Source organism: Schistocerca piceifrons, chromosome 4 (assembly GCF_021461385.2).
Source record: "Schistocerca piceifrons isolate TAMUIC-IGC-003096 chromosome 4, iqSchPice1.1, whole genome shotgun sequence".
NCBI lineage: Eukaryota > Metazoa > Arthropoda > Insecta > Orthoptera > Acrididae > Schistocerca > Schistocerca piceifrons.
This window is the reverse complement of record NC_060141.1, coordinates 115,172,000-115,316,178: the sequence shown is the minus strand read 5'-3', so window position 1 is coordinate 115,316,178 and position 144,179 is coordinate 115,172,000. Positions and strand designations below refer to the sequence as shown.

The 144,179-nt window shown below is 39.0% G+C and overlaps 1 protein-coding gene across 3 annotated transcripts; it reads right to left on the bottom strand.

Moving 5' to 3' along the window:
* Positions 1-56,970: 56,970 nt before the first annotated feature.
* On the bottom strand, positions 56,971-136,180 carry LOC124794878. Of its 3 annotated transcripts, none has more exons than XM_047258562.1 (7): positions 136,093-136,180; positions 135,615-135,685; positions 116,434-116,583; positions 114,819-116,378; positions 101,142-101,310; positions 100,705-100,903; positions 56,971-58,652 (listed from the first exon to the last, which is right to left on the bottom strand). In XM_047258562.1, exons 3-7 carry the CDS (start codon positions 116,563-116,565, stop codon positions 58,466-58,468), a joined length of 2,247 nt encoding a protein of 748 aa, XP_047114518.1. In that variant the 5' UTR covers positions 116,566-116,583; positions 135,615-135,685; positions 136,093-136,180; the 3' UTR covers positions 56,971-58,465. The 3 variants fall into 3 exon arrangements, with proteins under 3 accessions (XP_047114518.1, XP_047114520.1, XP_047114519.1); XM_047258564.1 differs by having other exon boundaries at positions 114,819-116,354; XM_047258563.1 differs by having other exon boundaries at positions 135,981-136,097.
* Between the last annotated feature and the right edge of the window lie 7,999 nt (positions 136,181-144,179).

Below are 144,179 nucleotides of genomic sequence, written 5' to 3'. Positions count from 1 at the left end.
ACTAGGAGGAAATAAAGAAATAAAAATTATGCTGAATGGAGAAATACTAGAACAGGTGCAAATTTTTTTTATCTTGGAAGCAGGCTAGACACAGACTGGAAGTTGACCACAGAAATTAAAACGAGGATAGCAATGGCAAAAGAGGCATTCTATAAGAAAAGGAGAAGTTTATGCCGTGGTCTGGACAGAGAATGTCTTGTATGGAGTGTTGTTCTATATGGCACTGAAACATGGACTTTGAGGAAGAAAGGCTGGAGGCTTTTGAGATGTGGACACAGCGGAGGATGGAAAGAATAAGTTGGATGGACAGAATAAAAAATGAAGAGGTACTGAGAAGAGACAGTTACTAGAAGTAATGAAAAGAAGAAAAGGAAATTGGATTGGGCATATATTAAGAAAGAATGATGGACTGATAAAAACAGTTTTAGAAGGTTATGTAGAAGGGAAAAGGAAGTGAGGAAGGAAGAGATTTCAGACACTGGATGACGTGATGGATGGTACAACATACAGCAGCCTTAAGAAGGAAGCAATGGATCGCAGAAAATGGAGAGGCAAAGGACCTGCTAATATAGCAGAAAATTGATGATAATGATGATGATGAACAATATATTTATACTTTTTGTATAATGCTATAACTAAAGGCTATGTATCATTTAGTGAGAATTTTCTTGTGGTTCTTTTTGGCGAAAACAGAATTACAATAACTTAAACAATTCTGTAAAGATTTTGTGTTGACCCTGTGTAATGAGAGCAGAACCAGTAACATCCTAGTCCATTCTGATCTTGAAAGTTACTTTCCCATGTGGCCATTTTGCCCTTTGCAGAATGTTCAGTTCCACATGCTAGAAAGCCCTGAATCCAATTACGCAGCTGGTATAATATTCTGTAAAACTGTATATTGTTCCATAAGTGACAGTGCAAAACTCTATGTAATGTCACGCAGAAGTCAAAGATCACATTATCAACATGGTGCTGGATCTTGTGTGGGAACAAAGTGAGCTGAACTTCAGAAAGGTGCTTTTTGCAAAATCCATGTTGTTCCACAGAGAGAAAATTTTTACTCTCCAACAAAGTCATAATGTGTGAAGACTAAAGCATCTCCCACAATTCATAACCACCACCATCTAAGTGTAATTTGGCATTAGTGATATAGGCTTATACAGGATGTAACTAAGTTCCCTTTACAGGCCTTTTCAGAATACTAGTTGGGATCAAGACAGTTAAGTTTAGCACAGCACCTCATGTCTGGAAACATACGGTTTTCATGCGACATGCAAGATAGCAAAAAAGTGTTCAAATCTCACACATTTTTGGTGCCACTGACTGGAGTATTACATATGAGGCTATCAGCGCTATAGTGGACTAACCCACAGCACACTGGTTTGTGGGAATGGCCACTGGAAGATATTGACATTTGCAGAATTGATGTTTGAGGTAGTGATTGCGGTGTATAGCAATGATTGTGGTATACATAATGTGGTATGGTGTCCGGTAATTGGCTATACATGGAGTTAACCGTAAGTGTTTTAGACTGTTTTTTGTGTGGGTTAGGCCACAATCGTTTCGGCACACTTGGCCGTAATACACGAAACATGGGATAGGTCATTATCGCTTTACGCACTGTAGTCAAACATTGACAAGATACACATGAGGCGTTAATGTTCATCATCCGTATCATCATTTACAGGGATGGTGTTGCCACATGGCTGTGCAGATGTCTTCCTGTTACAATAATAACCTTGGTACACTGGGGGTACGAATTGCAGCAAGGTCATTAAATCGGTCTTTTTCAACATGCTAATAGCTTGTCCATTGGGATATAGTACATCCAGAGTCTCAATTACTTTCAACCCACATTTAGCAAAACTGACATTGGCAAATGGGACATCTGGCTCACTGGAGTACTTATAAAACATGATGTTGTGAGAGAATGCTTCATACTGAAGCCACTTAATATGGAACCAGTGCATCCCGGTATTTTGTGCCGACACTTTACAGTTACGTATTTTTCTCTCTAAACATACTGTGGCCATGAAATCATTCCCTGTCATCAATATAGTGATGAAGGATTGTTGTTTTTGTGCAGTGATAATGACATTCATCCAGTCAGAGAGTGTGTATATGTTTGGGTGAAATTTCCTGTTCTTCGTGATGATACCAAAGTCCTGGTCACGTGATAGGTATGAATACCCACTGACTAGGAGTGTATGATGGATTGCTTCCAGAGTAAAGTCTGCATGCAGAACCATGAATTGACACAATAAGGCCATTCTTATATTCCAATTTTGCCCGCCACATTGATCCGAATACATAATCAGTCGCATTGTTTGGACTTTATGTTTAATGTAATGGTGCGTGAGACATGATCCATTTTCTTGTGGTCCTCAGGATGCTTCGCCCTCACTCCATACATACTTCATAGCTTTCTTTATACATAGGTCATGTATTCCAAGGCAGTATGTCCACAGTTGTCGCTTATAGTAACATATACCTGTCGTAAGTACCAGTGTCGGTAAAGTCCTCATCAAATCAAAGGCAATCACGGTCATATCGTTGTCCTGATGCTTCCCTTCTGCTGCATCGTGATGCATTCCCATCCACGTGCTCTCCACCTTTCGTTGATATAACTCTCTTTCATGTTCCCATTTACCCCTCTCTTCCGCGGTGTCAGCTGCAGCATGTTTGATGTTATAGAGGTCACATTTATGGCAGGAATCATTTACAGGGGGTGAAAGGACAGATTAAATCTTGTATTAAATATCTGACCAAACATGTAGTATGAGACTGGATCGTCATGCTCGGCTTTATATAATTGGTATAACTTCCCCATGGCCAGATCTGGTGACAAATACTTCCAATCTACTGTTTCGTTCATTCATGCACAATGGCAAACGTCTTTGCTGTTGGTGTTTTATTTTTAGCAGGACATGCACCTCGCTTATCGATGGGTGGGGTCTGGTGCTGCACTTTGTGCAGAAGAACCCTTTTAATCCTACCATCTGATATCTGCAAAATTTTCTTAAAGAATGTTTTACACACCTTCACGTCCACTCCCTCTTCTATGACTCTGTAGTACCAGAGGAATATGCGAATGTCATAGGGACTACCTTCACCATAGCAAAGATGTATGCCGACTGCAAGTTGAAACTATCTAATTCGTAGAACGAGTCTAATAGATGTTACTGGTGTTCAGGTGAAAAATGTCAACCACATTCCTTCTTACATGCACACGCTTTGAGGGCGGGACATTTCTTTGGCACTGCATTTCTCTTCACGTTAATGTATTCTTCCCCTTACTATCGCTTTTCTTTTCGAATGTTCCGTGCCCACAGGTGTGCATCCAGACCCGTTTTCTTCCTCGTTGTGGTGCAATTACGGTACCAGTGCTACGATCCCCCTCCAATATGTCCATGGTTGATGTAGTGAGTGTGGTATCCTTCGATGTACCGGGTACATTGGGCTCTGCTAACGTGACACATAACTCATCCTCTGTACCACTTACACGCTGGCTAAATTGGCCAGGTGCACATTCCACGTCTGAGGCATCAGTAGTAGTGTCCGATCCAAATAGGTCTGAAATGGAAATGTTCCTTATCTGCACCAGTGTCCATATCAAATCACATGAGTCCAACAAGGGAACATAACACCATCCTTACCTCGCAATGTGGCTTCGACATCGTCGCCAGGGCTACTGCGCATGTTGTTCAGTAATACACACGTACTAATGACCATTCAGCGGTGTGTCAACCACAATAGTGTGTGTCTATACTGCAGCTGTGTCCTCCACTGGCCATCATGTGCTGTGTGACGTATGATATGTTGTCCCACTGGTCTATTCGCTATGCGTACATGGTGCAATAGTGGTCTATGTAGCATAGGCCACTATTGCGGCCAGTTTCGTATGGCACTGCACAGTGCATAAACAACATCTGATGCTGCCACATTGTCCATGGTGTCCGAATACATGTCTGGCGATTGTAGGACATAATGGTAGGGCGTAAAGTGATGTTCTGTGTGAATATCTCATTTTTTCCAAAAATGTGGGTTAGGCCACTATCGCGCTGATAGCCTCAAAAATCATTCACTGATCATCTGATGTCCCACGCCTGCTAGAGGTTCGTTTACATGCCATTCAGCTGAGTTTGTGATATGTCCAGAGACGTTTGCTGTTGTTGTGCTTGTGCTCTTAGTTCATACTGCACTGCTGTACAGTAGTTGTCAGTCACTACAGAGCAGGATGCAAGCTATATGTACATTTCATTTTTAGTGTATTGTTGTTGAACACATGTTTGCTGAATGTGCTGACTTGATGTTATTGAATGGTGAAGCTTGTTGGAATGGGTGGGCTCCTTGGCAGTTGTATGGGGGTAGTTTTCCACACTACCAGATATTTTTGTGCAGCTTCTTTGCTATGGTTTACCAGTATGCCTTCGAGACAGGTACATTCATCATCAGCAGGGCCATCTGTCGTGCCTCATGGCAGCGGTGCACACCTAAGTTTGGAGAGGCTGTACTCCGTGCTGCAGAGGAAGACATGACAACAAGTCCAGAAAAATACCAGATAGACTGAACGTGAATCATCATACTGTCTGGCATGTTGTATGTAAACAGCAGCCACACCTGTACCACCCCAAGAAGGTACTGATAGTGCAGCCACCAGATTTTGTGTCACACGCCCACTTTTGTGGGTGTTTCTTCCACCATTGTGTGGACAAGCCTGACTTCCCATTGCACATCCCTTTCATATATGAAGCCAAGTTTGGCAGGGAGGGTGTTCTCAATTTCCACAACAGTCTTGTGTGGGTTGATGGAAACCAACATGCTACATGCCTCCATGGGTTTCAGGGACAATATGGTCTGAACGTTTGGCCAGGGTTCATAGGTGGAAGCGTGAATGGGCCATACCTTTTTACACCACAGCTCGCGTACTTGCATGGCATACAGCAAGGGCTCTTGAAAGATGCACCAGTGTGTCAAAACATGATTCCAGAACAGTGGCACACTGACGTATTTTTCATGTGCAGTCCAAAGTCATCTAGGCCTATGACTTGGGTGACAGTGGGTAGGTCATGATGGCTCAATTGCTTGGCCTGCACATTCTCCCATCTTGAACCCACTAGAGTACTACCTTCAGGGTCACATGAAGTCCTTCATTTACAAGACCCTTGTTGCATCCAAGGAAGACCCAACTGGTGTGGATTATGGGTGTGGCAGATGCTGGAGGGCTAGGGACTGGTGATCATATGTACCAGAATGTGGTACACAGGTATCGTTCCTATGTTGATGTCGGTGATTGTCACATTGAGCCCTGCTTGTAACAACAAGCAGCAGGATTCAGAGAGCAACATGTGGTTTGGTGTTATGGGTGTTACAGGAAAATTATAAATTTCTGGACATGAATTCCTATGCTAAACTTAACTGTCAAAGTCTGTAAATGGAATGTCATTAAACCTTTTTGTGTAGTTGGCATGTCCTGTATGGCAGACGACTCTTATTGAAAGTGAGGAATTTGTTCGGGTTGGTTACACCAAACAACACCCATTTTGCAGTAGCTCATTTATTCAAACACATGCAAGGCTCACAAAGAACTGAACATGGCGGAACAGAACAAAGACAATGCTCAACTCAACAGCGTCATCGGGGAGCTATGTGGGTAGATGTCGTGAAGGAAGCTTCAGCCACCGAACCTGGAAGCCATTGACGTGAGCCGGGCATCGTGCTGGTCGTGCAGCAACAGGTAGGCCGTCGGTTTGCGGGTGGAACGGAGCGATGACGACGATGTCTCCGGTGGGTGTGGCGAACACAAGTAGCATTTCCAGGTTGACGTCGGGCGGCAGGGGAACACATTTCACCAGGTGGCAGGGACCAGCGGAGGTTGTGTCATGAGCACTGGAGATGAAGACAAACACACAACGAACAGTGTATAATCGCACAGTATTATTGAGATGTCGTGGATTATGTCCAGGGGGGACAGGCACAAACACCTCAAGCGAGGGCACGTTCAAGATGGGGGGCCATGAGAAACCTAGACAGGGCGAGGTAGGCGATGGTGGAGAGGTCGAATGGACTGGTGAAGGGCCCGGCGGCGAGGGCGTGATCGTAGGTAAGCTCGACGTGGGGAGCATGTGGTCACTCGACAGAGTGTGTGAGACCGGAGTAGAGGGCGAGGTCCGGAGGAGAGCTCGACGATTGGAGCTGGAAGTCACTCGATCGAGTGTGTAAGTCCAACGTGGAGGGAGTGGCCGGAGCGTCGTGAGCCACGACATTGAGTGGGGGGTAGAAGAAGGCTCGACATGAGCAGGCTTAAGTCTGCTGAGAGAGACTGTAACATCTGAATCTTTCATCTGGATGTCATAGGTGTTGGCTGATCGCCGGAGAACTCGGTACGGTCCGGTATATGGAGGTTGGAGGGGAGCACGGACAGTGTCATTTCGGAGCATGATGTACTTGCAATTGTCCAGAGATTTTGGGACGTGAATCTTAGGGCGGGAATGGCTGGCGGGCGGAGGAATATGGAGGTTGATGAAGTGGCGCCTGACGTGATCAACGAAGGAAGGTAAGTCAGACTGAGGGAGAGAAGTGGAAGGCCTCACAAGTTCGCCAGGGAGAACAATGTTCTGGCTGTATACGAACTCACCTATTGTGCCTTTGAGGTCTTCCTTATGGATCGTACGAATGCCGAGTAGCACTAGGGGAAGGGCGTCTGTCCATAGAGAGTCGTGGCATTGAAGAGCCACCTTGAGAGTGCGGTGCCAGCGCTCAACTAGCCCATTACTTTGCGGATGATATGCTGTGGTATGGATGCGCCAGATGTCACAGATACCATTGAACAGGGCCGACTCAAATTGTCTGCCCTGGTCAGTCGTGATGATAGCTGGACATCTGAAACGCGATACCTATGACTCGAAGAAAGCTCGAGCAACTGTTTCTGCCAGAATATTTGGGGAGGTGGACAGCCTCGACCCAGCGAGTTGTTCGGTCAATAGATGAGAGAACATAATGAAAGCCATTAGAGGGGGAGAGAGGCCAACAATGTCAATATGAATATGCAGGAAACGCCCAGGAGGGACTGAAAAGGAGCCGAGGGGGAGGGGGGGGGGTGGGGGTGAAGTGTGGTTGTGTATTTTGCAGTGTTGGCACGCGATGCAGGAGCGTGCCCATTGCTGGCAGTTCTTGTTGACATTTCTCCACACAAAGCACTCTGCTACAAGGCGGACGGACACACGAACACCAGGGTAGGCTAAATTATGCAATGCGTTGAAGACAGCTCGACTGAGCATGGTTGGGATGAGGGGATGTAATGTGCCCGTACTGTCATCGCACCAGATCTCACCAGAAATGCCAGGGAAGTTTGGTCCGGACAAAGTGTAGTGAAGAAGTAGAGTCTGAAATCAGGTTTTGTGTTTCCTCGTCGGCGGGTTGGAGGTTAGGCAGTTCAGAGAGGTCTAACAGTGAATGGACGGCATCAACTCGTGAAACGAAATCAGCAACTATATTGTCAGCACCCTTTATGCATCTGACATCAGTGGTGAACTGAGATATGAAGTCCATGTATCTGAAGCGGCGAGGAGGCACGTCAGCTGGCGGGTTTGTAATGGCCGCAGCCAGGGATTTGTGGTCCGTTAAAACATAGAAAGGACGTCCCTCATTGTCAGTCTTAAAATGCTTGATCACTTCATAGACTGCGAGCAACTCCCTGTCACACGCAGAATATTTCCGTTGTGCATTGGTGAGCTTGCGCAAGAAGAACTGCAGAGGTGAAGTTTGGCTGTCGATTGTCTGGCTAATGACAGTATCGCTCACGTCTGTGGTGATGAAAAGCTGCGCATTGGGATGAGGATGCACGATGGTGCAGGCCTCAGCAAGAAGATTTTTGAGTGCAGTGAAAGAGTCAGTCATAGCAGGGGTCCATGGAACAGGCCGAGATCCAGAAGTGTTGGTGCCTGCCAAGGCATCTGTCAGTGGAGCCTGAATCTCCGCAGCCCGAGGTAGATGTCGACGATAATAATCAACCCTGCCCAGAAAGCGCAGAGCTCTTTGAATGATGAAGATCTGGTAGGTTTAGTATTGATTTAATTTCTCAGGGGGTGGTGAAATGCCATCGGCAGAGACCCAAAAACCAAGAAAAGTGACAGCGGGTTGATGAAGCTACAATTTGTCCTGGTTGGTCTTGATGCCTGCTGCCGCGAGAGTGTTCACAACAGTTTGCACGTGTCGAATGTTGTCCTCGACGGAGGAGCTGAACACAAGAATGTCATCAAGATATGCAAAGCAGAATTTGAGGTCGAATAGCACTTCGTTGATGAAGCGTTGCCAAGTCTGGGTTGCATTTTTCAGATCGAAGGGCATGAATTGAAACTGAAATAACCCGATCGTGGTGGTGATTGCTGTCTTCTCGATGTCTTCAGGTGCCATGTGGATCTGGTGGTAGGCCCGTTTGCAATCAATGACAGAGAACGTGGTCACACCTGCGAGGGAACTGGTAAAGTCGGCAATGCTGGGTATGGGGTTGGTGTCCATAATTGTTCGTGCGTTTAGTCGACGGTAGTCTCCGCACATGCACCAGGACCTGTCTTTCTTGGGTGTCATATGTATGAGCGTAGACCAGCTACTGGCAGAGGGTTCAATGACGCCGGAGCTTAGTAGTTCAGAAATCTGATTTTTAAGGTCGGAGAGGCGCTCGGGACAAAGTTGATGTGGTTTACTGGAGATCGGGGGACCTATCATGAGGTGAAGTTTGTGAACCGTGCCGTTGGTGATGATGGAAATGTTGCCGGCGATGTGGGAGACGGTTTGTTTACAATGTGTGGTGGGCAGGGCAGGCGAGGCGTGGTCGTGGTGTTCGGAGCCACTCGGCGGATCCAACGGGAGCCGAGGCAGCAAAGTGTCCCAGGAGTCAATGCGACAAGATAGCCGCCAGCCCAAAGCAATGGCACCGTGGTCGGGTGAGCCCGGTAGTACTCGTGAGCTGATAGTGAGCGGCCTGCGGCAGCACTTCATGGGCAAAGCACTTGGCGTGAGTGCACTGTTTGTGCTGTCAGTGGCGGTCGCATGGCGGCGCGCACGAGCCGAAGTTGCATAGTTTGAGGTGCTGTCCGCGAGGGGCGGGGTATGAACCGTCAGTTCGGGATGGGAACACATGACACTCATCGTGCATGAGCGCTTGTGTCCAGCCGAGTGTCAAACACTGCCGTGTTAGGAGGGTATGGCCCTGCGGAACTGTCAGTACATGTTATGACAGTCTTCATAGCACAGTTGCGAGGGGTAGCGGGAGGTAAACACACGAAGGCTTGATTTCTGGGACTGCAAGCAGATTCAGTGCACTTACTGACTTTGCTTTGTCCTTGCTGTAGTGTCTGTAATTCCTTTGCTTCATCGGAGAGCTGGAGCTGTGTTTCGTGGAGCCGGAGGGAGAGCTCATAGTTTTCGTTGCATAGGCTAGCGCCGTGTTCAAGCTCGACAAGGCACTTGTGCGTGGTTTCTTGTAACGTCGTCTACAGAGATAAGCATGTACGGATGAGATGAGCCCGGACCAATGTGTCACGGGGGGGTTTGCTCGACGGAGCACAGGGGAAATGAGTTTTGGATGGAAGATGAAACACGGTGTTTTGCACTAGGTCCGGTGAAAGTTTGTGGTGTTGCAAGAAGTCAATGCCTAGTATAGGTTCGTCAATTTCGCACACTAAAATAGTCCACTCAAGCTTGTAGTTTGCGGAGAATGAGACGACGTGGGAAGCTGAAACCGAGCATTGTAGTTTAGTTGAATTCACGGCTTGCAGAGAAGATGATGAGGGCGGATGTTCGACGACATTAAGGACGTAGGCAGCAGCGAAACATCGGCGCCTGTGTCCACTAGGAAAAGGTATCCCGACAAAATGTCTTTAATTTAAAGTCGTCCGCAATTATCCGGTCATTCCCGGACAGAATGGAGCACTGGAGGGTGCCTGTCATGTTGTGCGCAGGAGGCGGCACCCGGACCTAGCAGAAAGTAGCGAGTGGGCTGCAGTTCCGTGCCGTCTCACCAAACCGTGTGTGGAAGTAACAGTACGGGTAGTGCAGTTGCATTTCCTGCGGAAAGTTCGTTGCCAGTGGCAGTGGACGAGGTTCGGTGGCCGCAGCAGGTTCAGTTGCAGGAGGGGGCGTGACTGTGGGCAGAGCCGGTGACATCCCAATTGCTTGTTTACTGCTTCCCCGAGCGAGTGGAACGGTCGGCACAGCACAGCCCCAGCCGCAGGGTGATGAGCCTGAACCTGAGACTTGTCAGGTAGGCAGTGGCTGGCGAAATAGAGCAGTGATGCATCGTGTAGCTTGTCAGCAATTGTCATTCTTTGCTCAAGAGGTTCAGGAGACCTTTGAGCCAGAGCAAAACGGATATGAGGAGATAGTTTATCTGACCAGATGGCGAGGAGAGCTGTGTCAGAGAGTACATCGGCGCTGACCAGGGCACATAGCCATCTCCAGAACTGGGAAGGTTTGCCATTGCCTAGTTGCTTGACGTGGAGCACTTGCCGTATTGCTGCCTCAGTTGAGTGTGCAATCCGATGTAGAACTGCCTTTTTGGCTAGAGTGACTGGGTAGATGAGTCCGGGGCGTCGATCAGGTCAGGAATCAAGTCGTCCTGGTCGTGCAGGTGGGCGATGAGGCACATAAACCTGATTGACTCGTCGAGTTTGTAATGGTCGAACACTTTGTCCACAATTTTGAACCAGGTTGTTGCTCTGTCACGATTTAACGGCGGCAGCATCGATAAACGTTGTAAAATCTTCGGAAGAACAGGTTGAGTTCAGTTTGTTGGGGCACTGCCTGAATTGAGCTGTTGTTGCTGTAATATTCCAGGAGAGTGTTCCTCCAGGGGATGTGGCAGCGACGGCTGTTCGGGTGTCAGCGTGAAGGTGACACGTTGTGGATGAGCACGATCCGTCATGACGCGGAAGGCCGATGCAGGTGAGACTCCGTAATGTGTTGATTGCAGTTGCGGAAGCTCAATACGTTGTGGGTGTGTTTGGATTGATGCGTCGCAGAAGACCGACGCGGATGAGGCACCGAGATGTGCCGAGAACGGTAGCGGAAACTCGACTGGAGCCGGTGTGGGGGCGACAGGTGAGAAAAAGTTCAAAGTTTGAGAACACGTGTTAGTCCATGGAAAGCTCGACGTATGATCGGAGTCGGGGCCACCTGTGTTGCAGGGAGGCTGCGGACATGCGAGCTGTCCAGAAGCACAGTGTGGGAAATGATGTCGAACATGGGACGGAATGTGTGAATGTTCACTGTTCATAGTCACTCCACTCAAAACAGTGTGTAGATAAGGTGAATGTCGTGGCACAAAATACTGAGGTGTAGCAGTGGGACAGAGGTGGAGGTCAGGCACAGATAGCAAGTTATTGTTCCTGCTTCAGGCCGAGGTATCGAAGTAGGAAGGCATGTGCTGGTGCTGAACCGAGGCAGGCGCGGGCATGGTCGGATGCTGAGGAGGTTGACCTGTGGATGAAGCAGTTCCGGCCACGTGGCAGGTATCCACGTGGTACTGCACAGATTTTGGCGTGGCAAATCATTGTCCTGGCGGTAGTAGGTTGTCCGACGAAGCATTTGCAGAAATCGGCATTGGTCCCGCACTGCACGGAGATCCATAAGAGGTAACTGCACAGTCGATGAGGGAGGGCACATATGGCGGGAACAAAGGCGTTTGATAGCCGGAGCCATGCGCACTCCTAACCTCATTTATTTTTGCAGGCTCGAAAACATCCGGTGAAATCGGCAGAATCATTGAATGAGAGGCATCGTGTTGCAGTCCTGGCGGGTGTACGTCACCCGCAACACGATGCATGTCGATCACAAAATCCGGTGTTAGGCGCTGGGCCGAAGTCATTGTTCGAATGCTGTGTCAATGTAATACACGCGAAAATAACCAATGCGGAGGTTGCAGACACAGTAAAACAGCGAAAACGGAAGACCTTACAACTCGGAGTCACCAGTGAGGAGTTTGTTCGGATTGGTTACACCAAACACCACCCATTTTGCAGTAGTTCATTTATTCACCTAAACACATGCAAGGCTCACAAGAAACTGAACATGGCGGAACAGAACAAAGACAGTGCTCAGAGTCCAAACACGATGCTCAGAATTCGAAGACAAACGCATATTGATGCTGGTGTCGACCTCATTGGCACCACAAAAGTATTGTCTGTGACTATTTCCAATTGTTTTCAATGCTTCATTGTTGTAGCAAATGATGATAAAATGTTCTTAGACAGGGTGCCTGCTCTTTCTCATAATCCATGGATTTGCCGTCAGACCCAGTTGCCTTTCCTCTGTTGAGTGATTGATTTTTTATCAAAATTGCATGCCTCAATATATGTCATTTTGGCATTCATATGATAAGTGAAAGGAATATCCACATTAAACATTTTGCAGTGAAACCTTTTCAGACGGTGATAGTATATATTTTGTTTTCCCTTAGTTTTGGTACCAGTGTTATCACTGAGCAACATTATAGATAATTTTACTGACTCTTCACAGGATCAAAACTTGTTAAGATATTTCATCTGATTAGATGACAAAATCTTACATTCAAAATAACTGAGTGCTTCTCTTTTTTTAAGTTCATGTTGGCTTTGTTCAGCTTTTATTTGTCAACCAGTCTTGCATATGCGGATGACTTAGTTGTGATGGCCTGGGAGTCGGGACAGGTTCCATCAGACTGGACAAAAGCAGTAATCACACCAATCTTTAAACATGGAAACAGAAAAGATTGTAACAACTACAGAGGTATCTCTTTAATCAGCGTTGTGGGTAAAATCTTCTCAGGTATTGTTGAAAGGAAAGTGCGAGTATTAGTTGAGGAGCGATTGGATGAAAATCAGTGTGGGTTTAGGCCTCTTAGAGGTTGTCAGGACCAGATCTTTAGCTTACGACAAATAATGGAGAAGTGTTATGAGTGGAACAGGGAATTGTATCTATGCTTTATAGATCTAGAAAAGGCATATGACCGGGTTCCTAGGAGGAAGTTATTGTCTGTTCTACGAGATTATGGAATAGGAGGCAAACTTTTGCAAGCAATTAAAGGTCTTTACATGGACAGTCAGGCAGCAGTTAGAGTTGACGGTAAACTGAGTTCATGGTTCAGAGTAGTTTCAGGGGTAAGACAAGGCTGCAACCTGTCTCCACTGCTGTTCATATTATTTATGGATCATATGTTGAAAACAATAGACTGGCTGGGTGAGATTAAGATATGTGAACACGAAATAAGCAGTCTTGCATATGTGGATGACTTAGTTGTGATGGCAGATTCGACTGAAAGTTTGCAGAGTAATATTTCAGAGCTAGATCAGAAATGTAAGGACTATGGTATGAAGATTAGCATCTCCAAAACGAAAGTAATGTCAGTGGGAAAGAAATATAAACGGATTGAGTGCCAAATAGGAGGAACAAAGTTAGAACAGGTGGACGGTTTCAAGTACTTAGGATGCATATTCTCACAGGATGGCAACATAGTGAAAGAACTGGAAGCGAGGTGTAGCAAGGCTAATGCAGTGAGCGCTCAGCTACGATCTACTCTCTTCTGCAAGAAGGAAGTCAGTACCAAGACTAAGTTATCTGTGCACCGTTCAATCTTTCGACCAACTTTGTTGTATAGGAGCGAAAGCTGGGTGGATTCAGGTTACCTTATCAATAAGGTTGAGGTTACGGATATGAAAGTAGCTAGGATGATTGCAGGTACTAGTAGATGGGAACAATGGCAGGAGGGTGTCCACAATGAGGAAATCAAAGAAAAACTGGGAATGAACTCTATAGATATAGCAGTCAGGGCGAACAGGCTTAGATGGTGGGGTCATGTTACACGCATGGGAGAAGCAAGGTTACCCAAGAGACTCATGGGTTCAGCAGTAGAGGGTAAGAGGAGTCAGGGCAGACCAAGGAGAAGGTACCTGGATTCAGTTAAGAATGATTTTGAAGTAATAGGTTTAACATCAGAAGAGGCACCAATGTTAGCACTGAATAGGGGATCATGGAGGAATTTTATAAGGGGGGGCTATGCTCCAGACTGAACGCTGAAAGGCATAATCAGTCTTAAATGATGATGATGATGATGATGATGAGTTATCTTGGATGAAGAGTCAATGATAGAAGGAAAAGCAACTTCAAGCATTACCAGGGAAGTGTGTTGGAACCCTTTGTGTCCATGTTGTGTACTAATGACATGGAAGACAATAGTAGCCTCAGACTTTTTTAGACCATACAGTTCTTTAGAATGCTACACTACCTAAAAAATGCTGCACAAAATTCAGTGAGATCTTGATATGAATTAAATGTGATGCAAAGGCTGACAACTTGCTTAACTGTTCAGGAATGTAAAACTGTGCTTTTCACGAAATGCAGGAACATATTATCTTATCACTAGAGTACAATGAATCACAGTTAAGAATCAGTCAAGTCATACAAGTACCTGAGTGTAAACATCTGTAAGAAAATGAAATTTTATGATCACATAGACTGAATCATAGGTAAAGCAGGTTGGTAACTCCAGTTTATTGACAAGATACTGGGAAAATATATTTTGTCTACAAAGGAGGTAGCTTACAAGTCACACTGCTCATATACACTGGGTCCATGCCAAATAGGACTAACATAGGATACTAAATAGATACTATGTATATATACAAAGAATAGCAGTGGCACCGTGGTCGGGTGAGCTCGATAGAGCTCGTGAGCCGATAGTGAGTCCATTGTCCAAGGGCGCGGCCTGTGGCAGCACGGTCACGGGCGAAACGCTTGGCGCGAGTGCACTGTTTGTGTTGTCAGTGATGAATTTCTGTATTGGGTTCTCTGTGGCTACAGATGGTGGGGTGTGAAGGTGTAGCAACCGTGGTTCAGGTTGTGGAGGGCCGTAACATGTGGTAGCAGGGTATATGTAGGGGGTTCTTGTCTGTTTTCATGTTTGGGAGTGCTTTCTTGAAGGCTCAAATTTGTATATGTATGGGTACTAAAGGACATTTTTCTTGCTGTTTGATAGAGGGAAAATAATAAAAACTACTAGTAATGCTGTGTGTTTGGCAAGGAAACTAGTGATGCTGTGTGTTTGGCAAGGCTTGTCGGGATGGAAGAGGACAGGGTTGGCTTTGCTCAGAGCAGATCACATCCAGAAACAGTTTTATTTGTATGCAAACGTGGATCTCTAGAGGAGCTCTGTTACTTTAAATGAAATTACTTGTGGAAACAATTTAGGATGTAACTGCCTTAGAACTACTTGTTTTTAGTCACCCTTGAGTCTAATGAGCAGAGCAACACTTGTAGCATACAGTGGGAAACAGGCATGTATAAATGAAAAATATCTGATTTCACATGAACTAATTTTAATATTGTTGTTGCAGGATTATTTATTTGAGATACCATATGATTTTAGTGGGTCTGAAAGATCACATGTTAGTTGCCCATCAATGGAAAAGTCTGACGTGACTCTAATATGTATTTCAGAAAAGGTGAAAAGCAATATTGTAAATGATTAAATAATGGAGTTCTGGTATAAGCAGGTAAGATGGAAGTGGTGCTACACCTATTGGAAGACAACACATACACATTCACACAAGCAAGCACATCTCACACGCACAGGACCGCTGTCTCTGACCAGATATCAACTTAAATGCTTCAAATTGGAGCAGCAATCCAGAGCACAGTGGGAAAGGAAGAAGGACATCAGGGTATGGGTGGGGTAAGAGGAATCAGCACTTCCTGGTGGAGATTGCAAGACCTGGAGGTGGCAGGACAAGGCTGCCAGTTGCAGTATCAAGAGGTTGTGGGGGGAAGGGGCAGAAGAAGAGCAGAAAAGGGGAAGAGACCAGTGAGTGCATTGGCAGAGAGCCATCTGCAATGAGAGTGAGGGGATGCGAACTGGAAGGAGGTGATAGGACAAAGGGGGCAGAAACAGTCGGTTGGAGGCTTTAGGAACATTAGGTTGAGCTCAGGATGATTTCAGGAGAGGATAATGTGTTGTTAAGGATAAATCCCATCTGCACAGTTCAGAAAAGCTGGTGGAGGAAGGGAGGATCCAGATGGCCCAGGTTGTGAAGAAACTATTGAAATCAAGCATGTTATGTTCAGCTGCATGCTGTGCCACACAGGTTGGTCCATTTTGCTCTTGACCACAGTTTGGCAGGGGCCATAAATCCTGGTGGACAGGTGGTTTGTAGTCATACCATTATAAAATGCTGGGTAATTATTGCAGCAGAGCAGTACCTTACATGGATGCTTTCATAGATGGCCCAGCCTCTGATGGAGTCTGATAACCCTGTGGCAGGACTGAAATAGGAAGAGCTGGGTGTGTGGATTGGGCAGGTCTTGCACTTGGGTCTTCAACAGGCATATGCTTTAGGATGGGTGGGGAGGACCTCTGGTAGGATGTACCTGATTTTATGATAGATAATCAAATTTGTCATTCCTGCTTACAACTCAAGTTGTCATCTTTAAGATTGAGTGTGTGTGGAGAGAGAGAGAGAGAGAGAGAGAGAGAGAGAGAGAGAGAGAGAGAGAGATCATATGCACATTCATCTAGAGACAGTGTTTAAATACACATTTTGGCCTACACAGACATAGAAACATATTTACTTTCAAAGTTTCAAGAAGCTGCTTTAAATGATGATTACAGGAATATACTACAATCCTCTACTTATCACTCCCATTGGGCTTGTAAGGACAAGAGTAATTATAGAATGCGCAGGAGTGTTTAAGCAGTCGTTCTTCCCATGTTCCATTCATGAATGGAACAAGAAAATGCCTTAATAACTGTACAATGAGGTGTGCCCTTTGCTAAGAACGTTTCAGTGGCTTGCAGAGTATAGATGCAAATAATGAAGGGTGTAACAGAAGTTCCACAAAACCTGGAGTTGGTGAACATTTGAAGATAGACCCGGGAAAGACTACTTACATAGTTTCAGCATCAGTATTAACTGATCCTTCTGTAAGCAGTGTGATGACAAGTTTTGACTAATTACAGTGAGCACTTACCCATTTAAGTTGTCATTCTTCACACACTCCAAACGCAAATGGTACAGGAAAGAACTCTAATATGTGGCCAATGGAAAAACCACTGCCATGTACTTCACAGTCATACACAGAGTAGGGAAGTAAATGAAGATGTCTGTTAGTTACTAGGAGTCTAAGACGTTCCCTTCACAAGTTGGTTCTCCAACTGCTTGAAGTATTTTTTAGAACAAAAACATTCAGAATAATCTTACTCTCAGGTAGATCCTTGCCTGTGGCCCCAGTCTCAATAGCATTACTCTCCCTTTACATAAGCAAATTGAAATCTGTCCCTCATACAGTAGTATGATGAGGACACTTACATTATTCTTCATGTTTTTCCTAGAACACTCTGACACTGCAGCCGCTAAGGTAGGTGGCCTTGAAAAGTATCTGGTTACTATTTTTGACCCACCTTTGATGTTAACCCTCACTTAGCTTAATCTTTATTTTGATTCTGTACCGAGCGAGGTGGCGCAGTGGTTAGCACACTGGACTCGCATTCGGGAGGATGACGGTTCAATCCCATCTCCGGCCATCCTGATTTAGGTTTTCCGTGATTTCCCTAAATCGTTTCAGGCAAATGCCAGGATGGTTCCTTTGAAAGGGCATGGCCGATTTCCTTCCCAATCCTTCCCTAACCCGAGCTTGCGCTCCGTCTCTAATGACCTCGTTGTCGACGGGACGTTAAACACTAACCACCACCACCACCTTGATTCTGTAATAACATTTCTGCTATCACAGAGTTGTTCTTTACTGCAAGAAATACACCATCATCATTAGTGTCTTGCCTATTTTTGCAATGTTCAGGATGTCCATAATTAAAGTTCCAGTTTCTAAATGCTGCAGGAAGAGAGCCACAGCCAGTGAAGTGGCTCCTGCAGAGGCATTTCCTAAACACTAGAATTATCAGCTGCCATTTCCCTACCCCCTGGCCATCTGGATACCTGATGTTAATCAGTGTGACTTCTAGTTGTGCGGTTATCTGAAAGATATTGTGTTCAGTGCTCCAATTATGAACATAACCAGAGTGAAAGTATGCATTGTGTAATGTACTCTGAACATGACTCATGAGACATTCCGATATGTTGTGGAATATGCTTGTTTTTCATTTATATTTGGGGCAGAAAACAGTGGACGGCATATTGAATGTGGCTTGTGCCAGTCTCATGACAATTAGAAATTGTCATTTTGCTTTTTTGTAGTTTTTGGGTCCAGTACAATTGAAAACTGATGTCATTCCACTTTTTAAGTGATTTTTGGCCTCAGGACAGTGAAAAACTGGTTTTTCCCATCTGATGTGGTACAGCCTCACCATGGTGGATGGTCTTACCTAACTAACAGTGCCGCAACTGTGGACTGCCAAAATTGTGCATTCATGCACAATGAACAATATGGATGGTGTAATGTGCATCTCAAACCATAGACATTGTGTTGCAATTCATCAGTCATTTGTAGTTGATCCCATTTATGTTAAGACACTTACAGTGCCACTTATTGGTCAAATTGTAATTAGTTTTTTTGTTCCATAACGTTTCCCCCATGTCAATAATGCGCTGTTCAAATTTCATGTCATTCTGATGGGTGGTCCTCTTTCTACAGTGTCTTGAAACTGGAGCTGTAATTATGGACACCCTGCATATTCCAGTCTGAATTCAGGATTTCACAGTTATTCACTTACGGTTTCATCCAGCTTTCTATTCCTAATACTATGTGGGCATTATGCCTGACACTTAAGGCAAACATGACCATGTACATCTGTGACATGTTTTCTTCAAGTGCAACTGAAGGTGTATATTATTCCACACTGTAGTATGCATTTGTTGGCTTGAGAGAACAATTTAATAGTGGCTCCAACACACCAACTATGGCACAGGTTTCTCCTGGCAGCTCTCCTCTCAGACACCATAAACATAGTAAGTCTTCACTTATTTAGCCCCTTCCAGCTACATAAACACCACTGCGGATGGAGACAGAGACCAAGAAACAAATTTAAGTGTCTACAGGATGTGCAGTTTAGTGCAGAGTTTGCCACTCTATAATCAACAATGGGTCTAATTGACAATATTAAGAAAAGGGAAGTTTGATGCTCACCATATAGGGAAGATGTTGTTGTGTCTGTTTGGAACTCAATATCTCTTCTATAAGGTGAGTAGGCCAGTATTACACTATCATATTTCTTTGACAAAGAAATATGATAAAATATTCGTCAGACTTCTTTCACAAAAATCTTTGAGGTGACGCTTAAAAGGGGTATTACACTATCATCATATTTTTTTTCAAATTTCAAGATGGCGGACAACAACTTGTTATTATGTGCTGCAGTTGCTAGTATCACAATTGCATTGTATGTGTATCTGGAAGAAAAGTGGCAGGAAAAAAGGAAACCTATGTGAATGAAGCCATAGGTATTACATCGAGATAATGAAAGCATTTAGCAAAATGTGTTACGAGAGCTCCAAGTGGAGGACACCAAGTCTTGTATATAAATTATATATGAGTGGATGAGAAAGTATTTCAGTATTTGCTCAGTTAAGTGCCTCCTCATATTACAGAACAGAATATTCTCTTGAGAAATGCTATATGTGCAGAAGACAAGCAAACTGTGACACTGCGATTTCTTGACACGGGAGAGATCTACTTTAGTTTACAACACAGAACTCGAATATCACATTGCACATTAACCAAAATAATTCCAGAAATGTGTGAAGTGATTTATAAACCACTGAAGAGGGAATATGTGAAGGTAAATAAATGTTTCATACACTATATGGGCTATAAGGACTATTTTTATTTTTGAATGATTTAATTAATGGGGTTAGCGTTCCAACAACCACAAAATTAATAAAAAGCATGAAACAGATGAAGCGCTTTTTAATTTGTGGCATCCAGAGTTCAAAAATCACATCTTCTATTCCGGCTTGCTGAAAAGCTGCCTGGATGTTTCCAGATGTAGAGGTGGATGGCTTTAGTGTTGACTGTGGACAAGAAGTTGCCTGCAGTCTATACCACCTGCCCACCAACACACAGTTAATAGCATACAATGTGCCCCTTGCTCACCCACCACTCTAGCTGAAGCAAGTTTTTATATTTAAAAAAAAAATAAATAAAAAAATAAATAAATAAATTCGGTGGAAACGCACTACAGAGACTGTATCAATGCCAGAAGTTCAGCATTTCACATCGCAGTGAACAGAAGATGAATGACTTTTATGATCAAATCTATGGCGAAGCACTAGATTTGATCATATTTATTTGACAACAGGCGAGATCTGACAAAGTTCCATATTACACCATCAAATTTCAACAGTCAAATGCTTCTTTTATTAAGATTGGTCAAGACAGTACTGTCAGCATGTGGTCTTGTATTACATTCTTCATGGATAATGTCAGAGAGACCTTGATGGTAAGTCATAGCCACAAGCCTAAACACATCATAAATGGAGCTCCTATTGTCAAAATTAGTAGCGATGAAGCAGAGATGATTGTGTTGTGTACCCATTGGCATCCCATCAACCCCATAACATCTGTAAGGTATCTTTATTTTTTTGGAGACTTCGGTTTATGTGGAGGTGGTGTCCAGTGTGCTTAATGAAGTTGCACGTGGAGTGGATGTAATAATGTATTATTAGGAAACATATAGGTTGCGTAAATGTCAAGTAGATAAGAATATGAGCAAAGAAGTAGAAAAACGTAATTGTGTATAAATCATTTTTTATTCAGTCAGTGTGAGATTGTTAAGGCTAGCATGTTGATCACAATGGTGTTGTTGTAGGAAGTTAAAACAGTACCAGGAATGCTAATCAAAGGAGAAGAAAAAAATATATATTTGTTTTCAAAAGTAAGTTTCTGTGGAAGAAATAGTATCCCTTCCCCTTCCATGCCCCCTCCAGATTGCTGCTTGCATCTCACATGATAGTTGCACTCCAGCTCAAGATCCTGGAGTTGATGGTCATGTGTGCATGAGGTGTGCTTGCTTGTGTGTATGATTGGTGTGTGTGTCTCTCTTTTGCTGATGAAATCTGTGGCCAAAAGCTTTATGTAAGTGTCTTTTAACTGTGCCTATCTGCAACTTAACATGCCTTCTTTACAATAAGTAGCAATCTGTCTTTTCCCACATTGTTCAAAATGGGGGTAGTATTACATACAGAAGCATACCTTGTTCTGGACTTTGTGAAGATTGAGAAGAGGAGGAAACAAGAATTAATGAGCCAGCAATACAAATGGTGTGTGATGCATTAATGTAAAAACAAGATAAACTGGTGTTAGAGGCATTAGTGAAAGAACAAGAGGAAAAAGAGCCACAACAGGAAAGAAAATAAGAAGAAAAAGAAACACAACAGCTGGAAGAAATTAAAAGAATTGTCTGGCCAATGCTACACAAGAAGGAAGACCATATGGCTCAGTGTGAGGAATTAGGAACTAACAATCAAGAAGGAACTTGCAAACTGAATGCAGAACTACAAAAACAAAACATAAGTGAAACAGTTGCAGTTATGGGTGAAGAACTCAAAGTGAGTGAACATTTAAATAAGGAAGAAAAAAATACTGCACACAAGTAGTGCATAGTAATGTAACCAACATACATAGTAATGTAATGGAAAGAAACAAAAAGTGTGATGGATTATATAACCAAACAGTGAAGGAACAAAATCACTGAGAACAATATCAAAATGGAAGAGGACAAAGAGGAATACAATGAAGAGGAATTGGAGACAGTATCAGGTAGTGAACACAGTGAAATTACAGTAGTAGAATGTCAGTCTCAATTAAGCAAATTTGGCAACTTTGATCCACAACGTGCAATCAGTCCTGTCACATCTTTTACAAAATTCAAAGAAGGCTGACCTACCAGTTGTACAAAACAGGAAAACATCAAAATTTTATCAACAAAACTAATGGAAGAACGCTGCTCAGAACAACAGCAGCATGAAATGAAGTGGACGCTAGTTAATGGGCCAAAATACTATAGAAAGAACATAGAGAAAATGCATGGCAATGGAAAATGAATGAAGCAAGGATAAGATGGGACAACAGAACAAGACAGAAGATTCTCAAAAACATCAAACGGATACCAAAGAAGAAGAGACAGAAAATATTCTATGACATGGGACAGAATGGAAGAAAGAAAGAAAAAGGAATGACTGCCAGGACATAGAGATGTTATATAAAATCTTTATGAGTGTAAATAACTACAAATTTTCAATTTTTTTTATTTATGGAATGGAATAGAATTAATCAGGCAGCAGTGCTAGGGCAGAAGGATTTGTGTGTGAGGAAAATAAGGTGAATAGAGACTCCCAACAGTGGGAGGAAAGATGAGTACAGTCTGTTCAGGCACAGTGTAGGGCTGCACACCCACCAGGCAGAGAGCTGAACCGGGTCCAGATGTCAGCGCTACACAGGCACAGGACGAGTCCGCCTACACCACACAGTGGACACATGTGGGACCACTGGGTGCAATTCTGTGCATGAACAAGGACCTGCTGCCAGCCACGCAGCTGGCACCAGAAAGGGGTGCTGACCTCCGACCGATCGTGAGAAACCAGTTGCTGATGTTTGTCAACAAAACCACAAACGCTGTAGCACGGGCACGGACAGCTCAACCTGTGACAGAGCAGGTGGATTCTTCCCATCTCTTATGTCTCTCTTCCCCCATAAATAACCAAATTTTTTTGCCAATTTTCATTTTTTTAAATACATTCATTCATTGACACGTTGTACTTGCCTACAAATCTCAAAAACTCTGATTAGACTTTATGTCACTTAAATTTATTATTCATATTATTTCAATTGTTCTGATTTCATAGGTGTAATAAGTTTTCATTAGGGCAGGGCACTTTTAACTAAAAGTTTCAGCTAATTAAAGTCAGCACAACAGTTAGTTACATGTAAAAACCTATGAGCTTAACAACATAATTCAGTAAAGCGACCTGCACCAGCTGGCCGTGGTGATCAAGCGGTTCTAGGTGCTTCAGTCCAGAACCGAGCGACTGCTACGGTCGCAGGTTCGAATCCTGCCTTGGGCATGGATATGTGTGATGTCCTTAGGTTAGATAGGTTTAAGTAGTTCTAAGTTCTAGGGGACTGATGACCTCAGATATTAAGTCCCATAGTGCTCAGAGCCATTTTTTGACCTGCACCATTTGAAAGTGAAGCATTCTGACTTTACTGTAAATTGCCAGAAACTAATTACCTCTTACAATAATTAAACTTGAATATCTGTAATAGTATCATTTTCCATCACAGATTTTCTAAGGACCACTATTAGATCCCAAACTTTGACTACATACTTTTGTTACTTTATTCTTTCCTGTACCATCTTAGACACAGTATTGATAATGAACTAATTAATAATTTAATGTAATTTACCATTATTTGCAGTATGGTGTCTATTGATGTAAATGAGGGGATTCACATTGGAGAAGGGAAACACTGTCCATGTATTTTCTAAATAGTAACTTTTCTGCAATCCAAAACACGTGCACATATTACAAAGGCTAAGAACAAACTGACTCCAATGATCATCCTGCCACGCAGCTGAGCTGCTGAGCCACAGAGTTTTCTATACCAGCCAACGTAACTGCCACAGAGCAGCCCACTGCCCCCTGGTAGGGCAGAGCACAGGGGGAGAAGTGGATGACATTGCTGTTGATCCCTTCATGAAGGCACATGTGACCAGTTGTGCTGTGGGTGGCTACCTAAGTACGGCATGGCTGGGCCATTTCTCGTCACATCAAGTGTATAGAATAAAGCGTGGTTGCTGCTGACATTGCAAGAGGTGAGGGGAAGTTGGTGTGGTCTTCTGTAATGGGAGTGTTGATCAGCATTGAGAGGGGTGGAGCCTTAACTACTAGAGGCAGAAAAACTGTGGCTGCATGTGTATCGTGTTCCATTTACAAGTGCTGTGGCTATGGTTGTTTCTTAGTGGCTGTGACTATGAGACTGTTTTGTCTCAAAGAAAAGAAAAAAGGTGGGGAATTTTCATCATACTCAAATATTTTTCTTATTGCTTTACAAAAACTGCAAATCTTATTTGTCAGTATTCTTGAGGGTAAGAAATGAAGTGAATGTTTAACCACATCTTGAGAGGAGGTGACAAAAAGGGATAATCTCATGAAATATTTTTTTACTGTTTTTGTAAGAACTCCCTGATTCATTTGTCAGTAATCAGGAAGTTAAATGATATTAAGATGTTCATATACCTCTTGGTAAGGAGTGAGAAGGAAGGGTTGTGTTCATGCTATTATTATTCTATATACTCCTTAAATCATTTGTCAGTACTCAGGAAGAAAATAATTGCTATGCAACCAAAAGTGGGTTAGTGCCAACACTGTTTAGAAATCAGTTTTCTCTTAGCGATTGTTTTAAGTATTAAATAATTATCATATGGAATGAATATTTTAAGTATAAGAAAATGTGATTCTTGTAAAATTGAGGGGGAGGGGCATTTTTCCAGTCTACTTTGGTGTTTGTAATAAAACAAGGGGAAATGTTCTCTGTGGTGAAGTTTTGGATGTGTATCATTGCTTAACACAAGAAAAACAATGTTCAGTATACCACGTCTTATTACCAATATCTTCCACCAAAAAAATAATATGTACCTTATGCAATCTGGGTTGCTGTTTCTTGATACTCCTGTAGGTTCATCTCGATGTTACTGCATCGCCAAACGAGAATCATGTAACAGTATAAATAAATTTCAGTACTCCTTGTTAACAGAGAATTTTATTTCACATGCTATATGTTCAGTGGTAAATGTACAAAGTCTGACTACCTGCTGTTGGTAAAGCACTTGCCCGCAAAAGGCAAAGGTCCTGAGTTCGAGTCTCGGTTTGGCACACAGTTTTAAACTGCCAGGAAGTTTCATATCAGCACACACTCTGCTGCAGAGTGAAAATCTCATTCTGGAAACATCCCTGAGGCTGTGGATAAGAAATGTCTCCGCAATATCTTTTCTTTCAGGAGTGCTAGTTCTGCAAGGTTCGCAGCAAAGCTTCTGTGAAGTTTGGAAGGTAGGAGACGAGGTTTTGGCAGAAGTAAAGCTGTGAGGACGGGGCGTGAGTCGTGCTTGGGTAGCTCAGATAGTAGAGCACTTGCCTGCGAAAGGCAAAGGTCTCGAGTTCGAATCTTGATCCGGCACGCAGTTTTAATCTTCCAGGAAGTTTTATATCAGCGCACACTCTGCTGCAGAGTGAAAATCTCATTCTAAAATCATCCCTTCATTTTCAGGTGAACAGAATGATTAGTTTTATTGAATGAAAGGTCTAGGTTCAATTAACTGAATTTTGTATGAGTAAAATTTTACATTTCTATATAGTCATAATAACAGTTGTATTAACTAACACGAATTAAAACATGAGTATATTTGATTCTGAATGAAAAATCATCATGTCATATTTCTGTTAGGAGAATGAACAATTTCTGACTTAAAATTCATAAAAATAGCTGTCTCTAAATGACTTGAAATATCAGAACTTCAATCATTAATTACTTCATAATTACAATAGCAATTTTATTCCTGCCATGCACCTGTAGTTTGCATTGTGTGTAAATTATGTTGGTACATTATTTTTTAATCCAATACATTTCTTCATTCTATATGCTGGTGAGGCCCAACATAAACAATGTCAAAACAACAATTTAAATTAGTGTTAATTACTAATATTACGTATATGCCCTCTTCGGGAGCGTGGAGATGAGATGGGAGTACGATACAGGATCCCAAAAAGGGGTTGTGGTATTACATGTTAAATATTTTCGGTGTTTGTATTTGAGATTACTGGAAGAAAGAGACTATTGGGAAAGGAGCTAATGAAGACACTTTGAGCTACTGTGTGAGTGACAAATGTGGAAAGGACCAAATGCCAAGAGAAAGGGCATGATTAGAGTGATTGGATTGGGACCAATATGGATGAGCGAAAAAGGAACTTGATCTCTTTATAAATAATTGTGGATTGCTAAAAAAAAAAAAAAATATGAACTAATGTTTGCATTTATACAGGCAGTAAAAAATTGGAGGGGAAAAGTATATTAAAATTATGTAATTACATATTCATCTTGTATTTTCATGTATAAAGGAAAATGTGTATAAACCATATGAATGGAGAAACAAAAATGAAACATAATAATTCAAGAACTTTTGTAAATGTTTCCTAAACATCTGTAATCTTCCATTTGAGCAAAAGAAGGCCTTTCCAACAGTTAATTAGGTTTCATATGGATGTTTCCTTTCCATCATATAATTAATTGTAGATGTACCAAAATTTTTACACATTTTTGTAAATAATCCACATACATTACAGACATGTTTGCCAAAATTTTCCTTTCATATTTATCTTTTTACATTACTTTCAGAATTATGTAAAATTATGAAAAACATTTCACTTTTGATCACAATGATCTCTATTAATCCATAGCAAAGCTTAGTTTTGCTACAAACTAGAAATACAGGGACTTTAGATCAAGTGTAGATTATGATAGTAAGCCTGTTTGATGAAATTTGTGATTCTACCCTCTTCTCAGCTGTTTTACATAAAAGTGCAAGCCTTAAGTACAATAGGGGATAGTAGAGCCTATGGAATTTATGTCCTGTATGGAAACATTTGTTTAATTGCACACCTTTTCAAGTTTTATTGTAATATTTTAGAACATTAATTTTATATTTTGATTTTAATAGGAGGTAATTATCCTACAATTCTATTTGTTTCATTTGATGAGAAATGGCACATGTTTCTCACTTTGGAATTGTTTAGGTACGGAACTTCTCATAACATTTTATTATTCATTAAATCAAGATGTTTTATAATTTTTTAAAAGCAAACTCAGTTTTTCATAAAAAATAGTCATGTCAAAAAAAGTATAATGTGTGTATTACTTTGGTGTTGTGGCATATTCTGCAATTTTTATGAAAACTCCATTTCAAAATGATATATGATAGTGGGTAGTCATTTTTATTTTAATAAATTTTGTGGCTTCTAGATGTGTGGTTCCTTTGAAGTGTTCACGCATATATGTGGAAAACTACATACAAAAGTTAATCTTATAACTTACTAGTTCTAGAACAATCTTGAACTTCATCATGTAATATTCTGTTAGTCTTTGTTTTGAGTTCAGGTGGGACAATCTTTTCTTGGATGCAGAGTTATAAGTTATTCTTGGTGCTGTGGACATAATGTGTGCCATGTAAGACTTTTCATGGTGGAAAGTGTGATTTGTATGCAAAATGCATTCAAAATGTTTTAGAAACTTGTTACTTGAGGACAGTGATTAGTACGAAATCTGTGTATGCTTACAAGATGACTCTCTTAAGCACTGTGCAGAAAGCTGATGCATAAATTTCATTGTTTGTCATGTCTGGATGGTAAATAAACCAAAATGTGATGAAAAGAACAAGTCAACCCCCATATCATTGCTCCTGGGAGCAGTGAGTCAGCATGTAATTGGGGTTGATAGTATGTACACAACTGATGTGAAAGCATTGACAGTGCGATCTATTTTCCTTAGTCACCACAGTACTTGTTTACTGTAATGTTACTGCACATTTTTGATGAGAGCAAAGTGCAATAGTATTGTAGTTGAGTAGTATCTTCACTAATGTTCAACAAACCTGGATCTATATATCGTCTCCTAGAGAAGAGAACATTTGGACAAATATATCCATAAAATGAGTATTAAAATATTTTTCTCATGCAACTACATTTTATAAGTGTTGTTTCTTTAAACATTACTGTTTCCTGCATTATACTACTTGGCATTTACATGTTTCCTGTATTGTCCAACTTGGCATTTACATAGTTATATGACTAGCCAAAGAAATGCAATTCATTTTCATGACACTACATAACAATGACTTTCGATTGGACATAAGGGAGCAGTAGTGTCAAAACACCAATGAAACAGACCTTCTAAGAATGCAAACTGCATTCAGTCAGGACACCCAGTGACTAGGAGAGGTTGTGAAGAGTACCAAAAAAACGAATAAATTGTGCCAATTGCAGCCACAGACAACAAAAAAGTCAACATCCTGCTACTGAAAACAAACATTATGAACCAAACCTGCTAATCAACAAAGGATGCAACAAAGACACAGGCTTAGTGACCCTTTTTAAGAAAGCAACAAGAGCAGACAGCAGAATATTGGGATTTGTCAAAAAACACTTTCCAAGATGGGACTGATTCTATCACTTTTCAAGAAGAAGAACAAGATTGCAACAATTAATGAAATAGCACACAAATTTAACAACTCAACAGATATTTTGTCCAAAATCATTGTATCGCTAGAAGGAAAAATGATGATCTTTGTGGACAAATAATGGATTACACAACACAAACAAAGAACAAGCTCACATTTTGCATGTGTTTTGGCAATGCCATTAAAAACATCAAAAAACTGAAGTTAGTGACTTCATGGAAAAAAAAAACACAAAATCAATGTATTGTTCGTTTCAGAAATGCAGACCAACTCAGCGATTCAGAATTAAAAATATGATTGCACCAACAGAAGAGGTGGAGGCACCACAGTAATCTTGAGATCATCAGTAATGCATAATGGAAAATGTCCAGAAATTTACTTCAGTGACAGAGTGACAGTGGACACACCACAGAGGAAAATCATACTGATTGGAGCCTATCTACGCCCAAGAGAAGAACTTGTAAAAGAGGATTTTACAACATTATGTACTGCTTAAACAAAATTTTGCTATGTGGAGATTTAAATTCCAAACATACATCGTGAAAATTGAGACAAAGCAACACAAAAGGGGCGACCTTCATGACCTGAAAGAAAGACTGCAAGCAATCACCACAGGACCAAAAGAGCCTTCATGCAAACCGATGTTTTAGAACCAAAGACATGATGCGCTAGACATAACAGCTGTTAAAATTGTTAGTCCACACCTCAATTTGATGACAGTCATTGATGTGACATCTGACCATAATCCACTTCTGCACTGAATATCTCACACAATGGAACTGCAAGGCCAAAACCACATTCCATAGTAAACTGGAACAAATTTGCCTGTTGGATCAACAACATTAGGCTAACAGAAGATGTACACAATGTGAAACTGACAGATCAAGCAATCAACACAATTACCGCCAAAATGAAAAAGGCTGCCAACCAAGCATCAACAAAAATCAGATACAAAACCCTATACTACAAACCATTGTCACCTGTGTTACAGATCACAAATACTTCAAAAATAAAAGACGGGGAAAGATCGCAGAAATCCTGTAATCTTGTGTACAGAAATGAAATGCATATGCATCCAGAAAAGTTTCCAGAAGGACTGAAGAATGGAAAAGTGAAATTTTGGAAGATTGAAAGTTGAACATTTAACTATACTCCAGGGATGAGTGATAACTAATAAGAAATGTCTGAAACCAAAAAAAAACTGCCTTACTAAACAATGCAAGGACTTATGAAGACCAAAACACCCCAAACTTCCAGGATTTCCAAAACAATATAAACAAAGACAACAGTACCAAAGAAGTGGCTAGCAAAAAACGTATCACAGTCAGCAAAGACAGCCCAGAACTGACTTTTTTGTTCCCATTAATGGCAAGAAATTGGACATAGCCGAAATATGAAGGAATTTCCCAGGCTTCAGTGCTGTCACTTGCACTTTTCACCATCTATGTCAATGACATACCCAAGCTGCCTAACATCATCCTTGTGCAATTTGCTGACAGCACATTCTTCATAACCAGCACTAGAGCCCTAAACACAGCGATAAATTGTCTTCAACAACTGGACAGCCTAGAACTCTGAATCACGGAAAACAAAATAAAAATAAACTTACAAAAAAGTAAGGGAATATTATTTATGAGAAGAAAACCAGTGCTTTGCACAAGACTGAAGATTTATGGCCAAGAAGCTGACTGGACCAACCATACTTGATGCTTGGGAGTTACACTTGACAAGAAGCTAACACACAGTCATCATATCACAACAAACAGGGAGAAGATCATCAAAACCATGCACGCAGTCTACCCATTTTTAGTAGCAAAGATGTGCTCATCAAAACAAAACACAAGTAATATCTTACAACTATAATTACCATAATTCTGTATGGGTGTTCTACTTGAAATACAACAAGCAAGACCAACATCACTAAGCAGCAGTTACTACAAAACAGAGATCTCGGGCCTATTGTCAAAGCACTTAAATGGAGCAGGATTTACACATTACGTGGAGAACTGAATACCTCATGGACTGCACAAGAAATAAAAACCGGAACACCAAACCCGCAAGACAAAATAGAGTTACAAAGGCCATTCAGTTAGAAACTACAGCTACAATTGAGCCACAGCCCTAGCCGGCATGGGTTAAAAGTCCCAAGAACTATAGCTACAATACCATAAACAAATTAAATGGAATGTAGGAAAAAAGTCCCCCATGAGCCCACTGTCCTGCAGATGAAAAAAAATTCAAGACTGACCAAACCCTACTGTTCATCATGGAGGTCCAACTATCGGTGTGTAATGGTCATTCCTTTGGTGGAGCAGATGTGTTGTCAAACTTAATGGAAGTTTCTATTATGTAGAACAGCTTTTACTAATACGCAAATGCATGGTTTCATGGTGATATGTACTAATAAAAATCTCTTTAGATTCCAGCAATGTCAAGTGGTCTAAATTCCATAAGGTTTAGGCTGAGTACTCCTCAACCATTGTCAAGTGGTGACTGTTTTTGGTTGCTATTACCATCCCTATAATAGTGCCTCTTTTGGTTGCTATTATCTTCCTCATAATAGTGCCTTCTGTTACATCACTCATGCTTGCTCCAGTGCCATATAAGGAAATATCTTCATGTTTTCATTGTGTGCCTGCCTCAACCTTCCAACAATGGCTGGGCCCCAAGCTCTGCTTAACTGCAGGCTGCAGGCCACTGCTTCCCCCTTTCCCAATAAAGATGGCAGCCTGCAGCTAAGCATGACTTGGGGCTATCAGAAGGTTGATGTGGGCCTATAATGAAAAAAATTATGTTGTATGGCACTGGAGCAAGCATCAGTGATGTCACAGAAGATGGTGCAGCTATATAAGGATGGTAGCAGCAACCAAGACAGTCACCACTTGACAATGGCTGAGGACTACTCAGCTACTTACATGACATAGGGTTGGTTATTATACAATGGAAAAATTATCTATTGGTGTAAAAAATAACAACCACAATCACTTAAATAATATTTCAGCATAGTGCAAAAACTGTCTTTTCAAACCTGAATCACTGAAACTCTTAGATAGTACATTACTGCATTTACAACTTGTTTATAAATGCAGATAGCCGGCCAGGGTGGCCGAGCAGTCCTAGGTACTACCACTACGGTCGCAGGTTCGAATCCTGCCTCGGGCCTGGATGTGTGTGGTGACCTTAGGTTAGTTAGGTTCAAGTAGTTCTGAGTTATAGGGGACTGATGACCTCAGAAGTTAAGTCCCATAGTGCTCAGAGCCATTTATTTAGAAATGCAGATAATTTAAGTTATTAAAGTTGGCAATACGTACAGACATAGCCCTCACTCTTACAGGTTCTTCCATATGAGTATACCAGACATTCTAAGAATATGTCAGCAACTATTGGGTAAGAGGATACTTGCAGGCCACAACCACCCACTGATGCTTCCACTGCGTGCCATTTCAGTCTTCCCTGATGTGGAGTAGTGTAACGGTTCCGTTGATGAACTCGTCTCCACTCCAGAGCACACTGTTGGTACTATGGACATTTTATTTACTCTGTTCTATTTATTTAACAAGCCAATGAGGCTACTTTGTTTTACGAGTGGAGTGTGCTCTCATTTTGTTAGTGCAATTTATGCACAGTAATATTAATTCCAGAAAGCCTGTAAAAATATTGTGACATCTGGTTATTATGTTGTTTTCTCTTAGCATATTGGTTGTACAGTTGTGTGGATTGTCATAGTAACATTTTTTCCTGGTACATTGTGATGAGAGCTAGACACTGTTGAAACTGATCATTGGAAAAATAAAATAAAATTATTACTACACACAATCTTGGCTGCCAAATATTGTTATGTTGAGAATACTCTATCTGTAGTGAACTTTTGATGAGGTGGTTATTGATGCAGTATTTTCATGGTGATGCAATTAGGTGAGAGGTAACTGGGTGCAGAAGTTGTGGGTAGTTTCCCTCCATGGCACAAACAAGTAATGATTCAATGATACAAAGAGACATAGAATTTCAATATACAGGGCGTTTCAAAAAGAATATGCGTATTACAAAGTATTATTTTGCCCAAACTATCAATCACTGCACCTCAGCTCGGCTGTTGGAGAAACGAATACATAATCTAGTTTATATTAATAGTCGTTAGATGTCAGTTGTCTTCTGTTTTGCTTGGTAACTGTCATATGTTTAAAATGGCTACTCTGCAGCAGAAATCATTTTGTGCTCTCGAGTTTGTGAGGTGCAATTCCGTGATTACAGTGAAAAGACGTTCCAGGTTGAGGTAACAAATTGATCCTCCAAATGGGTGGAACATTTGTAGACTCTAGATACAGGATGTGTATCGAAAGGAAAGAGACCTGGCCGCCCTCGTGTTCCTTAAGAGAATGTTGCTTGAATTCAAACTGTTTTCCAATGTAGTCCTTCAAAATCAACTCGTCGTGCCAGTCGGGAGAAACAACTGCCTACAACAACAATTTGGCGTGTTTCGAGACGTCGGTTGGTTATGAAGCCGTACAAGTTACAGCTATTACAAGCTCTGCGCCCTGATGACAATAGCAAATGTGTGGCATTTTGTAACGAGATTCTTGATGCTATTGACAATGATAACACCTTCGCACAACACATCCTGTTCAGTGGTGAAGCGACTTTCCATGTTAGTGGTCAGGTAAACAAACACAATGTTCAAATTTGGGGCCTACAGAACCCACATGCAGCCACTGAACATGTACAAGATTCACCCAGAGTCAATGTGTTTTGTGCAATATCATCTGTTTACAGCCCATTCTTCTTTGATGGAAACACAGTTAACGGTCCGCAGTATCTCACTATATTATAAAACTTGTTGTTTCCGAGGCTGCACAAAGACAACTTAATTTTCAGCAAGACGAGGCACCCCATCACTGGAGTTACCAAGTGCATGAACATATGAATGAAACTACTAAACCGTTGGATTGGTCGTCAAGGAGCTGGCGACTTAGCATGTCTCAGCTGAGCTCCAAGGTTACTGGATTTGACACCTTCTGACTTCTTCCTGTGGGATTTCATTAAAGACAGTGTTTATGTACCACCACTCCCCCAGAACCTGGAAGAGTTGAAGAACTGGATCCATACTGCTATAACATCAGTGACGGACATGCTTGCACGAGTATGAGAGGAATTTGAGTGTTGATGTGACATTGTTCGTGTTGCTCATGGAGGACATATTGAACATTTGTAATCTGAACTTGAGAGGTTTGTAAATATGTGTGTAAAATTTCATATTTGTATGTCTTAAAGTTTACTAAATGTATGCATTTGAAATACGTATACTCTTTTTCAAAAACCCTGTCTATCATTTATTTTACATAGCATGGTACAAAAACTGTAATGCCTCAAGAATTTTGGTATAAATTCTAGAAACACTAGGCCTTCCGCCGTCTCGAACGCCTGATATTTTAGGAGTGCAGGAGAGTGAGAACATTTCTACCGATCCACCTGTTTCTATGTGCATGTCGGAAGTTTGTTATTAGAAGACTGTAAGAGGGGCAAGTCACTGACGATGACAAGTGTTTGCCACCATGCCACAGGAGACGTGATAAAAACTCAAGGAATAATTATGTAGTATTCTTTGCTGTGTTAGTGAAAGTGATTATTGTAGAAAAAGAGAAGAAAACAATTGACTATATTCTTTTAACTTACTTCGTGTCTTAGCTCTGCATGAGGCTGGACGAATGTGATGTCCATAAATTGATGGATTATTACAACTTACCCCCATGAACCATGGACCTTGCTGTTGATGGGGAGGCTTGCGTGCCTCAGCAATACTGATGGTTGTACCGTAGGTGCAACCACAATGGAGGGGTATCTGTTGAGAGGCCAGACAAACGTGTGGTTCCTGAAGAGGGGCAGCAGCCTCTTCAGTAGTTGCAGGGGCAACAGTCTGGATGATTGACTGATCTGGCCTTGTAACACTAACCAAAATGGCCTCGCTGTGCTGGTACTGCGAACGGCTGAAAGCAAGGGGAAAGTTCAGCCGTAATTTTTCCCGAGGGATGCAGCTTTAGTGTATGGTTAAATGATGATGGCGTCCCCTTGGGTAAAATATTCCAGAGGTAAAATAGTCCCCCATTCGGATCTCCGGGCGGGGACTACTCAAGAGGACATCGTTATCAGGAGAAAGAAAACTGGCCTTCTACGGATCGGAGCAGTGGAATGTCAGATCCCTTCTAATCGGGCAGGTAGGTTAGAAAATTTAAAAAGGGAAATGGATAGGTTAAAGTTAGATATAATGGGAATTAGTGAAGTTCGATGGCAGGAGGAACAAGACTTTTGGTCAGATGAATACAGGGTTATAAATACAAAATCAAATAGGGGTAGTGCAGGAGTAGGTTTAATAATGAATAAAAAAATAGGAGTGCGAGTAAGCTACTACAAACAGCGTAGTGAACGCATTATTGTGGCCAAGGTAGACACGAAGCCATGCCTACTAAAGTAGTACAAGTTTATATGCCAACTAGCTCTCAGATGATGAAGAAATTGATGAAATGTATGATGAGATAAAAGAAATTATTCAATAGTGAAGGGAGACGAAAATTTAATATTCATGGGTGACTGGAATTCAAGAGTAGGAAAAGGGAGAGAAGGAAACATAGTGGGTGAATATGGATAGGTGGAGAGAAATGAAAGAGGAAGCCATCTGGTAGAATTTTGCACAGAGCATAACTTAATCATAGCTAACACTTGGTCCAAGAATCATAAAAGAAGGTTGTATACGTGGAAGAATCCTGGAGATACTAGAAGGTATCAGATAGATTATATAATGGTAAGACAGAGATTTAGGAACCAGGTTTTAAATTGTAAGACATTTCCAGGGGCAGATGTGGACTCTGACCACAATCTATTGGTTATGAACTGTAGATTAAAACTGAAGAAACTGCAAAAAGGTGGGAATTTACGGAGATGGGACCTGGATAAACTGAAAGAACCAGAGATTGTAGAAAGTTTCAGGGAGAGCATAAGGGAACAATTGACAAGAATGAGGGGAAAGAAGTACAGTAGAAGAAGAATAGGTAGCTCTGAGGGATGAAGTAGTGAAGGCAGCAGAGGATCAAGTAGGTAAAAAGACGAGGGCTAGTAGAAATCCTTGGGTAACAGAAGAAATATTGAATTTGATTGATGAAAGGAGAAAATATAAAAATGCAATAAATGAAGCAGGCAAAAAGGAATAAAAAGTCTCAAAAATGAGATCGACAGGAAGTGCAAAACGGCTAAGCAGGCATGGCTAGAGGACAAATTTAAGGATGTAGAGGCTTATCTCACTAGGGGTAAGATACATACTGCCTACAGGAAAATTAAAGAGACCTTTGGAGAAAAGAGACCCACTCGTATGAATATCAAGAGCTCAGATGGATACCCAGTTCTAAGCAAAGAAGGAAAAGCAGAAAGATAGAAGGAGTATGTAGAGGGTTTATACAAGGGCGATGTACTTGAGGACAATATTATGGAAATGGAAGAGGATGTAGATGAAGATGAAATGGGAGATACTATACTGTGTGAAGATTTTGACAGAGCACTGAAAGACCTGAATCGAAACAAGGCCCCAAGAGTAGACAACATTCCATTGGAGCTACTGACGGCCTTGGGAGAGCCAGTCCTGACAAAACTCTACCATCTGGTGATCAAGATGTATGAGACAGGTGAAATACCCTCAGGCTTCAAGAAGAATATAATAATTCCAATCCCAAAGAAAGCAGGTGTTGACAGATGTGAAAATTACCAAACTATCAGTTTAATAAGTCACAGCTGCAAAATACTAAAGCGATTTCTTTACAGATGAATGAAAAGACTGGTAGAAGCCGACCTCAGGGAAGGTCAGTTTGGATTCTGTAGAAATGTTGGAACACGTGAGGCAATACTGACGCTACGACTTATCTTAGAAAATAGATTAAGGAAAGGCAAACCTACATTTCTAGCATTTGTAGACTTAGAGAAAGCCTTCAACAATGTTGACTGGAATACTCTCTTTCAAATTCTAAAGGTGGCAGGGATAAAATACAGAGAGCGAAAGGCTATTTACAATTTGTACAGAAACCAGATGGCAGTAATAAGAGTCGAGGGACATGAAAGGGAAGCAGTGGTTGGGAAGGGAGTGAGACAGGGTTGTAGTCTCTCCCCGATGTTATTCAATCTGTATATTGAGCAAGCAGTGAAGGAAACAAAAGAAAAACCCGGAGTAGGTATTAAAATCCATGGAGAAGAAATAAAAACTTTGAGGTTTGCCGATGACATTGTAATTCTGTCAGAGACAGCAAAGGACTTGGAAGAGCAGTTAAACAGAATGGACAGTGTCTTGAAAGGAGGGTATAAGATGAACATCAACAAAAGCAAAACGAGGATAATGGAATGTAGTCGAATTAAGTCGGGTGATGCTGAGTGAATTAGATTAGGAAATGAGACACTTAAAGTAGTAAAGGAGTTTTGCTATTTGGGGAGCAAAATAACTGATGATGGTCGAAGTAGAGAGGATATAAAATGTAAACTGGTAATGGCAAGGAAAGCGTTTCTGAAGAAGAGAAATTTGTTAACATCGAGTATAGATTTAAGTGTCAGGAAGTTGTTTCTGAAAGTATTTGTATGGAGTGTAGCCATGTATAGAAGTGAAACATGGACGATAAATGGTTTGGACAAGAAGAGAATAGAAGCTTTCGAAATGTGGTGCTATAGAAGAATGCTGAAGATTAGATGGGTAGATCACATAACTAATGAGGAGTTATTGAACAGAATTTGCGAGAAGAAGAAATTCTGGCACAACTTGGCAAGAAGAAGGGACCGGTTGGTAGGATATGTTCTGAGGCATCAAGGGATCACAAATTTAGCATTGGAGGGGGCAGCATGGAGGGTAAAAATTGTAGAGGGAGACCAAGAGATGAATACACTAAGCAGATTCAGAAGGATGTAGGTTGCAGTAAGTACTGGGAGATGAAGAAGCTTGCACAGGATAGAGTAGCATGGAGAACTGCACCAAACCAGTCTCAGGACTGAAGACAACAACAACAACAACAACAACAACAACACAACCTATGATATTGTACTTGTGTTTTATCGAGTCTGACATTTAAAGACACCATTTGGCTTGCCAGAGTTTACATACTTATGTGAAAACGAGTAAATGTTGCTTTGTGTTGAGAGTTGAAAATATATCATGAATGAATTGAAAGTGCTCCATGAGTACACAAATTATTTCAAGAATAGAGAAGTAGCTTAATAAATTCCTGTAACACGCTATAGTCTTCAGAGAAGAAGCTTTTAGAGATCGATGTAGCTGATTACCCAGAGAAGAGGATCGGCTGCACAAAATATGTAAGTCAACTGTGAGAGACGTGAGAGTCTTGCACCCCAGTACCACACTGTCTTGTGTCTTCAAAAAAAATGTTAGAAAACAGTCAGTCACTTCATCCAAATTAACTGTTTTCAGTGTGGACACTTCACTCTGCACTATCATCGCTGGTCAGTAATAGTCTTTGGGGCACTGTCCCCACAATTCTGGTAAGCGTCCCACAAGAATGTGTAGTAGATGTCAAAACTATACACATGGAATTTCAAACCTGCCAAGATGAGCTCGCACCTGCCAGTCCACTTTACTGTGTTGACAGTCTAGTCACACCTTTGTCCATTCCTGACAATCACGCCTAACACATGGCCAAACAAATTGTTCAGTAATGATCGGAGTTGTTGCCCATATGCCTGGGTAGCTGAGATTATGTAGTTGAAAAACACGCATTGCACCAATGAAGGTATATTAGGCCGAAGACATTGTTGTGATATGTCACATAGAAGAATTGCATCCATTTCTGGAATCAATCTGAGTTCTGTCTTGAGGTTAGTTGACACATCCTCAAGCAATGCATCAGTTGTCTGATTGCATTCCTATTGTTCTGCAACTTTGTTGAAGTTGAGGGTGAGGGATATGGTGCTGACTCACTACAAGTAATCCATGATGATGTTATCTGCCGCACAGAGGTGGCAGACATCCACAGGATACTGTGTAATCAGATAAAGATGTTGAAATTGTCTCAAGTGACCATAGGTGAAGGGTGTTGAATGGCGTCCACCAGAGGTTTATGAGTAGTACAGATAATCCGTGACATCCCTCAATATCCTCACAAAAATAGCATACAGCCTCTTAAACCACGAGTAGTTTTTAGTCAAAAGAAGACCAATTTGTCAGTGAGGCTGTAAACTTTCTAGAGAAAAATCTCAGAGGTTGTGTATCACCTACTACTTCGTACTGGAGGATAGCACCTAAAGCTGTGTCACTTGCGTCCATCATAATTGTAAGCTCTGCATCTGGTACCAGATGTCCTCATGCAGGCAAATGCTGATAGCTTCTTCAGTGTCCATAATACGCTGATTAGCCAGAAAATTATGAATACGTACGTATAGCCAGTACATATACGTTTGGAATGGATAACGGAGAAGCAAGAAGGCTTTGGTAGATCGAACACATCCCGGATGTGTTCGATCAGATTCAAATCTGTCAAGTTGGGGGGCCAGCACATCAATAGGAATTCACCACTGTGTTCCTTGAACCACTCTATCACACTCCTGGCCTTGTGACATGGTGCATTATCTTGTTGAAAAATGCCACTGCCGTTGGTAAACATGATTGTCACAATGAAGGGGTGTATGTGGTCTGGAACCAGTGTATCATACTCCCTGGCTGTCATGGTGCCTTGTACAAGCTCCATTGAACCCCATCAATACCCATATGAATGTTCGCCAGAGCATAATGGAGCCACCGCCAGCTTGTCTCCATCCCGCAGTACTGGTGTCAAAAAGCTGTTCGCCTGGAAGATGACTGATTCACACCACACCCTCAGTATGATGAAAAAGATATCAGGATTCATCAGACCATGCACTGTTCTGCCATTGTGCCAACATCCAATGCTGATGGCCATACACCCATTTTAGTCGTAGTTGCCGATGTCATGGTGTTAACGTTGGAACATGCATGGCTGTTGGCTTGGAGGCACATTATTAGGATTGTTTGGTGCACTGTTTGTTCAGACACAATTGTAATTTGTCCAGAATTAAAGTCTGATGTCAGTTCCACCACAGTTCGCCACCTGTCCTGTTTTACCAGTCTGCCCAGCCTACGATGTCCAAGGGGTGGCCGCCCACCCCACGTCTGGATGTGGTTTCATCTTGGTATCACCATGTGTTGAAACACTCACCACAGCGCTCCTTAAATACCCGACAAGTCGGGCAGTTTTGGAAAAGCTTATGCCGAGCCTACGGGCCATCACAATCTGCTCTTGAGCAAACGCAGATCATGCATCTTCCCCATTCTACACATGAAGAGCACACTCACTGACACTATGTGCACCGTGCATGTATAACTAAAGGACATTCCTGGCCAGGTGATGCTGATATGGCCTGGACGGATTTATATCAACAGTAGGTTTATAGGCATAATGTCTTGGCTGATCAGTGTAATCTATACTTGCCTTGCATGTGAGGCCTGACAAGGGTGTTCATTATTGGTGATTCAAAATGAGCAGCTTATGGGGATACCATCTGTAAAAATTAAGGATTCCCAAGAATCATGGAATATCGTGATATGTGCAAGGCGGTGGCAGCCATTGGATCAGTTGCATTTGGTAGAGGGTAATGAGAATGCATTTGAGATTAACTTTGTGGCTCTGATGACCATGGGGAAAAAATCAGAATGTCATCTAAAAACACATAGCTTCAGCATAATTTAAAAAATACCCCGTCGATCCCCATTGCCAGGTCTGAGTTGCAATTTTTTTTTTTTTTTTTTTTGGCACCATCAGAAACTCAAATAAGCTGAACGGCATGATGATGGCCATTTTAGCAACATTTTCTGGTTGCAAAGAGATCTGGTCTGGTAATATGCCTTTTTACAATCCCTCATGGAAAAACTGTTGCCCCTGTGAGTGCATGAGTAAAGTTCTGTGTATTTGGTAAGGGTAACTGTTGTAAATCACACATGAGTTAAGTGTTCTATAGTCTCCACATAGTCAAACAGAACCATCTTTCTTCATTATTAATTTAATGAGAAATGCCTGTGCACTGTCTGATGGCTATACAATGCCCACGTGCAACCTGTCATTTACTACTATCTTAAAAGCTAGCAGGAGGGTTGGAGCAAGGTGGCATGCTCTATCCCAAACAGAGGGACCCACTGTCGTACTGATGTGTACATTGTACCATTTTTAATACTGACTAATAAAGTAGAGCCCGTGATGCATTATGTCAGGCACTATCATGGCATCTGTTATAGACATGGTTTAGCTGTCTTCAAACCATAAAAATACTACTGTCCCGGGGTTTTGCTGCAGAATGGTCATCTTGAAACTTCATAATTGTGGCACGGTAGATGCGCAGCAGTCACATACATTATAGTAGGTATAGCAGGGTCGGGCATGGCATCCAAACTTCATTTGTGCATGGCATACAGGCCAAGGCCTGGCCTGTCTCAGCTTTGCTTTGTCATTCTTGGAAGTACCCAGAACAGTGTGGCATTTCATTGAGCACTGCAGCATGGCATTTTTCAGTCAGCACAACTCTCTTCGCTTCACACAGAATTGTGATGTTGGCACACAAAGAATTTAAAGATTTAGTTGACAATGAAAGAGCAAAAAAGTACAATGATCAAAAGATGGGATTCATCATTCTATACATCAACTGGTGGCATGAATAGCAAAATTTCTGAAGTTGCATGCATAATTCCACTGTCAGATGCAACAATTTTTAATGGATCTGAACGAAGAGTATGGAGACATTATAATTACTGCAAAGTGATTTGGTTAAGTCAAGGGCCATGCCTACAATGATTTTTCAATTTAAAAGTGCTATTGCTTAATTTATGGAGAAAAAAGGAGTACAGGAACGAAAATTAGAACATTTGTAATGGATTGCAGACATTGCATTTTAAGTGGACTTGAATGAACACTGCCTACAGTAAGACATTGCAAGATGAGTAACAACTGCTTTCGTATTTAATGGGGATGCATTCAAAAAGAAAATTGCATAGTAGAAGGGACACTTTCTGACAAACACAGACCAGGTCTCTAAGCCCACTGGTATTAAAGAATTCATTGTAGCCTTGAAAGAATTACAAGGATCGTTTTGTAAATGTTTTGAGGCCGTTTGCCATTTCAGTTGAAAGTGCCCCTGTGGGTGTAACTGACTGATCTGCAAAGTAGTTATCATTTGAAAGGCAAATCCCTTTAGTATTAAGACTGTCCAGGACATTTACTTTGATTTCCTCAGATAGTTTCCATGCCTACGTGATGAAGTCACAAAAGTACTACAACATTTCAACCAACATGTGTGAAAGATGTTTCTTAGATTATGAAACTAAATAAGATATGATTACTTGGCAACTTGAGAGTGAAGATCTGTGAAATTGTCTGTGTCTGTCCATATACCAACAATGTGCAGCAGATAAAACAACACACCAAAAATAATTAAATAATAGTGAAAATCTGTTTTCTTTGTTTTTTTTTTGTCTGTGCTGTTGATAAATGTGAAATACAAAACAGAGTCATATGCAGTGTGACTCTAGTGCCAATTAAATGTGGTGCATTCTCAGTTTCCCCCTCAGTCTGCATGTTGGGGAAATGTGCAGCAAGGCTAAGCACTACAGCACTTGTACCAAGGAATGTATCGCAAGCAAATTCTTGGGCACCCATGAGGTACAGGATGCCCCATCAGAATGTTATTTGCCCTGACAAACACTATGAATTTGTACTTTCACTGCTCATGGCGTCAATGTTGCACAATAGTTGTGAGTAAGGACTGGACATAACATACGCCTGTATATACAATATTGTAGATGTAAAATCAGTCTGTACATATGTAGACCATGAGGGATCACCAAAATTCACTGTAGTAAGTTTGGAGAACCAGTTCACAGTTAAAGACTGCCATTGTTGCATCACACTCACTGTGATCTGTGCAGCAATGTTAGCACTCAGGTCCTATTCTAATCTGCACACTGTTTGTTGTTGTGAGTACCAAGCTCCTTTCATACCCCATATAATCGGAGCTCATAAAATGGCTGGTGGGCATGAAGTTGTGTCTGCTGATTGCATTGCAGACACAAAAAAAAAAAACACTTCGGCATGGAATACCACAGTAATTCTGGCGGTTTCACAGACAGGGTCTCTAACGAGGTTAGTTTCCTCTGTGGTGTAGACAAGAAATGACCCAATGATACACAGAGATGTAGAATCTCAACAAATATAATTTATTTTACACAGCACAATACACAAACATCTTGCAATTGCAGTTGCTCGGTCTGAACTAACCATTTTGGGTGCCAACACTTTACTGTTCAGTGACAGTCATTGTGGTGCTGTCCTCACAAAATATTCGTGATTTATTATGAGATGATATGATTATGTGTAAGGGATTTTTGTGGATTATTATTATTATTATTATTATTATTATGAGCAATACAATGGAGAGGTTAGGGTTACGGCTTTATTGTCATGAAAATGTACAGGACTTTATTAATTATGTTACATCAAACATTTAAGTGGCATAAGTAATTTATGAGAATAATTACAAGGATCGTCACTGACAAAATGGATTTGATATCTGTTGACTTAGTGATTATGATGATGATGATTTGTAGTGGTTGGGTCAAGCTGATAACTTACTAGCAATTACAAGTATGTCGGATAGTGAATTAATGATGATGAGACGTAATGATGTTACCCATAACTGTGTACCCTCTAAAAGTAAAGTAGAAATGAGTGTTGACAAAAATATTACAATTAATGGAAAATTTAGGAATGGGATTTATTTATTTACTTTTTTTGGGGGGGGGGGGTAGGGGAGGGGGGGGGGGTTGTTAAATATCACGAATGGGGAGAAAACTTCGCCATGAAATAATTTACATGAAATAATTATACAGCTTTTACTAATCAGCATTCTTTTATGATGTACTGAGAGGTCATATTTCAGATTTTGCTGCCTTTTAGTTTCATGTTTGTATAAATTAGCACTTAGTTGCCGTTTCTAGGATTAGTCTTGCTTAAGCATATTCTAGTTTGTTGGTACAATACATACATAATAAATACATGGTGATTTTAAGACACCCTTTCAATACATTACGGAAACCACCATTATTCACTAATGTTGTTAAGGATGAATCTGTATATACTGTATATCTAAAAAGAAAGATGATGAAAGATGATGAAACTTACCAAACAAAAGCGCTGGCAGGTCGATAGACACACAAACAAACACAAACATACACACAAAATTCTAGCTTTCGCAACCTATGGTTGCCTCGTCAGGAAAGAGGGAAGGAGAAGGAAAGACAAAAGGATATGGGTTTTAAGGGAGAGGGTAAGGAGTCATTCCAATCCCGGGAGCGGAAAGACTTACCTTAGGGGGAAAAAAGGACAGGTATACACTCGCACACACACACATATCCATCCACACATACACAGACACAAGCAGACATTTGTAAAAATGTGTGTGCGAGTGTATACCTGTCCTTTTTTCCCCCTAAGGTAAGTCTTTCCGCTCCCGGGATTGGAATGACTCCTTACCCTCTCCCTTAAAACCCATATCCTTTTGTCTTTCCTTCTCCTTCCCTCTTTCCTGACGAGGCAACCATAGGTTGCGAAAGCTAGAATTTTGTGTGTATGTTTGTGTTTGTTTGTGTGTCTATCGACCTGCCAGCGCTTTTGTTTGGTAAGTTTCATCATCTTTCTTTTTAGATATATTTTTCCCACGTGGAATGTTTCCCTCTATTATATTCTGTATATACTGTGATAGATGAGGGAATGTTTGTGAAAATAGATGTAAGGAGTAGGAAGGGTTACTAACCAATTTAATGTTTAATGAGCAAAATAATTAACATTTCATTTTCGTTGTTACTAATGTAGGCACACAGTAATCAGTTCAGTATACAACCACAATTATAAAGGTGCATTGTGTTTTTTGTAGTAATTATGAATCTATTCCAACACTGTGATCAGAATACTTACGTAATGTGAAGGTGCTGTCTTGCTTAATGTTTGCCACTGTCATGAAATTCTGTACAAGTGTATGATGTCTTGTAAATGTTGTGCATATTCTTTCTAAAAAGGCAATTTGTTTGTTCACATTGTCAGTTTTGACAAACATGCCACAGCAGTACTAATTATAAATGATTTGAGACACTACTTCAGATATTTAGCTCATCTTGCTGCTATTGTACTTGGATTTGTGTATTTAGTGATGTATAAATACACTAGAGGTTTTTTAAAACATTTTTCATGCGCCAGTTATCTTATTCATGCAATTGGACAGTGTATTAGGAGGCCTTTTTGAATACATTCCTACTAACATACGTATCCATCCCTCCGACATTTATAGTTTCATCTGTTTAATGCCTCTGTCATCCCTTAATTGTATACAATGCTAATTAGGGTGTACGAATTGTAGGAAAAAAGCAATCTCTAATGTAGCGTTCAAGCAGGATACAAGCAAAGGAGATGAAGAAAGAAGACTGTACCAGGAAACAAGAAACAGGGAAGAAGAAAGAGGATGAAAGTAATAGTATATGCATTTGTTTAATGTGTCACATACAACAAAAACAATTACACAGTATGCAGGGACACCTGTAATAAAAGATACCTATCGATTCAGTTCGTCCAGTGTCTACACAATTCAGGCACCTAGAATGTATATTTTTTTTCTTTTACATTTATGTATCAGCAGAATCTCCTGTATAAATTGTATGCACAAAATTCTGGGAGTGTGCGCATTGAAACAGACCGAGACTCACATACTGAATAATATGGTAACCACAACTAAAATATTTAACGATACACTTGTCTATTTCATCTTTCGTAGCAAACCTGTCAATTTTTATATTACACTAGTACTAATCACTTATGCTAATTTTCCTGTAATTTTTCTTTCATTTACACTCATCTATAAATTAAATCTCTAACCAAATGAAATAATAATAGATGTTCTTACATCACTGGATTGTTAAAATCACATCACGTAATTTTCATATAAAGGTGCCAGATTTTGAAGAACTGTATTTACTGGAAAGATGATTGTACAAATTAATATCCTAATTCTTGTGGGAAATGTTAAAGCTCAAAGTAAATAAAAAAATTAGGTAAGTTAAATTTGAAAAGTTTGCTAATATCACAAAAAAAGGCTGATAAAATTGTCATTGTAATTGTGTTAGCTTGAATGGTAAAGTAAATTTTAACATGAACCTCATAGCACAATCATCTGAGTTATAAAATTGTGATTATGCTACATGTCTTAACAAGGAGGTTAGCACTAATCCATTGTTAAAAGTTTATATAAGCGACTGTGACTGTGCACTGCAGTTCAGTTTGGAACAGTTTTTGCTCAGTTCAACGCAGTTGTGTGTCAGTTTTGCCACAATATTTTCTCAGTCTGATTGTTAATGAAAAGTTTTGTAATGGAGAACAGAAGAAACAACAAATAAATTTTGGATATTGAAAAATTTTGATTACGAGAACCTAATTTCTAATGATGTAAGGATGCAACTTATATGAAGATAACCAATGCAATACTTTCTGCACCAAAGAAAAAGAATGTGCCAATTTGATCAACAATCATCGACACCTCTGATACATCAAGATCAGTATTTTAATATTACTGATTCATTTTCCTCCTTCGACGTTTATCTTTTACAATAATTTCTGTAAATTAATGCGAATATTGAAATTAATGCACTTAAATTTATACGCAATTTATGTTTTAGTCATGAGCAGGAAGGTTTCAAGAGTCACAGGACCACCTGGTATCGGTTCTACACCATCTACAATGCTCTGAAGCACCAGTGTGCACTTTTAAGGTGGTGACTAATATTTTGTCCCGTAAGCTTATATGTTTTAGGGACTTGCCACACATTGTACAGGTCTTCCATAAAAAAAACGATAAAAGTCGTGTTACACAATGATTTACCTTTCCTCTTGCTATGTGATGAAGGGAACAACAGTACCATAGTGATAGTGGAAAAAGTGCAAAGAGTACAAGCTTCATTCATTCCATTTTATTAAATATTAAATTGTGAATACAGACTGGTTTATTTTAATAAGAGTTGCACCTGTGGCAATAAAATGTCTCGTGAGTGGGCACATGACCAGCATGGTTGCCACTGGAATGAACAAGACAGAGCACACTAGTGTAATAAAATCACATTTGCTGGCAGATGAAAATTATTGAAGTCAAGAAACATCACTTCACATGTGAAGAAAGTTTTATGGAATGTACTTCTGACTTGGCCATTCCACACATGTATTTCTGGTGCTGTATTCTGATTCATTATTATTTAACTGTACCTGTTAACATATGACAAAAACTGAAAGGATATTATGTAAAACTGAACTGGGACAAACTGCAACTTTTTGTTCCATACATACACACATACATCCATTCTTATACAAGTTTTTGATGACAGTAATGACAAAATGGGAAATAAGCTCTTGTAGCAATTAGCATGGCCATGAACAGACCATTACATTTGTGATCTTTCTTAACCTGTCTGCTTACAAATGACCAGTATCACAGAGTGGCTGTACCGTATTGTACTCCTCATCTTGTGAGAATCAACACCCGGAATGGAGACAAGTGGTGTACAGTCCTAATAACAGTTTTACAAAAACCACATGAGATTATTTCTATCAGAAGTATAAACAGTGTAGTGTATTACTAAATTATGTAATTTTATAGAAAATGTTATCAAATATTAATTTAAGCCAAAATATTTCCACCATAATTTCTTTTTCAAGAAATTTCATCTGACAGTCAATTGCCTCCTGGTATGTCAGACTCACAAAATACATTACTCCAAATATTTCTTTTCATGCACAGATTTGTCCATTGTTTCACAGTTTGTCTTAGATCGCATGAAATTACTTCTTATAAATTCAAAATTCAGTCACCTTTTTATGTAGTGATTACACACCAATTAAGTACAATGAGATTTTGAAATCAATTAGGTTTTTTGAGTGATAATAGTTCACTGCTAACTCTACTCATTATCATCTTAATTTTAAAATGTCAAATTGTACCATGAACTCTACATTGCCAGAGTTCCTTTATGAAATACCTCTGGAATTTTCAACAGACAGAAACCAAAACCACATACCCACATAAATGAAATGCAAGTATGCCTTGTAACTGAGAGCGTGACAGTGATAATCAAAACATTAATCAGATGCTGCCCCCCGCCCCCTTGAAATCTACTCACTAAAGTTTATATTGTAACTAACTAAACTCTCTTTATAACATGGGAGTTGATAAGTACAGGTAATATAGCCTTGTAACTATCATCATATGTAAATTTGAAATGTAACATGCTTCAGTACCAGAAAGGTAATTACACAAAAGAAAAGAGTATTTGGGAGCACTTCCAGTTTAAGGGTACTGAAAAAAAGCTATATTTTGCTTTCTGTTATTAAATCAACAAAACCATGAAACAATTATTTTTCCAAGTAGGCATTTGCTCCATTGCCATTATAATTGGCTTGAATTGAGGCAGCCTATTACAACATGACTATATAAATGTAATGGCAGATATAATTTCAGAGAAATGTGTTCTGTCTCCAATCACATCAAATATGCAGTTCATCAGTAACCATCAAAGCTGAAAAGGTGGAGTTGTAAGTTACTGTCATGCTCTTCCTCTTTGTGCTGAACACATTTACAGGAATAAGTGAAAATGGCACTCTTAGTTAAGAAAAGATCACATCTTTTGTAGTTCATTACAGTTCATGTGCAAATGTTAATTACTTAAATTCATGAATAATGTCCAAAAATATCCAGTTACTTTTTGATAGCTTCAAGAAAAAAGGTCATGAGCACTATGTGAGGATTTCTGCACTGAATCACTGGTTAAAAAGTCTGTGCCAAAACAGTGAAGCTGCAGGATGGAATTAAAAGCAATCACAACAGCACTGCAGTGTGACAAACAGAAATGCAAGATGAATTAAAAAATGCTTGTGAAAATCACAATGCTGGAAAATAATACTAGTATATTTTAACTTGCACAACTAAATTATTCGTGTCTTAGTGGGTAAAAGCCTAAACTCCATAGGTTGGAGGAAGATAGGGTGAAACCTCCATTAGGACCATGCCTAATAAACCACTGTCACGTGCAAACACACCTTTGGCTTGAAGACAAATTCACTTGCCAGATTGCTGTCAAATGACCATTTTCTTGCTTCTATTATTTCTATTCTGGATTCTATATCCTTTTCAGTGTCATTCATGCAACATCACAAGTTTACATTTATACATACACTTCCTAATAACACAAAAAGCTGTTACATGTAATGAAAAATGAGCATCTTCTTTCAAGGTTAATCATTCTAGTTTAGCTTGTAGAAATGTAAATTTCATGAAAAGACTGTATCACAATTCATAATCACATACAATTGACACAATATTCTCAAGTGCCATAAGAATTAACAGAAAATGTATTGTGTGGAAACAAATGATTGCAGTGTTTCCAAAAGTTCCATTGGTCACATTTGTTTCATGACTCCAAAGCTCATTATTTTGCTAATGTCATTACAGACTCAGTCTTCTATCCACAACAGCTGTATGGACAAATAAAATAGTAGGCACAATGAGTATATATTTTTGTAACTATATACTACAGTATTGACTGAAAACTCTAATTACATCATTTGTTCACACATAAAGCATAACAATACAGCAATATTAAAACAACTCAAAACTGCAATGTGCATAAACAGTAGATAGGGATCTTTTGTGATTTCTGATTTATGGACATTAGGCTGTGGACTAAGGCAAGTTTCAGTGTCTAAAAATTTCATCTCGTAAAGCTGGAGACATCTTGAGGTTATAAAGACATCTTCAGTTGACTTTCAAACTTAAAAAAACCGTTCAATTTGCTGAGACTGTTTGATTTTGAAAATCAACTAATGACATCTTTCTAGTCTCTGAGAATTTCTTCAGCATTAGGAGATGAAATAATCAGCACTCTAACGTGCTTTAAGCCATAGCCTAATGCCCGAAGTTGCTAAGAATGTAAATACTGGCTGTGAAACCACATTGTATGGCCAATGGCTAGGGACATCAGCATGTAACTAAGCTGGACATCACTGTGCAATTACAAAAACATTTATGTTGTATACACTGTACACTTTCATGAGAAATTTCAAGACACAAACATCATTCAGATTGCTTAGGCTAGACAAAAACCAAAAACTGACGCCATGTTCTGTTAGTACCAGAATAATGACAGACCAGAAAGATCATATGTTATAAGTAACACAAATTAAAACTGGATGATTGCTTTTGTGGTATATAGCACTTTATAAAGTTCTGTTTAACTATTCCCATATAATACATCTGACTTAAACAATAAAGTAGGTTATATACACATATATATAAAAATAAGAACAGAAAGACTAGTAGTGTTGATGAAATACGTTTTCGAGGGCTGCAACTATTACTTTAAGCTTCTTCAGACTTGAAGCCAGTGAGTACAGGTTTGTGGATTCTGTATAAACATAATAAAATATTTACTGTTCCCTTTCTGTCCTCACATTCTTCACTTACTTAATTACCAGTAGTCACTGAAAATGTTTGTTTTACTTGTAAAGATCAGCTTACTGTGTTGGTAATAAATGTGGGCCTAAAGTTCAAACAACTTTCACCCTACTGTCTTAGATAACACGTGAAACAAATAAAAATAGTACCTGAAAACTAGTGTTTAATCTGTGGTGATGTATTCACGGTAGCTTGCCAATATCCCATGGTGACTAAGAAAGTGAAAACTTACTGCCTGCTAATTTTTCCAACTGTGGTATTATACATGGAAATTGTTTTGATAAACTGGCAGGTATAACAACAGTTTCAAAGCTGAATCGTGTATCAATAAGATAAAGAAATAAATCAGTTGAATACAATAATTGACATATTACATTCCAGTTCATGTAACAAAATCATTTGGAATGTAATATCACCTTCTTTTAAACTTTTCTCTCTCTCTTTTAACAAAATTTCTCCAGTAAAATGTGTTATTAAGTAAGCTTATTCACAAGTGTCATACTGGATAATTACACTTGTATATGTTTACATGGGTAAATACATGCCAATGTGCAAATTTAAACTATTAAAAACCCCCACTTTCTTTTAGACAACTTGCAGAAGTAATACACAAACAGCTTACTCTGTTAAATATCTGTGATTATCATAACTTTTTGCACCAAACTGTACTATAATCAGAAATTATAATTAAAATCTTCAACTAGTCATTCATGAACAATTTCTACTGTAACTTCAGTTTTGTAACTGCTGGAGGAGAAGGAGGAGGAGGAGGAGGGGGGGGGGGGGAGGGAAGGTGCTTTAGGAAATCCTCCTTTCAGTTAAAAATGGAACAATGGAAAATCCAAGATGAATGTAACAATATTATGAAAAGATAGTTGCTACTCATCTTATTGACAGATGCTGAATCGCTGATAGGCACAACAAAAAGACTTTCAAAAAATTAGCTTTTGGCCAACATGGCCTTTGTCGAAGATACAACTCACTCACTCACTCTCTCTCTCTCTCTCTCTCTCTCTCTCTCACACACACACACACACACACACACACACACAGCAAAGCGCGTGCAGGCGTAGTATCTCCAACGAAGGCCTTGTTGGCTGAAAGCTCATTTTCTGACAATCTTTTTGTTGTGCTATCTGCAACTCAGCATCTTCGCTGTATGGTGAATAGCAACTACCTTCTTCATAATATTGTTACATTCTTTTCAGTTAACTATGCCCACAAGTACACTGTTCAACATGACCCTTTAAATGTCTGTGAACACCTTACAGAATGTAGACTCTGTTCTCAACACTATTAACAAAAGTTTGCTTAGACACAAGCTTTGTGTTTCAACAAATGTAACGTCTCTACAAAATGGTCCTGTTATAACTAAATTTTGAGTGGTTGCTGATGAATAACACAAAGCATTTATTATCCTTCAGTTTTTTTGTTTTTGTTTTTTTTTTTTTGTTTCACTGTTTTCTTTTTTTTTTGTTCACCCTTCTTTCTTTGAAAAAAAAAAAAGTGAAACCTAAGTGATCTGCTGAATCTTCTGATCATGATTTTCAAAGCAGATAAGACAAAAAAGTTCTTGGTTTTGGGTAAAACAGGAAACATTAGCTACACCAATAAATTATCTGTATTAATCTGAAGAACTGCATCACATATGAATCATAAGCTAAAAGATCATAACATAGATAGAACTTCAACTTATAAACCACACAAATATGACATGACACCTTGTGATTTATCCAAATAAAATTAAACCAGTCTCCAGCAGTCCATAACAAATGAATCATTAACAGTTACTTTAAACTGAAAAAAACAGTGTAAGATAAGTGGGATGACACACTTTACTTAACTGAAAACAAATTTTCTAACTGTTGTACATATTACACAATTAGATTCTTACCTTCCCATAACAAACATTGCTGCTACAAATAGATATTTTATTACACTTCAAATTTGGGTGAAAGCGTTTCTTCCCCACTTAATGGACATCAATTTTTCATGCAATAATGAAGAATCAAAATTTAAAATATTTGACTTTTTCTCTAAGGGTAAAAAAAGAATATGCAATTAAAAATAGTATACGGGAAGATGGCAAAATTTAATAATAACCAGAATGGAGAAGGGATTAACAGACATTAACCAAGATGTACCATAGCTGAAATTCTGATGTTTCATTTAAGAGCTGCCAAGTTCAGGTCACTGTCTTGCCATTATTATAAGATTTCCCATTACTTCTCTGTGGAACTGAGTTAAAGCTTTGTTTTTAGTGATCTTTGAAATAACAACACGATAGATCGCAATAAACAAAGATAGAACAGAGGAAATGTTGAAAATAAAGATAGAGTGCCTAATATTCACAGGTGATGTGGCATTATTAGCAAAAAATTATAGTATACAACCAGAAACTGATTGAAAAACTACTTACAAGTGCAGGAAAGACAGAACTAAAGCCATCTTATAAGCAGACAGATTACATTTATACCAATACAATAAACAAAACCATCTGGAAATGAGGTTTAAAAACTTCAGGAGAACAGACAAATTTAATCATCTTGGGGAATTGTTACAGCAAATAAAGGAATAGCTATCTAGATGGAACTAGCATACAGGATTGTACACAACAAGAGAGTTAACAACAAAGCAATGACAAAGCATTACACCAAATTAGTAAAGACAGAAGCATTTTGTAGTTCAGAATGCCTGTCATGGAACAAAAAATAAGCAATAAAAGATGAGAATTAAAAAAATTACTGAACATTTTACGATGCAAAAAGTCAATTCATGAAAGGAGGTGAAAATAAATATGTATGCAGATGTCTAGAGAAGATAACGGACACCCTATGCAACACAACACTAAAATTATGAGTGCATTGCAAGAAACAGATAAATTAGATTCTAAAATGACAGCTAAATTATCAAGTCAAAAGTAACCACAAAATGGAAAAAGGAAATACAAAAAATACACCCAAGTTATGACTGATTAAATGGATACTTGCAAGTGTTTCAGACACATGTCAAGGGACCCTACGAAATAAAAACTACAATAGCCTACAGCATATTTCAGAAGAAAGGAGGAAGATGCTCAGTAAAAGAATGAAGAAATTCTGGGATAAAGAAAAGAGTCACTCCACAGTTAAAATGCAGAGTCAAAGCACATCAAAAGTATTTGGCACATTGTTTACTAAGCAGCAAATGGGATATAATGTAATAAGAAATAGAACTCATTACAGAAAAATAATGCAGATCAAATAAGTACAATGTATAGTTTGTCTCCACACACTGTTTCTTTAGTAAGTAAGAAAGACAGTAAGCAATTAATATGATATATGGAGGATCAAGGAAACATTTCCAAATTAGTTGTCTTGGATTAGGATAAAATCACATAATTACAGGATGTAACTATACCTACTGCTCTGGTCACTTGAGGCCCATCATGAAGTTTCATGCTAAATTACAAAAAGGCTGGTATAAGACAAAATGACACAGCAAACAGATATTCTGTCAAATTCTCCACACACTGTGAGATATCATGAATTTTGTCCCACACAGTATACAGCATGTTCCATCAACTTTTCATTGAAATCACATTTGTTCATTGTATTGCGTTGCATGCTTGATGGGACATCTCATATTTTGTCCTGTTCTCTGTCTCCCACTAACAGGAGCACCTCTTTTTTCCTATTTGTCTTCTGTCTTCAAATTTAAATCAATGCTTTATCTCATATGGTTACATAAACAATATTTCTTCCTCCAAGCTGATAATCTGAAAAAAAATAATAAAATGAGCATACGGAATTGCTGGCCGGGAGGCCACATTCGGGGAAGTTCAGCCACCAAGCGTGTCTTATTTCAGTTGACGCCACATTAGGCGACTTGCATGCCGGTGATGAGGATGAAATGATGACGAGGACAACACAACATTCAATCCACGAGCGGAGAAAATCTCCAACCCAGCCGGGAATCGAAACCAGGCCCGCTGCACAGGTGGCAAGCACATAACCACTCAGCTAAGCAGACGGACTGATAATCTGCAGAACAGACTGAACAAGTTAAGAACCTTCTTTCTGTTTATTGTTACCTGTTCATTGCTTACAGTCTGCCTATTAGATATTTCCTGTCAAATGAAAATCAACATGGAGAATACACTTTAAAACAAATATACCAGTACTTGTGAAAAACAAGGCTTGCACACAGTAATGTCCTCACTGTGCTACCAACGTGAATTAATATATCACAGGTGGAAATTCTGTGTTCATTTTACTGCACTTTACCTTTTCTCCCAAAATTACTTTGTTTTTCTATAAAATTAGTACAAAATCAAAACTTTTTAACTAACACTTATGATTCATTTCCACACTAGCACCCCTTTTCATCAATGCCTGCTACTTGGAAATATGTCCACATGTCCTTTCAAGTCACTTATCTTTTACTGCAGATATAAATACATAAAAAGCATGTTTGCTCTGATTATACTGAACATAAAATATAGTGAATGTTATAATAACAAACATGCACAAGCAATTTATTTTTGTGTGCTAAAAACTATGCATTCTCATCTTTCAAATGGTACAATACAAACAATGAATGCTTGTGGATTAAGTATCAGTTCCAACTGCAACAGATCCAAGTTCAATATGGAAGTATGTACATTTAAATGTAACAAGGAAAACATTCAATTATTGATAAAATTATTTAATTGGATAGATAAAAAATCTACTCACCAAGCGGCGGCAGCAGAACACAAACATCAAAGACTGTTGTGACTGGCAAGCTTTCGAGGTCAGTGGCTCCTTCTTCATGCAGAAGGGTTGAAAGGGAAGGAAGAAGGGTGAAGGAAAAGGACTGGAGAGGCCGTGGAAAAGGGATAGATTATGGGAAAGTAGCCCAGAACTGCGGGTCAGGGGAGACTTAACATACAGGATGAGAAGGAAAGAGAGAATGAGAAGGAAGATCAGTCTTTCCTTCTCATCCCGTACAGTAAGTCTCCACTGACCCGCGGTTCTGGGTGACTTTTCCATAATCTACCCCTTTTCCAAGACCTCTCCAGTCCTTTTCCTTCACCCTCATTCCTTCCCTTTCAACCCTTCTGCCTGAAGAAGAAGCCACTGGCTCCGAAAGCTTGCCAATCACAACAGTCTTATGTGTGTGTTCTGCCACTGCTTGGTGAGTAGATTTTTTTATCTAACCAATTAAATAATTTATATATAAAAACAAAGATGAGGTGACTTACCGAACAAAAACGCTGGCAGGTCGATAGACACACAAACAAACACAAACATACACACAAAATTCAAGCTTTCGCAACAAATTGTTGCCTCATCAGGAAAGAGGGAAGGAGAGGGGAAGACGAAAGGAAGTGGGTTTTAAAGGAGAGGGTAAGGAGTCATTCCAATCCCGGGAGCGGAAAGACTTACCTTAGGGGGAAAAAAGGACAGGTATACACTCGCACACACGCACATATCAATTAAATAATTTTGTGCAATTAAATGGTTTAGTAAGGGATTTTATAGTCTTAATAATGATTAGAATACAGTCGTGTTAAATTAGAACAGTATCTTTTTGGTAATCTTGAAAAGATGTGACATAACTGTTCGATGTAACAATAGCTATTGAAAGCAAGCACCAAATTATGTAAGAGAAGCCACTGTTTCAACAAAACACAGTGTTAGTAACAGCAAAGTAATTAAAAGGGGCAAAGTGCAGTTTGTTTTTATTGTATTCATTGAGGCAAAATGAATTCTTGCGTAAATTTACAACTTATTTACTTAATGACTTTCACAGCCATAACAGCACAGGTAGAATTACTATTTTCCTTTATTTCCAACAAAAAGTGCAAAATAATGGGCTTTGCCTGCTGGCTATTAATATTTTTCTTTATTTTCCACGATTGTCAGCAGAAACAGGAACTGCCAATTCCTTTATCACAACAGAGCAGTCTACTACCTTCTCTCGTGTAATTAAAATCTCAGGAGTTGGCCATACCGGCATAAGAATACAAATGCAGTATTGGAAAGAAAGATACGGTACAACGCTTGCTGATACTTCTCACAATAAAGAATGTTTAATGTTCTGGGTCAAAATACTTTTATAACATCCAACCAAGTAATTTATTTCCTACAATGTCATGTTGCTTGGCGCCATTATGTAAAAATCACAGTCTAAACTGAATGGATTGTGAAATAAAGCAATAAGTTGTGAATTTGATTTGCTGTAGCCAACTTGATAAAAAATACAGCATACATGTAGAACAGAAAATCTAACTTGTAATGAGCACACATATGGCATGAATTCTCCTGTATCGAATGTTCACAACAGCATTTGGAACTGTTAAAAATTATGTTAATTTCAAACAAAGTAACTCAAGATATTCAGACAGCAAAACTTTCTGTAGTTAGCTAAAGTTATTTTGTTTCTGGATTACATGTTGTGCATTTACAAAATGCCTATTCACTAGTTGAGAATGATATTTTCATACTTTCCCTGTAGCTTTGTACAATATTCTGATGGTAAGAGGGAGGGGGGAGGAGGAAGGGGGGGGGGGAGAGGGAGGGAGAGAGGTAGGGGGGAGAGAGAGGGGGAGAGAGAGGGAGAGAGAGAGAGAGAGAGAGAGAGAGAGAGAGAGAGAGAGAGAGAGACTGTTGGGGGAGGGGAGAATTTTAAACCTACTAGTGCACTGCCATTCTACCATGAAAATTAGCCACATTAGGCATTCAAATGGAACTGCTTAGTGACAGTTCCCATCTTTACTTTTTCTCCTCTCTTTTCTTCAATATATGGACAGTGCCATGACTATCAAAGGCAAAATCACAAAGAGAAGAAAGAGTGTAGAGAGGGAGAGGCACTGCTGGCTCTTATAAATGGCAGCACAATATTTATATTGGAAAAAAGTCTACAAATGAGAACAACAATCACATATAAAACAAATTATGTGAAATGGAGGAAGGTGTATAAGAAACACCCAAAATACAGCACAATAACAAGCATCCCTTAACCTGGAGTCCACAGTGACTTGTAAAATATTTAAACAGAATTGTCAGCAGCCAAATATCACAATTTTTAAGTGTGATTGTAAATGTGGTTTAGAAGTTCTGCCACTGGAAGGTCATTCAATCAGAGCTAAACCTAATCTTGTAAAGAACATCACAATGTACAAAATAATAAAGGACGAGAAAGAGTATAATTAATATACCAAGTGATTCATTCATATTAGAAAATATTTATCTTTCATAACATGAATATTCATATGAACACAAATAATAGAACAAAATAGAAAAGAAGGTAACAAAAATCATTCTGGACAGTATATTTTAAGTCACATAAACTTTAGCTTTAGTTCAAAATATCACAACACTGTAGCAGCCTCAACAGGCTCAGTATGAAACTATGAACTGGAAAGCCATTATGAATGTAAATTGTGACTGGTATTGCACTGCGGTTACTACAATGGTACAGGTACTACTGATTCAAAATCTCTGTCGTGAGACATATTTGAAATAAAAAATTGTAACTATATAGCTAAAAAATCTTCAAATTAGGTTTTAGAAAACATATGTTATAAACAGAATCTTCTTCATGGAACAGTCATGAAAATACAGTTTCTGTATTTCCTACATATAAATAAGTGAGGGGGATAAAAACTAGTTAGGAATATGTATCAGTCAAGACATCATGGAAATTGCTTCCTGAAAAGACATGTAAGCCAGATATTTTCAACAATATTTGTACGAAGAAATAACAATTTATAACTGCAATGAAAGCAATTATTTATGGTAGAGCATTATTCCATAAGAAATAAATTAGAAACTGTAAATCAAAACTGTTAATTAATTCACTTTGAAACACATTACTCTTTAGAATAAACCACATATGAGGCATAGTGATACACTATTTTACAATATGGCAATGGCAGCAAGTATGGGACAAATTGTAAGCAATATCTGAATTAAAGTAATAAAAAATTGTCATGTAGCACCAAGATACCCTCAAATTCTCAGAGTACGTAAACCTGTTCTGTAGCCAAAATTAAATATTAAATGAGCTATGTCTTTAAAACGATACACAGAAATAAATATTTTGTTATCATATTTGAATCTGAATTGATACTCAGAATTATGATGGCTTTGGTATATTACAGGAAATTCTTTTTCTCATGAAATAAAAGTAATACACTTAAAGTTTAGCAAACACTTTTGCAAAGAGAAAACTCACCATGCATCAAACACACATTTAATAGTACAAAAATAACACATTCTAACACATTTTTGAAGTACACATAATACTTTCAAACATTTGCTATCATGTAGCACACAATTAAATGATTTAAATGTTTAGCCACCATACATACATAACTTTTAGGACACAAAACAACTGTTTGTCTTGTCCTAAATAACGCACCGGAAAACATAATTTAAGAGGAAAATACCCAAATCTAAGCCATTAAGTCTTCTGACAATGCTCCACATAGAGCAGTTAAGTTCTTAAAAGTTATATCACAGTGACAATTCTATTATCTAGACATTTACTGTATTGGCATGATTTGCTCTTTCAAAGAAAGAGCCAACGTTAATACAATTACATTATGCTGCTCACACAGCAACTCATATTTGATACAAAACAATAACAATTACACGTACAGATTAAAACACATTAGCAAGAGACATGACAAATCGTTGATGACTAAAGGCAGCAACCTCAAGAGACGTGGTGGGGTACAAAAGAAATCAGTTCCACTTGAGCGTCTGCAGAGGGGGAGGAACTGCGTTCATCTTCCAGCAACTGCTCACTGTAGTAGTGAGGGGTATTCAAGTAGTCTATGACTCGGCGAGGCAGTGGCAGGGTGTGAATCAAGTCACGCCGTACTAGTTTCAGTATAACAAACCTGTAACAATTGGCATTATAGTACAAAGGTTATAGAATAACAATGATGCAGAAATAAAAAGGATACTCTAGCAGTGCAGAAAGTTAAAATTCTGCATTACCCCGTTGAAAAAAAAAGTAAATAAACTGCATATACAGTTATGGATAACAATATTTTAATCATATATACTAGGTACATAGCAGTTAAGAGTGGAAATGTCAACAGTGAATGGATATGGATAACAATCAGTTTTCTTCCCTCCACCACCTCTCATCCAACTGCGAGGGAGAATGTTACACAGTTCTTTACAGAACTAGACTGTTAAGGAATGATTAACTAACTGCTGTTATACTTCAGGGGTCTCTTATGTGCCACATTCCGATCCTGTGAAGTAATCAGTATGAAACGATTCTACAATATAATTTTGTGTGTGATTACTGACTCTCAATGGTATTTTAACAAACATATGGGAGTTTCTGAGCAGATGATTCTGTACATCTGTTTCATCTGGTAACACACAGAATGAAGGATAATCAATAATTAATGAACTCCATGAGTTTAAATAAAACAGACAACACAATTGTCTGAGTGTATGACTAATTGTGCTGCTGACAGACTACAAGAAGTGATTTGTTACTACATAAATGTAATTTGCAAGAAAATCTTACAATAACTGAATGATCAGTAAGTACATTTTCAAGAATTCACTGACCAGATTTTTGATATATTAATTAACCAATATTTAAAGCTGGAATGCCATTCACAGTAGTAGGGAGTTTAACAGGAGCCAGACTGCAAACATAGGCTTCATAATTTTTGTCCATAAGCAGAAAAAAGAGGAGCTTCACTCAAGCTGCTCCCCCTTCCCAGAAGACAGATATTTATAAACACCTTAAGGAGATAAAGACAAACGTTGACTGAAATATCTGCTTCTGTAGACAATAGTACAAAAAGTGGTGCGAGGTCATTAAAGATGGAGCATAAGCTCAGTGAAGAATGTGGTGGGACTTCTGCCACATATTTTCCAAAGGAACTATACCAGCAGTTGCTAAGTAGGCTTACCATATGTCCAGGTCTAGATCAAACAGCCCTGGTCTTTTAGTGCAGTCCAAGGTAATGTCTGGTGTTCCAAACGTGTCCATGGTTTGAGCATTTTTTACTGGTGAGGACTTTTTAAAATTTTAGATCTATAAAATCAATATCACATTTTTAAAGATTCATAACAGAATGTTTAAAAATGCCAGGCCTCTCTCAGCTGACCATGAGCAAGCAATGATGTTGGTTAGGTGGTATGGCTACTGGTTCCACAACAACTTTTCACTCAGTCATTTAACGACACAAAAGGTGCAATGTGTTCATGTTGTTTTCATCTGTAAAGTAACTCATCTACACTTTTCAATAATTCTCTCTGTATATGTTTTCCATTGCATCATTTGGCAACGGGGAAAAGAGAATGTGTATTTAAAGTTTTATACCATCTTCGGCCAAAGATCTGCTATCCACTCTAAAAGAAAATAATGATGTTCAGGAACAAAATTTTTCTTAAGTGTATAAATTTTTGTAATACTAATACCCAATACCTAGACTTATGGAGAATCAGCTTCGATAAAGTTGGTAAATGGATTAATTTGTGAACTGAAATTGCCTGGTCTAGAGTGTGCACAAGTTGTCAATGAAATTATTAAAGATTCCATAAATACAGATGACCAATTTCATGAATATACATTTTTGAACCAGATAACTGAAAACCACATCTGCTCCAGTTGAGAGAGTTTTCTCAATTATGGGGTACATCTGGCTTGCAGAAAGGTATAGCCTTTCATCATCTACTGTTAAATACTTGCTAGTGTTAAAATTAATGCAAAGCTTCATTATTGTGAGTTTTATGTTGTAATTCAAACAAACCTATTCTAAAGAGAGTCATGTCCAGTGAAAAATACAACTCAATAAATACATTTTTAATGCTTCCGTAAACTGTTAAAGACATTTCAGCAATTTCAAAACTATGTGCTGACCCAAAAAATATGGTTAGCCAAGCTTTAAGCAATTAAGCAAAGTCACAGAAAACATAAATTGTATTGGCAGAATAGATTTGAACCTTAGCCCTCTTGGATGTGAGACCAGGTCTTAACCTTTATGCCACCTCACTTGGTGGAAGTGACCCAATGAAACATGCTAGGATATCTGTACTTCTCGGTACATATATAGTAAACTATGGATAATCCCCTTTGCAGGTTATCTGCGACCTATTTTTCCCTATTTTTTTCAACCTGCTCAAAATTTTTCTTTTACCCATAAGTGGTCACCGGTGAATGATAATGTCACATTACAACATGAGTGAAGTAAACGATGTGCTGCACAAACACTTCATGCACTGGACTGTATTGTTCTGATGGAAACTGTAGTTATTTGGTTTCTGTTAGTGCTGAAGAATGTATGAATAGCGAAGACTTGCTGTGCTGATGACATAGCAGAAACTGGAAATAATAAACAAACTTGAATAAGGCGGTAACAATATGCAGAATCTGGCACTGATTTACAATGCGGATGAAATTATGATCTGTGATACTTGGGGAAAAAAAGACAAAATAATTTAATTTGCTAGCAGTTCTGCCTCCTCTATAATCTGTGTGTGTGTGTGTGTGTGTGTGTGTGTGTGTGTGTGTGTGTGTGTGTGTGTGTGTGCGCGCGCGTGTGTGTGTGTGTCTCTCTCTCTCTCTCTCTTTTCTTTTCATGATGAAGGCCGTAGCCGAAAGCTTTGTGTAAGCGTCTTTTAATTGTGCCTGTCTGCAACTTAATGTATTTTCTTTACTGTAAGTAGTAATCATCTTTTCCTACATTGTTGACTCATCTAACAGTTTGTCAAAGCAGAAAGTTATTAAAATGTCTCTGTATGCAGAACTTGATAAAGCCATGTTGGAATGCTTTCAGCATAAAAGAGCAGAGGGCACACAAGTATCTGGCCCAACATGCACCCAAAAGTCCCAGTTTTTCTTTGAAACCTTGGGGACTAGATGAAATTTTAATCCATCTTCCAGCTGGCTAATCAGATTTAAAAATCATGGTAGCCAGGACATTGCCACCCAAGGAGAAAAGTTAAATGCAGATAATAAGGTTGCTTCAGAAATTTTGTAATGAGTTCAAGGAGTTTACTGTATGAGAAAATTTAGAGATGGAGCAAATACAAAACACAAACAAAACTGGGCTGTTTTGAAAGTTTGTACCAGCAAAGACTTTAGTTTTCCAGACAATGTGCCTGGTTATACATCAAGTAACAAAAGGATGACTGTGTTGTGTTGTGCTAATCATATGGGATCAAGTAAAGTTAAGTTTGGTACAGAGGTAAAGCTAAAAAACAGTACTATTTCAGAGGAAAACAAATGTACAATTTACCTGTCCATTATTTTCACCAGAAAAGGATGGACCGCATAATATGTCAAACAGGTTCCATAACTGCTTTGTGTCACAGGTGTCAGACCTGCAAGGGCTTTATTGTTACTGGGCAATGCATCATCACATCTGAATGAATTTGTTCTGAAATTGGATGACAGGATGATGATATTAAAACATTTACCCCCTAATGTGACAGCCTTAATTCAGCCAATGGATCAGGGTGTCATTGCCAACGCGAAGAAAAGTTATAGAGAAAATCTGCTACAAAAACTTAATGATGAGGGCAGCAAGCTTCAAACATTTTGGAAATAACCGATAGTGCTAAATGCACTTTATGAAATTTTGAACGCAAGGTAAGGTAAAACACTCAACCATACCCAAATCTTGGAAAAACATTAATCCTAAAACTAATGAAATCAGTGATTCTGATGATCAAGAAGACTGCTCATTAGCGACATTAACTGATGTTCTGAAACGTACTCTAGGCAGTGAAATTGTTGACAAACAAAATATTTCTGAATAGTTGATGAGCGCTGCACAGAGCCAGGTCATGAAATGTTGAGTGACAGTGCAACTGTTCAGCGAGTAAATGGGAAATCTCAGGAGGTGAATGACAAGGACAAAGACGAAAATATTCATCTAATTTCGGATACAATAATTAGTCGTGCATCAGCACTTCAATGGGCCAAAGGGTTACTAGACTATCTGCAACAGCAAGAAGATGCTCCCCTTTCTGACAAGTTGGTGTTGTGTAAGATTCATAGTCTGATGTGTAAAAGACAAGCTACCTCACTGAGGCAGAAATCAGTTGACTATTTTATTTCGAAAGTAGTGTGGTGTAATGTGAAATTATTTTTCACTCTATTCTTTGTAAATACTATATTATCACACTTAATATGATGAACAAAGTAGAATTTATTACAAACATTTGTCAAGTCATTTTAACTATGACAGTGCAATTAATCTTCGTTTTTGAAAAAGTCTAATACATTACCGCGAACTTCAATTGTGAGTTCTCTACAGAATTCGATTATCTGCAGTTTTCAAGATGGCAATTACCATGGATAACCGAGAGTACATTGTAAACAATCTATCCCATAAGTGTGAAAAGCACACACAGATTTCTGCTGCAAATGAATGTGTCTCCTGGAAGGTACTGTACTTAAGTTATAGTTGTGCAACTAACTGGATTCAGTTATAACAATTAAATACCTAGGTTTACCTAACAAAGTAATGTTAAGTTTGGATGAATGCACCAAGTGAGTTGTGAGGGATTTATTGGAAGAAATCTGGGAAAATGTAGCACAACTTCAAAGCAGCTACAAGAAAGACGTTCGTGAAACCAATTCAGGTCCAGCTTGAATGTTAGGCACCTTCCCCAAATCAAATTACAGTAACAAAACTAAGGAATTACAATTGTGTTGATAAATTTGCAAAAACTGACTGGTTTAATCAGTACAAAAATGTTACAGGAATGCTCAGGCATCATACAGAGGGTTCATTTTAACTGAAGACACTGAAATATGTTGAAAACTATACATCGGATAAAAAAAGTTATAATTCCAATTTATTCATCTCGGAGGGCGACCACACTCTACCCCCCCCCCCCCCCCCCTCCCCACCCTATCTCATGCCTGCATGGTGAGGGACAACTTTGAAATCTTCAATGGAAGCCCCCATTTTTTATTGCAGATTATGATTCTACAGCTTAAACTACACACATTTTGACTTTAGCATTTTCTTCGTTTTGTCACAGATTGTGTTGTAATCGGACAAACAGAGATTGGTACACAATCGTAATTTACGACATGCTACTCAATGGCCCTTGAATATCCAATGGCACATGGGACCCCACCCCAATGCTGGGAGGGTAGGACAGGCCAGTAAATCAAAACTTCTAATTGCAAACCCCATTTGCAACATTGTATTCCCCTGACATATCACATCAAGAAAGTTATAATTCCAATTTATTTGTCTCAGAGGGAAACATTCAATGATACCACACTGGACCCACCACCACAACCTGTACATGGGCAGCAGAGGGTAACTTTTAAATTTTCAATGGGAACCTCCCATTTCTCCACAGATGGCACTGTAATCAGAGGAATAGAAATGGGTATACAATATTAATTTACGATATGCTACTCAGTAGACCTTAAATATCCAATGGCACGTGGGACTCCATCTCCATGCTGTGAGGGTAGGACAGGCCAGTATTTCACAACTTTTTATTGAAAACCCCATTTGCAGTGTTGTATTCCTCTGACGCATCGAACAGGGTACTACTTGACATGCCCCTCTGAACTGCAAAGTATCATAACAGACAGTACACTGTGACTGGAGCTCACTTACTATGCAGATGTAGAACAGGGGACTACTCGACACACCACTGAGGACGTGGCTCAAGGCAAACGCTACTATACTTTTCCAAATAGAGTAAGTGTTCAAACGTAGTACCACTGACTTCAGTACTCTTTGTGATCTGCTTTTCAAATGAACATACACAGGACAGAAGCATATGTGCTTCTGAAGTGTCGATTATGTCTTCACTGTAGCAGCACCACCGTTGAGGATAGGGAAAGTTAGTTTTGTGTGATATTTGGAACACGAGTTACAGCCAGGTGTGGGCTGGATTGCAGTAAGTTACGCATAACAGCAGTTGCGAGAGCAAATGGAGGCCACAGGGGCATAGAACTGCCAGAGAGGGTGCACACAGCAGATTCCATGGCACAAGTCACAGGCAGAAGAGTGCCACTGGCCAACCTAAGTGTTATGCATATGTGATGCGAAGTGGCACGCTTGACAAAACAGAGGCACACAGCAGAGTATAAATAGGTGCCGTTTTCTAACAAGATTCATTGAAGCGTGACAGCTCTCCTAGACGGCAAGGCATGTCACACTGCCGGCTACACACAACAACAGGTGGGGTGCCAGCATTCCAGTCCACGGCGGGTCACTGGTTCGCCCCTCTGAGGCCAACGCGGGGCATTCCAGTGTGGCAGCTCTCCTGGACGGCGGGACGTGTCACACCGCTGGGCTACACGCAGCAGCAGATGGGGCGACAGCGTCGCAGTCCACGGTGGGCCATTGGTTTGACCCTCTGAGGCCGTCGCAGGGTCCACAGCCAGCCAGCGGCGGGCCACTCTTCAGCTCGCTAACGCAGGCAGTCGTCTCAGCTCCCGACACACGCCAGGGACTTCCGAGGCGTGGGCCACAGATTCGGACGCCGGATCGTGGGCGGTCGTTGCCTCCGTGTTCTCAGTTTCGCCAGTGAGAAAGAAGCAGCAGCGGGGCCGGCCTACGACTCCCGGCAGAGCAGCGCGGAGTCAACGGGGACAATGGCCGCTTAGTCAGCTGCTGGTGCAGCTATCCTGACATTATCGGAACTCAGCAGGCCAGTCAAGGCCGGCACGGCACAGCATTGCATTGCACAGGCTGCTGGGGTGCTTCCTCAGCATTGCTGGGCCTCGTGACGCAGACCGAGGGGAACGGAAGACTGTAGTGGAAACGAATAAATCATTTGGAAAGTTCTCGCCGAGTTTTAATACGATACCTCCTGGCACCCACCCACTACATTTGGTGTCTTCCTGCTACATTTGGTCATCCTGATACATTCGGTGGCAGAAGCCGCCACAACATCACGGTTGTTGGCACTTGCTGGTACAGCTTATCTTTTAAATATCCCCACTAAAAGAAATTTGGAAACGTCAAATCTGGCAACATAATGAGCCAATTAATAGGGCCACATCTGCCGATCCACTGATCAAGAGTAAACACAGTCTAATACCTCCCATGCTTCAACTGCGTAATGTGCTAGGCTACTGTCAGGCTGAAACCACATTGTCGAACACCCAGTGTAACATCCTCCAATAGTACTAGTAGCTCCTGTTCCAAAAGTGTTTAATTTTTATGCCCATTCAATGTATCATCAATAAAATACAGACCAACAACGTTACTCCCCATGATGCCACACCATATGTTAATCAACCGCGGACATTGATAGACAACTTGCCGTAAACAGTGGGGATTGTCTACACTCCAGTAATGCTTGTTACACCAGTTAACATTAACATGGTCTGTGAGTATAGTCTCATTGGAAAATAGTACCTCAGCAAAGAATGTGGGGGTCGTCTGCATTTGTTGACGTGCCTATTCACAAACCATTACCTGATTATGAAAATAAGTGTCATGAAGTTTCAATGCTGTGACACATGGTATGAGAGATACTTATGAGGATGCAGTACTACCTATGGACATATTGAAATCGCAGCGTAATTGCCGAGTGCTTATCCACAGATTGTGCTGCACTGCTGCTAGTACAGCTGTTTCGTTGGCTTCCCCTGTAACACGTTTGCTTCGTTTCCTTTTGCCGGTCCATATGCTGCCATCAGACATAAAAGTGTTCACAATTTTGTAAAAGAACGAATGAGCGCGACCTTTCCCTGAAAAATGCTCTGCACACACGGCAACAGCAGCCTCAACATTTCTCCTACGTTCTTCACAAGTCAGTATCATTTCAATTTTTTCTTCTGTGGTAGCAACATTGATAATCCACTTGCACATCTGTTCTCCAAATGATATGTAGATGTGCAGGCAATAAATACTGCGCAAATACAACAATGTTTAGAGCCGCTATCTGTTCTACATCTGCATAATAAGTGAGCTCCAGTCGCAGTGTACTGTCTGTTATGATACTTTGCAGTTCGCCAGAGGGGCACGTCAAGTAGTACCCTGTTTGATGTGTCAGAGGCATACAACATTGCAAATGGGGTTTTCAACAAAAAGTTGTGAAATGCTGGCCTGTCCTACCCTCGCAGCAAGGAGATGGAGTCTCAGGTGCCATTGGATATTTAAGGGCCACTGAGTAGCATATTGTAAATTAATATTGTATACCCATTTCTATTCCACTGATTACAGTGCCATCTGTGGAGAAATGAAGAAAATGTTTACGACGAAACGCACGTAGATTTTGCCATAGAATTGTAACCTGCAATAAAAAAGGGAGGTTCCCATTGAAAATTTCAAAGTTGATCTCTGCTGCCCATGTACAGTTAGGGGTAGTGGGTCCAGTGTGGTATCGTTGAGTGTTTCCCTCTGAGACAAATAAGTTGGAATTATAACTTTCTTGATGTGATGTGTAGTTTTTGAGATATTTCAATGTCTTCAGTTAAAATGAACACCGTATATAATGGACTTTGTACAAGAAATTGATATTTTTGTGAAACTCTTCTGTGCAATTTAATAAAACTAAACTGAAGACAAACCTGAAAAATGGATTTTACTAGGCCCACTGTATCACTGTGGTCTAGGTCTACCATCTTTGTGTCTACTAATCTGAAAGTCCTATGGTCCAGCCACTGATTAAGTTTTGAATAACAATAATTACATATGATGGCCAAGGAGTGGCCCACATTCTAGTCAATGCCTTTGTCAAAAGAGTGGGTAGCGGTTCAGGGCCTTGGGAATGGGAAATTGCCTCAGATGGCATAAGAATCATTATTGGTCAACAAGGCAATGGAAACCACTGCATTAAAAACCCATGAAGTGTATCCACAGGAAATGTGGTTTGCAACTGAAAAGGTGTCAGGATGATCTCTCCATAGTAAAATGATACCAGAGTAGTTCTCCAAGATAATTGGACCTCTGGTAGAGTATCACGAGAAAAATACTGAAAAATCAATAAAGCAGTACCATTCTATGAGTTAGAGCATGGAATGACAGAATTTTGAATGTAGCAGGGAAATTATAAATTCTGAAAATAAATGTAAGGCTAAGTCTAGAAGTAAAAGGGTTCAGTGAAGTTATACAGATAGAAGATAAATGATTCTAGTAAGAGGAATATAGGACAGAATTAAATAGGAAGGTAGGGCAAAAAGTGAATTACTGTAAACAGTTTGACAGGATTATTCTAAACAGCTTCTAAACCAAACCAATGCCAAAAACAGTGACTTAGGTATATACGCTGTGATCACAAGCAGAAGATGATGAGATAGAGATAGTATGTGAGGGAACTGAACACGTAACTTGGCATGTTCAGGTATGTGAAAATCTAATAATCATGGGGAACTGTAACACTACAGTAGAAGAAGGAATAGAGAGCAGAGTTATGAAAGAATATGGGCTCAGCAATAGGAATGAGAGAGGAGAAAGACACTGAGTTTCAGTTATTAATGGCAAATATACAGTACAAAAATCATAAAAGGAAGAGGTATACATGAAAAGTCAAAGAGACACAAAAAGATATCACCTACATTAAAAGAGATTTTGAAATCAAGTATTAGATTGTAAGGAATATCCCACAGCAGATACAGACACAGATCACACTTCAATAATGATTAACAGTACAGTGAAGTTTAGAAGAATCGCCAGGAAGAAGCAGTATATATAAGAAGTGGGAAACAGAAATATTGAGGAATGAAGATGTGTATCTGAAGTTCGCTAAGCCTGTAATACAGCAATAATGAACACTTCAGTAGGAAGCTCAGTTCAGGAAGAAAAGACATGCATATGAAAGCTAATCAAAAAAGTTGAACAGATAAAAATATAAGAAACTGTGATGAAATTGCATGTAACAGAGGAAATACTTTAACTGACGGACAAAAGGAAGCAATGCAGAACAGGCATCACTTAGGATGAGATAAATTGGAATTGCAAGGAAAATAAAGCAAATTGGCTGCAGGAAAAAGTTGGTTGCTACAAGGAATGATCCAACAAACAGAAAAATCAAAATAACTTCTGCTAAAATTAATAACAAAGCTGGGCCATTCCATGCCAAGTGGTCAACTTTTGGAGAAAGTTACTGCATGTTCATTGATTTTTCTGAAATTTTGTGTCAACATTCACACATGTTCCCAATGGACATTGGTAAAGTTTTACTTCCATCACTTTAATACTTTCACAGATATACTCATTTGTTTGACCCTATAGCCAGCTATCGACTGTGTACCCATTGGTTTTTGACAAGTTTGAGACATAATATCAACAGAACTCTTTCAAACTGTTTCCATTAGAAAGATCACGTTCTGAACCACCTAAAAAACTATATTTGGTTTCCCTTTCTAAGCATATAAGGCCCTAAAAACCAACTAGGTGGAGGTGCACTGAAAATGGGCCCATATTCTGCTGGTACTCAAATTAAATCTGACATCTTTCAATATCCTCTACAATTGTTTAATACTCTCTGTGGGAGATAATATCAAAAGGCCTGATGACTAGGAAATGAGTTTGAGTCAGAAAAAACTGCAAATAAGTAGCTCTTTCATTTAAATTAGAAATCTCAACAGCATTCAGTTCTACAAAATTCCTTTTATAAAAAATTAAATGGAATATGGAATCCAATAAAAAGATTTGTTTTCTCTTTATTGTGGCTCTAACAACTTGAGGTAATCACACCTGAAAAGCAAAATTCTTTGAGTTCTTAATCAAATCAAAATTTTTCCTCAAGACATACAGCAAATTAATGAAACCTATAAAAAAAAACAAGTAGTTTGAAGTAACTGTAAGCTTCGGATTCTAAAGAGACTTCTTCTAGCTATGGCCCCTGACACTTATTTTATATCACCAGCTTGGAATCCTGTGTAAAGAAACCTTTATCAGGCTTGGGAACACATGGTAATAACACAACCCTTGGCTGCTGTTGCATAGCTATCAGGCATGGCCCCTACGGCAATGGGGATGTTGATTTTCTGACTTTTAAAAGGAACCAGCAGCGGTTAAGCCACCACGGACCACAGCAACACATTTACACAGTTTTTCATCAGTACACTAATGTTCCACATTAACCGCGAACTATGCTAACATAAAGTATGCTATATCTTAAACTAGAATTAAATAAGCACATCAATATCATTACACAATAAAAAGACCTACTAATAATTCTCAATAGTATGAATCCGTTCCAGAAAATGTCAGCAAGGTTGCCATGAACATCAAAAAATTTACACAATGTGACAATGGTATAAAACCTAAAGGCTATTTATATGATGTGTGCTGTAGCTGCAATACAAAAATTTTACCACCATGATCTCCACTGCTATGCTAAAACACAATTAAATTGTAAAGTTTATAACCAGTTTGATTCTGTAGTTAAAGCAGAAAAAAGACTGAAATATTTCATGACTCATTGCAATGAAAGACACTTCTTTCTGTAAGTGTGTGAAGTTGTTTGTACTTTATCTCACTTCTTAGTCACACAGACTTTTGATATTGCCTTCTCCTGAGATTGCTAAACAACTGTAGAACATAACAAAAGGAGTCAAAGTTAATTTGAGTACCAAAAGAATATGGCCCACTTTCAATGCACCTCCACCTCGTTGCCGTTTTTTAAGGCCTTATATGATCACATTGCAAAACCAAACATAGCTTTCAGGCAGTTTAGAACTTGGCCTTTCTAATAAAAACAGTTTAAAAGAGTTTATGTAAAAATGGGCCACAAATAACCATTTTTTATGTTTTTAGTAAAATTGTCTACTTTGCCCTCAATTACTATTGAAAAGCCTAAGAGGAATGAAATGTTGTATTCTAAGACCTTGTGATTATATCTCTGGAAGTATTCTGTTAATGATCATGACACTTTACCAATGTTCATTGGGAATGTGTGCAATAGTTCATAAAATTTTTTATCAAAATCTGTGATGCTCATGTATAGAATTCCACTGTTAAACACAGAGGAGGGAGTGGAAAGGATGAATGAGATAGTTAAGAGCCTCTCAGCTGGATGAACTATCTGCTGATGTGATACAAGAAGAAATGGATGCAGATTTGGAATATAGAGGGGATAAAGAATTAAAATGAAATAAGAATGTAAGCTTTCCAGGCCACTGTAGATGATGTTTCAAGTTCTTGGGTATTGCTATTGGGACCATTTGCCAAAAGAGAATACTGTATCAATGCTGCTGCAATTTCTTTAACAAAGAACTATGTCATCTAAGGAAAACTTTGATAATAAAAAGTGATTGTCAATAGACAAATCTCCACAGTGTAAGGAAGTATCAGACGTGAAAGGGAAAGAGGACATGCTCCGTAACTTGTATTTCTGCAATACATACAGAGCGTGACTGGTTGTGTCAGAATGTTCACCCAGCATAAACATTTAAAGCCAGACATACCTAACCCCTGACACAGTATGTAGTGTCTGCAATGAAATCTGCCTATAGCTGTGCCAGATGGTAAGTTGTGATTTGGATTGGTGTTGAACTGGTACTTAATGCTGGTTTGGCATGCCACATAAGTAAACACTGACATGATGTATGCTATGTGGACAGGTGTTGCATAACATATTCTCCAGCTTGCAATGTGACTAATTATCACAACATGGTAATGAATCACTTGAAAATAGAGCTAAAACGGTAATAGTGTCAAAAAGGAAATAAAAGATCAAATGATGAAAGTGTTTTCATTTAGACAATTCCATAAGATGATAACTCCTAAAAATAAGAAAACTCTTTGATGTTTTCAATACAGGGTGTATACGACCCGCGACAACCGGGAGATCCGGGAATTTTTTCATCCGGGAGAAAACCGGGAAAAACCCGGGAATTTTTTAGAATTCTGGGAATTTTTCATTGTTTTAGTTTTCAGTTAATTTTTTGAAATTTTGACTGGTAAGAACCGATACTGTATCAAAGGATATTACTGTATCCCCGTACTGCAGATACTTCAACAATAGAACATAAACGAGAGAAAAAAAATGAAAATAAATTGCAAAGGAAATGCACCATATACAATGACACAAAGTGCTCATGCAAGCGTCTGCTAACAGCAAAATGTGTCAAAGGCTTTAGGAAGACTATGCAATGCTTCATAACAACAAATTGCCTCCGATGAGTGTGAAGTCACAACTGTTTCCATTAGATTCGTTTTAGCAGTTACGAGCGGGCTCATGCTCATGCGCATGCGCAGTTGAGTCGCGTTTGAGAGTAGATTCTTCAGCTTCTGACTACAGTAATGTTGCTGTTGGCTGTGCAAGCAGTCGCAGCAAGCAGCTAGATGCTACCGGGAAAAGGGGTCGCCAAATTCATATTGTTGAGGAAAAAAACTTGTTTCACAATGCGCCTAGCATCCAGCGCACGTTTGCGCGATTATTCATATGATTTTGAAACGCTTCCCCGTTGGATTTGGAACATTTTTGAACACATTTTAAGTTGATTTCTGGATGAATCATAAGTTGACTTTTGAATGCATGCATAGTGTACGTGATGTGTCTGTCAGGAGAATCCTCGTAGCGTCTAGAAATAAACTTTCCGCAGACAAAAGAGGACGGGGCTATACGAGCCGAGGGAGTAAAGCTGAACAGACAAATGCCAATCGCTGTCTGATTATGTGGTTGATTGGGTTTGTGAATGATCAGCATTGTTATAATTACTAGCGAAATCCATAGATTCAGACTATCAGAATGAAAATAAACGATTGACAGGAATAACAGATGTATCCAAGAAAATTAAATTTTGACAGAAAATTTTTGGCCACACTAGTAAGGACCAGTAGTACAGTCCCCAGCTAGCAGCCGCGTAAGTTCTATTCTGGAAGTAATGCGGAAAACGTGTTGTTCGAACACGTAATAACGCCTAACCGGAAAATAATCGCAGGGTAACTAAACCTGTGATTCTGGCACAGTTAGTGAAGTTAATCGTCGAACAAACTTTGACAGTGGCAGCAATAGCTACAGAATTGGTGATGACAAGATTGTTTGTTAGAAGGAGGAAGGAGAAAAAACGTGGACATCACACAAATTATGGAAGAATAAGACGATTCCACATTTATATAAGAATTTCGTAATACTACTTTTCGATCTCATGCTTGAGAAGCTGGTGCCTATGAATGAAATGTGAAACTATTTCCTAACATAAGGCTTTTTGCTTGTAGTAGGCCTAATGGGCATCTGATATTGGTACTTCGTGGATTAGATTCTGTCGTGTTATAGAAATGGCCATTTGTGCCAAAACAGTCTCGTTTATTTGGTGTGTTACAAAATTTCTGCAACATTAGAAAGGCCTATTTTGTTTTATCTAGCAGTGACAAAATAGTCGTAATCAGATTGAGAAACCACACCAGTCTTGGGTATTATTTGTACAGCTTTTTCAGTACTAGATAACGACATTTCATTTTTTCATGTAGCAAAACGTTTGACGAACTGTGATGAGGTAATAGATTCTTTTGCAGAATTAGAACCATGCCATGCAAAGCTGTAGCAAGATTAGAGAGAAAAAAAATGCTAGCAGCTGAGGTTTGAAGAAATGTGTAATTTCTTGGATATCTCTTGTCAGTATTGGTTTTATATATCCTATATTTAATTAAATATGTCACCCAAAACAGCAAGTTATTAATTAATAGGCAATAAAGAGTTCAGATTTTCTGAAAAGTTCTTGTCCTCTCGATTACAAATAATCCCATCTGCTATTAATTGCGAGATTTTTTAAAAGAGGGGCAGGCTGTCAAACCGGCCGACTGGGAGCAGGAGAGACACCACAGGACATTTCAATTTCCACTCTCCTGAATATAGTTTGGACGTGCGGCAGAAAAATGCTTTATGAAGAGACATGGCACTGCACCTTGGCATACTTAAGACCAAATGATATATCTTACATTTCCTCGAATACATATGTTTTATGTTTCAGACTTGCGCTACAAGGTGAACATATTTTGAAAATTCGCAAATGTCGTAGATCCGGGGCTGATGCGCAGAGCAGTCTGAGTTATAGTGGCTAGTCTCCAAGTGACCTGTGTTTACATTTAGTGATTTTGTTGTTTCCCCCTTCATTTACTCTCACGTCAAATGAAAACAAACAGGATATCTGTAGCCGGGAGCTATCAAGTGAATTAAAACACATTCACATAAGTACAGAAGGCTGAAATCTGTCATTAGTTTCAGATTTTATTTTATTTCCACCTTTCTGACACTCGAGTGTTAATCACCTTGCGGAACAATGAAGTTATATGTTATTTTTGTCTATTTGCTAAAGAAATTTGAGTTTTGTTAACCTTTTCCGCAGAGGCAGTCAATTTATTTGAAACGAAATGTTTAATTCAACAGTTCTGGTTAGTTTCAACTGTTCGCTGCATTTCAAGTGCATGTTTTCATTTTCTAGCACGTATGGCATTATGCCATAATAAAGAACCAAACATGATATAATACAGTACTGGTGCTCCAAGAAAATTTCCATCCCAAAAACCACACTGAAAATCTTAATATCAGGTCGAGGTCTACTTCATTGGGAATCTGGACAAACGAATATGCCCTTTAAGTATGCACTTTAAATGTGCACATTTTAATATCGTTCATGAAATTCCGATGCTCTTGCAGTATCCTCTGATGTCTTGTTTCTTTTATGAAATAATGGATGATTTTTCAATGTTTTACACGTACGTACATACGGGCTTCCTACGTCATGATAGCTACCCAAGCGCGGTGTCACCTGTTATCTGCACTCTCTGGCAACTGCTGAAACGAACCTGTTTCTAACAGGTCGCGGGAAAATATTGCGAATAGTAAATATCATTTTACGTAAGTCGAACTATTTGCAAGAATGTACCATGAATTTATTTAATCACAGAGTGTTTGACTCTCATTTAAAAATCAACTATTTGATGACAAGCCATTTAGAAAAATTTCGAACCTTGAAAATCAGACATTTATGTCATTATTAAAAATTTTACTGGCACATTTGTGTGATATATCTTAAAGTGTAACACACGCAAAAAAGATCAACAGTATATGCGAAAGCTTAGCTTCTCTTGCAGCTTGAGACCAATATTATATGTGAAAGCCTTGCTTTTCTTGTGGCAACACTATCTATATTAATTTACACTATTAACTTTCCCTGTTTGTGTGTTCGTGCTACTTAACAGTGATGTTGCTGTTGCTGACTACATCATGTGCCCTATGCTCTGAATATCCGCTGTCATCGGCTGGCGAGATCACATGACATGACCTATGAACGGTTTACAAAAGCGCATCGAAATCTCGATTTCAATGATTAGGAAACTATCCAATGGAAAGTAACATGCGGTGTTTGGTGGCATTGCAATGTATACTTTCGTAATACGAAAATACGCAGCGTACATGTTCCTGCACATCAAAGATATTTCCAAAACGTGTCTTTTTCCCTGTGTTTGGTTTTCTAAAGTGCTGGGAAATTGTACGCCCGTGTATAAAACCATAATCATTCAAAGGATTGATAAGGGAAAATATACTGTCACCCAGGAGAAAGTGTATTTTTAACCGGGAAATCCGGGAATTTTTTCCCTTGTCCACGTATACACCCTGTCTGAATAACTGCCGTCATTCGCTAGCGAGATCACGTGACATGAGCTATGACTGGCTGACAAAAGTGCATCGCTCAACGCAATCTCTATTTTAGAGTTTCGGAAGCTACCGTGCTGTAATTTGTGGAATTTGTGTATATACTTTCGCAATACGAAAATAACCCCTGTGCACATTGTCTCGCATCAAACATCTTTCCAAACGCATTGTTTCTCCTGGATTTCATTTTCGAAAGTGCTGGGACATCCTCCGCCGGTATAAGACCTTTACGATTCAAAGGACTGATAGGTTTTACAGCTCAGAGGGAAAGTATACTGTTGCTTAACACGGATGTATTTTCACCCGCTTTATACGTAATTTCATCCGGGAGAAATTGTGTTTTTAACCGGGAAATCCGGGAAAAATCCGGAAATTCTTTTTCTTGTCCACGTAGACACCCTGCAATAGCACTGATGCTCTGGTCTCCTGGCCATAACTGACTTACTGACAAGGATGTTACAGGTACACTATGTGATCAAAAGTATCAGGACACCCCTTAAAACATACATTTATTGTATTAGGTGCATTGTGCTGGCACCTACTGCCAGGTACTCCATATCAGTGACCTCAGTAGTCATTAGACATTGCGAGAGAGCAGAATGGGGCACTCCTTGAAACTCACGGACTTTGAACATGGTCAGGTGATTGGGTGTCACTGGTGTCATACATTTGTACGTAAGATTTCCACATTCCTAAACATCCCTAGTTCCAGTGCTTCTGATGTGATAGTGAAGTGAAAACGTGAAGGGACACATACAGCATAAAAGCGTACAGGCCAACCTCCTCTGTTGACTGACAGAGATCGCCGACAGTTGAAGAGGGTCATAATACGTAATACACAGATATCCATGTAACGTGTAATAGGCAGATTTCTATCCAGCACATCACACAGGAATTCCAAACTGCATCAGGATCCACTACAAGTACTATGACAGTTAGGCAGGAGGTGAGAAAGCTTGGATTTCATGGTCGAGCGGCTGCTCGTAAACCACACATCACGCCGGTAAATGTCAGACGATGCCTCGCTTGGTGTAAGGAGCGTAAACATTGGACAATTGAACAGTGGAAAAACATTGTGTGGTGTGATGAATCATGATACACAATGTGACGATGTGATGGCAGGGTGTGGTTATGGTGAATGCCCAGTGAACATCATCCGCAAGTGTGTATAGTGCCAACAGTAAAATTAGGAGGCAGTGATGTTATGGTGTGGTCATGTTTTTCATGGAGGGGGCTTGCACCCCTTGTTGTTTTGCATGGCACTATCACAGTACAGGCCTACATTGATGTTTTAAGCACCTTCTTGCTTCCCACTGTTGAAGAGCAATTCGTGGATGGTGACTACATCTTTCAACACGCTCAAGCACCTGTTCATAATGCACAGTAACATCCCTGTAATGGACTGGTCTGCACCGAGCCCTGACCTGAATCCTACAGAACACTTTTGAGATATTTTGGGATGCCAACTTCATGCCAAGCCTCACCGACCGACATCAATACCTCTCCTCAGGGCAGCACTCCGTACAGAATGGGCTGCCATTCCTCAAGAAACCTTCCAGCACCTGACTGAACCTATGCCTGAATTCCAGCATTACCGATGGAGGGCGCCATGAACTTTTAAGTCATTTTCAGCCAGGTGTCCGGATAATTTTGATCACATAGTGTAAAAATCCAGAATTATCACTCTGATGGAACAGTGCAGCACTTTAACCACAACTTTTACAAGGTTATAAAACCATTTCCACCTCTTTAATGAATTTCTTACTAAATGGATGCTGCACAGGTTTACCAATCATAATTTTATTCTTTATGTAGTCATCTGGTTCTTTGTGGAAATGGTAAGATAATCAGCCATTTTAAGAAAAGACTGTAGGAACTGGAAAATGGGTCATGTGAGATAGCACAATGTGTAAAAGTTTAATACAGTATAACAATGAATCATCAGAAGCAGCATCACACGAAAGATTGAGTCTATCTGTGTAGTGTAGCTACAAAGGTAATATCCTTTACTGACAACTCAATAGGTCACAAATTTTTAAAAAATCACACTTCACTTCACTTCCCAACTAGTCCCAGGATTACTGTACGACACTTCAGGCAACTTTCAAATCTCAAAAATGTATGCACAGAATGAGATATAAATATGGTATTTTAACCTGTAGTGTTCCTCAGGCATCCATACTAATGGAATTTCTTGGGCTGGGGAGGGGGGTGGACCTCGCAAGTGGTGACAGGAGAACACACATACAAAAAAGGTTTTACTTACACAAGCTTTCAGAGCCAGTGGTCCTTCTGGCAGAAGGGCTAAAGCGGAAGGAAGAGGGGTGAAGGAAAAGGACTGGATAGGTTTAGGAAAAGCGGCAGAGTTCGGACATCCACCCCTGGGTCAGGGGAGACTCACTGGTCAGTCTTTCCTTCTCATCCCGCTCGGAAAGTCCCCCCTGATCCGGGGTTCTTGGCGACTTTTCCGAAATCTATTCCTTTTCCTAAACCTCTCCCGTCATTTCCCTTCACCTCTCTTCCTTCCCCTTCAACCCTCTGCCAAAAGACCAAGCCACTGGCTCCACAAGTTTGCATAACTAAAACCTTTTTTTTTATATGTGTGTTGTTCTGTCACTGCTTGGTGAGTAGATTTTTTTTATCCATCTAATTACATGATATACATTACTGCTTCACCAGCTGCAAAAGATAACAGTAATGCTGTTTTGTTTGCAGGTGATACAAGCACAAGAGTTTTTCTTTCAGATTTAAATGAGAAATTGACTTACATACTGATTTGGGGAGAAACAATTCTGATTCACAATAATAAAACACAGCACATACAACAGTTTCTTCTACAACATTCAATAGAAGGCATGTTAGTGAAGCAGAAAATACCAGCCAGAGTGAATGGTAAGCTCTCAAGGAGGGCACATATTCACAGCTTCCTGCAGAAGTTCAAGGTGGCTATCTTTGTGACTGTCTACAGAGAAACCAATGATTCCCAGTAATTTGTTTACTTTGCATACTTTCTTTTTGCCAGGGACAATATTTTAGGGCAATTCAGTTCAAGAAGAAATAATATTTTTAATGTAAAAGCAAGTGTCTGGGTCATATGCAGTATTAATTAACACCACTCATGTAGATGTCTAACACCAGAATGGCAGAATGGATCAAAATGCATCCTATCATACTTTTTTTCTTCAATTTCATATCCATTTTTTTACTTCAGTCTTGAAATTATGTGAATCTTCATAATTTTTTCTCCTCTTTACCATGATGTATTAGGAGTTCAAAAATATTCAAATTTTTTTGGTCATTTCATGTGATATACCTAGAACTGGGACAATTTGATACCACTGTAATTTCTCCTCTGAATATACGTAAACAATTCAACTAAAAAGTGGTAACAATCAGCAATTATGTAGAGTTGCTTCTGCACATTGTCGCATCTAGGCATGTGCACATTACAATCTGCCAAAGCTTACATTGTATCATTTAGGTAATGTTCTTTTCACATGAAAGACTTTTTAGAACTTCTTGCCATTGTGGACTTTCTGATAAAGAAATGTTATGTCTCTTAGAGAATTCAAATGTCAAATTGGAAATCGACTTCAGTGCTGAAGATGACGATTCTGTACCAGACAAGTGAAGATGAAGACAATGTGAGAGGAGGAATTGGTGGAGGTGGTTTCAGACACTGATCTACAATAATTCTCACCTTATTTGTCACAGCAGGTCCAGTTGAATACCTCTACAAAGATGATCGTTAGGGATGAAAATGAGTGGGACATTGCCAATTCCTCAGCTTTTAGAGAAAGGTCAGCTATGGACATCCAAAAGGAGAGAGGAGGTCCAACTACTTATACTTGTCAACAAATGGACGACTTTGTTATCAGAGCTTTCTGTCTTATTTTTGATGAAGTGATGCTAGGGCTCATTAAGAAACACACACAATGAAATGCTCAAAAACACTAAAAAATAATGATTGGACAGTGTCACTTGAAGAACTGGAACAATTGATAGCTGCCATATATGCTTGGGGCATCATCTGTATAAAAGCTAAGTCTGCAGATGATCTTTGGTCGCATTCTTGGGTGCCTACTTCATCAAACACTTCATGTCAAGGGACAGATTTCAAGAGCTTCTCCAACTTTTCCATTTAAATGAAAAACAATGCCTGCCAGCCAACAAATTTGCTCTTGTATCTGAAATTTGGGGAAATTTAATGGAAAACAGTGTTCATATAGACGAGCAACTGTTACCAAGGAAAACAAGATATAGGTTCACTCAACTGAGTCTCAAATTTTGGACTGCTGCTCAGGCATAGATGAAGTAATGGTTTCCCATACGTTGGAAAAGAGGACATGCTTGCAGGGAGTACAATGTGTCTCATGCAGCTATTTCTAAATTAAGAATGAAACATGATGACATACAACACATCTCTTCAACTTGCTAGGAAGCTCACAGACATCATCAGGTACCAAATGCTGAAATACAATCTGCCACCATCCTGCACCAGACTGGCAACACAGACTGCACCATGGCTGTATAGCAAGGAAAAATAGAATAAAGACTGCATTCTTCAGAGTACACTGCATACTGAAGTAGCAATAAGCAAAGAAGGAAAGTCGAAACCTGACACCATAACATTCTACGATGCAACAAAGTATGGGATGGACGTGGCTGATAAAATAACTTGTACATATAACACAAACATTGCACATAGGAGATGGCCAATGCATGTCTTCTACATCATCTTGGACATGGCAGCAATAAAGACATGGGCCATCTACAAAATAGTAGCAAACAAGAAAATGGAAAGGAAGAAGTTAGTACTTCTGCTGGCAAATGAACTCAAGGGATTGAAAGAGCAGAAGAAGAACAGACAAAAGAAGAGAATACAGGACCAAAATTATCTAGAAAGAAGGAGACGTGCCAAATTAGCATCTGCAAAGGCAACAAAACGAGCGACAACTGTGTAAAGTGCCAAAAAGCTTTATGGGGAAAAAATGTGCATGAAAAAAAAGTCACCTGTGTGAAGTACATCTAGCAGATTCCAATGACTTGAGTACAACAAAGCTATTTGTAGAAAACATGAGAGTTCAACATGGACCACAAATACTAAATTTGGTTAGAAGGTTCTAAAATTAGTTATATATAAAGGCTACAGTTTGGGAAATTTATTAGCACGAATAACGACAAACTGGTAAGATTTGCTTTGTTGAAATAAGTAAATAATCATGTTAAATAATTGTTGTTATAACTCGCAAAAAGATAGGGATAAACGTATACTAATTTAAAGTACCTGTGTCAGTCAAATATGAAAATATTTTATAGGGTTCAAGAAAATTGCTTTCCACTATTCTAGAAATGTCAAAAACTCCACCGTTATAGTGTTAACAAGCCTAGGACTGTTACTTTCACATCACAATAAATCTACTCGCAAATGAGACCTATAGTTGACATGAAATTGTCTGAAAGGAACAGCAACATTCATTTGGTGAACATAAGACATAAGGTATGCCTTCATGTCGCCAGGATACTTTTTACTGTTCAATGAGAAGTGCTGGACTCTACAACATACATTTGCAACAGGGTTCCAGAAGAGTAGAAAACTGGCAAACCTGTAAGACTACAGTCATTTTTTCGCATTAGTTTACTTTTTGAATGTGCACCTGCATCATTTACGTATTGGTAGGTTTTGTTGCAGGTGTTCTTGGTCTACTGTTGCTTACGCAGTAAGTGCCAGCAATAGAGTGTGGGATGCAGTAATGTGCAATTGGGCCATAGTATATCTTTAGCATAATTTCAATTACTGATATTAACTACAGTCAATTGGAGATTGATAAACAATTTTACCATTTTCAAGGAATGTATTATTTGCTTCAAAGTGTTTTGTAACAATATTATGAAAAGGATAGTTGCTACTCATCACATAGCAAAGATGCTGAGCCGACAATGAAAAGACTGTCAGAAAACAAGCTTTCTGCCAACAAGGTTTTCGTCGGATATATAATACACACACACACACACACACACACACACACACACACACACACACACAAGAACAACACACACACACACACCACACCACAGTCTCGGGCAGCTGAGACCACACAAAGTAAGCGTTTTATTGTAGTGGGTGACTATGGTTTGATGAAGTGAGCTGTACTGGTTTACTTTGTAGTGTCATTTACATATTGAGAAAAATATTACAACCCATATTATCACAAAATACACTAGTCAGCACCTCCGATGAGCAGACATTCTACATTTACATCCATACTCTGCAAACCTCTGTGAAGCGCATGGCAGAGGGAACGTTCCTCTGCACCAACTATTAGGGTTTCTTCCTGTTCCATTCACATTTGGATAATGATTGATTGATTGCCTCTGTGCATGCTGTAATAATTCTAATCTTGTCCTCATGATACCTAAAATTGAACGCATATTGAAGAACCATGGAGTAAAAACTGTCTTTTGTCCACCCAATAAAACATGAGCATTATTGGCAAGCATAAAAGATTATCTTGACTGCGGAGGGCCAGCAAATAAAAGGTTCCATGTCAATTGCCACACTGTCAAACAATGTTGCTGATAACACCAGAAGCACACATGACTGATGTACCCCAACAAGCCAGCGCTCGCAGAACACTGTTTGCCCTACAATTACACGATGGAGTACTAACATACCAACTTCCAAATACTGGGACAGCGTCATCAGAGAAGCAATTGATATTTGCACCAGGGACGATCTCATCAACCAAGATTGTGGTTATAATCTTTGCAAGGCTTAGGAACCAGTACTGAGTTTAATTAAGAAGACTCTCAGCAAATAAAATGATCTAGCGATCAGGGCAGACAGAGTACTTACAACAATGCTATCACAGATGCTGAAGCTAGTGTGTCTGTGACCACCGAAGAGCAGCTGCAGGAGTGGAAGGAGCAGCTCGTGGGGGCAGTGCTATTAGCCGGTTGCACATCCTCAGGAGCTCAGTTAGTCAGTGCACCTGACGATGGCAACTTGTCTGATCACCGAAATATTGTGCCCATTGAACACTATGAACCAGCAGTACACCCGTGGACTGTTTGATCACTTCAGCTTTTGCTTTGCTACTTTCAAATTCAGTTTCTGTCTCATTCATTAGGGACTGGACCTAACTGTGGTGCTATGAACAGCCTTTATATATGATCAGAATTTCTTTGGGTTTTGTGAAAGATCATTTGATAATACTCGGTATGGTAGACACTGAAGGCTTTACACATTGCCCTCTTGACAGCCAAATGCATTTCACTCAGCTTGTCTCTATCTATAGTCCTATGTTTTGTTTAAACCTATTACGCAGTAGTTTCTGTTTCTTTAGAAGTTTCTTTGCAGTGACTGAATACCATGGAGATTCCCTGCCATTATGAACTGTTCTACTGGGTATGTATCTAACCAATGCACTGGATTGTCAACTATTCTTTTAAACCTGAGCCATAATTCCTCTACTGTGCTAAAAGTTTGAAGTTTCTCATTGAGATATGACACTACTGATTTTTTATCTAGTTAACTGAACATCTGCACAATTCTCTGACATCTTAAAGTGTGGTTTCAGTTACCTGAGACTGCAGTTGAGTGCGTGAGTTGTTATATAAAGCTGCCAGATTCTCAGACGCTGAATCCCAAAGAACTGTCCATGAACATACAGAAAAATTCAAGCAGACTTCCAATGCACATCAACTGCTACATGGCGCTTCATGCAGACCAGACAGATGAAAATTCGACAAGAGATTTCTCACAACTGAGCTAAGTGAACGCCTGAAGGACTATCCTGCTTCATAAGCGATGCCCAGTGGAAATACAGCAAGCTGGAAGATGTGAAAAACACTTAATCACATCAGAACAGGTATAGTGTCACTCAAAACAAATCTTATTAAATGGGTGCCCAGACATGAAGCAGACAACAAATCTGACAGGGCATGGAACACCTTGTACAATGTCCAATTGTTGCACGAGATGTACCCTTGACTGTCTATGGTTTGACAAGACTGAAGCACTGGACAAGGCCCGATATAGGGCTAAAAAACTGTATAAGAAATCTTCAGGACACAAAAAAGTGAAACAGTATTAGATGTTTACTGATCATTATTCAGATGCATTGCCTTCATTTTCCCATTCACTGAAGATGCCACATTGATATACTAGTGGATCATTGGCTGAGAACATCACAAGGTGATTGAGAAACTCCCTGGAGTGTTCTTTAGGACCTACTTCTGTACAAACAGTTAAGCCCTACACCGTAATTTGTTCAGCAGCAACAGTGGGGTTTAAGCAAATGGTAAAAGACAAACGTAACATTCCATCATAGGTTTACAAGCTAAAGTTTTTCTCCGTGCAAACTACTTCTAGTCTTCTGTGTGTGAATGGTTTGGATTCGCTTAACTTAGTTATGAGAACGAAATTCATGAGGAAAAAATTGAATATTAAACTTGATCATATATTTTCCATTGCTTTCTCAAATCAATCTAGGCAAATGAGATAGTTGTTTCTAACCTGGCATGTCTGGTGCCTAATCCTTCCCCTTCTCATCACTGACACTTGTTAAATTAAGGAATTATTATTGGTTTCATTCTAGAATTGATGTTATTTGTAGGGGTGATAGTGGGATAATTAGAAATCAATATCAAGACGAAGAGCATACTTTAGTGAAATATGGAAGAAAAGTTATTTTCATTCATTTGTGAAGCAGATGATGATTAAGTGTCAGGACACAAGTGTAGATTAGGGTAAGGTTCAAGTATTCTGTTTTTTTCTGGTTGTTGTTGTTGTGGTCTTCAGTCCTGAGACTGGTTTGATGCAGCTCTCCATGCTACTCTATCCTGTGCAAGCTTCTTCATCTCCCAGTACCTACTGCAACCTACATCCTTCTGAATCTGCTTAGTGTATTCATCTCTTGGTCTCCCCCTATGATTTTTACCCTCCACGCTGCCCTCCAATACTAAATTTTTCTGGTATCTGTAACAAAATCTCTGATCAAATCTGAAATACATGAAATGAAAAGATTTTATTTACACACCAAGGAAACTATCCCAGAATCGGTGAATTCCTGATTGTAAATGTGGAAAGAAACAGCTTTTGTTAATCTGTATTACTCCACAGCTGTTATGACTTGTGTGAAAAACATGGTTCAGAGACTTACAACTGAAAACTCCTCTTCCAGCAAAATTATGTAGAGATGATTTTCTCTTAAATTCTGAGAGGGTAGTGATAACTCTACCAGTAATACAAAAGAGAAAGGTTATTTTAAATTAAAAAAGATGTTGACAAATTGTAAAAAAACAATCAAAAAACAATACTGTTGATAAAAGTTCCTAAACATTCCACAGCACAATTCACCCACATCAAAAGCTCTCCAGTGACTAAAGCCTACTCTTGCTCAAAGGGTGATTGTCTTTCAAACAGTAAATTTCCTCCAAACAAAGTAGGTTTGACTGTTGGACTAGGTATGACCTGGATTTTTTTTGTAAACAGGTGGAAACAGGTTTCCACAATTTGAGGAATAATGCAACACTCAGGAAGCAATAATTAGAATGGGGGCACTCTCTTTACATTGACAACTGGTATTCAAGCATGGACCTGTTCCTGTGGTTTCATAATCATGGCACAACTGCAGGTCGTACTGTTTGTTGGAACAACCACAACACGACAAAACAACAGGACAAACTGAAACAAGGAGAAATTCAGTTTACATCCACTGATGTTATGAATTCATGCAATGAAAGATAAGTATGGATGTGAACCACCCTCAATATCAAATAAATATTTGAGGCTGGAAAAAACTTTTGGATTAAGGGAGACCACTCACCGAAAAGCAGAAGCACAGAGTTTTTGATAAGCAGAAGCACAGAGTTTTTTATAGGCACGCACAAAAGAAAGGAAAGTTGTTCGCTTTTGGAATTATCCTTTGACAGTAAAACACACACACACACACACACACACACACACACACACGCATGCTACTCACACATACAAATACCTCTGCCCCTTCTTGGTACCATTTGGACTATCAGTGCCAATGCTTTGTTTCTTGGCAGATGGACTGGTTGTATTGGAGGTAGTGTCGTCTGAGGTGGGTAGAGGGAGAAGGATGTCAAAGGCAGGGAGAGAGACTGGGGGTGTGCTGGTAGAAAGACTGTTGAAAGAATCAATAAACTCTAGAGTTTTGCAGATTTTTTTTTCCACAAAGTGAACCTGTGTATTTTAAATGTTCCTGATATTCTCAGAGTAGCAACAGAATAATAAATGCCAGAAGCATAGTTTCATCTGTCTAAAGAATTGATATTGTGATCAAAGACTGGAATAAAAAACATTTGACAGTATTGGATCACTGTTTGTATATGCGACTATGTTGCAGTTGGTGAAAAATAGTTTCATCTGTCTCTGGTAAGAGAAAAAGTTGAAACTTATGCCACAGACCAGAGGAACGCTAGTACAGACAGGTATTTTGACTGCAAGAATTCCCAAAATTTACTGAGAGGCATTTTCCAAATACTATTCAGAATGAACAATCAAGGAAAGATACACCGACACATACATCATAATTTGCTCGAAACAGAAAATGTGCCAAGAAACCAGGTATGAATGCAGAACATCTTTCACTACGTACTGCACCGTGTATCAAGCCCTATCAAACGAAAAGAGGGTGTTAGGACTGGAAGCTTACATAACTTATTTGCTCTGGCTCAGTAACTGATTCAGGAACATCATACCTACTTACACCACCTGAAATAGCCTCAGAATCTTCAAACAGGTCTCACAGAATATATATGCAGTTTCAAAGAGCTGTAGAAAGAGAATTACTGTTCAGAATTTCATCAAATATGAACAGCATATAATTGACGCAGGGGGGAAATGTCTTAGGCGCAAAAAATTGACCAATAGGTTGCACTGTAAGTATCTGAATATGTCTACCAACAAATACACAGCACATGGCTGTTCCTCAGTTTGCATCCGAGACAACCAGCATGATTACCTCCATAAATGATTGCCTGTTGCTGGTAAAGCTAATTTACAAGAATGGTGACAATGTGCCAGAAGCCCTGCAGAAGTGCCAGACGCTCAAAGGTATGAAAAAAGGCATTGGTCCCAAGTCTGCTCAAGGCCTGGAAAGAATGAAAGCAAAATTCGAAGGACCATTTCTTTTAAAAGTGCATTGTGACAGAGAGAGGAAAGCAGTTGATATGGTGTCGTCAAAGATGTGGACACAACGCTGCAGGAGGGGTCCAGCAGTGGTGTGTAAACCCGCAGTGCAAGAGGAGTTGCCCGAACGTTGAACATGCTTGCAGGCATAGTGCATAAAATCCCACAACACATCCTGCACTGCTATCCATAAAGAGTCATCAATGTTCAGGAGCTGCTTCCTGCTGAACTGCCAGCAAGACAAATGTTTGCTCTGGAATTTTCTGCTTGCATGGATGTGGACAGTGAATAACCATGGAACATTCTGTGGGCAAACAAAGAGCACTTCTATCTCCAAGGGCATATGCAGAACTACAGAATATGGGCAATGGGAAATTCACACGCACATCAACCAGTACCACTTCACTCTGCAAAGTGTAATGTAATCAACTGTCAGAGATACGGTTTACCTGAAGCAAAAAGTACAATGCCCACAGTAAAGAGGTAGGTAATTCATTATAGTATTATGTTGCCAGAGAGCGTGTTTAGTTTATTTAATTATGAATATGTTCTTTTATGATATATAATGGACTTGTTTAAGATGTTAAATGCTATATTAGTTTATAAGGTCAGTAGACCAAAGAATCTAGGAAGCGGGGATGTCTGCAACTTTTGGGCACATGTTGGCTTGCCCGCCACTTCTTTGTCAGTACTGGAGGAAGACGGAAGTGCTTTTGTGACAAGTGTAGTATAATGGATTTAGATTATCAATGTTGATAGTGAAAATGGTGTAGCTCCTAACAAAAAGTACGAATAAATATAATTTTTTGCTGAAAGTATTTCCAATCCGGTGGAGTTAATTTTAAACAGAACAAAACCAAGGCCATGCTTGATATTGGAAAGATTATTTTGCAGACAAAACTACGAAAACCCCTTAGACAAACGAGATCTGCAGTGTGTAATCTTTCAGCTACTAAAAAATAATTCTTGCTGAAATTGTGCTGGAACTGGTCGTATCATTCCCATTCAAAAACACGTGGTGAGAGTGTTGTCCTACCATAATATACCGTGTAAGATTCCACAAACAATTTTTCAGTTATCTAAGAAACGAGAAAGATAATAACCAGTACAATATGGTGTCGTCGTCCGGGATTACTGAAAAAGTTATCGAAATAAATTACCACCGAGATTGCGAAGACAACGGCAGAATTCATACATCCTGGATGAAAATGTTCAAGAAAGTCGTATGCTGACACCTTCAAGACAACGGAATGCAGTTACTGGAGCAAGAATAACGGCGCAATAAGTCAAGAAAGAAGATAAAAGTGTACAGTGTTGTGCAACAAAAAAGCAATATTCATGTAAGTGCATTGTTTCAGTGTTGTGAATTCCATCAGCCACCAATCAACAGAGAAGATGTTATAAGATAAGAAAATCAGTGAACTGTGAGTAAGATAATTTAGTATCCTTTAGCAAAGATAAATTTTTTGTTTTTGTTTATTCCTGTGATGACAATTGTAAAAGAGGAAAGTATTGGCAACGGTATCGCTAATGCTAGTATCACTGTAAATTTATCATACGAAAGTGAATGCAACAGGAATAGTCTTGATCCTGTAGAGAAAGTTGAAACTCGTATGGAAAGACATGTTATCAACAATAATGAATTATACGGAGGGAAAATTTAAGGCAATTGATGACACTAACAGACAAAACGGGGAGTGGTTAGAAAATATTAAAGACAGACTCGGTGCTAATGAGATTCATTTGGAACAAATGGAGAAAAATAGTGAGATTCGTTTTAATCAAATGGAGCAAAACAACACTGCTCAGTTAGACCAGAATCTTAAGTACATCAGTGATCGATTTGAAAAACAGTTCAAAGAATATGAAAAGAAAAATGACGAAAACTTTCAAAAAGTAGAAGCAAAAATTTCCAGTTTGAGTCATAATCAGATCACGGGTAAGGTCAATTATGTTGGGAGAAAGGTTAAAAATGTAGATAAAAAAGTAAAAGAAATCTGAAAACTGAAATTAGCACAGGTAGAGAGAAAATCCATAATGCATTTAAAGTTGTGCATGCAGATATCAAACAAGCAGAAGATACATTATCTGCTTGTATTTCTAATGTAGATGATAAAATTGTTCAAGCAGAAGGCAAATTTGAACAAAACATAGGAATCATTACTGAAAAAATAGATGCAAATAAGCAAATACGCAAAGATGAAGTCAAGAGTTTAGAAAATAGTATTAATGACATCACTAAGAAACTTGAAAGTGTTAGTAGCAATATGGAAACCAATAGTTTGGCAAACAATATTGGCAATATGTGGTGCAATATTCCAGTAAAAAAACTTTTCAGATGAGAGCAGTATAGATCCAGTAGATTTCCTGAAGCATTGCAAAGATAATTTTTTTCCAAATATGAATGATAATTTGAAAATTAAATTTGTGAAAAGATTTCTAGAAGATGAAGCACTGTCATGGACTAATCAACATTGTATTGAGGGAATGGCTTTTGCAGAGTTTGAGGAGAGGTTCTTAAGTAAATTCTGGTCAGAGACAGAACACGCTCGAATAAAAAGTGAATTCTTGAATGGACCAGTTTATAAAACCACAATACCATAGTCAAAACCCTTTTCAAAAGACAGGTCATACAAACTGGGCAAACACAATTTTGGAAGTAATGATTTTCATCAGAGAAATCACCAGTGCAACTTCAAGGGATCACAAGGAAACAATTTCCATTACAAGGATCAATATGGAAATAACAATAATCAATTTGGTAACAGACACTTTGAAAATAAACCAAAGGAGTTGCATAGTCATAATGGTATGGGGAGAACTGAACAGGCAACAATACAGGAGTTAAAAAACTGAATAGGGCTCCACTGGCGGTCCGCAAGATAGGAGCTACTTATACACAAATGGAAAGGGCCAACCCAAACAGCCAAACTAAACAGAAAAATGCCAGTGACATAATGAGTAATTATTTTAAGGAGAAGTGTTATCCCATTAATGTGGTATCTGTTACAAATAATGTCATACAAATAAACAAGAAACAAAAGGTAAGTTATTTAAAGACACTGCTTGCTTGGAGAACCGTGAAGAAGAATTAAACTTGGATTTACTCTATGAGTGGGCTGAGAGGGACACCTTGCTGGAAAATAGTTGTTCAAATGATCAAAGTGTGTTAGGAATTAGAGAACTTATGGAAGAGTCTGGTGGGCTAGGAATGAAAATTGCACATAGTAAAGATGATTTAAATGTGTATCTGCATATTGAAGGTAAGGGTGCAGAGGATGCAGAGGATAATTTTTGTGGTGTTGATTGGGAAGAAAAGGAGACTGAGGATAGCAGTGAAGAAAGATGTTTTATTGGTGTAAGTGAGTAGTTGGGAGCTTTAGGGACTACTAATATAAAATAGGATAGTAATGCAATTAGTGAGGTGGTACACATGAACACAGTTGACAATTTGAATGATAAGGATGTCAGAATTTTAGCCAATGAGCTATTTGATCTTAATACATGTAAGAAAAACAATGAGAGGGAATTGACAGCAGGTAATCTTAACAGCATTAAGGGAGTAGATGATGAAATGTCAGATAGTGAGCAATTTTTGCTTAGCTTATGGATTAACAGTAGTGCCATTAAGGATGATGAAAATTTCAGAAAGGTAACACTTGATATATATGAAACTTTGTATCCAGAATGGTGGCATAGAATTAAGTACCACATTTCACAAATGTTAAGAGATAAATATAAAGGAGAGACACACAATATCACAAATGAATGTAGTTGGATTAAAGAAAAATTCAGGAATAGTAACCAGGCCAAAGAAAAGGCAATCACGGTAATAAAAGCATATAACCCTGGAAGTAATGATACAGGTAAAGACACTAGAAAGGGATATGGGTTTTAGTGAGACTGAAGATGACTTATTACATGAGAATATTAATAAAAAATTTTACTTTGATGTAACCAGTCCATTTATTGATGTACAGATAGATCATGGAAAGGAAAGTATTTAGTGGACACAGGAAGTCAAATATCTGGGATATCAGAATCATTAAGTAAAAAACTGAAAACTAATAAGGGTTATGTTGAGTTACCTGTAGCAGGAATTAAAATAACAGGTGCTTCTGGGAGGCACAGTAAATCAGTAAGGAGTCAGGCTTTTATTACTTTTGAAATTGAAGGAGTATCATGGTCACATGGGTGTCTCATTATTCCTGATCTCTCAGAGGATTTGATCCTAGGCATGCCTTGGATAATAAAAGTGCAGCATTTGACTGGGTAGGACAGAAATTAATGATGACTCTACCAAGTGGTTAAGTCATTGCTATGAAACTTCTTACATCAAATGTGTCGAGTATGAATAAGACTGTGAACAGTATTGAATTTACAAAAGAAGGTAAGTACATTGAAAACCAAGTCACAGATTTTGATACAGATGAGATAGAGTTTGAAAACTTGGTAAATGAAAAAGTAGCCGAAGCTAGAGAACTAACTGAGAACCAAAAACAAGATTTGAAATTATTTTTGTGGGAATATAGTGATGTATTTAGCAATATACCAGGTAAAGTAATCGGATACGAATGTACTTTGCAGTTGAAACCACATGGACCTTTCTTTACAAAACTGTAAAGTATTCCAATCTTGGAAAGGGTAACAGTGTAGAAGGAATTACAAAAGATGGAAGTTTGTGAAATCATTGAGAGTACAAGCCCTTATAATAATCCCTTGGTCATTGTAAATAAACCTACTGGACAAGTCAGATTAGTGCTAGATTCCAGACAGTTAAACAAATGTTTATACAGAGAAACTGACCGCCCAGAGAACATTGATGAGTTGTTATATAAATTTAAAAATATCCAAATTATGTCAAGCCTTGACCTAACTTTGTGTTTTCATCAAGTACCTCTTGCAATTAGTTCTAGAAAGTACACTGCTTTCTTATACAATGGGAGATGTTACCGATATTGTATAGTGCCTTTCGGATTAAACTCATCAGTCACAGAATTTATAAGAGCACTAGACTATGTAATTGGCCAAGAAGTTGTGTCAGAATTAACCATTTATGTAGATGATATATTAGTGTCAAATCAAAGTTGGGAGGATCATTTGAAGTTATTGAAAAAGGTGTGTGAAAAACTCAGAAGAGGAGGAATGACATTAAAACTAGAAAAATGTGAATTTGGTGTGTCAGAACTCAAATTTTTAGGTCATGTCATTACTAAGGAAGGGATAAGTGCAGACCCTGAGAAAATAAGATCTATCGTAAACTTTCCATCTCCTAGAAACTGAAAACAATTGAAATCTTTCTACAGAATCTGTGGATTCTATCAAAAATATATAAATGGACAATGCCTTAATGTAACATGTTTAAGCAACTTACTTAGAAAAAATGCTACATGGAATTGGTCTGAAGAGTGTCAGAGAGCATTCGAGAAAATTAAGAATGAACTTTGTACGAACAATCTTTTACACAGACCAGATTTTAGTTTGCCATTTTGTCTTCACACTGACAGCAGTGATTATGGACTAGGAACAGAGCTATTTCAGGAGAAAGTTGTGAATGGAAAAAAACTTCATTGTACTATTGCATTTGCCAGTATAATGTTACTTAAACATGAAAGAACTTACACAGTCACAGAAAAAGAATTACTTACGGTACACTGGGCATTTACAAAATTTAAAACATACCTGTTAGGACACAAGATAGAAGTGTATTCAGACCACAAAGCTTTAAGTTATTTACAGGAGTGTAGACTATATCATAATAGATTAACCAGGTGGGCAATGTTCCTGCAACAGTTTGACTATGAAATTGAGTATATTAAGGGGTCAGAAAATGTAGTAGCTGATGCTTTATCCAGGCTACCAGTAGGAGGAGATGAGGAAATGTTTGATCAAGAGGAAGAAAATTAATTTAAAATAAGATACATGAAGGGAATCCAAGATGAAAAGCTCATAAGGACACTTTGCAATAACATCAGGAGGGGACAAAATAACGATCCTAACTGGAAATTGGTTAAGGACTGTTTAGGCAACAGATGTACGATAAACTTGACAAATAATATAAGGTCTTTAAGGGAACACTCTTTAGAAGAACAGACACGGACTCTGACAATTGGAAGCTATGTTGGCCAGAGTGTGAGGCAGACAAGTTAATAAGGCACACCCATGAAAGTTATGGTCACTGTGGAATACAGAAATGTGTAACAAAGTTACAAGAAAACATCTATTTTTGTAACGTGGTAAAGGTGAGGAATGAAATATCAACATGCAACAAATGTCAAAGAGCAAAAGTAAGTAACAGAACATGTCAGGGAGAAATGCAGAACATTATTCCGGATAAGCCATTAGATTTAGTAGCTGTAGACTTTTATGGCCCTTTACCTAAGAGCAAAGGTGGTCACTGTTTTATATTCATCATGGATGATGTATTTTCCAAATTAATTAAACTTTATCCTGTTCGTAAAGCTATGAGTAAAGAGATCATTACAAAGGTTGAGAGAGATTACTTCAAGAGCTTAGGGAAACCTAAAGCAATACATCTGATAATAGTTCACAAAAAAACTGGAAAGCATTCATGGAAAAAACTAACACAAAACACATCTTGATACCAGCATACAACCCATCTTCAAACCCAGCAGAAAGGTGCATGAGGGAAATAGGGAGACTTTGCAGGACATATTGTAGTCACATGGTCCGACCTTGTAAACAACTTTGAGGACATCACGAACAGCTTGCAGCATAGCTCTACTCGATTTTCACCATATGAAATTATGTTTCATCTCAGACAAGTGAATCTTATTTCTGACTTAGACTTTCCACAATGTGCCTTAATATCAATGAAAGAACATGAAGATATTGTAAAGAAAACCACGAAGAAAGTAGGTGAATCTAGGAAAAACAGAAAAATAAAAGCTACCACATTCAGAGTACGCGACCATGTCTTAGTGAAATCCCATGAACGATCGAAGTTACTAACAGCAGAACTCAAGAAGTTTTTTTTTATATATACACATTGGGCCATTTGAGATTATTGAGGACCCCCACTCGAATGCGTACCAATTAGTACATCACAAGTCGAGAAAGCTGTTTGGTCTTAGGAACGTTGTTTCTTTGAAGCCGTATATTGAAAAAAGGACAAATTGAGCCTACAAATATGCCTTTATCTGGAAAGAATTTTACTAGAAAAATGAAATCCTGTGAGATAAAGTCACAGGAACAAATTGAATCACCATGCTAAGTCATGTAACATATCTCGTGCAAAATGATGTTGTATCTAGACTGATTGTCACTCAATTCTGTTATAAGATTAGAGTTCGTAATTCCAACGTGCTTGTTTAAGTAATTGTACGGTATTTAATGAATTGCAAAATATTTATACTTGACAAATGAGGGATTTTATTTTAATGATGATGCTAGGAGACAATACATGTCACCCACCCCGACTGTGTGAGAATAGCAAATCTCATAATTTTTGAAATCTTGCTCATTCACTTAAATAAACCATAATGCTTATAAGTTCTATAGTTAATAGGCTATACTTTCTTGTATATGCAAGTGTGCTTTTGCTTTACGTCATGCTCATCATGAATATCCATTTTTATTTGGCTGTGTTGATCACACAAAGCAGATACTTTATGCTGGCTTCTTTCACCTCTTAATCATGATATCTATCACATAATCTACAAAGTTCATGAGAGTTTAGTATTGGTGAACTCATATACTTTTGTAACATCATTGATGATACAGGAGTTAGTGCTACGTTTATTCTAATATGAGAAAATCTTTTAACTATGGTACTATTTTATAGTAAGTTTCTGGGCAACAAACCAATATGTGTGTTTATGTAATTTATGTTGTGAGACAAAGCAGGGAGTCAATGGGTGATGTAAGAATGAACAATTTGCTAGAGTTGTCATAAAAAGTTGTATAGAAGCCAAGACAGTTATGCAATTTCTGTATCGGACTGACAAGTGGACCAGGGTACACTTGTAAGTCTGGTGGGCTAGTGTAATGTAATCAACTGCCGAAGATACAATTTATCCAAAGAATCTAGGATGTTGGCTTGCCCGCCACTTCTTTATCAGTACTGGAGGAAGATGGGCATGCTTTCATGGTAAGTGTAGTATAATGGATTTAGATTATCAATTTTGTTAGTGAAAATGGTGTAGCTCCTAACAAAAAGTACGAATAAATATAATTTTTAGCTGAAAGTATTTCCAATCTGGTGGAGTTTATTTTAAACAGAACAAAACCCAGGCCATGCTTGATATTGGAGAGATTATTTTGCAGACAAAACTACAAAAAACCCCTAGACAAACGAGATCCGCAGTGTGTAATCTTTCAGCAGCTACTAAAAAATAATTCTTGCTGAAATTGTGCTGGAACTGGTCGTATTATTCCCATTCAAAAACATGTGGTGAGAGTGTTGTCCTACCACAATATACTGCGTAAGATTCCACAAACAATTTTTCAGTTCTCTAAGAAACAAGAAAGATAACAAACAGTACAAAAGTGATCAGCGCGGTGCGGATTGATGGCATCATTTATCATAGGGCCGCATTTTTTTGAGGAGATGAATCCTGTGGGTCCTGTTCCTTGTAATTCACTGGTAAATAGTGTGAGTCTTTTGCACACCAACATCATTCCAAACATTCGACAGTGTGGATGTGTGGGTAGGATCATTTTTGTGCATGATGGCCCTCTTCCGCACATTGCAAAACCTGTGCAGTGGCTGCTGTATAGACAATTTGGAAATGCTAGAATTATCAGCCATTATTTCCCTACAGCTTGACTGTGCAAATCACCTGATCTTAATCCGTGTGACTTCTGGCTCTGGAGTTATATGAAAGATGTTGTGTTCAGTGCTCCAATTATGAACATAGCTGAGCTGAAGGCACATATTGTGCAATACATTTGAACATGATCCCCCAACACACTCCCACCTGTTGTGGAACATGCTGTTTCTCAATTTCAACTTCTGGCAGAAAACAGTGAACAGCATATTGAACATGTCCTGCACCAGTCTCATGACAACTAGAAAATGATGTCATTTTGTTTTTTTATGTGATTTTTCACACCAACACAATTAAAAACTGAAGGCAAGTCTCCCCTCAAAGAAAGGACAATTGGGTTAAATCATGACATACTTTATCTGTGATAAGATACAATCGGCAGTCTAGGGCACCTGTTCATAGACACCATGACCTGTGCACAAGACAGACACCTTCACCTTCACCAACCTTACGATGACCACAAGTAAATACAGTCATTGGCCAATTACAATAAAAATAAGCATTACCAAAGTCTTTGTTTGCTATCTGTCTGAAATGAAAGGTACGGTAAGTAATGATATAAGAGTGCATAACACACAATTCCTCTTGAAGTTGCTGCCTTATTCTTGCTTGTAAATGTTCTCTCTCCATTCTTAAGCTCCAAACATCCAACTGATTTGCACATCGTAGAATGGTGAAGATGAAAGTAACAAGGCATCTCTGTGCATCATTCAATGTAGTTGCCTTTGTAGCAGCTTAACACAGACTGGCAGTGTGCACTTGTGAGCATGCTTTATCAACCACAACTTTGGATGCAAGCCAAGTGCAACTTCTGGCGCAAGCCTTATCAGCTTCCGCTTTCCAATGTTTTGCGACACTGTGGGGCGACCACACGGTTTTTGGTCCCATGACAATTGAAAACCAATGTCATTTTCCTTTTCGTATGGTTTTTGGCCTCAGGACAATTAAAAACTGATTTTTCCCATCCAATGTAGGACGACCTAGCCATGATGGACGAGCTTACCTAACTAACAGTGCCACAACTGTTGACTGTCGTGTTGCGATTTATCTGTCATTTCCAGCTGACCCCATTTACATATTGGTAAAATTTTCATTAATTTTTTTCCTTCCGTGACATTTCTCCTTGCAGCAATAATATGCCTTTCAAATTTGACATCATTCTGGGCAGTGGTTCTCTTTCTACAGTATGTTGAAATGGAAATTATGGACACCTTGTATAAATGAAGCTAGAGGGGCTAAAGATGAGAGCAGTCTACGTACCTTAGGCAGTGAAAACAGACAAATCCACAGCTTACTGTAATGTGTTGTTAGGGATAGTGAATAAACATTTCACAAAACCCCCCCTAAGATGTATTCATTCACTGAACACCAGTTCCAGTCGAGCAAACATCTTCAAGCCATGAATGAACATTAAATCATGTTAAAGGGCAGTTCATTGGTGTCAAATAAGTGATTATTAACAGCTGCAGCATCTGCCATTTCTGCGTGCATCTTATCTATCATACATTTTTGCATAGTTACTAAGTCTACAAATCTTTAGTCTGTTGGAGTGTTTTGTACTCTGGTCATAATCATATCATAAACTGAGAGTCTATTTTCCACATTCATTAATGGTATGTTTGACCACTGTTCTAAACAAAATTTGTTCTTTTAAATACATTTCAAAACTGCAAAACACTGCAATTAGAATCAGTTTGGATGTAAACCTCTAAGATCTCCGGTGTTGTCCTTTACTGTCTATGCACTTACATTACGGAAACCCTTATATTTTTCAAAATAAATGTAATATAGGTAATGACTGCAGACTACAAAAAAGTGTGTGTGTGTGTGTGTGTGTGTGTGTGTGTGTGTGTGTGTGTGTGTGTGTGTGTGGTGGGGGGGGGGGGAGGAGAGGGGGGGGGGAGAGAGAGAGAGAGAGAGAGAGAGAGAGAGAGAGAGAGAGAGAGAGAAATGTTATTCATGATCACTTTACCAGACAAAACAAAAACTTACACAGGACCCAAATCAACACATTCCAGTGCCAAAACAGTGGTTTCCACAAGGGAGTAAAACTTTATAACAAACATCTTACAAGGGAACCTCCCCATCGCACCCCCCTCAGATTTGGCACAGTGAATAGGCCTTGAAAAACTGAACACAGATCAATCTAGAAAACAGGAAGAAGTTGTGTGGAACTATGAAAAAAATAAGCAAAATATACAAACTGAATAGTCCATGCGTAAAATACGCAACATAAAGCAAAGAGAACAAAGGAGCGCCGTGGTCTCAGGGTTAGCGTGCGCAGCTGCGAAATGAAAGGTCCTTGGTTCAAGTCTTCCCTGGAGTGAATATTTTAATTTTTTATTTTCAGTTTATCTGACAAAGTCTTATGTTTTCATCACTTTTTTGGGAGTGATTATCACATCCACAAGAAAACCTAAATCTGCCAAGGTAGAAGAATCTTTTTACCCATTCGCCAAGTGTACAAGTTAGGTGGGTCGACAACATATTCCTGTCATGTGACGCATATGCCGTCACCAGTGTCGTATAGAATATATCAGACGTGTTTTCCTGTGGAGGAATCGGTTGACCTATGACCTTGCGATCAAATGTTGTCGGTTCCCATTGGAGAGGCACGTCCTTTCGTCTACTAATCGCACGGTTTTGCGGTGCGGTCGCAAACCACAGACACTTAACTTATTACAGTGAACAGAGATGTCAATGAACAAACGGACAGATCATAACTTTGCGAAAATAAAATTTTACTCAAGGGAAGACTTGAACCAAGGGCCCCATGTTCCGCAGCTGCTTACGCTAACCACGGGACCACGGCGCTCGTGTACTCACACTATCCTTGATCTTGCATATCTTGCGCATGGACTACTCAGTTTGTATACTTTGATAATTTTTTTCATAGTTCCACAAAACTTCTTCCTGTTTTCTCGATTGATCTGTGTTCAGTTTTTCAAGGCCTATCCACTGTGCCAACTTACAACTAAATCTGAGTGGGGGTGCGATGGGGAGGTTCCCTTGTTAGAAACACAAAAACAATTACTAAGCTCAAAACCTTTGGAAAATCTTTAAAGATATATTTACTGCATCACTGATTTTACTCAACTACAGAATAGATAAATTTATGAAGTGTGCTACATAAATACTAAATGTTTGAACTGAATTATTCTGATCTCAAATAAGTACACATAGAAGTCTTTCATCTGTATACTTATAAATTGACTTGTGCAATGGCTTAAGCCTCAGCTGTAAACAACACTCTAGAACAAATATGAAAAACAATACTGATAAAGAATAGCACAGTCTAGAAAAATTGATCAAGGAAGGTGCTGATGAAGCAGTTGGTGAAAAGAAAAAGATAGGAAATGAAAAGGTTTACTAATTTGTGATGAAGCGACAGAAGTGGTTAATCAGCAAAAAACAAGAATCTTATCTTAAACAATGGAATATTCCAGTCCGAGCTGCCAGAGAATGCAGCCATATGTGCATGAGGCGTGCTTGCTTGTGTGGACAAACATGTGTAAGAGTTTCCTTTTCTGCCGAAGGTTTTGGCCAAAAGCTAATGCGTAAGCGTAAGCGTCTTTTTGTCGTGCCTGTCTGCAACTCAACATGTCATCCTTATAGTAAGAATCTTAAATTAAATAATTGAGCAGCGATCCATCTGAAGAAACTCACCATATTTGTCAACAAAAACTAAATAACATTAAGAAAACAATAAAAAAAGCCCATCAAGATTCATGGGAATATTTATAGGTGTAACGGAAAATAGTACTCATGGGGGCAAACAGTAGCCTACAAAAGAATCAAAATGCTCAGTAAATCAGAAAGACAGTGGATTGTTATAAATAATATAAAAGAACTGGGTAATCAATTACAATAAAATATGGTATGAAGATTTAAATTCTGTTCAAAGTTAAAACAGATGAAAGAGACATGGATGCAATGGATGATCTAGATTTGGAAGAACTCACAGACGTCATGAGAGACAAGTAAGTGACATACGAAATGGGCTTCTATAGTATGGTGGTTTGCCTCACAGCTCACATTTTTATGACCACCTAGTATGCATTGGAAAAGTAGTAGTACTACCATGGCCGTGGCAGCAGACAAATATAATTTCATGAAATGTATTCGCAGTTGTGCATATGAACCACCTTCAGCTGTAGAGTGGAATGAAGAGAATGAAAACTAGTGCTGGGTTTGGACTCAAACACAGATTCCTCACTTTATGCAAGTGGCTGCCTCTTAACTGCTTCAGCTGTGTGAGCACGACTCACGGACAGAACCCAACTTCCATACATCGTCGTTCATGTGTCTTACCTGTACTTATAAATCCCTTTAATGCTATTCCTACACAGGGGAGACATTTTATTTGGAAGTCACAAGCCCGGTGTTGGCTGATAAATACAAATTGCAGGGCCTCTGTTGTGAAGAAGTATGATGTAATGTTCCTTCGGACATGCACACATTCACAGAGAAGCGTTGAAATCAGGAACTGTTGAGTGTCCGAATAACTGTTAGATTAACAGTGGCCAAAGTCAAAGCAACATATGGAATCACCACTGTACACTCCAGAAAATATCTAGCACAGTGTGAGGTAGGCTGCATGCGTCACTCAATGCCAAATAGCAGCCTGAGCACAAGTAACTTAGCGAGCAGGTAGTCAGATAACTGATAATGATACAGTGGCCGAAATTGCAAGTAACAACAACCTCTGCAGCAGTTAGAGTGTTAATATGTTGTGACAAATGAAAATTTGGATAAAGTTGTAAAATTGTAAGTTGAACCCATTTCCTGTGTACAGGGATACGTGATGCTTCCTACTGTCTTATTACACCCTTAATTACACCCCTCTTCGTTATACTTCAAACACTCAACTTCTATTTCTCTATCAGTGAATGTCTCCTTGTTTGTCTGTTCTAATAATTTCATGCACTTCATCCCCCATTCACAATGCATTTTATCAGCTTTTGTCTGCTCTCTCTTTCTTTCTTTTAGCAACCCGTGATTTCATTTGAGGTTAGTTTCATCTTTGACATATCAGTAACTGCCAGCTATTCCCCCCCCCCCCCCCCCCCCAATGCTCTACGCTATCTTTCCCTTTCTTTCTACTCCCTATCTTTCCCTCTCTCTTGCCTAAGGAACTGTTCTGACAGCTAAAGAATCACCTATGCTTGTAATCTGAGTCCCTGCTCTGCTACAATTGTTTGTTCAGCTTGTTGGTAAATGAGCCTTTCTTTTACTAGGTATGTTTTCTATGCTTCCTGGAGTTCTTCCTCTACACTCTTCCCCTATCAATTTCTGTTTGGGAATTGAAAAAAGCATTTTATTTCACAATTTTCAAGATTCTGTGAATCTTTTAAATGATGTTGTTAAATCTAATATCTTAATTACTTATGGCAATATAAAATTTTTATCTATCTCAGGCATACTCACCTACACATATGTTGCAGACTTTGAACTTGCTTGAAGCGAGACACCGGATGCAATAGCTGCACTCGCATCGGGCCCAGTACTGGTCTACGATGCAGAAAGAATAAATAACGCCCACTTCTTGAGTGTTCTACTGCATTTTCGATGAAATCCACAATAGTATGACTTTTGAATTTTGTACAACTTCCAAAGCTAAAATTTCCTATGAGAAAAACAATGAAATTCGATGCCAAATTACAAAGTATAACCACAAATATAATGTATAATAAATGTAATGGTTATTTCACACGAAAAAAGGCAGAAAAACTGTAGTTCTTTGTACCATAACCATTGCCAGACAACGTTATCAACAATATATAACAATATGCTGCAACCCAATATTCAAGAAAGGTCAAATATGTAAACACTTTACAAAAAACGACACCTAATATTAGACATACCTTGATCATGTTCTATCCTAACATGACGAATGCAACCATGCAGTTTAAAAGTGAGTGAGAAGATGTAGTGATCATCACTACTATCACGAACAATAAATGACCCATCCGGCTCGTTTGACAGAATTTTTTCAGCTGCCTCTCCAGAAATTGGACCCCAATACCAACCGTACTGCAAGACAAGATGTAATAAATAAGCTGTATAAAATGAGCTAAGACTAATTTATGGGAAGGATGTGGGACATCATGTTTCTATGAACCAATTATGCAGAGTATAACTGGAGAACAACTCAAAATTAAAATGGGAAACTATACCATTCCCAAACCACTATGTTGTTACTTGGAAAAATGAATAATAATTTGCCAACACTTAATTATTTTCATACACACTCACAAAAATTACACTAAAAAGGCTACTACTAGATATACAAAATGTTCTTATTGTATATGAAACGTGATAACTTCTTGTAGAATAAGTAACAATTCAGTGTCAAGAAACTGATTAACAGTTTGCTCAGCCAAGTTCTGTTATTATTTGAAAATGGATTTAGCGAAGATTGAAACATATGGATAATTAAACAAGCCACTAACAGTTGGAGCTGTTTTGACCTTCATAACTGTTACAACAATTGTAAGATGAAATTTTGTTAAACAATGCAAGATGGACACAAGTTCGCAAAAACTTATTTGAGATGCAACACAATAGCAACAAAAATTGCTTTCCTCATTGTTTCATTCATCATACGTAAAGTTTTTTTACTGCTATGAGAATGAGCAACCGGCCAACAAAGCTCAGACCAACATAAAAAAAAATTAAACACATACTTTGCAGCAAACTATCATAATATGGCAGCACTCCATCATGAGATATAGCAGTTACACAGAAGTGAAATCCGAGAAAGAATGCACCACTGTCAACCTTGTTGAATATGCTCATATTCAAACAAACTTGTCGACATCTCTAGCCTGAAAGACAATAAATTCCAAACAAAAAAGCTTGTGAATGTAACCATCACAATCATACATATTACTGTTCAATTGACAGATTACACTATGTGATCAAAAGTATCCTGGCTGAAAATGACTTACAAGTTTGTGGCGCCCTTCATCGGTATCGCTGGCATTCAATATGGTGTTGGCCCACCGTTAACCTTGATGACAGCTTCCACTCTCGCAGGCATACGTTCAAGCAGGTGCTGGGAGGTTTCTTGGGGAATGGCAGCCCATTCTTAACAGAGTGCTGCACTGAGGAGAGGTATCAATGTCGGTCGGTGAGGCCTGGCACGAAGTCGGCATTCCAAAAACATCCCAAAGGTGTTCTGTAGAATTCAGGTCAGGACTCTGTGCAGGCCAGTCCATTACAGAGATGTTACTGTGCATTATGAGCAGGTGCTTGAGCGTGTTGAAAGATGCAGTCACCATCCACGAATTGCTCTTCAACAGTGGGAAGCAAGAAGGTGCTTAAAACATCAATGTAGGCCTGTGCTGTTATAGTGCCAAGCAAAACAACAAGGGGTGCAAGCCCCCTCCGTGAAAAACATGACCACACCATAACACCACCTCCTCTGAATTTTACTGTTGGCACTACATACGCTGGAAGATGACATTTACCGGGCATTCACCATACCCACACCCTGCCATCAGATCGCCACATTGTGTACCACGATTCATCACTCCACACAACGTTTTTCCACGGTTTAGTTATCCAATGTTTACGCTCTTTACGCCAAGGGGGCATCGTTTGGCATTTACCGGCATGTTGTGTGGCTTATGAGCAGCCGCTCGACCATGACATGCAAGTTTCCTCAACTGCCGCCTAACTGTCTAGTACTTGCAGTGGATTCTGATGCAGTTTGGAATTCCTGTGTGATGGTCTGCATAGATGTCTGCCTATTACACATTATGACCCTCTTCAACTGTCGGAGGTCTCTGTCAGTCAATAGACGAGGTCGGCATGTAGACTTTTGTGCTGTAGGTGTCCCTTCACATTTCCACTTCACTATCACATCAGAAACAGTGGACCTAGGGATGTTTAGGAGTGTGGAAATCTTGCATACAGACATATGACACAAGTGACACCCGACCACCTGACCACGTTCAAAGTCCGTCAGTTCCGCAGCGTACCCCATTCTGCTCTCCCAAGATGTCTAATAACTACTGAGGTTGCTGATATGGAGTACCTGGAAGTAGGTGGTAGCACAATGCACCTTATATGAAAAACATGATTTTGGGGTGTGCGGATACTTTTGATCACATAGTGTATGTTGTGTCTGTATTCAGCAATGGCCTGAAGTTTTAATAAACAGATATCCACTTGTTCAACAAATTGAAATAATTCAGAATTAACTCCATATCTGTGTTCAATGTCGTCACCATTTCTGGGTTAATCTCCGATGATCATATTTTTACTAAGTGGACTCCATAAAGCTGATTTGTGTAAGGCACAACTTCTAAAAAACTTCTTCATTGGTAATATAGTACGTGGTCACTCACCAGTCATTTTACTTTTAAAAATGGCATCTTTTAACAGACATGAAGTGACATGGAACAGAGGTTAAGGGCCTGGACTCACATTCAGGATGAGTGGTGTTTAACTTCCATGTTTTGCCTGCCATCCAGATTCAGGTTTTCTGGAGGTTTTCCTTACCTTAATTAAAGAGAATGCCAGGATTGTTCCTTATAAAAGGACATTGTCAATTTTTTTCCCCAACCTTGCCCGATCATACTTTAGTAGCATTCATCTCCCACGACCTCACTGTCAACAGGATGTCGAACCCTACTGTTTAAACTGGCCACCAAATTATGACAAATTAACAAACACAGGAGAAGCCTTTAAAAATTCAAGATAAGTTGCATATAAAAGTTGATGATAAGCAAAAAACCAAATATTAGCAATATGCCCAACCACTAGAAGGACTACATTCTGTCCCATTCTGTCAAACACAGCTTAAATAGTTTAATCATACTGTGTTTTGACCTCAAATCTGCTTCATCGCTAGGGGAGAGGGGAGAGGGGGTGGGGAGGGGGGGAGAGGTGGGAGGGGGAGGGAGAGAATGGCAAAAAGTGCAATGGATATAAAGTGTCCATCAGAGGAAAGAGCAGACCCAGAGGAAATCCTGTGAAAATGTGTATCATGAATTCCAAAATGGTGAAAATATTGGGGCCTACCCTCAAAGAACTCACACAAGAGAATTTGTTAACTTCAAGTGTGAGCAATTCTGTTGCTGCTACTGCAAATTCTACTAATGGATTTCAAATTTATGTGAAACTAATTAATTTATGAAACAATTAATATTCAGATTTCAGAAACAGCTACATCTGCACATTGCTGACTGTACCTCAGTACTCATTAGATTAGATTTACTTTCATTCCAATTGGTCCGTAGTGAGGAGGTCCTCCAGGATGTGGAACATGTCAGAAAAACAACAATACATGACAAATATTTACAACTAAAACAAATAAGCTAATGTGGGTGGCGCTGCGCGTAGCGCGCGAGTGTATACCTGTCCTTTTTTCCCTCTAAGGTAAGTCTTTCCGCTCCCGGGGATTGGAATGACTCCTTACCCTCTCCCTTAAACCCCATATCCTTTCGTCTTTCCCTCTCCTTCCCTCTTTCCTGACGAAGCAACCGCTGGTTGTGAAAGCTTGAAATTTTGTGTGTGTGTGTGTGTGTGTGTGTGTGTGTGTGTGTTTGTGTGTTTTTTTATTGTGTCTATCTACCAGCTGCTTTCCCGTTGGTAAGTCATGGAATCATATTTTATATGAATATCAATGGCTGTTTGTGAGTAAGTGGCTACCCTGAAGTTGAATGATAGTGTTACTAACTCAAATAAGTTCTTATTGGGAGAGTCTTTAAGGAAATCTACATTGAAATCACCAGGCAACAACTATTTTCTTTGTTTCTGGTTGTTAATTAAGTTTGAGAAAGAAATCAAAAAACATAATTCCAGCTTATTACATCAGCATAAACAGCTATTGGTTAAGAATTTTCAACAGTCAGCAGATAATATAACTCTACCAAATTTTAACTCAGTCAATGTGAAATGTCAGCTATCTTTATTGCTTCAAAATATTCGAGGACTGAGAAATAAAATTAATGAATTAACTATCTGCATAGATGAATTAGTCTTCAAACCCAGCTGACATAATCTGCCTCTGAACATCCATGTGACCACTGGTATAGAACTTTTAAGTGTTACAGGGTTTAGGTTAGCATCTCACTTTTGTAGATCTAGAATATATATAAAAAACAAAGATGATGTGACTTACCAAATGAAAGTGCTGGCAGGTCGACAGACACACAAACAAACACAAAGCATACACACAAAATTCAAGCTTTTGCAACAAACTGTTGCCTCATCAGGGAAAGAGGGAAGGAGGAGGGAAAGACGAAAAGGATGTGGGTTTTAAGGAGAGAGGGTAAGGAGTCATTCCAATCCCGGGAGCGGAAAGGACTTACCTTAGGGGGAAAAAAGGGACGGGTATACACTCGCACACACACACATATCCATCCACACATATACAGACACAAGCAGGACATGTATATAGGGGGAAAAAAGGGACGGGTATACACTCGCGCAACACACACACACATATCCCATCCACACATATACAGACACAAGGCAGACATCATGTTATCTGATATGACTATCATTTTCTTGTAATATATTTGCTTTGACATCCGTATTACAGTCTTTAATATTTGCAGTATTTCTTGTAATGTGCTATAGCATCAACATCAGAACTGTTTCGGGATTGACAGATGCAGTTTTCTTTTTGTTTTACAAGATACCCATATTCGAGTAATGCATGGCTTTTTTGTAGACTTTGCTCTAACCTTGGTAAGTTTTGGGGGGAAAACAGTGTTGGAATAAGGTACGTACTTTATTAGCAAAAGTGTTATATTTTTCATTCATGCCATGAGCACTGTAAACATCAGTCCAGTGAATGTCTCTGAGGGAGTGTCCTAAAATAATCAATTTTTGGCTTATTGGTTACCCTCTTGAGCTCAGATTTAACAGATTTTATATCCTGTTCAGTATTAACATTTAACAGAAGGAACTGCATGTTATGGTCTGAGAGGCCATTGACTATTGGTTTTGTAATATAATTCTGTTCATTGGACTTTTCTATAACAATATTGTCAATGGCTGTTTGTGAGCAAGTGGCTACCCTAGTGGGGAACTTTACAGTGGGAATGAAGTTGAATGATAGTGTTACTAACCCAAATAAGTTCTTATTGGGAGAGTCTTTAACGAAATCTACATTGAAATCACCAGCAACAACTATTTCTTTGTTTTTGGTTGTTAAATGGGCCAGTACAGCTTCAAGGTGGTTTACGAACAGAATTAAAGTTACCTGCAGGTGCTCGATATACAATTAATATTATGAAGGATTTTTTGTGAAATTCTAATTCTGTTGCACATGCTTCCATATGCTGTTCTAGGCAAAATTTATGAATGTCTATGTTCTTAAATTTATGACCGTTCCTAATGAATGTGGCAACTCCTCCTTTCTCCATTTCTGATCTACAAAAGTGAGATGCTAACCTAAACCCTGTAACACTTAAAAGTTTTATACCAGTGGTCACATGATGTTCAGAGAGGCAGATTATGTCAGCTGGGTTTGAAGACTCTAATTCATCTATGCAGATAGTTAATCCATTAATTTTATTTCTCAGTCCTCAAATATTTTGATGCAATAAAGATAGCTGACATTTCACATTGACTGAGTTAAAATTTGGTAGAGTTATAATATCTGCTGACTGTTGAAAATTCTTAACCAATAGCTGTTTATGCTGATGTAATAAGCTGGAATTATGTTTTTTGATTTCTTTCTCAAACTTAAGGTTTGTCTCAGTTCTAACCTCTCTTAAAATTTGCTTTCTTTCTGTCCTCCCTACCCTAGATTCTGACCTTTGCCATTCTACTTTCGTTAACCAGGTTTTCATGCACCAGATGAGACTTTATTAATTGACTGAATCATCAATTAACATTTTTGCACAATTTACAATAATTTTCACAATGGTGCTTGTACTCATATGTAAGATATTCCCAACGTGGATGCATGAAGTGAAGACATAAACTTTTCTAAATTTCTCGAGTAGCATATTTTTGGCAAACCAAAGTTTTAGCAATAATTATAGTCCATAATAAACTGCAAAATCTAACCTTGCCATTTTTCAAATGATTTTGGAGTTCCTGAAATAACAATTTGTTCATTTAACAGTCTTTATACAGTCAGGCGTCACTCGAAGTCTGTGCCCAGTCCTAGTTGAAGTATCAAGCATGTAACACTTTAGTTAGGTATGGCCACAGTGTATGTTCATGTAATTGTCATGCACAAGTTGTTTGCAAAAATACCTGTATCGGTATACATGAAAACACAATAATGTCCATGTTTAAAAGCTTAAAGTGATGTCTTTTAACTCAAGTTGATGAATAGTTGAATGGAAATGTGTTGGACTTGATATAAGGCCTGGACTATTATTGTCATCAGAACGAGTGATTGTTGAAAATTGTGACTTTCATTAATGACTGAACTGAGTAAACTACTGCAGTGTACGTCTCTCTAGTGGATTACTAAAAAGAAAATGCTGTATGTCAACTATGGTGATTTGTGTAAATATGGGCTGCGTTCTATGCCACACTTAAATTTTTTTGTTTGGTGACTTGTCAGAACTATCATTGATTATTGGACAGTGTTTCATTATTTGTGCTTCCGTACCCTTACAATTTATTTGAGTAATTCTGCAACTAGACTCTTGGTTTTTTGTGGGTGCCAACCGGCTTTTCGGTGCCAATAATCTCACAAAGAAAAACTGGTCAATGTCACAACAATACAATGCCGAGGCTAACAAATGAGTAAAAATAGTGCAACCTAAACTGTGGTGTTGGTTACATTTTCCGCGCAAACATCATCAAAAACTAAATAAGATTTTCAACTTCAAGACAATAGACTGACATTCTACCAAAGAGGTGACAAGAAACTACAGGAAATCAGGTTGGCGGCTTACACATTATGTATTTATCCTGCTAGCGAAAGGACTGGAACAGGTCCCATTTGGCATTTCGGGGAGAGTTAAGAATCTGCTTGAAGGAGATGTAGAGGCCAGGTTACAAAAGATGACACCAATAGCTGGAACAACTGTCTGCTGATCTCAAGTCACATTACACCTTAGGTCAAGGATGATGCATCGACTGGTCACCAGGCCAATATTCTATAGAATAACTATTCATCACCAAGTTTAGCAAAAAGGGAAGCAAAATACACAATGAAATAAGCCCAGAGAAAATGTACAAGTGAAAACTTGTGGTCACTCCCCCCACCTTCTCTTTCTCTTACCACCACTCCATCTCCCATTTAGTACATGTGTTGTTATTATCTCACTGCCAGTTGGTCCTAACAGAACACAAAACATATAGAAAATGCCTCTTTGAAACACTATTTACTACAGTAAAATTATAATAATGTGTGCATTACACACTGATGCGGTCTCCCTCCTTGAAAGAGTAACATTGTACATATAGCATTACATGAATGGCAGGATTACGAAACTGGCATTACAAAATAAATTTACATGCAATGACCCACACATCCAGTTACCAATGCCAAATGATGATATTATTTAATGGGCAACTCAAATCTCTAATTTATTTTGCTGTTCAAATTTCACTCAATAAATATGGGTCAATATCATGTGATGCACGCAATAATGCCTCTACCATTGGACTCCCATACAGGACGTGATGTTAAGGTTACCACAATAATCTCTTTTTTTCTACGCCTTTGTCCTGCATCGACACAGGATTGGGAAGGTTATTTATAGATTTGCAATGATTAGTTTAAGGGGTGGCCGGATTCCCTTCCTGTTGCCACCCAATTAGGCCACCAGGATAGAATATGTTTACACCCCCCCCCCCCCCCACATGTCTGTATGTATGACCGGATCAGAACAACAAAGTGATTGACAATGAAGCACAGCTGAGCATGAAAGGGGGTGAGGTTTTTGGTTTGCTGGTGCGTGTGTATGCACTATGGCTGTAGCAGCAACAGCTGTGTGGTTCCTTACTGCAGTACCTTCTCACGTTGCCAATTTTAATGTACAGTATTGAGTTCGCTTTACAGGATTGTTATATCTTTGTGGCTTGACAAACACACTCCCATGTATAAAATGATACTGTGCTATTATTATTTGTATATCTCATTACAAGCAACAAGAAGAGCACTGTTTTTCAATAATCAGAATGAATCATGTTCAGTTGTCGTATTCAATATGTAAGGAGTGTTATAATGGGTCTGAATTGTTTATGTAAATACAATAACTAACAATATTAAAATAATATAAGCTGCTTGAGTACTTACCAATCACTGAAGTGTGCATGCAGAATGTCACACTTGTGCATACCTTAATAATGAGATGATGATTATTGTGCACAAAACATAAAGACGAATTGAGGCAAAGGGTAAATGCCACTTCATAATTGCTTTCTTCCTTGACACTGTTGTTATATGAGTTCTGGTCCATGGAGTAGCCACAGGAATTGCCCAAGGATATAATTATATTTTCTATATTAGTCTCTATATTAGTCTCAACACTCACTTCACTTTTCCACGGTTCTTTAACAAACGTTTCTGTGTGGTGTATAACATTTCTCCACTTCTCTTGCATTATTTGTGCCATTGCTTCCTCTAATAATCTTTGAATTTCTGCCACAGTGAAGCTTTGTTTTCTGTTGCCACGTAATTTTTAATTCGTGCCCAAAGCATTTCGATGGTGGTAGAGTGGCAGTGGTATGGTGGAAGCCTAAGAAGCCTGTGGCCATGTTCTTTAGCTACCTTGTCCATAACATACTGTTGAAACTGTGGCTTATCTTTCTTTATTATTTCCATGAGTTCTGCCTTACATAAATCATTTTGAATTTTCACATTGTGGTGTTTCAACATTTCAACATTTTTGTTGCCTTCATTGGCACTTTATCTTTAATAACTGAATGGTATGAGGCATTATTCATTACAATGACAGACAACTGATTTACATTTTCCAGATTTGACCCTTGAACCACTTCACAAAACTATTGTGGTTCATCTCCTCATGGTAGTCGTTTGTTTTCCTCAGTTTGTAAATGTGGAGACAGTTAGGTAAGAAACCAGATGCACTTCCAGCACACAAGACAATAATTCTTCCGCCCTTTCCCAGGACAATAGCAGAATTTCAACATAAACTACCATCTGTGCAGTCTTTCCTGACAGAATGATCTACATTTCTTCAGGTTTCGTCAAGCCACATAATGTCTTCAAATGGCACTTTAACAACAGTTCTTAAAAATCGACAATGCCATGCTACAATGCTGCCTCTCCTAATTACAATTTTCTGTCCATTACCAAAAACCAAGGGCTCTGACAACCATTAACAGAGACATTTTGCTGCCACTTAATAACTCTGCCTCACGATGAGTAACCCACAATTTTTTAATAGTTGATTGTTCTTTTCAATTGCAAGATCCATATATGTGGTGACAAACAGCATCTTGTTGAATTTTTACGCTTGGTTCTCTCCTGCTCTTCTTCCCAGGTGTCTGCTGTTTGGATGAATCAGGCTCTTTCCCTTCTGCACAGTATTTCTCCTTACAAATTCTGACGACAGTATTTGTGTGTATCTTCAAGGTGTCTGTAGCTCTTTCGACAACCTTCGTTAAGAGTCAACAGAGTTGCACCATTGTCTCTCTCTTTCTCGAAATATTCTCACATCGAGCACACAAAGTCACGTGCCTGGCACACAAAGTATGAGTAGATCACTGAACTTTCCGTTTAGCAGCCACACTTTTATGCACATTTCCGCTACTGGTTTAAGGCATTCTGCAGTGCAAAATAAACTCGCTGCACAGAGAAATAAACCACAAAACGAAACAGATTCCAACTGTTAATGTTAATGGCTGCAAGCATCATCTACAAATGGCTACAGTAGCCGCTACCTGCAGTAACAGAGAGATTCAACAATGGTGAACGTAACAGGAGGTGCAGTCAAGTGCATTCTCTGATTGGTTGTTGCTGCAGTAGCAGCCCTGTGAACAGCTAGACATAAATATCTTTGTTACTCTGATCCATGTATAGTGTTATTCAGGCGAAAGCGAGCAAAATTTTTGAAATATTTGAAAACTGTGTAACCGGTGAGGGGACATGCATACCAGCCTGGTATTCAGCTTGCGGAATGTGGAAAACTGCCTAAAAAACCACATACAGGCAGGCTGGCTGGCATGCCAGCCCTCATCATCCATCCACTGGACAGATTTGATTTGGGACCAGCACACATCCCTGTCGCGGAGGCTTGGCTATCCGCGTGGGTGTGACCAACACAATAATGTCTAATACATACACCGATATCACTACAGGGCAGTTTGAAGTGAAGTTTGTCTGAAAATACTAATTTCTCCTACACAGTAAACCAGTGACAGCATTCACATTCATAATGTTTTGTTCTGTAGTGTTTGTCGTTTTTGGACACTGTGTGCTGTTACAATGGCACATGTACCGCAAGTCTACAGCCTGAAGCAGATGATGTCAAACAGGAGAGACAGAGTTTCAAACATATTGAAGTATCCTGGCAAATAGCTAATATTGTAGATAAACTTGTATGATTTGTTAAGAGTCCTGTGTACAATGTACTGCTCATCATATAAGAAATTATTGTGCATCATGCAGTACATGTTTGATGCTATGTACAACCTCCTGCTATCTGCTGGTTCCACACCAGCACAGCAGCTGCAGTAGCATATACAAAGAGCAACAATATAGTAATATTTTGATAATCCAAAAATATTAATACTGTGTAGAAAAAATATTAATATTTGCACATCAATATTACACAGTTCGTATACAATGATAATTCATCTCTCTTCATGATTCTATTTTTTGTATACTTTTGCTGGGGAATTTAATGCATGTAAATGGCTGGGAAAGTCAGTTTAAAGGTCAGTAGAGCAATGGGGTATACCACCTATAATAGGGCCTTGCCTCATAAAGTATTGAGGTGTTTCAAATCAACCTACAAGTAGGGGACAACTTTACATTTTAAGTTTTGTACCTCCTATGAGAATGATCAGGTTTCACCAACCTGAGAAAAAGCTACACATTTTGATGAGTGGTAGATTTCCCCATTATAAGAACGAGCAGATGTAAGGGTTTCAGAACTTGAGGTTTACCAAGTCAGCAGAACGTAGATGACAACTAGCTAAGGTAATATCTACATCTACATCCATACTCCGCAAGCCACCTGACGGTGCATGGCGGAGGGTACTTTGAGTACCTCTATCGGTTCTCCCTTCTATTCCAGTCTTGTATTGTTCGTGCAAAGAAAGATTGTTGGTATGCCTCTGTGTGGGCTCTAATCTCTCTGATTTTATCCTCATGGTCTCTTCACGAGATATACGTAGGAGGGAGCAATATATTGCTCGACTACTCGGTGAAGGTATGTTCTCGAAACTTCAACAAAAGCCCGTACCAAGCTACTTAGCATCTCTCCTGCAAAGTCTTCCACTGGAGTTTATCTATCATCTCCGTAACGCTTTCATGATTACTAAATGATCCTGTAACAAAGCGCACTGCTCTCCGTTGGATCTTCTCTTTCTCTTCTATCAACCCTATCCCAAACTGGTGAGCAATAGTCAAGCAGTGGGCGAACAAGTGTACTGTAACCTACTTCCTTTGTTTTCGGATTGCATTTCCTTAGGATTCTTCCAATGAATCTCAGTCTGGCATCTGCTTTACCGATGAACAACTTTATATGATCATTCCATTTTAAATCACTCCTAATGCCTACTCCCACATAATTTATGGAATTAACTGCTTCCAGTTGCTGACCTGCTATATTGTAGCTAAATGATAAAGGATCTTTCTTTCTATGTCTTCGCAGCACATTACACTTGTCTACATTGAGATTCAATTGCTATTCCCTGCACCATGCATCAATTCATTGCAGATCCTCCTGCATTTCAGTACAATTTTCCATTGTTACAACCTCTCCTGTATACCACAGCATCATCTGCAAAAAGCCTCAGTGAACTTCCGATGTTATCCACAAGGTCATTTATGTATATTGTGAATAGCAACGGTCCTACGACACTCCCCTGTGGCACACCTGAAATCACTCTTACTTCGGAAGACTTCTCTCCATTGAGAATGACATGCTGCGTTATGTTATCTAGGAACTTTTCAATCCAATCACACAATTGGTCTGATAGTCCATATTCTCTTACTTTGTTCATTAAAGACTGTGGGGAACTGTATCGAACGCCTTGCGGAAGTCAAGAAACACAGCATCTACCTGGGAACCCGTGTCTATGGCCCTCAGAGTCTCGTGAGATAAAAAGATTTTACAACTCTGGAATAATATAGATTATATTTACTGAGATAACTTACAGAATCGATAGATGTGTCATTTTGTAGCAACAACCTCAAGTTTGATTCACGCAATGCATCAGAACCCCATTCCGCCATCAAAGTTAAAATGAAAACTTTAACTGGTGCTGGGCGTGCTGTCACTGGTATTGTGTATCTGGATATGCTTGAAATTTTTTAATTCCACAGATCAATGAAGATGACTGAGATGGGATGGTTTACTAGTAGCAAGAGGTGCACCACCTCATTTTTCAAGGAAGTTCGAGGTTTTTTTGGCAATTGCTCTGTAGGTTGGTGGATTACCCGTTGAGGGTCAAATGCGTAGCTACCTCGCTCCCCAGACTTGACACCACTGGATTTCTTTCTCTGGGGTTGCATTAAAGGCCGTGTGTATTTCCTCCCCTACCAAACAATTTAGCTGAGCTGAAAAATCGAATCTATGCTGCCATTGCACAAGTTACACCCAATTTGCTGCAATGAGTGTGGGAAGATATTGATTACCAGTGTGATGTTTGCCACATCAGAAATGACAGTCACACCAAACCAAAATGACATTTCATACTCTTATGTGAAACTTGAGATTATCTGCTAAAAATGACACATCTACTGATTCTGTAAGTTCTCTATATAAAATTTTATAGCATTCCAAAGCTGTAAAGTCCTTTTTGACTCACCCTGCATTCTCGATCTAGTGATCACTCATTAGTAGGTAATAAGCACCTCTGTCGCTCAGGACATACATTATGGTCCTGTGCTCTTTGTAATGTTATCTTCTTAGTACGCAATATGCTGATATCAGATTTGCACAATGCTGCACAATTACAAATGCAATCCAGAATATCTGTAAAAGAAATTGTGACTGGGAAAAAAAATGAATGTTGATGTTGCATCAAATGATATGAATTTTTACGCCACATTTGGGATTCAGGAGCTTGAACCAGTGACTTAGATGAGACTATTTCTACATATGATACACTGCTACTTACAATGGAATAATTAAATCTACAAACAGCTCAGTAATACACACTAAAAAAAAGATATGTTCTCAAAACAAACATGATGTTCACATTTTTCTGCATATGCAATGTTCAGTTTATATGATGGAAGATTTAAAAAGAGATTTTGTGCAATCCTTAAAAAGATCAAAACTATTCCATTTTTTGACTACAATTATTAACTAAAATAAAAATCATGAGAAATGCAGTTGAAATCGAAGCAAACGAGAATCACGGATTATCTTATCACACATCAAAATGTATTATTAGAATGTAAGTATACTTACATCTTTCACTTTTTCTATACTGGAAGCAAAGTCCATGCTCAACTCTTCTCCTGCAATTTCCACATCATCATCATCATCATTTATTAACTGTCCATCATCGGGAGAGGGCAATGGTGTTGCATCCATTGCGCCATTTGTTTCTGAAGGATCATTTGATGTTACAGCTGGAAGCGGTGGAAGAGCCCGTCTAAGGAACGGTGGTTTTCCTTCCAAATTAACCGTGCCATTAGATATCTTGCAAGGTTCAACTGAAGGCTTCGGTTGTTGTGCAACAGGTTCCCGCTTGATCACACTGCGGTCAGGCGAGGAAAATTTTCGAAATCTAAATATGTTGCAAAGTGTTTGCTTCAAGCTCATTGTAAAGCTATGTCTACCAGATGATTTCTTTTGTTTTTCCTTTTCACAAACAGAATTTTCATTTTTAATATTTCCCCTGTCCTGAACAATATCACATGATTCTTTGGCTTTCTTATTTTTAATATTTATTACAAAATTGTTCTTTTTATTTCTCCTAATATCAGCAGCATCTGTGGTACTCCCAGAAACAGTTCCTAATGTATTTGTAACTGAAGGAGCAGTGTTGCCAGTCTGACGGTGTTTTGCAATGGGCCTGTTTTCTGAAGAGTCACTAGAACTGGAATACAAATTCTGTAAGTACTGCCTCACTTCGTGGAGAGTCATGTGGACGGGCTCGGCAACTCGACGTTTTGATGTACCAGGAACACTGTGCCGTTTGCTGCCGCCTCCAGATCCCCCTCCTGAGCACACACTCACAGGGGGTGTGGGCTTTCCACTTCTACAGCCAGTGTTGCCAGGTGCACACTTTGCACTACCTACTCCAGATGATGAGGTGTGTCTTCTTCGCGGTTTCCGATGGTGTCGCTTGGGCCTACTGGGTGGTACTCTCACTTCGGGGCGCACCACGTCTACAGGTACCGCGTATATGTCACTATCAAACGGCACATTATACACATCACTGATGTCACCAGCAGTGAGAACATCATGTGACATAGCAGAAGTGATGAAGCTCGAATCGTCGGCACGATTTGCTGCGGGAACCGATAATGAATTGTGTGAGCTGGATAGCCGCGAAGATGAAAGTGAACTTCGAGAACTGGGCCGGTGACAGGGGCTGAATGCAAGCAGTTCAGGGGTCCAACACAGCCGCGCTCGACTGCGGAACTGCTGCTGGACATTCGTCACTTGCACCTTCTTTGGACTGTTGTCATGTTTCACACTTTCCGGATGCACCACAGATTTGGAAGACACACGAAGTGCTTCTTCTAAAACGGCAGCCACAAGGCGCAATGCAAACCTTTCCAGACATCGCTCAAACTTCAGTAGTGATTCTGGAGGGCTGTCCTGAAATTCTGGTGGGGGATCGATAGGTATCACATGTTTGCAGCCATCCCCCGGAAGGTCAGGCCAGCCAGGACCTTTCTTCAGTGTATTGAAATTCTCTCCACACATGCCGTCCGAGTAGTCCAGGGAGTCATCTTGCGAAAGAGACTTTTCTTCTCCGTCGCTCTCGAGGAGCTGAAAGACATCAAGTTTTGAAAACTGATTAACACGGTAATAGTCTTCTGATTTGCGGATCTCAAGTTTTGTCGCTTACCTCGAGTGGCAACTGGCCACCACCACTGCCACTGGAGATGGAGCCACTGTGCCCACTGGTCAGCAGCAGTCCACTGTCGTCGCTTGTTGGAAATACTTCTGACCACGTAGAGCAGGTAGGCGGTGACTCCATCGTTCCCCCTCAAGTCATCTGTGAAAAATACTTGTATATAATATAACTGCAGGGGCAATGATACAGCATTTAATCAGGTGGAACGTGCCAAGTAGTTAAACCAAAGTGTCACTGTAAGTGTTTAGCACCATGAATCAAAAGGTTCTGAAGGTGTATATTAAAAGAAAGACACATATTTATTAAGATTTTTAGGTAAAAAAGAAAAAAACTAATACATATTTACTAGGTTACAATTATCACAGTAGTAAGAGAAAGCAGAAATAACTAAACAGAGCTCCACACTGACTTCTTATAAGGAAGTAAATGGACAACATTAGCCTTTAAAATTTTGCAGTAACTTACATTAAAAGAATTCTTCAAAGATATTCTCTATTAGTAAAAAGAGAATGGTACTGTCACTTAGGCACAAAAAATAAAAGTTTCAAGATTTTTAATATTTCTTTCTATTTAGTCTGCCACAAGTATTAAATACATTTTGATGCAGTTATTGTAATAACAAATGTATGACAGGACACTCAACATATGCTTCACTAATTGCTGTACTTCATTAATTGCTATAAATCACACAAATATTTCACAATCATATATTGTCAGCTTACATCGAAACCTCACAGCAGACAGGATTTCCCAATGTAGCCGAGAAACCAAGCGGAAATCAATATAAGTAAAAAGCAACATATTATTAACAAACTGTTTTTTGATCTTAATTAAATTGTAAATATCTTTAATTACAGACCACGGATGATGCTTTACCTCAAAAAAGCGAACTGCATCAGGTGAAAAAAAAACTCATTTTCTTGTCACTGCAATGACAGAACAAAAATACCCTCAGGGCATGCTGTTATCTCTCAACTGAAGAAACACTGAGAGGCAATGGAAGAAGAATATTTTCCAAATTTCAAATTACTGACATGGAATCCAAACTACCTTGTAAAAAGAAATTATTGCACAAAAATGCTGCTATTCCAACTTCATGGATGACATCACCAGAATATCCTGTCAAAGCATTATAATGAATGTTATGTAAACATATCACAATGGATTAAATTGGATATTTGTAAATATAACAATCAACGACAACCCAGACCAATAAGTTTAATAGTGACCTCCTAAATTCAGAAGCACATAGCACATACCTGCAAGATAAGCCAATGTGAGAAAAAAGAATTGCATTAAAGCTACTATTACTCCAAAGATGACTGAAAAACTTAGTACTTCTTCTAAAAACAAGCTTCATATTCTCTTAAGATAACTACAACTGCCACACTAGATTACATTTCTTTCAGAATTCAGTGACAACCTGTGTGCAAACTGAAGCTGTGACTTTAACAAGTTCACAATAAAAGACAGACTGAATCACTCACTGGGTCCAATGTGAAACCTAAATAAGTCTGTATAGAATGATCAGTTTAATCTACATCATGTAGCCCGGAAGAAGAGTGGCAAATCACTTATATATGCCTTCAAGGACACTGCAAAGTAGCTACAGTTAACATTCTCTTGCAGGTAACACTGCCTAGCAAGATAAATAGCTGTCTGAATATTTTTGCAAAGAGCCACACAGGACTCAAAGAAACTGCTGAAAAATGACACACTCTTAGGACAGTGACATGTTTGTGAGGATCCAAAGAAAACAATGAAATGATTCATGACTGTTCATTCAAAATGTTCATGGTGAGATATAGTAATTTCATGGCGGTTATTTCTAGAGCAATCTAGACGTCCAAAACATCATCAATGAAGTATAATATTCACAAGCAGAAATTCATATTTTACTGTAATTTTACACTGTTATTGTATTGGTTTGATAGTATATTAGCTTTCTTCAGTGATGTCATCATTTGCTTTTGGCCATGACTGTGCACTGCATTTTTGGTCCTTGTGCCACTGTCATGCATAAGGTTCTATGTCATATTATGGCATAAAAATAGGTTAAAAATAACCATGTCCTTGAGAATAGTCCATGGGACAAAATAACAACAGCATAATAAAAACTGTTACAGCTAGAAATTGTAAATGACATAGGTAAAAGACTTTATAGAGACTGTGGACCAGCATTACAAGGAGTTATTGATTCCCTTATTTGCTGGATATTTCCTAACCCTTCCTCTAAATCATTGGTTCCCAAACTTTCTTAGACCCTTACCCACGAGTGCAATTAGACATTAGCTAGTAAACCCCCCCCCCCCCCCCCAAACACACACACAAACACCATCTATAAACTCTAGCACCTAACTGCAGAATGACAGACTTGTCTTGGATACTTTTATTTTCAAAATGATGAAATATGAATGTTATTTTGTTTGTTTGTGTGTGTGTGTGTGTGTGTGTGTGTGTGTGTGTGTGTGTGTGTGTGTGTGTGTGTGTTTAAAAAAAAAAAAAGAATGAATGATGAAGAAATTCGTGGTGCACTGCTAGTGCTACCCACAACTCCTCAGATAAGAAAGCTAACTATCCATCTTGATAATAGCCACTTGTTACAAAATACAATTCCCCTGCATTACTCCTCTCCATTGTGGCACTAGCTCGACCTGCACACTGCAACCCTATTTAAAATGCTTGCACTATACTTACTGTTTGTAAATCAGCTGATTGCTGCACCCCCTTACTTTTGAACTGGCAGAAATTGGAAGACTTCAGCCTGCTAATGCTTTGTGCCTTTACATAGTTACTGCTGTGTCGTGCTGTTAATTAATTCATATATCTGTTTCGAAGCAAGTGATGAAGCAATTTCTGTACTGCTGCAGTTACTATCTACAACTTGGAGAAGATATTTTCTTGAGATATTTAGCATTTGTTACGCATACGTCTCACTTTTATCATCAGTGATGTACACAACAAAGCACACCTTGTGCAGTGGGTTGACTACATGAGGAACTTATAACCTCCACTGCATTAATGCTACTAATTGAAAAAAGGAATTATTGATAACTTATATAATCAATATATGAGTCTTACACAATTGTGATAATGGCAATGATCGACTGAAAATAATTTAGTTTCATAACTGAAACAGAATCGAGTTGTTTAGTTTTTGCGCCTTGGGGTAATTATCCACAGGTTGAGAACCACTGCTCTAAATAATCTCATAGTCACTGCACTTAGAATTTATAGTCATCTATAGCCCATAAACTGTGCCAAAATTCATACAAGCAGCTTCAGAAAGTAGCAACTGCTTCGCATTTCACTCTTCAAAATTGGAAATATATCTGCCAAAAAAAAGTTTTCTCTGTCTGCACTATTTTCCTCTTTAATGACTGGCAAGCAGCTCCTCTTTCATAGTTGAAATCACTTCCTAGCTCATAGAATTTATTACAATTTTTCAGTGAATCTTCCTTGCCTCAACTGTGTTGTTCTGACAGTAGTTCCAACTCATATATCTCCCCAGAATGACACTCAGTCCTTAATTTACCATCAACACTAATTCTTCACAATCTTGACTATATATTCCATTCAATATTTCTTCTGGTGATTCTTACTCTCAACAAGAAATGTGATGTAGTCATCAAACAAACAACTCTGCTCTCCCTTCTTCCAATTTTACTTCACTCATTGTCTTTTACAAATTACTGTTGAACACTAGGTAGTGATAAGTGGATTTCTTATCTTGCTTTGTACTCAGTAAATGCACCTCGGCCATGACCAAACTTTTCTAACAGATTAAAACTATATACCAAACTGGTACCTGAATATATATTTTTGTTCCTCGTAGACAACAATCAACCAAATCAACTATTTGATCACAATTCATAATTTCACCAACTGCCATTTAAGGGTACCGGTCTCATACTATTTCGGGGGGGGGGGGGGGGGGGGGGGGGGCGAGTCCCTGTATCAGGAAACATTTTTAATCTGCCAAGGAAGCTCATTTCAATGTCCTCTCTACTATAAACAGAAATTTTTAATAAATATATATTGTTCAATTTATGGATAACACAATTTTGGTATTTGTTTATATTGCATTTTTATCTGTTACTGAGCTTTCTACATCTACATACAAATTCTGCAAACTTCTGTGTGAAGGGCATGACAGAAGACACTTAGCATTGTACAACAAACAGAACTGCTTCTCATTCCAATTGCATATGAAGTGCAGGAAAAATGACTGCTTAAATGCCTCTGTGTGTGCTATAATTAGTGTAATCATATCTTTACAATTCCTTCAAGAGTGGTGCATAAGGGGCTGAAGTATATCTCTAGATTCTTCACTTAAAACTGGTTCTTGAAAGTTTGTAAGGCTTTTGCGGGATAGTCAGAATCTATCTTAAAGCGTCTTTCAAATCAGATTTTTCAGCACTTTCATAAAGCTCTCCTGTGTGTCAAGCAAATCTGTGACCACTCATACTGTCCTTTGTATGCATTCAATATCCCCTATTAGTCCTGGTATGGGTCCCACATGTATGAGCAATACTCTAAGATGGGATGCACAAGCTTTTGTAAACACTCTCTCTTTTCTCGGTATGCTGCCAATAAACCATAATCTGCTGTCAGCTTTACCTAGTTCTCAGCTAATGTAATCATCCAGTTTCATATCCCCACAAAAATTACACCCGGGTATTTGTATAAATTGGCTGATTCCAACTGGGAGTCATTGATATTGTCGTCATAGGATACTACTTTTCTGTATTTTCTGATGTAAACAATTTGATATTTCTACATATTTGCACCACTACGAAATCTTATCAACGTCTGATTGGATGTATGTGGACCATTTACAGATAGAATGTCATTAATCTGTTTCCTCCATTATTTCTAACTTTCTTCAATTAACACAATAAAACTCTCTCACTGACCTACAGGCATAAGATCAAATTGTTTCCTCCAACAATGTTACTTACTCAAGGCTGAACTGTTCATTATGCAAACTGTCTTTGGTGACAGTTTCTAGTCACCCATGTCTTACAGTAAACAACTTGAGAATGTGAGCATGGATTTCTGTGCCCACCATCTCCTTCATCAAATCTTTTCTAGGTATGTGACTGCTTCACCATGTTTTGCAGACCAGTGTTTCAGCCATTGTTGCAAGTTGTTAATACCATCAATAGAACCTAGATTTTTATATTACATATTTGGTTCCTTCCCTCCTATGCATGTAAAAATGGTAAATGTTCATGAATTATTTGCCAGCTTGGATATATTTCATCGTATCATCATGTATTTTTACGTATTTCACTATGATTACATCTATTTACATATTTTAACTTTACATTATGTAAAATTACATATTATCACTTTTTTACCCTTCTGACCATCTCTGCTCCCTAAAAAAACATCCAAATCAAACATACCATAAAAGTTAATGACAGGAAGTAAATTATCTTCAAAATCGCATTATAATGCAATACAACAGAGTTAACTGCACTTTGAATTGAATTATGAAGGGCATGTTTCTGCTAAATTTTCCACAATTTGGAATTTCAGTTCTAAAAAAGCAAAGCAGATACAATAATAATACTACGTGTAACACTGCCGTAGCCATTATTGTGTGTAGTGAAGGGCTTCATGTACTGTCGAGATTGGTAATGGGGCAAACAAAAGACTAGCAGTCGAAAGTTTTCCATCTGCTAGCAACTTCTACAGATTCAGCAGAACTAAGGAGTGTGGGTGCCAAGAAAATTTTGCTAAATAGTGCTTCTTAAGAGTTCATGACTATGTTCATGCCGCCTCCTGTCGTATCAAAATTATCATCTAAATTAAGATCTTTAGTCTCGAAGGATGATCTTTCAGTACTGATGGAGAGACTGTTTTATGCCAAGCGGAGAGACTGTTTTATGCCAAGCATGCAATAAGCAGATCGGATGTATTATGAAGGCCCAACTTCAGCAACATGTACACAAACAGCACATAAAGAACAAAGCGATTCAATCTTCTAAAAAATGAATTTTAGTGATGCAGGCGCAAAAGGCTTTAAACTCCTCAAATAATTTTTTCCATGGTGTGCGCTCCACTACTGTTGCTGCAATCATGTCATGGTACGAGTTTCAAGTGTCTGAATACTGTGCATTTCTATGAAAGTGCTGTGGGTAACAGGTTCCTGGTGAACTGACAATAAGGAAAAACTGCTGGATAGTTTTCAACGATGCAGAAGATATATTTAGATGTTTCAACAGCAACCTCATCTGAGAAGAATTGTCAAAGCCAGTGCCGATATCCTGTGAAGTGTTGTAACGCACAAATCCTTCAACAGTAGCTCATTTTGTGAATGACAGTCTTAAATTGCTAGGGCTTGGGCGAGTCCGAGTATAAAAAGTTCTTGTCATGTATTTAGATGCTGTGACCTTCATACTGAAAGTGGCAACTGCACTTCACATATTCTATCTGCATTTAATCCACTTCACCAGTCTGGTCCATGCACTGCAGTGTATCACCGAAGAAGTGTTGGCAGCTGTCCACAAGTACATAAAATAATTTCATACACTAAGATAGTGTTTATCAAATCTCTGCAGTGTGTGTTGCCATATAGAGAACTGCTGCTGAACCAAGCATTGCTGCCCGAGCTTATCCTAACGTGGTGTGGTGTGCATGGACCGAAGCTGTCAATTTTTATAATGAACATTTTCATGCCATGGAATCGGTGTTTATTTAATTTCCAACAGAATCTTAAGCTTCAGTATGATAGGCACAAAATGATTTCACCAAACCTATAATCTGGTTGCTTTTGCAAAAACTGTCAGAAATTGTTGAATGCCAATTGCAGGATGATTGACCTCAGTAATATTGGGCAAATGGTAGTGAAAAAGTATGACACTGTTTTGACCAAAAATACAGGCTACTCCACTTTTTCTATGATCAGCAATATCCAGCCAACATCTCTCCAAGGATATTCTCGATACACATGACAACATGGAACGTGCCATTTGTGCAACAGTTGTATACATATAGAAAACTATATGCTACTAAATATGTGGCATACTGATAGGTAGCTGATTGTTTCTATCAAATTAGAAGTTTAACAAAATATTATTAAAAAATCCTAAAGCTAATGACCTATAAACAGCAGCCATGCACACATACAAAAAAGTTACACAAAACAATTTTGGCAAGGACTAGAGGAAGCAAAATTAGCAAGTGTTGACTCCCTATCAACTTGCCCCTATTGTATTACCCTTGAACCAGAATGACTGTTGATGCTCAATTTAATGCTATTTTAGCCCTCCATAATGAATCTTTCACTTGCAGTGGAGTATGAACTGTTTTCAAACTTCCTGAGAAATTGCAAACTGTATGTCAGAGTGGGACCTTAACTGGAAACCTTGCTTTTCACATGCAATACTCTCTCTGACTGTCCGACCCAAGCACAACTCAAGGCCCGCCCAAACAGCTCCAATTGTCAGCACCTCCTTTCTAGCTCCCAGAAAACACGAGCTCCCCCACATACCAGCAGGATCAGCATTCTTTTAAAAAAGGTTTCCTTGAACAAATGGCTTAGGCACAGCCTTGTGGTTGTTTACACCACGAATTCTTCACTCTGCAGCACAATGCACCTTGTGTTGTAACTTTGGAACATATTAAAAGTGTTTGCCAGGCGGAGGACACAAATGTTGACCACTAACAGCAGAATGTGCGGTTCCAGGTTTGAGTCTGAGTCCAGCATATAGTTTGAAATTCGCTTCATTTCCTCCTATTCTCCCCTCTTGTTGGACTAAGTAATCCCTGTCTTATAAAACAAATGTTTGGTCAATACCTGTGGGTCGTCACACTGCTGCCACTGAATTACTCAGATTTTTTCCTTGATTGAGGGAAAACTTATTTTAATTCAGTGCAGTTTTAATATACTGGACTCCCTTTCAGGAGGACCACTGTTTCTACCCCATACAGTCATCCTGACTTGGGTTTTCCAAGATTTCCCCTTGTCATTAAGGTGAATGCTGAAGTGGTTCCTTTGATTAGGCCACAGCCGATTTTGTGCCCTATACTCAACTATCCTATCGTATTTTGTTAATATTTTATATGTATGTATATTTCTGTAATGTTTCTGACATGTCCAATACCATGGTTGTAAATAGTCTATTGACGAGTAAATCTATATAAATAAAAAATCCATTGCCACATATATGAAAAGTCATCACCTGAGAATGGCTTGACCAATTTGGTCGATGTTGTTGTTGTTGTTGTTGTTTTAGGTATTGTCAGGACAAGGTTTGTATGACAGAATTTTTTTGGAAAATTCAATGGAAAGGTCAGAAATTACAATCAATTACAGCTTGTACAAAATATAGTTGATTAAGAATGGCTCGACAGATTCTGTTAATTTTTGTCATTGCTGTGTTCATAATTTTCAAGACAAGGTTGTATGAAAGAAAAGTTTTGGAAAATCCACCAGACGAGGCTGAAATTAAAATCAATTGTGAAAGATCACCACTTCAGAACGGCCTGAAATCCCCCCCCTGTTGTGTTCGTAATTGTGGCTGGTAATGGTATTTTTGGTATGAAAAAGAAAATAATAAAATATTTTATGTTGAGTTTGACAGCTGTATATATAATACATATGTAATAATAGAGGGAAACATTCCACGTAGGAAATATATATCTAAAAACAAAGATGATTTGACTTACCAAATGAAAGTGCTGGCAGGTCGACAGACACACAAACAACCACAAACATACACACAAAATTCAAGCTTTCGCAACAAACTGTTGCCTCATCAGGAAAGAGGGAGGAGAGGGAAAGACGAAAGGAAGTGGGTTTTAAGGGAGAGGGTAAGGAGTCATTCCAATCCCGGGAGCGGAAAGACTTACCTTAGGGGGGAAAAAGGATGGGTATACACTCGCACACACACACATATCCGTACATGGATATGTGTGTGTGTGCGAGTGTATACCCGTCCTTTTTCCCCCCTAAGGTAAGTCTTTCCGCTCCCGGGATTGGAATGACTCCTTACCCTCTCCCTTAAAACCCATTTCCTTTCGTCTTTCCCTCTCCTTCCCTCTTTCCTGATGAGGCAACAGTTTGTTGCGAAAGCTTGAATTTTGTGTGTATGTTTGTGGTTGTTTGTGTGTCTGTCGACCTGCCAGCACTTTCATTTGGTAAGTCAAATCATCTTTGTTTTTAGATAATACATATGTAATATATAAAGGGGAAATACTGTTACTATAAATCTCGAAAAGTTCTTGACCAATTTACTACAGTTTTTACAGAATACTCTAATGAACTTTTGTACAGACATAGGCTATATATCTTTGTAATTTACAATATATCTAAAAAGAAAGATGATGAAACTTACCAAACAAAAGCGCTGGCAGGTCGATAGACACACAAACAAACACAAACATAGACACAAAATTCTAGCTTTCGCAACCTATGGTTGCCTCGTCAGGAAAGAGGGAAGGAGAAGGAAAGACAAAAGGATATGGGTTTTAAGGGAGAGGGTAAGGAGTCATTCCAAACCCGGGAGCGGAAAGACTTACCTTAGGGGGAAAAAAGGACAGGTATACACTCGCACACACACACATATCCATCCACACATACACAGACACAAGCAGACATTTGTAAAGGCAACTTTGCCTTTACAAATGTCTGCTTGAGTCTGTGTATGTGTGGATGGATATGTGTGTGTGTGTGCGAGTGTATACCTGTCCTTTTTTCCCCCTAAGGTAAGTCTTTCCGCTCCCGGGTTTGGAATGACTCCTTACCCTCTCCCTTAAAACCCATATCCTTTTGTCTTTCCTTCTCCTTCCCTCTTTCCTGACGAGGCAACCATAGGTTGCGAAAGCTAGAATTTTGTGTCTATGTTTGTGTTTGTTTGTGTGTCTATCGACCTGCCAGCGCTTTTGTTTGGTAAGTTTCATCATCTTTCTTTTTAGATATATTTTTCCCACGTGGAATGTTTCCCTCTATTATATTCATATCATTAATTTGTAATTTACAACATACATATGTAATATATAAAGGGGAAATGTTGTTACCATAAATCTCAAAAAGATCTTGACAAATTTACTTCAAATTTTTACACAATATTCTACTGAACATTCAGACAGAAGTGAGAGAGGTGAGGAGGAGATGGACAGAGAGAGAGAGAAAGAGAGGTTACGCGCTGAGAAATGGGGGACGGAGGACATGTACAGAGCTACTGAACATCAAGACAGAAAGAAAGAGGGGAGGGACAAGGAATATAGGTTGTATATGCAATTTCCATACATATTTAACAATTATGAAGCATTGCCAGGTTTGCTAGCAAATGAATAAATTCATACATGGTACACATATCATCACTGATCTGTCACACACACACACACACACACACACACACACACACACACACACACACAATTTCCTTCAGTGGGTTATTAAACAGTTTTTAATTTTGTACTGCACTTGTACCTTGGGCATAAATTGAGTCAGTGGACGATAGGGCACATCATTTTTTTTCTTCTGGTATTAAATCTGTAAATGGCATGAAATTCTACAGACAATGCTCATAATTGAAATTTCTGTCTAGTTCCTGTCTAAAGACCTTTAAGGCTATTGTCCGTATTCTTTTAAATAGATGTTTACAAAATGTTCATATTGGAGCCTGCTTAATAATCTTAATACATTTTGTATAGTGATTTTTTTTTCTCCACAAAGATTTATCAAAACATTACTGTGCAATATTTGTGTAAGAAATTATGCTCAAAATGTTGTTATTAAAACACACTTATTATTGTTCTTAATGCAAAAATTTCTGAATACTGATACATCTGTTCAAGTAAAATGGGGGGATATTGCAACAAGAAACTCCTAACAAAATAAATATTTTTCTTGTTTGCACAAAATTATTGCAAATTTCTGAAAGACAAGATTTTTGTGTCTGCATGATAACTGTGTGGTGAGTACACAGGAGTAGTGCGGTGAGTACATACGAGTATAAGCTTTGGAAATTAATAACTGGTACATTAATGATAAAAGCAGATGTACAACACACACGAGTACACACAGAATTTAAATTCATCTGTCTTTAGACAGGAACTAGTCAGAAATTTCAATTATGAGCATCGTTTTGTAGATGCCAGATTCAGATTTATTGGAAGAATCCCAAAGAAGTATAGTTCAGTACAAAAGAGGTCACCTGTGGAAACTCTTTATTCAACAAATTATTGAGTATTGTTCAATGGCCTCTACAGAACCCCAATTCAGATTACAGGTGTCCAGACTGACATTGTGCTAGGTTCAGTTCTTAACCCTTTGAGTGACACTGGTAAATACAATGATGTACAAAACTTAGCAAAGAAAGCAAATTCCACGTGATGTGTCATTGCCCAGAAACATATCTTGAAGATTCTTGGAACACAGATAAAAAGAACTGCTACAGTATAGTACAGAAGGTAACTAAAAGAAATACACAGTGAGACAATCAGAAATGACACTTTTATTCAAAAACAATAATGAGACTGAAGTAACTGTGATTCATGATGGTTCCCTGAACAGTACACAAGGTGGGACAAGGTTCTTAATAGGGTGTGTGATGAACACAGACAACAGTGGATACTCTGCAAGGTGATACCATTCTGACCATAAGGTTGGTAGGGTGTTCCATTCGTCCATCAGTGGAGCTGACGGTTTAAAGCTGGATGCTCGATGGTGCATGTGGACATGGTGCAATACATATCCCCAATGCATCCCACATGTGCTCAATGGGATTCAAGTCGGGGAATGGGCAGGCCACTCCATTCAGTGAATATCCTCTTGTTGTCATCCATAAAAATGTTTGACAATGTTGCTGGGTGTATTATGTGTACCCACCCCTCGCCAGAAGAGGGTAGTCCATAATGATTGTTTTAGTGGTCCATTAGTTATGGTGTGGGGAGGATATTTATTTTTATGGATTACAATGTGCGACCACATCAACAGTGCAGGTGGAGAAGCTCTTGGAATACAAGGATATTTGGCAAATGGATTGACCTTACTGTTGCCCCAACTTAAGTCCCATTGAGCATATGTGGGAGACGTGTTGCAGCACATCCATAGGCACCAATGACCATCCAGTAGTTGTCTACGGTGCTGGTGGAAGAATGGAATGCCCTAGCACAAGAATTCCTTCCCAACCTTGGGGCCAGATTCAGAGCACACAACAGATCATGCTCATCATGCAACCAATTAAGAATCATGACCCACCATTTGTAATGTACAGGGGACCACACAAATTCTAGTGGTTTCAGTGCAATTATTGTATTTGAATAGAAGCATCATTTCTCTAAATCTCATTGATATTTCTGTTACCTTCTGCACTACACTGCAGCAATCCTTTCTGTGTATGGTCCAAGTTTTATTGAGCCACGTTACTTGGCAGTAGCACATCACGCTACAATTACTTTAGTCCAATTTTGCAGATATATGTATAAACAACGTAATTACCACATAATTGTTTTTCTCCTAATTCATTAGAATCAATATTTATCAGCCCATACCCCATCCTAGACTTGAAGCCTCCTTTAGGTATATCTCATACATGATTGGTCACCAATGACATAATGCTGTAGGTGGAGATGGGTGGAGCTTACAGTATATAATGTCATTCAAAGCTGCCTTATTCAGCAGTGAAAACTGTACCCTATGGTTCACGCTTATCTGCCGCCACCAACAGCCATAGTGGGTATAACCTCATACTTCGTAGCTTATATTTTAGATGTTGTTTGCTATATTTTCATCCCCCCACATTGAATCTGTATTATTACTGTATTACAGCAGTGTAAGCTAGAAAATAGTCCAAGGAAAGAGCCAAAACTCACTGTCAAAAATAAAAAATCTGAAAACACAATGGGGACAGTTCTTATCAACTTTTAAAATTTTATACTGGTCACTGTCCTCCAGGCAAGAATGTTTTCTAAAATTTTGGATAATGATCCAATGAAAAAGCAAATATCTAACAAAATATATAGAGGTACAGAGATGCAGACACTTACAGCCATTAACAAAGCACATATTTAGCAAGAATTCTACAAAGTAACCAATCTGAATAACTAATGGAATTAGAATATCATGAATGAGGAAACAGAAGCTTTATCATACTATGAAAGAGGGCCAGAGCCCAGTGAAAAACTTTCTCTAAAGATAATACTGCAATGTGGTGAAGAATGTCACTTCGGACAAAGTCCATTTCATGTACAACTGATCAAGTGCTAACTTAAGGCTCTTCATCCATGCTGGTTAACACAGGGTCTCCCAGTTGAGAGGTAGTGCAATTTCGTGTCTGACTCATTGTACTGTGGCACCACTGGCCCCATTTCTCTCATCCACTGGACCATTCTTACAAGGGAACCTCCCCATCGCACCCCCCTCAGATTTAGTTATAAGTTGGCACAGTGGATAGGCCTTGAAAAACTGAACACAGATCAATCGAGAAAACAGGAAGAAGTTGTGTGGAACTATGAAAAAACTAAGCAAAATATACAAACTGAGTAGTCCATGTGCAAGATAGGCAACATCTAGGAGCGACTGAGTTCAGGGGCGCCATGGTCCCGTGGTTAGCGTGAACAACTGCGGAACAAGATGTCCTTGGTTCAAATCTTCCCTAGAATGAAAAGTTTACTTTTCTTATTTTTGCAAAGTTATGATCTGTCCGTTCGTTCATTGACGTCTCTGTTCAGTGTAATAAGTTTAGTGTCTGTGTTTTGCGAGCGCACCGCAAAACCGTGCGATTAGTAGCCAAAAGGACGTGCCTGTCCAATGGAAACCGAAAACATTTGATTGCAAGGTCATAGGTCAACCGATTCTTCCACAGGAAAACACGTCTGATATATTCTATACGACACTGGTGACGGCATGTGCGTCACATGAAAGGAATATGTTGTCGACCCACCTAACTTGTACACTTGGTGAATGGGTAAAAAGATTCTTCTACCTTGACCAATTTAGGTTTTCTTGTGGATGTGATAATCACTCCCAAAAAAGTGTGAAAACATAAGAGTTTGTCACATAAACTGCAACAAATGAATGCAACAGTTTCACAGTCGCACAGTTTTGCCTGTGCTCTGTCAAAACATATGTTTTTAACGTTTTCAAATTTTTCCGTGTGTAGACTGTCAAATCCAGCATATGTCCAAGCAAATCTGAACATGTCCTGGAATTTTGGAGAGCGAAGTTGATTATATGTGAGTGCCTGAACTTTGATAATTGTCTGAAAATAAAAAATTAAAATTTTCTCCCGAGGGAAGACTTGAACCAAAGACCCATCGTTCCGCAGCTGCACACGCTAACCACGGGACCACGGCGCTCATGTGTTTACAGCAACCTGATGGTACCTATCTTACACATGGACTACTCAGTTTGTATATTTTGTTTATTTTTTCATAGTCCACACAACTTCTTCCTGTTTTCTCGATTGATCTGTGTTCAGTTTTTCAAGGCCTATACACTGTACCAACTTACAACTAATTCTGAGGGGGGTTCGATGGGGAGGTTCCCTTGTTAGAAATATGGTATGTGTTGAATGTCTCCTTTGTGCGTACTTGGCCCAAACCAGTTTCCAACAGCTTGTTTGTATATGATGTCTCTTCTAATTCTTTAGTTGATAAACTGGTGTTTCACTAGGACTTAAATGTCTGCCTGCCTTCTAGAGTCATATAACAGCATGGAGTTGAATTCATGTACCGGCATCCTGTTGAGACAGCTGTGTACCTCAGCTGTAGTACAGGAAACTCTTTAGCTGTGATAATTCAATATCTCTGGCCACAGATGACAGAAAAAAAGACATACTGTTGCAGAGCTGTGGTGTTCATTTTGTAAGAAGACTGTGAGCCCTTCTGACATCAAAGGACATTATTGTAAGGGTTTTGATGTTTATAACTGGTTTTGAATTGTTATGGTTAATGTAAACTAGTATCAGGTAGGATGGATACATCCTGATGAAAATCAGAAGTCCCACTTGCATTTTAAAGGCCTACATAAACTTAAAAAGATACATCTGCATTACAAGGCACTACGCTATTTTTAGTTGATTTGGTGATATTCCCCTCGAATATTACATCCTTTTGTACAGTTTTTGATTGTTTCAGCAGCAAAGTGTCAAATGACAAAATATCACCAGTGGGTAGTTTTTGTGATCTATCTAAGGAATTTTTGTAGATCTTGGCATTCCTTAAAACAAAGTTTAAAGTTTTGTGGAATTGATACTTTTAAAAACAACTGCTTTAAATCACATTTTACAAAAAATGGTGCCGTATAAATTCTGGAAAGGGAGAAAATTTCAGTTATTGGGGAAACTACTGAAAAGTGTAACTAAGAGTTCAGTTTTTGTCACACGCCTTCTGTTTATGTATGTGAACAACTTTTCACTTAATACACATCAAACAGAGTTGGTACTTTTCACAGAAGACACAAATGCTATAATTAATCTTGTCAGACAGTAACAGAAGAGATTGTTAGTAAAGTTTTTCAAAGAAATAATAAGTGGTTGTCTGTAAATGTGCTCATCTCTTCTTCTTTTTAAATTCATTTCTATATAACAAAAAAAGTAACAATCAATGTAGTATATGAACCATGTGAATAGGATACAAAGCTTCAAATTTTATCCATTCATTAATGTCTTACACCACGATTTCCTGGTAACTCACTGCTTAGGAAGACAGTACTCATTGCACAAAAATGATGTGAGAATAATTTGTGGAATTCTCCCATAGTAATCCCATTGGCGTCTCCCAAGAAGTTAGGCATTCTAACTATATCTCTACATTATATATGTATCTGCTAACAATATGTCATAAATAACCCACTGGAATTTGAAGTAAACGGTAACATTCACAGTTACAACACTAAGGGGAAAAAAACCCTTAGCTACTCATCACTTAAGCTACCAGCAACACAGAAAGGAATTCAATATGAAACCACAAAAAGTCTACATCTATATACACACACTCTGAAAGTGCATGGCAGAGGGTACTTAACTGTATTACATTAGTGTTTCTTCTCGTTCCAACTGACTATAGAGTGTGGGAAAAGTGAATGCTTAAATGCCCCCAAGTGCAACTTTAATACTGACTGTCTTTTTAATTTCTAACAAAGTGAGTGATACATCACGAATGAAGAACATTTCTAGATTCTTCATTAAATATTTGTTTTTGAAACTTTGTAAGTCAGCATCCACAGGATAACTGGTGTTTTAGGTTCAAATGTCCGCCTACTCAGGTTTTCAGCAATTCCATGACACTGTCCTGTGATTCAAAGAAACCTATGACCATTTGTGCTGCCCTTCTTTGGATATGTCTCGTAGTTTCTGTCTGTCCTGTTGGTATGGGTCACACACACTTGAGCAGTACTCAAAGATGGACCATACAAGAGTTTTACAAGCACTTTATATACTGGCTACATTTTCCCAGAGTCCTGCCAATGAAACGTGGTCTGCTGCCAGCTTTACCCACAAGTGAGCCTATGTGACGATTCCATTTCATATCCGTTACAAGATGTTGCATTCAAATAAAATTTGATCAAGATTTGACTTGATATTTTTGCAGCTTATCTCAAATAGAATTTCATTGTAAATAACTGAATCATCTGCGAAAAGTCTAAGTTACTATAAATACAGACTGCCAGATCATAAACACAAAAAATGAAAAGCTACTGCTACTCATCTATGACCCTCCATCCCAGATAACGTTCTGCATCCTTCCTACCAAGAAATCCTCAATCCGATCATAAATATTGTTTGATACTTTAAATCGCCATACTTTTGTCAATAAACGTTGGTTTGGTACTGAGTCACATAGTTTTTGGAGTCTGAAATACCAGATCCTCCCTATTGTCTTGATCCACGGCTTACAGAATGTAACATAAGAAAAGCGCGAGCCACGTTTCACATGATGCTGGTTAACATGGAAGAAATCTGATGAGTTACACAATAAATTTTAAATTTTAGCTAAAATGATTTCTTCTATACTATCTCCTACCTATAGATAATTACTCAGTTTAATCCTTATAGCATGAGGATGACTGTAGAAACATATATTTACTTTCTTGTTACATCTCTGGTTCTCTTGTAACATGAGAAGCAGTAATGACCTATTTAAGCTACTGAGATGTTTACTATTCTGAAACTGGCCAGCATGCATCAACATTTATTATCAAGCTGTACACACACATCATTTCAATAGCATCACATAAATAAACTACGCAAATATATCTACCTAAGCAGAGTTAGCACCTACATCCATTAAAAATCAATTTATTACCTCAAACAATTATACACTGGCCAATGTATTCGACTGCTTGCATATGATACAAAATATTCAGCCTTTTAACTTATAACTCGATTGTCTTTATTTTAGATTGCTGTATTTGTCATCCTCCAACATTCCTGAAAGTTTGGGGTCTAGTGTAGCAGGGGATACAAGCCGTCGGCTTTGGACAATGACATCACAAGTCGCCAGAGAGCAGTTAACCATTTTCGCTTTTGCTGTTATGTTTCAGTTTCGTTTTTTTACTGATTGCTTAATAAAGTGGATCTGTTTATTCTATCTCGTGAGATTTTTTTTAAAAAAAGCCAAAAAACACTTATCAGCCACTGAAGGGGGCTACAACACTAAGAAGAATCGCTTCTCGATTGGCGACTTGTGACGTCATTGTCCAAAGCCGACGGGTTGTATCCCCTGCTACACTGGTCCCAAAGTTTGTATCATCATCATCATCATCAGGGAAAAACTCCACATATACCAAACAATAAGGTAATAAGACATAGATTTTTACTTTGTTGGGTACACAACTGATACAACCATTTCAAGAGGCACAGTTAGCAGAAACCACTGTGGTACTTCAAGCAGAATTTCACACCCACTTCAGGTATGTTTGGTGCATATACCAAAATAATGTTCTGAATCAGACCAGATGCAATCTCATTTAGCTACAGAATTTGTATTTCGTGATATAATAGGTGTTAATTATTGTGGAAAAATGCAATCTCCATCTTCTAACAATCAGAAAATAACAATTCACTGAGATTAGCATTATTACGAGAGAGAAAAATGGGTGAGTTTTCACAAGGCTGGAGGCAGGAACTGACTGCTAGGATTGTGGTGTGAATGAAATGTGACAGCTTGATGAAAATGAATACATCCCATAAAAAAAGTTTACTACACATCAGTGAGACCAGTGGGTGGATAAAGACAATTGGACTCTAATTGATAATGTTTTCTTTGATGAAGCTCAACGAAAGAAATTAATTGTTTACCCAGTAACAAACAGTCTCTCTGATCATGAAGCACAGTTAGTAAGGATAAACAACATAGCACCTTTCGATATGGATACCTCAGCGGAAATCAGTTAGAATAACTAGTGACTCTAGGACAAATGTTTTTAAGAATAGTTTAAAGTAGATGACATGGGATGTAATTTATAATGAAACAAACACTAACACAAAATTTAATATATTCCATGATAAATTCATATCATTACTTGAAAACAGCTTTCGCGTAAGCTAGTCAGAAAGGACACTAAACAGACAGATAAAAAAACATGGATCAATGAAGGTATTGAAATATCTTGTGAAAGGAAATGAAATAGAATGTATCTTTCAGAAAGAAAAAGTAGGGATTCTGCGGTATTGCACACTACACAAAATTACAAAGAAAAGTTATTAAAAAATCAAAGAAGCTGCACCCAATGTCCCAAATCAGTACGTCCAACAACAGACTTAAGGCAACATGGAATGTAGTGAAGCGAGAGACAGGAGAACCAGTCACAGAACTATGCAGCAGCACTATTGGACTGAATGGAAGGGCTCTAAATCACAGGTAGGAAATGCATGTAACAATCATTTATTAAATATAAAAGAAAGCACAGGGGCAAACAGTTAAAAGGCAAAGTCACAGCAGATTGTTGAAAATGTAACTTTAATATAAAAAATAAAAAAAGTGGCTGCAGTTGTAAATGCAGACGTGGATTCTACGGCATCGACATTAAGTGCGGGTTTTTTAAACTGTGGTATCTAAAGTAGGGACGTATGTGCTCCAAAAATCACCGTGAAGTTTTGTACTTGCATTCTAAAAATTAGTTGTTCCGTTATCTTAACTTTTAATGTACAGGAATCAATTTCGAGTTACACGTTACACTGTAAGTCAAATTTATACGTCTCCATACTTACTTGCTAGGTTATCCAGCCCCGCGACTTCTCGTGCATGATTTAAGGCGTACAGTATGTGCGTATGCAAATGACTGTAACGAATAAAATGAAATAATGTATTATGTAGTAGGGCTGAATCCAATTACTTCTTACTGGTACTGCATAATTTAGTGATACTAAATAGTGCATATTTACTACACAGTTGTGTTGAAGAATTACATCTACCAAAGTGAGAACAGTCATTTTCGTGAAGTTGAAACAAGAAATTATTAATCTGTTTTGAGGGAAAACTATGTATCCAGGGCTTTCTGGTAACGCACAGAAAAAATAACTAGAGCTATCTGCAAACTACGAAAATAAGATCAAATACGTATTTGGCTTATTTACATTCATCAAATGACGTTTAATCCACTACAAAATTTCCATCATTTACAGTTAAAGAAAAGATCACAAGTACATGCATCAAAGTAGTTGAATGTTTCTCCTTTCCATTACTCACTTTCCTCAGCTACATAACAAATACATAAATCAATAAAAATTGTCTGTCTTAATGGTACTACATGATAGTAACGCCATATTGTTTTACTACATTACCCAGGATGCTGCGTGCGAGGAATCTCCCATTGAGAGCGACGTAGTGCGAACTTTGCGGTTGTCAATGATTGCTTATGGGAATCTGTTTCGGCTGTTCGTAGGATCTGACGATAAATTGTTGCAGAAAATCGTTAAACAGTTACATTCTACATTTTTTATTCATTACTGTCTGCTATTAGTCATTGCCCTGCCTGTGTAATACTCAGATTTCCGTTTCTCTGTATGCTGTTTCTGTTTCTCGGAAAGCATTTTCACCTATTATTGGAGCATTACTGAACTGATACTGCACCACAGGATGTTATGAAAGTATTTTTTCTTAATTGCTGAACAAAAACTTATTGATCCATATTTCTTGCATTCAGAAGTTGCCGATGTGCATATTATCAGTTTGACAACGGTTCTGTCGTGTGGCACGAATCTGCCAAAAACTCCGATTCGTTTACCCTTAGTTTGGATGATTTGCGGTCATTGTAAGGAGCATGCGCCAGACTCCAACATGTAAAAACAATTAACTGTTCGTAGGAAGAGATTTTCGTACAGTATTATTCCTCAATAAGGTGATGTTGACCCACATACCGTGATAGGAGTTCGTACAGGACATGGTCTCTTAGCTATGCCGAATCCGTGATAGAATTTCATGACTGCTGCAACAATGCAATGAGTAAACAGTAGGGAGGACCAGGTTATAGCAGGAGCTATAGAGGTGAACAGGTTTAAAGATAAGACTTAGGTGGTACTTTCTTTGGAGAATATCAATATATTCCTTTAAATATGAAGATACGTGTGTGTAATGATGGTCTATTATAGCATAAGTTAATAAAAGTTGCTTCTGTTTCGTTAATGTGTAGGCGTATGTTAACTTATCACACATTCCAGAAGGTTCTCCTTTTTGATGAGATGTAAAAAAAAAACACAATGAATGGATAGTACAGTGAGGAAGGTAGCCTCTGACTGTTGCCCATTTTTTGATTTACCATACTGCATAGGCAGCCATGCCATCGTGTTGTTATGAAGTGTTTTAGTGGAGAGCCGGATAAGCCAGCTGATTTAATATACATTGTAGTTACTTTCTGTCAGGAACAACAACAGATATGATTTTAATAGGTATTATCTAAATCCAAGCAGGATAAGCAAGACATGATTGGTTCAGCACATTGGTTGTAGTTGAATGCCTAATTATAGTTTCTGTCAGACTAATGTCTTGGTGTTTCCCTCCTAAAGAGTTTAGCAAATATATGGCCTTAACAAATGGAAGACTCCAGCACCCTTGAACTTTTTTGAGTAGCACATTGCATTTCTTTCATTTGTACTTCGCCAGAGCCTACATTCCAAAAATTAATACAGACACAAAAGAAATATTGTCAGTGTTCCATTCTCATTCAGTCTGCACATCTATGACATCATACACCAAATCATCATTATGATACAAGACAAATCCAACATCCGGTATCACCAGGTTCAGTTGGCATGACTTTTGACTTGATTGAGCAGGGTCCTACAAATGTAAATACTTGCAGACATCTCTACTTTTCAGTGAACTTGTGCTTTGAAATTGGATTCCTTAATCTGTTCCTTCTGTGCTCCTGCTTTACAATTTGCATTTTGCAACTTTGTTCACAAATAATTCTTCTGCCACTGAAATACCCATCGGATACTGAAGCAGTTTTGGTAGCTGCTCTCCAATTATGTGTTCCTTCATAACTTCCATATGTACCAAGCACATGCTACCACGAAATACTCAGTATTTCTTCAATAATGAATGTTTGGGATTACAGAAGTGTCTGATTCCACCCAATTGATTTGACCTATGATGTCAGCAATATGGTGGAAATGGCTATTCTAAGCGTCTCCAATATGTCACCTGTGACGTCACTACATACCCACGGAACAAACATGGAAATACATATAAATAAGACAATAACATCTCCCTCCAAATATACAGTCAAACTAATGGGACAACTGCGGGAAACTGGGAGGTGTCAGGGTGGGGACGAGCTAAACATAATAGAAAAAAAAGAACCACACCATGATCCCACAACACACTAAATGACAAAAAAAAAAAAAAAAATTACAACATTCTGCTACACCAACAAAATCTAAAGGAATCTGATATTTCACTTGACCCATTTAGGTCTACCACGGCTGACACTACCAAAATACCAGCACCTTCACCTAAAACTGCGAAAATTAGAATCGGTCATTTCCCTTGATCTATATAGATCAACTACAACTATTGATGCAAAAAACCAACACCTACAACTACAAAAAATAAAAACAAAATCACAACACCTCAAAAGTCCAAAAACCAAACATCCCTACATAAATTAAAACACATCCATTACATCATAAATACAAAATACACAAAACATCAACTCGAGAAGAACAGACCCAAAAACACAATTACTTACCACCAACAAATTCTGGCGCTGCAAAGTAGGTGCCACCCCCCCCTCTCCCCCCCCCCCCCCACACACACACACACACACACACACAAAACTCCACATGTACTCATCCCTGGCCTGAGACATCAGAACTCTGATCAACTTCATGTTGAGGTTGACTTATTCAATGACATAAGCTAGAACTCAAGAGTGTCTATATAGTTTTGAATATATCTATATTTGCGTAGCTTATTCCACTGAAAACAAGAGAAAATAAACACACATATGCATAGGAACATATATTTCTCTTGTTGTCTGTTGTTACCACAAACACTTTCCTTAACAATCAAAAATTTTTTGTGGAGTCTAATGATTCGCCCATTCTTGCACTTCACTCAACATTTCAATACACGAATGTTTTTGTAAATGTAATTGCCTTTGCCTCAGAAGCGAATCTGTTGAAGGTTCTTGTCATTTGGAGCTCAGATTTAGCAATAATTGTGGAACTGGTTTTTCCTATGTTGGGAAACAGTTTTATTGCTTTTGACGATTTATCATCACATTTGTGTGATTTTCCCTTAGGCTACAGTTGTGTTGGCTTATTTGATACGTTAAATTAAGTAGGTATTACATTCCATACATGTTTCGTACATTCCACATTCACTGGTTTGGCTCAAAGTGTAGCAAACAAAACTCTGATTTGTTGAAGAGATATACGATACCTTATGTAAAAGGTGAGGCCTTCTGGTATATGCTGGCAATTTTTTGTTATTATTGGATACCAACAATATCCAGTAAGTGTGTGTACATTACAAGAGAATCATAAATAAACTGTCCTGTAATGTACAGTTACATACATCCCAGGGTCCTCAGGAAACTACACACATCAAAAAAAGTTTTGCATCACCTCGGTTCTGAAAGTTCTGGAACCTGTGCTGGAAACTGGAATAGAGATCAACATAAACATCATTTCCTCCCTTTTCATTGCTCATGAAAACCACACATTGCATGTTGTACCACCATATAGCAAGACCTTTAGAGGTGGTGGGCCAGATTGCTATACACACCGGTACCTCTGATATCCAGTAGCACGTCCTCTTGCATGGATGCATGCCTGTATTCATTGTGGCATATATCCACAAGTTTATTAAGGTACTGTTGGTCCGCATTTTCCCACTCCTCAAGGGCGATTCGGCATAGATCCCTCAGAGTGGTTGGTGGGTCACATCACCCATAAACAGCCATTTTCAATCTATCCCAAGCATGTTCAATAGGTTTCATGTCTGTATAACATACTGGCCATCCTAGTTGAGCAACATTGTTGTCCTGAAGAAAGTCATTCACAAGATGTCCACGATAGGAGCGTGAATTGTCATCCACGAAGACGAATGCATATGCTTGCATTATCAGTTGGAGGATGGCTTTCACTTATTGTACAGCCTTTACGGCGCCATTCATGACCACCAGCGACGTATGTCGGCCCCACATAATGCCACCCCGAAACAGCAGGGAACCGCCACCTTGCTGCACTCGCTGGACAGTGTATCTAAGGCATTCAGTCTGACCGGGTTGCCTCCAAACACGTCTCCAACGATTGTCTGGTTGAAGGCGTATGCGACACTCATCAGTGAAGAGAATGTGATGCCAACCCTGAGCGGTCCATTCTGTATGTTGTTGGGCTCATCTGTACCACGCTGCACAAAGATGGACATCGCCATAGACGTCTGGAGTGAAGTTGTGCATCATGCGGCCTATTGCTCAGAGTTTGAGTCATAACATGACGTCTTGTGGCTGCACGAAAAGCATTATTCAACATGGTGGCATTGCTGTCAGGGTTCCTCTGAGCCATAATCCGTAGGTAGCGGCCATCCACTGCAGTAGTAGCCCGTGGGCGGTCTGAGCGAGGCATGTCACCGCCAGTTCCTGTCTCTCTGTATCTCCTCCATATCTGTATAACATTGCTTTGGCTCACTCCGAGACGCCTGGACACTTCCCTTGTTTAGAGCCCTTCCTGGCACAAAGCAACAATGCGGAAGTGATCGAACCTCGGTATTGACCATCTAGGCATGGTTGAACTACAGACAACACGAGCTGTGTACCTTTTCCCTGGTGGAATGACTGGAACTGATCAATTTTCAGACTCCCTCCATCTAAAAGGTGCTGCTCATGCATGGTTGTTTACATCTTTGGGCAGGTTTAGTGACATCTCTGAACAGTCAAAGGGACTGTGTCTGTGATAAAAAATTCACAGTCAACATCTATCTTCAGGGATTTTGGGAACCGGAGTGATGCAAAACATTTTTGGTTTGTGTATTTCATTGTGATATCCATACCTAACAACAGAAGCTACAGGCTTACCACACCGGAAACAGCAAACCAATAAAATGTAATGGGAACACCAAACACGTAAACAAAAAAAATTCAATTGATTACTCACTGAAAAAACTTCCAAACTTTACGTGTGGAACTACAAACACTGCCAACAACTTCACATATCCAACACCAAGACTCAAATGATCCCAGTACAACACATTACACTCAGCGTACGCACGCACATGCGCGCGCGCGCGCGCGCGCCACACACACACACACACACACACACACACACACACACACACACACACACACCACTAGAGGACACCATCAAACATAGCAAGATGACTTCTAAAAACACAACAAATTCATAAACCCTGTGCTGTAATGACATCACACACAACAACACCCTTACATCAAGGGTCAATGTAGGTGGGTGGAGTTGGACGCTTCCATTGACCCGAATGTTTTAGAAACAAACTGAAATAATTTCTACTTGATAACTTCTCATCAACTTCTCATACACCATACATGAATTTTTAAATATGTAGTAGCTGCCAGTGGTTGGGTTATACAAGTCAAATTTTGTTTTGAATTTTTAAAACAATCTAGTTATGTAAACAAAGAGGATGTGGCTGTGTTTTTGCAAAGACAGTGTAACTTATTTGTAAGCCTACTGATACATCCGTATCTACATATGCATGGTGGAAGGTACTTCCCATTGGGATAAATAGGAATATTCAGTACTAGTCATTGGTCTTGACAAGTGACAGGAAGCTTGCAACAAAAATCATAAACAGCATGGCAATTGTAACATAATATTAGAGGCTATTTTTTTTTTTTTTTTTTAACATGCTCAGGTGTGTCACTGCAACCAGGTGTTTTGCTTTCCCATTCATTGATGCCAACTCTCAACCACATTGTTACCTTTCACCTGCACCTTGACTCAAAATCCCATGCTACGAGTTATTAGGGAATTTTCCCGTCCCATTCACATATAGAACGTAGAAAGAAAGGATGCTAAAATGCCTCTGTGTATGCTGTAAGTGATCAAATCTTGTCTTCACAGTTCATATGGGAGCAATGCGTAGGGGATTGTAGCATATTCGTAGATTAAGCATCAAGAGTCTGCCAGTTCAGTTCTTTTACCATCTCCATGACACAGTCCCATGCATTGAGCTAACCTGTGACCATTTGTGTAACCTGTGACCATTTGTGCTGCCCACCTCTGTATATATTCAATATCCACTGTTAGTCCAATTTCTTACAGATCCCACACACTTGAGCAATATTCTAGGATTGGACACACAAATGTTTTATGTGAGATCGCTTTTGTAGACTGATTGCATTTCTGTCATATTGTACCAATGAACCACAGTCTGTTACCTGCTTTACCTGTGGCTGAGCCTGCATGATCACTTCATTTTATATCCCTATAAGTTGTTATACCCTGGTATTCGTATGAGTTGACTGATTTGAAATGCGAATGACTGGTCTTGCTGTCATTGTGTACTAAATTTTGTGAACTACAAAATTTTACATTTATGAACATTTAAGCCAAACTGTCAATTCTTACACCACTTTGAAATCTTATCAAGATCCGACTGAATGATCTTACAGCAATCTTGAGACAGTACTTCATTATATGTAGCAACATCATTTGCAAAATGTCTGATGTTAGTATTCATCTTGTCTGCAGGTCATTAATATACAATGTGAACACCAAAAGTCCCAGCATAATTTCTCAAATGGTTCAAATGGCTCTGAGAACTATGGGACTTAACATCTGAGGTCATCAGTCCCATGGTCTTGCGGTAGTGTTCTCACTTCCCACGCACGGGGTCCCAGGTTCAATTCCTGGCGGGGTCAGGGATTTTCCTTGCCTCGAGATGACTAGGTGTTGTGTCATCTACATCATCATCATCATTCATCCCCATTATGGTCGGAGGAAGGCAATGGCAAACCACCTCCGCTAGGACCTTGCCTGGTCAGCGGTGTGGGTCTCCCGCATCATCCCCTACGCTCCTTGGGGTATGGGACCTCATCATAATCAGTCCCCTAGAACTTACAACTAGTTAAACCTAAGGACCTCACACACATCCATGCCCAAGGCAGGATTCGAACCTGCTACCGTAGCGGTCACGTGATTCCAGACTGAAGCGCCTGGAACCGCTTGGCCACAGCGGCCAGCCAAAATTTCTCAGGGCACACCTGAAGCTACTCTTACATCTGTCAATGACTCTCCATCCATGGTAATGTCCTGTTTATTCTCCTCCAAGAAATCCTGAGTCCAATCACGAATCTCACGTGATACCACATGTGATTGTTTTTTGATTGTGCGCATATGTGTGATACTGGGCCAAATGCCTTCTTGGAGTCAAGAACCACTGCAGTTATCTGACTGCATTGACCCATGGCTTTCAGGAGGATGTCACGTGAGAAAAATATGAGTTGGGTTTCACATGATCCCTTCCCCAACCCCCCCCCCCCCCAACCCCACCCCCACCCCCACCCCCACCCCTTTCTCTGGAATCTATGCAGGATGCTGGTTGACATGAAGGAGTTCATTCTGTTCGAGATAGCTCCTTACATTGTCCTGTGTCCTTCAGGGGTACATTACAAGACATCCATGACCTCACTATTGAAGCATTGGAATGGCTGGCCCACAGTGACCCATTTTTCTGATAAAAAAACCTAAGACCAAATTGAAAAGCCAGTCTCTATGGTCTTGGAATCAGTGACTACATGAAGTTAAATCAGAAAAGGTAATAATAAATAAAATAAAATTTACATGAATCCTATTCAGAGGACAAGCTGCCAAGTATATATTAGTGTAATCAACAATATAACAGAGGAATTTGCTTAAATTTTTTTTCCAGAAACTCTCCATCAGCATAGAAGCAGGAGCCATGAGGATTACTGCTAAAAAATTTTTAATTCTTGTGATAGCCTATTGAAAATGGATGCCAGAGAATCCTGATCAACTTGATGCACAAGGGTCAAGGAGGCATGATTCAAATGCAGATTGAATTTTTTCATAGTATTAATTGACTGAAAGCTGCTAATTCTTGGGAATAAGCTCATATTGTTAACAGCATTAAACAAAAAATATATATTGAGAGGCCAATGTCGTAATTCCCAGACTCCTGAATAGGGGTGGACAAAAGGTTAATCAACTTACACTACATATTGCTCGAACTGCCCATATGTGAACCAAAACTACACTTTGCAAATGGGAAGAATGCAATGCTGTCTGTCATTAGCAGATGAAAATAAACAACATAGGCTAATTTTCATG

Bases quoted from the DNA above. Each gene is read 5' to 3' on its own strand.
- LOC124794878 (XM_047258562.1), bottom strand. From the start codon at position 116,565: ATGGAGTCACCGCCTACCTGCTCTACGTGGTCAGAAGTATTTCCAACA. The intron at 101,311-114,818 runs GTAAGTATACTT...CTTGTCTTGCAG, and splicing joins GTATAGAAAAAGTGAAAGAT to TACGGTTGGTATTGGGGTCC. The intron at 58,653-100,704 runs GTGAGTATGCCT...CAATTGTTACAG, and splicing joins AGTCTGCAACATATGTGTAG to GTTTGTTATACTGAAACTAG.